This window comes from Pipistrellus kuhlii, unplaced genomic scaffold (assembly GCF_014108245.1).
Source record: "Pipistrellus kuhlii isolate mPipKuh1 unplaced genomic scaffold, mPipKuh1.p scaffold_m20_p_145, whole genome shotgun sequence".
Classification (NCBI taxonomy): Eukaryota; Metazoa; Chordata; class Mammalia; order Chiroptera; family Vespertilionidae; genus Pipistrellus; species Pipistrellus kuhlii.
The window spans coordinates 6,469-142,740 of record NW_023425455.1 but is presented as its reverse complement, the minus strand read 5'-3'; the positions used below and the strand labels follow the sequence as shown (position 1 = coordinate 142,740).

Sequence of the window (136,272 nt, the reverse complement as noted above, 5' to 3'; positions counted from 1 at the left end):
TTCAATTGATCTTCCTTCTCTTGGCTTCTAGCACCAGTTTTCCTCTGGTCCCTGGGACCCAGGCCTTCACTCTGGCCAGAGTCTGCCTTCTTTGTCTTCGCTGCAGACTCTGGAGTCTGCCTTCTTCGCTGCGGCCAGCGTGCTGCTCCTCTAGATCGCCCTTTCCCGTTAACCCCCCTTCCCCAGCTCATAGCAGGTGTTCTGCCGCACCCAGCCACTCCTTGTCTGGAGCAGCTGGGCAGCCGCCATCTTTGTCCTTCTCATTTGTATATCCCCTCCTGATTGGCTGGTGGGCGTAGCGGAGTGATGGTCAAATTGCATGTTTCTCTTTTATTAGTATAGATGTTTTAAAATGAATATTGGCCTAGATTTTTCTTTTCTATGCTCCTTGTCAGGTTTCAGCCTCACAGTTCAGCTCGCCTCGTACCCTGAGCTGAAGACATAGCTCTTTTAGTCCCTGGAAGAGTTTGCATCCTATTGGAATTATTTCTTCCCTCGTGTTTAGCAGAACTTGCCAGAGACGATGTCTGGACCCAGAATTTTCTTTGTGGTTAATTTTAACTCGCCGATTCAATTTGCTTGAATGGTTTTATGACTAAGCAAATGCTATATTTCTTCTCCAGTTATTTTTGGTAGCTTATAGTTTTCTAGGGATTTGTCCACTTCATCTATATTTTCAAATTTATTCTTATACATCCAATTTTTACCTTATTAAATTCTGCAGCACCTGTACCAGTGTCTTTTTTTTTTTTTTTTTTTGCATTGATTTTAGATAGGATGGGGAGGGAAGAGAGGGGGAGGTGGGGGGAGAGGGTGAGGGAAAGACAAACATCAATTTGTTGTTCCACTTATACATTCATTGGCTGTTCTTTGTATGCGCCCTGACGGGACATCGAACCCTCAACCTTGGGGTATCAGGATGATGCTCTAACCAACATGGCTACCATCCAGGGCATATTTACTTTTTATAATTCCCAGGCTCCTGCAGAAAAATGACAACCTTATATTTTATATAAACAAAGCATGTTTTTGTCTAATAATTCCAAAAGCACAGGTATTTCGTGCATCTGTTTCTAGTGTCTCTTATTTCGGCTGGTTCCTGTTCCTGGCACTTGGTCTATTTGGTTATATCTGCGTGCTGCTCGCTTTTCTTGAAAATATGTTTAAAGAAACAACTTGAGGCTGTCAGTGAAATGTCTTTACAAAGAACACTTTGTATGTTGTCAGAAGCGTAAGAACACCCCCAGCCAGAGACTGAGGTCTTCGGACCACCCATGTGAACGGCTGGAAATTCCAAATGAATGTCACTTTTATTCTGGTTTCCCTTACCAGGCAGGTCTGGACACTGCTTTCCCAGTTCAGCGTGGACTCAGGTGGGTCCTGAGCTCTCTTCCCTTTACCTGAGAAGCCATCAAAGTAAAAGCTCTTCAGGCTGAAGTACTTCGAGTACTCTCTGGCCTCTCACCTTCCCTTCAGTTACGGCCTCAGAAATCTTGTGAGACCTTTAATAGTTTAAAGTATATTGATTTTTTTTAGGATAATAAAGAGCATTATAAACTGATGAACCAAAAGATAGATATAGAGACAGTAAAGCAACAAGCAGATTGTCAAATTACAGCGGGGAGGGGAGGAGGATCTGGGGGAGATAATAGATCAACCGAAGGACTTGTATACATGCATATAAGTACAACCAATGGACATAAAACTATGGGGAGGGAGGGGATATGGGGGAGGGAGAGAGGGGGGCAAAAAAATCATTAAAATATGTAAAAATAAATAAATTAATTAATTTTAAAAAATAAAATATATTGATTTTTTTTAATTTTATTGGTTTTTTTTACAGAAAGGAAGAGAGAGCGATAGAGAGTCAGAAACATTGATGAGAATCATCAATCAGCTGTCTCTTGCGCAACCCCTACTGGGGATGTGCCTGCAATCAAGGTACATGCCCTTGACCGGAATCGAACCTGGGATCTTCCAGTCCGCAGGCTGACGCTCTATCCATTGAGCCAAACCGGTTTCGGCTATATTATTGATTTTTTTACAGAGAGGAAGGGAGAGGGGTAGAGAGCTAGATGAGAAACATCTACCAGCTGCCTCCTGCACACCCCCTACAGGGGATGTGCCTGCAACCAAGGTACATGCCCTTGACCGGAATGGAACCCGGGACCTTTCAGTCCGCAAGCTGACGCTCTATCCATTGAGCCAAACCGGTCAGGGCAGGCCTTTACTGCTTTTAAGACTTCAAAATCATTAAAGAGGGAGGGCTGGTCTAAATAACCCAGCCTGCCATTATCAACTTCAACTCCTCTGTTCCCGCAGCTTTGCTTCCTTTTTCTTTTTAGTGCTTGACTCTAGCTGACATTGTGTATTTGTCCGCCAGCTGGGCCGAAAGCTTCGCCTGCTCACTGCTGTTTCCCGGCTCCCGGAATAGTGGCTGTGGCACGCAGTGACTACTCAGCGCTTGCGGCGGGAATGAGTGAAAAAAAGAGCAATGAGGCCACCTCTTTGCGCTGTGGCTCCAGTGGCCAAAGCAAGACGACGCCTGGGGGATGCAGAAATGTGGTCCCACAGCTAGAGTCCACGTGGCCTTTGAAAGCACAATCCCAAACCAAGGTCCCAACTTAGCAAAGTGGCATCAAGAAGTGAGGGCATGCCGAAACCGGTTTGGCCCAGTGGATAGAGCGTCGTCTTGCAGACTGAAAGGTCCCAGGTTCGATTCCGGTCAGGGGCGTGTACCTTGGTTGTGGGCACATCCCCAGTAGGGGGTGTGCGGGAGGTGGCTGATTAATGATTCTCTCTCATCGGTGTTTCTAACTCTCTATCCCTCTCTATTCCTCTCTGTAAAAAAAAAATAAAAAAATATATATATATATATTATCAATAAAAAGAAAGAAGGGAAGGAAGGAAGGAAGAAAAGAAAAGAAATGAGTGCGAACCCCCCAGGCTCTCAGTGCCTCCAGGACCAGGGCTGGGGCTGGGCGGTGGTCACAGCTGGTGTGTCCCATGGGATGGCGTGTCCCGTTCACTCTCTGGGACTTGACTTCCTCACCCATCTTTGCTGTTGTCTGTCATCCTTATCTTTGAGTCTCAGGGGATTGTGACCCTACCGTTTCCTTTCTCTTTGCTCTTGTCTCTCTATTCATCGCGATGACTTGGTCTCTGTTTTGTGTCCCTGTCTTTCTCTGTTGTGTCTAAGTCACTTTCTCCGTCTGTCTTTCTCTTCGTCTATAATGAACAATTGCAGTGGTTCTGACTCTGTCCACATCCCTTCTCCCTCGCTTTATCTCAGGATGTCTGCCAAGCCAGTTTCTATCCTGGTCACCAATCTCTCCCTGCCCTCCCTCCCCTTTCTTGTCTCTGTGCCTTTTCTGTTTCTGCTCAATCACCGCGCCATTGTCCCTCTGTCGCCATCTCGTCCGCCGTTCCTATGTCACCTGTCACTGTGTCACTGAATGCGAGCAGCGCTACTCCCTCTCTGGTACCGTCTGCACTATGGCTGTCCCCTCTGAGCTTGTGTTTGCTGCCATCCCCACGGAATCTCTCTCTCGACTCTGAACCCTCCACTCGGTCCCCACCTCTGCTTCTGTTTCCTCTCTTTCTGTCATAGTCCCCTCTGCCCTTCTAGCTCTGTCTCCATCCCCTCTGTGGCTCTGCCTGCCACTCTCCATTGTCCCTCTGTCCCCTCCGTAAAGGACCCATCCTTCATCTTGTATTGTCCTATGTCTCTGACACTGTTACCTTCACCTCTGCCCCCTCTGCCTGGAGTCATTCTCTTAGCCTCTATCACTGTTGCTCCATCTTTGTCTCTGGAACTTTCTCCTTTATTTGTATCACTTCCCGCTATATCACCTCGATGTTTCCTTTCAGTTTAGTTGTAATTGTGATGTGTTCATGGGAGGAGGCAGGTACAACATCCACCTACTCTGCCCCCTTGCCGTCGGCACTTCCAATCTAACCACGGGACTCTGTCTGTTTTGGTCGGCAAACTGCAGCTCATGAGCCACATATGGCTCTTTGGCCCCTTGAGTGTGGCTCTTCCACAAAATACCACGGCCTGGGCGAGTCTATGTTGAAGAAGTGGCGTTAGAAGTTTAAGTTTAAAAAATGTGGCTTTCAGAAGAAATCTCAATCGTCGTCCTGATGGTATTTGGCTCTGTGACGAATGAGTTTGCCGACAGCTGGTTTAGGTGATAGGCTCCCAGCAGAATCTTTTTTAGGCACTTTCTTCTATTTCTCCTACATCTGTGTTCTCTCTGTCACCTGTCACTGTGCTCTGTCTTTGTCACCCGTGTCTCTGCCTTCTGTCTCTGAGACGGTCACCTTCTCTATACCCTTCCTGTCCCCCTTATCTTTCCCCTTATCACTGTCCCCTTGGCCTTTGTCCCTCTGTCACTGTCCTCTTCCTCGTCGTGACACTGTTGTGTCACTGTCCTCTTGGTCTCTCTGCCTCCTTTCTTAGACCCTTGGACTCTGTCCAAGACTCCTGGGGTCTCTGTCCCCCTCGGTCTCTTCTCCTTTCCCCTTTGCTTCTGACGATCCTGATCGTCGGGGTGGATTCCACTCAGACATGGTCCCCTCCGTTGTCTTGTCTTCTCTAACTCCGTCGGCTGCTGTCCTCGGTCCCCTCCGCCTTCTGTCCCCTCCATCGCTATAGCAACCTCTTCTACGAAGTAGATGAATAAATCCGAAAATGTAGGTGAAATGGACAAACCCCTAGAAAACGGTAACCTACCAAAAGTAACTGGAGAAGAAATACAGCATGTGCTTAGTCGTAAAACCATCCAAGCAAATTGAATCGGTCAGTTGAAATTAACCACCAAGGAAATTCTGGGCCCAGACATCGTCTCTGGCAAGTTCTGCTATAAACATGAGGGAAGGTATAATTCCAACAGGAGGCAAACCCTTCCGGGGACTAGAAGAGCGATGTCTTCAGCTCAGGGTACGAGGCGAGCCAAACTGGGAGACTGAAACCTGACAAGGAGCATAAGAAAGAAAAATCGAACCGAAACCGGTTTGGCTTAGTGGATAGAGCATCGGTCTGAGAACTGAAAGGTCCCGGGTTCGATTCCGGTAAAGGGCATGTACATTGGTCGCGGGCACATCCCTGGTGGGATGTGCAGGAGGCAGCTGGTTGATGTTTCTCTCTCATTGATGTTTCTAACTCTCCATTCCTCTCTGTAAAAAAAAAATCAATAAAAATATATTTTAAAAAAGAAAGAAAAATCAAGGACAATATTCATTTAAAAATACGAAATAATAAAATGGATGTAAGGGAATCCATGCTCTGTTTTCTCCCCTTCCCCCATAATGGCTTCTTGCAATATTAAATCCCCCTCAAAAAATAATATATATATATGGCGGCCCATCCTCAGTTGGTCCTGGCAAATGAACTTGGTCTGCCTCTTGGCTTTTCCAACATGGGTTCCGGTGGTGCTCTCCGTGGGTCCGGTCTGCTTTTCCTCCGCCGCGGGGGCCTCGGGACCGGCTTCCCTGCGGGTTTGGGTGTTGGCGGGGGGACCCCCTCGTCCTCTGGCGCTGTTTCTCCAAGCCGGGCTCTGGGGGTTTCTCTTCAGGGTCCGGTTCCTCCACAAGAATTGTCGGGGCCGCCTCCTCTCCAGGCCTCTTCTGGCAGCGAGGGGCGCTACCTCCATCCATCCCTCCATCCGTCCGCCCGCCCGCGGGCGCCTCTGCCTCACACCTCTCCGCATCGCTCGCTCAGGCGGGAAAAACCGAAACCTGGGCGCATGCGCACCAACCGCCGCCCGGAAACTGCGCGCGACCGGCCGGCGGGCCCGCGGGAGCTCAGGAGAACTCGCGCGCGAGCTCACGCGCTCCGCGGCTACCCGGCAACCGGTGACGTCACGGGCCTTGGCCCCGCCCCCTCGGCTGCTTCCCAACCCGCGACGGCCGGAGTGGGCAGCCCGGCGCTGCCAAGCACCAGGTGGCGCTCACTGCCGAGCTCCCAGGCCCCGCCACCCTTACGGAGGGAGACTCGCGTCGTCATGGCAACTCTGCCCTGTCTAATCGGATGCCTGCGCTATTGGGTTGGATGGATGCTTGGCGAGACAATGCCGATATCTGATTGGATGCCAGAGAATGTTGCTCTTCCCCCTCTCGGCATCGCTCTCCGCTGGCGGGGTGTCTCCCGTCGGGACCAGCAGTGGAAAGTGACCTGAGAGGCCAGGGGGCGTGAGGAGTGTTCAACGACCACGCCGGCTCATTTTCTTTTTTAAAAAATATATATATATTTTGCCGGGACTGGTTTGGCTCAGTGGCTAGAGCGTCGGCCTGCGGACTGAAAGGTCCCAGGTTCGATTCCGGTCAAGGGCATGTACCTTGGTTGCGGGCACATCCCCAGTGGGGGGTGTGCAAGAGGCAGCTGATAAATGATTCTCTCTCATCGATGTTTCTAACTCTCTGTCCCTCTCAATTCCTCTCTGTGTAAAATCAATAAAATATATTTTAAAAATATATATTTTATTGGTTTAAAAAATATATATTTTATTGATTTTTTACAGAGAGGAAGAGAGACAGAGGGTTAGAAACATCGATGAGAGAGAGTCATCGATCAGCTGCCTCTTGCACACTCCCCACTGGGGATGTGCCCGCAATCAAGGTACATGCCCTTGACCAGAATCGAACCCGGGACCCCTTCAGTCTGCAGACCGACGCTCTATCCACTGAGCCAAACCAGTTTCGGCATTTATTGATTTTTTTTTTTTTTTACAGAGAGAAAGGAAGAGGGATAGAGAGTTAGAAACATCGATCAGCTGCCTCCTGCACACCTCCTACTGGGGATGTGCCTGCAACCAGGATACATGCCCTTGACCAGAATCGAACCTGGGACCCCTTCAGTCCGCAGGCCGGCGCTCTATCCACTGAGCCAAACCGGTTAGGCCCACGCCGGCTCTTTCAAGTACAGCGTCCCTTTATCCCACGAGAGGGCGCTCCTGTGTGCGGGGGTGGGGGGTGGGGGGGCCTAGGAAGCCTTGGTGACCAGTGACGTCACTGGCGAGCCGCTGTCGATTGGCTGCATCTCTCTGCAACAGCAAAATCCTAGGGAAGGCCTTAGAGAACGGGATCACCGGAGGGAGGGACGGGAGAAGCACGTGCCCAGGAATACTGCATGACCTTGGACTCAGGTGCTCACATGTGCAAAGGGCACTCACCTGTATTGTCTCTTCTGGTCTCCACAATCACTCCCAGACGTGCAAACTATCATTAGGGAGGACACCGTCTGCAGCTATGGACCCGTGTAACGGACACCTGCTGTTTGCCAGACTGACATCTGTTACCCATGATTTAAAAAAACAAAAACACACCTCATAGACTTTTTGGGTTTACAGAAAAATCGAACGACCCAATGGGTATAATGGAACCCGGTGCCCTAATCTTTCCTAGTATTGACATCTTGCATTAGTGTGGTGCATGTGTTACAATGATATGATTCCGCTTAGAGACCCAGAGCAGTCAAGTTCGCAGAGACAGAAAGGAGAACGGTGGCTGCCAGGGGCTGGGAGGAGGGGAGGATGGGCAGTTGTTGTTCAGTGGGTGTGAACTTTCCGTTTTTGCAAGATGAAAGGAGTTGCAGAGATGGGTCGCACAACAATGTGCATGTATTTACCGCTACTGAACTGTACACTTAAGGGTTAAGCCCTAGCCGGTTTGGCTCAGCGGCTAGAGCATCAGCCTGTGGACTAAAGGGTCCCAGGTTGGATACTGAGCATATGCTCAGATTGTGGGCTTGATCCTCCCACCCCCAAGTAGGGGGCGTACAAGTGGCAGCCAAACAATGATACCCTCACCATTGATGTTTCTATCTATCTCCCTTCCTTTCTGAAATCAATAAAAAATATATATATATATTTTTAAAAATGGTTAAGCCCTGACCAATTTGGCTCAGTGGTACATGCTCTTGACCAGATCGAACTTAGGACCCTTCAGTCCACAAGCCAATGCTCTGACCACTGAGTCAAACCGGTTAGGGCGACATTACATTTTTTGTTGTTGATCCTCGCCTGAGGATATTTTTCCCACTGATTTTTAGAGAGAGGGGAGGGAGGGAGAGCGGGAGGGGGAAGAGATAGAGAGACATCGATGCTGGGGCAGGTGCCCCACAGGAGATGGGGATCAAATCTGCAGCCCAGGCAGGTGTGTGCCCTCAATCTGGACTTGAACCCAGGACCTGTGCGAAGGCCAGGTCTAACACTGAGCACCATTGACCGGGCAACTTAAGATTTTTGTAATCTTCACCTGAGGATACATTTAGAGAGAGGAAGTGTGTGTGTGTGTGTGTGAGAGAGAGAGAGAGAGAGAGAGAGAGAGAGAGAGAAATATTGAACCTAAAACCCGAGTATGTGCCCTGACCAGGAATTGAACCTAAAACCTTTGGGTGTAGGGGACAACACACCAACCAACTGAGCCTCCTGGCCAGGGGCGAGCATGACAGCAGTTCCAAGGATAAGCTGCTTTGGCATGATGGAATGTCCGTTTTCAAGATGTTTATTTAGCTGCTAAAATGAACTTGCAATTCTTGCGGATGCTCTTAAGCTGCCCTTGACAAATGATACGGTACCTTCCTAGCCTTGACATTTATTCGGGACTGAAGAGTGCAGCTTGCTCCTGGAGAAAAGACAGCACAGTACATAGCCTCCTCGTTCGAGTGCAGTGAGAATGTCAGTGTGGTGTGTGCAGAGAAAGAGACAGGCAGAGGGAGATGGGAGAGAGAGAGAAACCCGGAAGGCGAGGCAGACGTAAAGGTTGGGGAGAGGAGCCTGGGGGAGAGGCAGCCTGCAGGGGGGTGGGCCGCGGAGTCCCAGGGCCTCTCCGGCAGCCTCCCGCCTCCACAGCGCCGAGAAGATCCATTTCTGTGGTCCTCAGCCGGCTGGCGTGGTCATTTGTCCACAGCCACCCTAGCGAACGAAGGAAGGCAGTGGCTGGACCATTTTTCACAGCAGAATTTTCTGCAATGGTGTTTATCGGGCGTGTGCGCGCGGATGGATGCCCCGCGGCTGGGGCATTCACTACTTTGAAGGACTGTGCCCTGTCTGCGGCCATCTGATCCCGCTAGGGCTGTCAATCAAGGGGCCCTTCTGTTCTCTCCTAAAGAAGATATGGCTGCAGGAAATGAATTCCCAGCTGGGCAAGGAAGGATGAGATCCTGCAGGGAAGGGGCCTGGTGGGATGGCCAGGGGAGGGGAAGTCAGTCATGGCAGGGGGCGGGCCCAAGAGCGAGCTTGCTAACTGGACACAGGATTGGCCGGAGGTGGTCACCCAAGACCCAAGGGCAACCAATCAGAGACCCTGATTTTGTCTCCTCCGAAATGGCCGGGTCTGAGGGTGATTTGGGCAGGTGTTAATTTCCTACCTGTCCACCATTCCGCTCTGGGTACTTTATCACTGACAAGGCCCACACCCCCACAGACGCTGGGAAGGACAGATGCTCCCTTCCCCAGTCGGCTCTCCATCACACCCAGCTCTGGCAAACGAGAACTCTTCTGGGGAGAGAGAGAGAAAAAAAAGACCAGCACGTAGGGGAGGCCCTGTCCCTGTCCAAGGTTCCTGTTTTCGCTGCCGCCCTGTGAGAACAGCGTGTACTCAGGATGGCGTGTACCCAGGATGGGAAGGCAAACCGAAGCTCAGGGATGCCAACCCTGGGGGACTCTGTGTCTCTGGAAGATCTGTTCTTTGCGCAAAAGGCAGCCGCTATCGCTTCAGCTCTTTCCATTGGAAACGCAGCTGAAGGCACCATGCCCGATGTGGCAGAACACGCCCGGGGCTCCCAAGGGCCATCGTATCGCCGCTGCAAAGACTTGCTCGGGAACAGAGCCAAACAGATAAGCGGAGTCCCCCAGCATCTGGATCGAACCGTGCCTGAAATCCTTCTGTCCGCTCAGGCTTGCCATGGATTGAGGATTGAGGACTCCAGTTCTGCTGGTGGTGGTGGTAGTCTGGATTGCACCTTCTTGCCCCTTAGTGATCCTGGCCAAGGTGACATTTACAAACTAAGCCTCAGAGAGACCAATTCAGCTGCCAAAGCGGATGGGACATTTGCTTGAACCCGGAGCCAGGATATTCCGGGTCCCAGGGAGGACAGGAGCCCAGGTGGAGTGAGACCCACGGTGTTTATTCCGGTGTTGATAGCAGCAGCAGTGGGGGGATCGGCCAGACGCGGGGGGAGGTGCACAGAGGGGTACACTCAGGTGTGTGTGTGTGTGTCTGGGGATTGGTCCGTTGACATTCGAGGTGGGAACGGGGGTCAGGACACCAAGTCTTCAACAAACGGCAAAAGACAGAGAGAGAGACGGAGGTTTGGGGGGCTGGGGTCCCCCAGACATGCACGGCCCCTTGCCTGGAAGGGGAGCCCCAGGGAAGGACAGACGGACACAGAGGAGACTAAACGCCCCCGCCCTGACACAGGGAGCTGGGCCGCGGGCCGCCCGCCCTCCGGCCTCCGGGGCACAGGGACGGGCGGGCCCGGGGCCCCCGCACCACGCAGCTCGGACGTTATGGCTTTGAGATGAGTTCATGGTCCGGGCAGGAAGGAAGGGGGTCCGGAGGGGCCTGGTCCGATCCCGGGCTTAGGCCGGACCTGCGGGACGGGCAGGTGGTATCAGTGATGGCAGAGAGCGGGCCCTGACCTGCCGTGGCCCCATCACGTCACAGGGACCAGGAATGCTGACCCCCAGCCCTCCTCCCTCAGACCCAGGGTCCAGGCCCCCAGCCCCTCCTCCCTCAGACCCAGGGTCCAGGCCCCCAGCCCCTCCTCCCTCAGAGCCAGGAGTCCAGGCCCCCAGCCCCTCCTCCCTCAGACCCAGGGATCCAGGCCCCCAGTCCCTCCTCCCTCAGACCCTGGGGTCCATGCCCCCAGCCCCTCCTCCCTCAGACCCAGGAGTCCAGGCCCCCAGCCCCTCCTCCTTCAGACCCAGGGGTCCAGGCCCCCAGCCCCTCCTCCCTCAGACCCAGGGGTCCAGGCCCCCAGCCCCTCCTCCCTCAGACCCAAGGGTCCAGTCCCCCAGCCCTCCTCCCTCAGACCCAGGGGTCCATGCCCCCAGCCCCTCCTCCCTCAGACCCAGGAGTGTGGATCCTAAGCCCCGCCTCTCCTCTGGGTTCCTTACCCCTCATTCTGAATTCTCTTTCTCTGACAATCCTTTGCCGCCTTTCGTGAAGCTGGTCAAAGTCTTTTCCTGAAATGGAAAACTCAGGCGGCTCAGGAGGGCGGGCCAGAGGCAAAGCAGTCACTAACAATCCACAGGAGAAAGCCAGTCCTGCATGCCTCTTCACTCAGCTCTGGAGAGATGGGGCAAGTGGCATGGCAGCCCTGTTTCACAGACGGGGAAACTGAGGCACAAAGATCACGTCACCGGCCCGGCCTGCGTGGCTCTGTGGTTAGATGTCGGCTTCTGAACCAGGAGGTTACAGTTCCATGCCCGGTCAGGGCACAGGCCCAGGTTGTGGGCTCCATCCCCAATGTGAGGCCTGCAGGAGGCGGCCCATCGAAGATTCTCTCTCATCATGGATGTTTCCCTCCCTCCCTTTCTCCCTTCCTCTCTGAAATCAATAAAAATATATTTTAAAAAAGAAAAGGCGGCCGGGACCGGTTTGGCTCAGTGGATAGAGCGTCGGTCTGCGGACTGAAAGGTCCCCGGTTCGATTCCGGTCAAGGGCATGTACCTTGGTGGTGGGCACATCCCCAGTGGGGGGTGTGCAAGAGGCAGCTGGTCGATGTTTCTCTTTCATCGACGTTTCTAATTCTCTATCCCTCTCAATTCCTCTCTGTGTAAAATCAATAAAATATATTTTTAAAAAAGAAAAGAAAAAAGAAAAGACGGAGTCCCTGGAAATGTGAGGAGCGATGAGGGGTGAGTGGGGCAGGACCTCAGGGGGGCGGGGACTGTGTCCTGGGGGCGCTAGGAAGGGGGGCGGGGCTGTGAGGGGGGAGGGGGCAGGACCTCAGGGGGCCGGGGACTCTCTCCTGGGGGCGCTGGAGAGCCCAGGGGGCGCTGTGAGGGGAGAGGGGGCAGGGTCAGCTCCAGGGGGAGAACGATCGATTGGCTAGAAGTCAGGGTCAAGGTTCTCCCTGGCCCCCGGGAGCTTCCGGAGGAGCTGGTGGAATGAATGAGCGAGTGGGTGCCTGAGGAGCCCAGAGCACGCAGGAGGAGGGCGCAGCTGCCATCTGTCGGCCTGAGTAGAGCCCCAAGAGTATATTTTATTGATTTTTTACAGAGACGAAGGGAGAGGGACGGAGAGTCAGAAACATCGATGAGAGAGAAACATCGACCAGCTGCCTCCTGCACGCCCCCTACTGGGGATGTGCCCACCACCAAGGTACATGCCTTTGACCGGGGAATCGAACCAGGGACCTTTCAGTCAGCAGGCCGACACTCTATCCACTGAGCCACACCCGACAGGGGCACACCTGGCTTTTCAAAAAAAAAAACAACCTCCTCTGGCTGGTTTGGCTCAGTGACTGGAGCATCAGCCGATGGACTGGAGGGCCCTGTGTTCTCTCTCATTGATGTTTCTATCTCTCTCTCCCTCTCTGAACTCAATAAAAATATATTTATATATATATATATATAAAAAAACCGAGTCCTGCGACATGCTGTCCTGTGGTTTCCCCTTTATTGTGGATTTAGCCTCAGAAATAAGAGCCTTGGCCGAAACCCATTTGGCTCAGCGGATAGAGCGTCGGCCTGTGGACTGAAGGGTCCTGGGTTCAACTCCAGTCAAGGGCATGTTGCGGGCACATCCCCAGTAGGGGGTGTACAGGAGGCAGCTGTTCCATGTTTCCTAACTCTCTGTCCCTCTCCCTTCCTCTCTGTAAAAGAATCAATAAAATATATACTTTTTTTTTTTTTTTTTTTTTAAAGAAAAAGAATTGAGAGCCTTGCTAAGAGGCAGGCACTGGGTCCTGCATGGACCCGCCGACCCTCACTCCTGTGCTGAGGGCAGATGCTGGTGAGGAAACTGAGGCACAGAGGGGGTTAGAGGCTGATGGGGCAGGACTGAAACCGGGCCTCTGCCTCCGACGCCCCAAAGACGTGGAACGAAGGGGCGGGTGTGGGGGGGCCGCTCACCTCCACCAGCTGGTGCCAGTGCTCCACGGGCTTGCGCGGGTTGGCCAGCATCTCCGCCCAGTGCTCGCGGCCGTGCGGGTCCGCGGCGTCGGGGCCCACGCGGCACACGCCGATGACCTCGTTGTGGCCGATGCTGAGGGGCCAGGGAGTGGGGGGGCCGTGAGCCTCCAGAGGAAGGGGGCCCCGCCCAGCCCCGCGCCCCGCGCCCCGCGCCCGCGCCCCGCGCCCCGCGCCCCGCGCCCCGCGCCCCGCGCCCCGCGCCCTCCTCACCAGTCGTAGTCCACCACCGCGATGCTGAGCCCCACGTTCTCCACGCTCTCAGGGGCCACGTCGAACACCAGCGCCTCGTTGTAGGTGGGGTTCAGCGTGTTCTTCTTGATGGAGGTTTTCCGCTTCTTGAGGCGCCGCCCCTCGCTGATCAGAGAGGCCTTCACGTAGGGGTCTGGGGGGAGAGCGTGGAGAGCTGAGCCCCCACTTACTCTCTGAGACCCCTCCCTCCCAAGGTCTGGGTCCCCAGCCTTTCCTCCCCAGCCTCTCCCCCCTCAGACCCAGGGTTCCAGGCCCCCAGGCCCTCCTCCCTCAGACCCAGGGGTCCAGGCCCCCAGCCCCTCCTCCCTCACACCCAGGGGTCCAGGCCCCCAGCCCCTCCTCCCTCACACCCAGGGGTCCAGGCCCCCAGCCCCTCCTCCCTCAGACCCAGGGGTCCAGGCCCCCAGCCCTCCTCCCTCACACCCAGGCCCCTCAGAACCCACCCGAGAAGCCGGTGAGGTCCATGGCTTTGAGGTTAGAGGCTTTGATGATGGTCACGGTGAGGCGGCCGGCCGTGGGGAGGTAGCAGAGTGAGAAGTTGAGCTCCCCAAGATCCGCCTTTTCCTACGGGGGGAGGGGGGGGGAAAGGGGTTTAGCGGCCCCCCACCTCCATCTCCCCAACTCTTGGCCCGCCCCCCCTCCAGTGCTCTCCTCCCCGGTGTCCATCCACTTCATCTGACTCCGGGCCCAACCTGTGACCCAAGCCACTGCCCACCACGGTCAACGCAGGTGTGTTCACGGAAGAGGCAGGAGCGGGGGCAGAGCCGGGAGGCACACAGAGCGGAGGCCACAGTGAGAGAGAGAGACCAGAGCAGCTAGAAAGACAGACCACCGAGCTCTCAGGCAGAAAAACAGAGACCCAGGCCCATGGGGACCCAGAACGAAGGCCAGGGACCCGGACAGAGTGGGACCGAGAAGACACGGGCGGAGGGAGGCCGGTCTGAGGGAGGCTCCAGGGGATGGACCCTCCCACGCGGACACGAGGACACAGGGCAGGGGCCAGAGCTGGCTGGGCCCACACCCTGCCTCCCAACCACCTGACCCGGGCCTGGGCCCCTGGGCTCCCCACTCGCCCCCCTCCAGGCCCCGCCCCAGGCTGCTTCCTCCTCTCACTCTCCAAGCTCAGCTGTCACCCCCGCCCTGAGCCCCCAGAGCACAGGCAGCCCCGAGCAGGCCCCGGACTCTGGGCTGCCCGGCTCCTGGCAGGGAGTGTGGTACGCGCACCCCCAGGGGTACGGGAAGAGTTTGGTGGGGATATGCACTGCCCCGTGCTTAGCTGCGCCTAATTCTACGTTCTCACGAGGACGAGGGGTACTCAGCGTTACGGAAATGATAGAAGGGGTACGCATCTGTCAAAAGCTTGGGAAACACTGATAGAGGAATGGATGAACACAGGGTTGAGGGCAGACCTGAGTGACAGAGCGAGAGGGAAAACAAGAATGACAGACACAGAAGGCAGAGATGGATGTGGGGAGAGGGGGGGACGGTGAGGAGGGACAGATGGGGGCCTTGGGGAGAGACCGTGGAATCAGGCACTTGGTTCTCAGGGCTGGGCTTGGACGGAGCGAGTAGAACACGGAGAGCCCTGTGAGGGGCCTGCGGGCAGAGCCACAGGCACCCGGTCCAACCACGTCATGGTGCGTACGGGGAAACTGAGGCCCAGAGGGGGCCAGGACCCCGAGCATGGCCATCCTGTGTGAGGACAGGGCTTACCCCCCGCCCACTCCCGGTACACACAGCTTCCCCGGGTTGGCAGAGTGGAATGTGGGGAACCCCTGGATTGGGATGGAGGGGGAAGGGATCAGGAGACCCAAGAAGGACTAGGAGGGGCTGGGAAGGGGCGGGGTTACAGGAGAAGGAGGTTCCAGAAGCAGAGGATCATGGGACACAGGAAGGGGTCCAGTGGGGGGCGGAAGGTCCCACAATCTGAATGCCGAGGGCCTTGGGGGGGGGGCGGGTGTGTCAGGGCCTTGGGATCCCGGGCCGTCTAAGGCCTGGGGGATAGGCATCCGAGTGGTCGGCAAACTCATTCGTCCACAGAGCCAGATACCAACGGGACAATGACTGAAATTTCTTTGGAGAGCCACATGGTTTAAACTTCAACTTCTTCGAACGCCACTTCTTCAACATAGACTCGCTCGCCCGGGCCGTGGTATATTTTGTGGAAGAGCCACACTCAAGGGGCCAAAGAGCCGCCTGCGGCTCGCGAGCCGCAGTTTGCCGACCACGGGACTATTAGGACTCAGGTGGAGACTCGGGAGGAACCGCATTCGGCTAAATGAGAGCGTTTGGAGGTCAAGGGCTGGGGGTGTGAGGTGTTCACAGATCCGAAGGAAGTCAGGAGGCGGGAAGGGGAAGGAAGCTGGCAGGACAGGAGCCGGCCCAGGGGGCCTGGCTCCGTGATTGGCCCTCCACCCAGCCAGCAGGTCAGGGTTCGACGCTGGTCAGGCCACGTGCCTGGGCTGTGGCTGGATTCCCAGCAGGCCGCACGCAAGAAGCAGCCGCTCAGTGATTCTCTCTCACCATGGATGTTTCCCTCTCCCTCCTCTCTCGCTGAAATCCATAAAAAACATTTTGATTTTAAAGGAAAGAAAAAGAAGAGCCAGAACTCAGCTTCAGGAAGTGGGCGGGTCAGGAATCTGAGGTCAGAGGGCAGAAGTGCTGAGGTCAGGGGTTGAAGTGTAGATGGAGCTGCCTGGGGGGGGGGGGCCTCCTCGGCATCTGTGACCATTTTCTCGACTGTTAGCATCAGAGGTCCAGGGGGGTTCCTGTTTGGTAAGTGTGGCGGGCAGGGGGGCCGGGCCATTTCCTACTCTCTCGTGAGTGCTTGCAAGCTTTTGCAATAAAATAAAACGTAAGCCAAAACCAGTTTGACTCAGTAGATAGAGCGTCGGCCTGAGGACTGAAGGGTCCCGGGTTCGATTCCGGTCAAGGGCAGGTACCTTGGTTGTGGGCACATCCCCAGTGCGGGGTGTGCAGGAGGCAGCTGATCGATGATTCTCTCTCATCGATGTTTCTAACTCTCTGTCCCTCTCTCTTCCCCTCTGTAAAAAATCAATAAAATATATTAAAAAATAAAATAAAATGTAAGACTCCGGGGGGGGGGGGGGGGGCGGCCCGGGGCCGGGAGGGGCGGGGGGCGCGGGGCACTGACCGAGCCGCCCTCCACGATGTCCCGCCATAGCGGGCGGTCGGGCGGCTGCTCCGCCAGCTCCAGCAGGTTGTCCAGCACCACCTGGCCGATGAGGTCGTGCCGGGAGAAGCGGTCGAAGTCGTAGACGCTGAAGTGCAGCTTGCGCTGGGCCAGCTCGGCCAGGGGCACCGCGAACTGGAACGTCTCGTTGAAGACGGGGTTCAGGGTCTTCCTGTGCACCTGGGGGGGGGGGGGGAGGGCAGACACCATGTCTACCAGCCCTTCCTTCCGCCCCAACTTAGGAGTTCAGGCCCCAGACCCCAGCCCTCCTCCCTCAGCCCCAGGCTCCCAGCCCCTCCTCCCTCAGACCCAGGCCCCCAGCCCCTCCTCCCTCAGACCCAGGGGTCCAGGCCCCCAGCCCCTCCTCCCTCAGACCCAGGCCCCCAGCCCCTCCTCCCTCAGACCCAGGGGTCCAGGCCCCCAGCCCCTCCTCCCTCAGACCCAGGGCTCCAGGCCCTCAGCCCCTCCTCCCTTAGACCCAGTGGTCCAACCCCCAGCCCCTCCTCCCTCAGACCCAGGAGTCCAGGCCCCCAGCCCCTCCTCCCTCAGACCCAGGAGTCCAGGCCCCTCCTCCCTCAGACCCAGGGGTCCAACCCCCAGCCCCTCCTCCCTCAGACCCAGTGGTCCAACCCCCAGCCCCTACTCCCTCAGACCCAGGGGTCCAGGCCCCCAGCCCCTCCTCCCTCAGACCCAGGGGTCCAGGCCCCCAGCCCCTCCTCCCTCAGACCCAGGAGTCCAGGCCCCCAGCCCCTCCTCCCTCAGACCCAGGCCCCCAGCCCTCCTCCCTCAGACCCAGGGCTCCAGGTCCCCAGTCCCTCCTCCCTCAGACCCAGGGGTCCAGGCCCCCAGCCCCTCCTCCCTCAGACCCAGGGGTCCAGGCCCCCAGTCCCTCCTCCCTCAGACCCAGGGGTCCAGGTCCCCAGTCCCTCCTCCCTCAGACCCAGGGGTCCAGGCCCCCAGCCCCTCCTCCCTCAGACCCAGGGGTCCAGCCCCCAGCCCCTCCTCCCTCAGACCCAGGGGTCCAGGCCCCCAGCCCCTCCTCCCTCAGACCCAGGGGTCCAGGCCCCCAGCCCCTCTCCCTCAGACCCAGGGGTCCAGGCCCCCAGCCCCTCCTCCCTCAGACCCAGGGGTCCAGGTCCCCAGTCCCTCCTCAGTGGGACTCGGTGCCCAGCCCGCCGCCCAGACCTTGGTCTGGAACTTCTTCTTGCGGTCGGGCAGCAGGTAGATCTTGACGTAGGGGTCTGAGAAGCCATTGGAGTCCTTGGCCGGAAGGTCCAGGGCCTGCAGGATGCGCACCACCAGCTGGTCGGAGCCGTAGAGGTACCGCAGGGCGAAGCTGATGCGGCCGCAGGGCGCGCCGGCGCCCGCCTCCCCGGGGCCCGGGGCCCCGCCACCGCGCCAGCCACCGGGGCCCGCGCCCTGGTACAGCTCCGGCTTGATCTGCCCGATGAGCTTGGCCTTCTCCTCGCCGCCCGGCAGGGGCAAGGGCAGGGCGGGCGGCCGCTCCTCGCTGCCCGGGTCTGGCTGGGTGGTCAGGGTCTGCTGGGTGAGGGGCCGAGGCAGGGCTGAGTACCTGCAGGCGGTGGGGTGGGGGAGACCCAGGAGTGGTGGATGTCTCTGATTCTTGCCTCTGAAGATCCGGGAGACCCCTCCCTGCCTCCTCCCCGAACCCCACCGCTAGGGGCCAGCAAAGCCCCCACCTCTGCTCCCCAAGGCCTGGAGCCAGCCACGGGCATGCCCTGAGCCTCAGTTTCCCCATCTGTATTGGGGAGGGAATTTCCCCTTCCTTAAGCTTGGACTACAGCCTCCAGCAAAGAGTCCCCTCTGAACCTCAAGCTGGTGACTCCGAATCGCTTTCCCATGGGCCCCTGGGCCTGCACAGACCCCCCTCCACTCCTCTCTGCCCTTCTCCCTACCCTGCCTTTCCTTTTTGTCAAAAAGAAGAAAATGACAGCCGAAACCGGTTCGGCTCAGCGGATAGAGCATAGGCCTGTGGACTGAAAGGTCCCGGGTTCGATTCTGGTCAAGGGCAGGTACTTTGGTTGCGGGCACATCCCCAGTGGGGGGCGTGCAGAAGGCAGCTGGTGGATGATTCTCTCTCATTGATGTTTCTAGCTCTCTATCCCTCTCCCTTCTTCTCTGTTAAAAAAAATCAATAAAAACAATATATATAAAAAAGGAGAAGAAGAAGAAAATGACAGGTCCACATCCTCGATGTTCACAGACGCAAACATTGGCAAACCAGATCCAACATGCATGAGAGGGATCACCCACCAGGACCAGGTGGGAACCACCCCAGGACGGCAAGGATGGTTCGACATCCATAAGCCAATCAGCGGGATGGATCACAGCCACGGACGTGTTCCCCAGCTGCCTCTCTGCAGCCCTGGCCTGGCTGGCCAGCCGGACCCAGACAGCCCATGTGTGTGTGTGTGTGTGTGGGGGGGGGCATTCCCCTGGACTGTGGGTGAATGAGGGGAGGGCTTGTCTGTTTGCTCAGCTCTCTGTTTCCCACACTCAGGCCTGTGACTGCCTTTTGACCCAGGATCTTGTGTGTGTATGTGTGTGTGTGGGGGGCGGTCCTAACCCTCATTCTTTCCACCCTCCTAGTGTCCTGCCCCCAGCCTCCTCCTTCCTCTGGCTCAGACCTCCAGCCCCCTTCTCCCTGAGGTCCAAGGACTCTAGGCTCCTCCCGCTCCTCTCCCAGACCCAGGAGCCTGGGCCCCCAGCCTCCTCTATCCCCACACCCCAAACCCCTTCCTCCCCCAGGGCTCAGGAGAGCCGAAGTCGGGAAACAGACACACAGAGGAGGAGCAGACGTTCAGAGCGGACCCCAAGCCCACCCACCCCGGCTCACCTGGTGGTGGGTGCCAGGCTGGTGACCTGCTGATGGGACTGGGCACTGGGCAAACCGCCGCCGCTAGGGGGCAGCAGGAGCAGCCCCGAGCCGGCCCCGCCGCCCTCGGAGGGCAGCTCCGGCGACGTCTGGCTGGGTTTGACCCCGGCGGCCACGGCGGCGGCGGCGGCGGCGGCGGCCTCTGGGTAGGAGTCCATGTCCAGGTAGGAGGGGTCCGGGGCGTCGGAGCCCCCCAGGCCGCCCGGCTCCAGCAGCTCGGCGAAGGGCGGGTGGTGGGCGGCGTGGGCATGGTGGTGCGGGCCCCCCAGCAGGGGGTGGCCCCCCAGGCCGGCCCCCAGGTGGTGCCCGCTGCCGCCCACCAGGCCCGCCAGCCCCACCCCGGGGCCCAGCTCCTTGCGCAGGGGGCCGCCGCCCACCGCCGAGCCCTTGTCCCGCCAGGGCACCCAGCACAGCTTCCAGGACACGAAGAGGGACACGCCCAGCAGGACGATGCCGCAGAACGTCACGATGACGGACAGCAGGCTCACAGAGATGTCTGGAGAGAGCGGGCGCAGGGGTCAGGGGTCAGGGGTCAGGGCCGGGGGAGGTCACGACCTATCTTCCCACTGTTGTCCCGGAAGAGCTAAGCTTCAAAAAATAATTGAGCCGAAACCGGTTTGGCTCAGTGGATAGAGCGTCGACCTGTGGACTGAAAGGTCCCGGGTTTGATTCCGGTCAAGGACATGTACCTTGGTTGCGGGCCCATCCCCAGTAGGGGGTGTGCCGGAGGCAGCTGATGGATGTTCCTCTCTCATCGATGTTTCTAACTCTCTATCCCTCTCCTTTCCTCTCTGTAAAAAATCAATAATATATATATATATATATATATATATATATATATATATATATGTGTGTGTGTGTGTGTGTGTGTGTGTATATATATATATATATATATATATATATATATATATATATTTGAAAGATAATTGTTTAGTATTAGCCACACATCGTCCTGAGCAATTTACATATATTATTTATCTTAAACTCCATGACCCTGCCCTAGCTGGTCTGGCTCAATGGATAGAGCGTCGGTTTGCGGACTGAAGGGTCCGAGGTCTGATTCCAGCCAAGGGCACAAGCCTGGGTTGCGGGCTTGATCCCCAGTGGGGGGCGTGCAGGAGGCAGCTGATCCACGATTCTCTCTCATCATTGATATTTCTATCTCTCTCCCTCTTCCTTCTCTAAAATCAATCAAATAAATTTTTTTTAAAAATAAAAAGTAAACTCCATGACCCTACAAGATGGGTGTTTTATTTATTTATTTTTGGCAGAGTGGGTATTTCATATACCCGTTTTAAAGGTGAGGAAACTGAGGCACAGAGAGGCTGAGTGGCCTGTAGAAGGCGGCACAGGAAGTAAACGGCCGGTCTGGGATCTGCACTCAGCGGTCTGTCTCCGGCCTTTGTTCTCTTTCCCGCTCGCACACGCTGCCTCTTTGTCAGAGGGGGCACCCCCAGAAATAGGACCAAAGTCCCCCCAGATGCTCAGAGAAGATCAAAGAGAAAAAGAACGCATGGCGCCATCAGGCAGGTCAGGGGTCACCCCCCTCCACCCCAGCTTGCTGTGTGGCCTTGAGAAGCTGTCTTAACCACTCTGAGCCTTGCATTCCCCGTTTGCCGGAGAGGAGAGAATCGGTCCCGCTGTGGAGCCCCTTTTCTGAGCTCTGGGGGTCCTTCTGGGAAGTCACTGAACTGAGGCTGCTCTTGACTTCCCAGGGCCGGTTCTGGCTGTTCCGCCTGTGGCTTCCACAGGCCCCTCCTCCAGCCCCTGGCACACAGCAGGTCCTCGCTCTGAGGACCCCGCTGCCTGGGGCGTCAGTTCGCCCTTCTGGGCCTCAGTTTCCCTCACTGAGTGGCCAGATTATGATGATCTCTGATCGCATAATAATCTGGCCACCCGGTGTCTATCCTATATAATAAAAGGCTAATATGCAAATTGTTCCTTTGACCAGGAGTTCGACCAGCAGCCAGGCAGGCCAACCGTCCATGTCCCCTCCCTCTGGCCAGGCTGGCCGGACCCCACCCATGCACAAATTCATGCACCGGGCCTCTAATATACACTGTGTGGCCAGATTATTATGCGTCCAGAGATCATCATACTCTGGCCACTCCGTGTATGTACCGCCGAGGGTCACTGGGAGTCGTCGATGGGACAGGCCGAGGACCTCGCGGGCTGCCTGCTGCCCCACCGTTTACTAAAAGACCACCGTGTGCCCAGCGTGGCCAAACTCTTCACAGGCATCACTGCGTCTCTCATCTGCCCCACCAGGTGGTCGCTCTCACTGTCTCCGTTGTCCAGGGGAGGAAACCGAGGCACAGACAAGTCAGTCGCCTACAGCCATCGGGTTATTGCTGGGAGGGGTGGGATTTGAACCCAGGCAAGCACAAAGGTAGCTGTAGGGGACATATGGCAGCACTGGCCGGGGGGGGGGGGGTCGTGGGGGTGCCTACAGCAAAGCTGCACAAGGTCAGGGGTCAAATGGACCTCACAGCTCCTTCTCCTTAGAGCAGGGGACAGGATGCAGGCAGGACTGTGAGCGGAAGCAGCCCCCCCAGGGAGGAGAAAGCTGAGCGGGTCTGCGGGGCCGGGGGCAGGGGCTGGGGCGCTGACCTGCATCGGGGCCCCGGGGGTAGCCCCGGATTCGCAGGTCGTTGAACTCCTGGCACCTGTCGCTGGTGTCGGCGTCTCGGACCCGGGCACAGAGGTCTGAGACCAGGATGAGTGCCCGTCGGCAGAGGTCATCTTCGTAGTCTCCTGACATGGTGGCCGGTGGGTCCTGTGCTCCGGCCCGGCCGGCGAGGGTGCAGGAGGGGAACGAGATGGGGGAGAGAGTGGGTGAATGTGGAGAGAGAAAGAGAAAAGGCAGGTGGGCAAGGGGTCAGAGGTCGGGGGCTGATGTTCAAAGGTCAGAGATCGGGGGCTGATGGACAAGGGGTCAGAGGTCAGGGGCTTATGGACAAGGGGTCAGAGGTCAGGGGCTGATGGACAAGGGGTCGGAGGTCGGGGATGAAGGAAGAAGGAAAAGGAAATTAGGGGCCCATGGACGGAAGGACTGGAATTCGGGGTGGACAGGCAAGAAGACAGTAACAAGGGTCTGACAAACCAGGGACAGAGATGGATGTGCCGGACCAGAAGACAGAGAACAGGGACACCTGGACGGGAGGGAGATCCAGGGAAGGCCACACGGGGCAGAGACTGGGGATGCACAAGTGCAGGGGGTGAGCAAACAAGGAGACAGATCGGGGAGCAGCGGTGAGCAGACAGAATGTAGGGACGGCCATTCACCACTCGTGCTTTCAACTCCTATTCACTGAGCACCAACTACGTGCCCGGCACCGCGCCAGCGGCTGCAGAGCCCGCCGGAACGGGCAAAGCTCACGCATCCCCCAATTCCTGGTGTCACAGCCCCCCGAGAGGTGACAGTGAGTAAACACGTCCACAGCCACGTAAACAGCACAACACTCGCAGAAAGAAAAAAAAAATAGCGGCAGGAGGTGCCACGGAGGAGCCAGGAGGCAGGCGGTCACTGGGGAGGGCGGTCTCGGAGACCCGCAGGCTGGGATGGAGCCGGCCGGTGGGGCTGGAGCCGGGAAAAGCATTCCAAGCGGCAGGGGAACAGCATGAGCAGCCGCCCAGGGTGGGAACGGACTCGGCGGGTCCCGGGGACGGACAGGAGGCCAGGTCGGAGTGGACAGAGCCAGGAGGACTCAGAGAGAGGGATGCATGGAGGTAGGGAGAGCAGAGACGGTTCTGTGTGGTGGTGGTGGCCGGGGAGGGATGGGGCTGCAGGATGCAGAGATAAGACCACGCCGAGGGAGGGAGAAGTGAGGGGCAGGGAGACAGAGACCAGAAGAGAGGGACAGATGGACAGACAGACAGAAGCCTTGGGGTGGACAGAGCTAACAGCCGTGCAATGCACCCGAGGGTGAGAGCTGGGCAGGCAGAGGGCAGTGGCGAGGGCCAGGCGGGCGGTGGACAGCAGTAGCTCAGAGAGAAACAACAGAAGGAGGATGGATGGTGTGCAGGAATAAAGGAGAGACAGACAGATAATGGCCAGAGATCACAGAGGGACAAAAGGATCCGGAGGAGGGCTGGGTCCAGAAGGCAGGTTGGAGGTGGGGGGGGGAGCATGAATGAGAGGAGACCAGGAGAAAGAGGTGGATCTGGCACATAGCGACACATGGTTGGGAGCCAGACACCAGAGAGAAGGTTTGGAGGAGCGTGCAGGGGAGGCTGGGGACAGGGGATGGAGGCTCCCAGACGGACAGGTGCGGGGGTTCTGCACGGGCCAGGGCTCCGAGCCGGGCATGGCCACACTCACCTGCGCTTATCCCTGCCGGCTCCTGGGTGGCAGCCGAGGCGGCGGGCGGCAGCCCATGGGGGTTGGAGGGCGGGCCAGGGACTGTGGACCCGTCCCCACGCGAGCGCCAGGTGGTGAGAGGGGGGTGCCGGATCTGAGGGCCGTTGGCGGGAGAAGAAGCTTAACCCGAGCCTCACATCTTGTCCGATTCTGGCCAGCTGCTGACCCCAGGGCACCCGGGGAGATCCAGCCACCCGCTCCCACCTCCGGGGCCCCCACCTCCCGTGGAGCTTAGAGACTACAATTCCCGGCGGGCCGTGGGCTCGCACTGCAGCTACTTTACAGGCCCTGGCGCTGCAGGGGCTGCTGGAAGTTGAAGTCCCTGATGCCTCTCCCGGCTGCAGAGGATGGGAATTTTTTTACGGGGGGGGGGGAGGGGGGGTTCGGAGATGCTGGGGTCCCAAAGCACTGCAGGGGACAGGCATGAAGCCTGGGACCCAGAGTGGCCTCGGAGTCCTAAGTCCTCAGGGGCCGTGGAGTGGATAAACGATCCCCACGCCCAGGGGGGTCGGCCGGAGAGGCTGGGGTACACCCAGGTGTTTCGGGACCCACCCCCCACCCCCTCTTCCAGGGCCACCTGCCCCTCCCCCGGGGCAGCCAGCGAGCGCCGCAGCACTCCCACTCCCCGGCGGGAGATCGGCGCGCCTCTGCACCTACTCTCCCCCACCCCCGAACCATGAGCCCGGGCGGCCCCCAAAGACCCGGCTGCGGCTGGGGCTGGGCCCGGGGGAGGGAGGGAGGGAGGGAGGAGCGGACTCACCGGAGCCGCGGCCGCCGCCGCCGCAGCCCGCACGCCCGCCGCCCGCCGCGGCGCCCGCTCGGCTCCTCCCCCCGCTCCCGGCGCAGGTCCGCGCTCCTCCCTGCACCCCCTTCTTCCCTCCGAACCTGCGGCTGCCGGGAGGAAGGAGGGAGCGCCAGGGACCCGGGGCGCCTCCTTGGAGGACCTTCTGGTCCCCCAGGATTTAGGGGTCCCAGCCCACAGCCCCCCTTCTCTCAGACGGAGAAGTCGGGGAGCCCAGCCACCTCCCCTCCCGGGACCCAGGGGCACGGAGCTCCCACCCACCTCCATCCTCAGATCTAGGAATCCGCCCCTCCCGCCCCTCCCTCCCTCCCACCCCGGGACCTGCGTCCCCGCCGCCGCCGCCGCCTCCGGGGCCCGGGACCTCAGTCAGGGGGCACCCCCTCCCCCCTCCCGCGGGCCGCGGTGGGAGGGGAGGCGGGGCCGCAGCCCGCGGAGAGGTGCCAGCAGGCACCTGGGTTTGAATCCTGCCTGGGCCGGCTCCTGCCTTTGTCATCTCGCGCTTTGCTCTGAGCCCTAATCTCCTCACCAAAAAAATAAAAATAAAAAATACGGACGATAGCCAGTGTGGTTCAGTGGTTGAGCGTCGACCCATGAACCAGGAGGTCCTGGTTCGATTCCCGGTCAGGGCACGTGCCCAGGTTGCAGCTGGATCCCTGGTGAGGGGCGTGAAGGAGGTAGCGGATCAATGATTCTCATCATTCGTGTGTGTGTGTGTGTGTGTGTGTGTGTGTCTTCCTTCCCCTCTGAAATAAATAAAAATATGTTTAAAATAAAATAAAAATACGGACAATAAACCTGTTTCCAAAGAGATTAGAGGTTTTAAGGGGAAAGTCAGTATTGGTAAAGCATGGACACCCAGTAGGTGCTTAATGAATATTTACTTCTTTTTTATTTTTTAAAAATATATTTTATTGATTTTTTTACAGAAAGGAAAGGAGAGGGACAGAGAGTTAGAAACGTCGATGAGAGAGAAACATTGATCAGCTGCCTCCTGCACACCCCCCACCGGGGATGTGCCCGCAACCAAGGTACATGCCCTTGACCAGAATGAAACCTGGGACTCTTCAGTCCGAAGATCGACGCTCTATCCACTGAGCCAAACTGGTTTTGGCTTTTTATTTCTTTTTTAATCCTTACTCGAGGATTTTTTTTTCCTATTGATTTTTAGAGAGAGTGGAAAGGAAGGAAGGGAGGAGGGAAGAGAGGGGAGGGGGAACATTGATGTGAGAGAGTCACATTGATTGGGTGTCTCCCAAACATGCCCCGACTGGGTGGGGAATCGAACCTGCAACCTAGGTAGAAGCCCTTGACTGGAATTGAACCTCTAACCTTTCCGTGTGCAGGGCGATGTTCTAACCATTGAACACACCGGCCAGGGCAAGGGCTATTTCTTAAAATAATCAAGAAACAGTCACTGATGTATTAATAGCAGTTAACGGTAATCCCCACGGACCTTGGACTAAGTGCTATGAAATTGTTTTTTTAAAATATATTTTATTGATTTTTTTTTTCAGAGAGGAAGGGAGACGGATAGAGAGTTAGAAACACCAATGAGAGAGGAACATCAATCAGCTGCCTCCTGCACACCCCCCATGGGGATGTGCCCGCAACGAAGGTACATGCCCTTGACGAGAATCGAACCCGGGACCTTTCAGCCCCCAGGCTGACGCTCTACCCACTGAGCCAAACCGGTTTCGGCTAATGTACAGATTTGTTTTTTGTTTTAAATGTTCTTACTGATTTTAGGGAGAGAGGAAAAGAGAGAAACATGGATCTGCTGCCTCCTGCACAGCCCCCACCCGGCATGCGTCCTGACGGGGAATTGAACCATCAACCTCTGGGTGCACGGGAAGACGCTCAATCAGCTGAACCAGGGTGGCCAGGACACCTGTGCAGTTCTGTTATTCCCATTTCACAGCGGAGACCACTGAGGCTCCTGGAGGTGACCCCCCGTGGAGAAGGTCCAGAGCTACATCGTCAGGTCCAGGCTCCCCAAAGCCCGCTCTCCAGCCTGACCCTCGCACCCAGCATATAGGGCGCCCAGGGAGAGACGCGGAAGGAAGTGTGCCAGGACGCATGCGCTCAGAGACGTGTGCGCAGGTGGCCTTGCCAGCTTCCCGGGGCGCGTTGCAGACACTCAGATTCCGAGGCTGCCCAAGCGTTGAGAGGCGGCTGTAGCGCTCTGATCAGTGTGTGTGACTTTGGGTGCAAAGCACCAGAGTTCAAATCCCAGCTCTGCTCTGTGTGGCCCTGAATGGATTATATTCTCAGAGCCTCCGCTTCCCTGTTTGTATGTGAGAAGCTATTTTTTTCTTTTTTTAAAATATATTTTATTGATTTTTTTACAGAGAGGAAGAGAGAGGGATAGACAGTTAGAAACATGGATGAGAGAGAATCATCTACCAGCTGCCTCTTGCACACCTCCTACTGGGAATGCGCCCGCAACCAAGGTACATGCCCTTGACGGGAATCGAACTTGGGACCTTTCAGTCCACAGGCTGAAGCTCTATCCACTGAGCCAAACCGGTTTCGGCTCTTTTTCTTTTCTTTCTTCTTTCTTTCTTTCTTTCTTTCTTTCTTTTTTTTAATTGAGTTTTTAGAGAGAGGAAGGGAGATGGAGATAGAGAAACATCAATGTGAGAGAGAAACATTGGTCAGTTGCTTCCCATACCCACCCCAACTGGGGATCGAACCCACAACCCGGGCATGTGCCCGGACCAGGAACTCAATCCGCCACCTTTTGGTGCACACGATGATACTCAACCGACTGAGCAACTGGCCAGGGCAGATGAGGAAAAATTAAAAAACCCAGATTCTACGTCATTAAGTTATTGTGAGGGTTAAGTTAAAAGCATGCAAGGTGGAAAATGGTTAGTGTTATTGTAATAATTAGTAATTACACACATTTGCTTATGCATTCTCTTTAAAATAGATATTTACAGATTTTTAGAGAGAGGAAGAGAGACACTTCAATTGGGTGCCTGCTGCACACCCCCTGCCGGGGACCCAGCCCACAACCCTGGCATGTGCCTCGACGGGGAATCGAACCACCAACCTTTGGTTGATGGGACTGATGCCAAACTAACGGAGCCGCCCGGCCGGGGCTGTGTGTGTGCTCTGCATTTTGCAGGGGAGGAAAGTGAGGCTCAGAGAGTGGAAGTGCGCTGTCCACCGCCACACAGCTGGGAAGCATCAGAGGTGAGATCCAAAGCCACGCAGCTCGGAAGCTAGAGCCTGCCTTTCAGTTGCTACCTCGTTTGCAGGACGTTTGCCAGGCACTGTTCTAGTCCAGATTCTCAGCCTTTGGACAGGGAACAGGATGGAAAGCCCAGGTGCTGTGAGTGTGTGGCTATTTGCACTGAGCTCAGAGGGGGAGTTCCATGAGTCAGGTGAAGATGGCGGGTAGGGGCAGCTACAGGGAGAAGGAGCAGCCTGAGCAAGGCCTGGGGCAGGAGGGAGTTTGGCTCAGAGAGGGGGACTCCTGAGCACATAAGCTTCATGGGGGCAGCACTTTGATCTGTTTACTGCTGTGTCCCCACTGCCTGACACAGTGCCTGGCACACAGGAGGCACTCAAAAAATATTGGTTAGTTGAAGGAATAAATGAATGTACAAGTAGATAGGTAAATAGAGGGATCAGTGGGTAGATGAGTGGATGATGAATGGATGGATAAGTGGATGGATGAGTTTATTATGGATGGATGGGTGGATGGATGGATGGATAGAAGGGTGTATGGATGGGTGGGTGGATGGATAGAAGGATGATGTAAAAATAAATGGATAGATAGATGAGTAGATGATGAATGGATGGATGAGTGGATGATGGATGGATGGGCAGATGGGTGGAAGGATGAACAGATGGATAGGTGAGTGGATGGATGGTTGGATAAAAGGATGGATGGATGAGTGGATGATGAACGGATGGATGGATGGATGGATGGATAGAAGGGTGTATGGATGGGTGGGTGGATGGATAGAAGGATGATATAAAAATAAATGGATAGATAGATGAGTAGATGATGAATGGATGGATGAGTGGGTGATGGTTGGATAGAAGGGTGGATGGATGGGTGGGTGAATGGATAGAAGGATGATGTAGGATAAATGGATGGATGAGTGGATGGTTGGATAGATGGAGGCAATGCATGAATGCATGAGTGAATGAATGAGCTTGCACAAATACCTACAGGTTCACACACACACGTGACTAGAAATAAATGCAGTCTCACACGTACGTACTCCTCCGGGCGCCCCGTGGAGAGAGGCAGGCCAGCTGTGGAGGAGGACACAGGAGGCAGACCCTCTGACCGGCTACAACCAGCTTCCCTGTGCGCCTCCCCCCGCCTCCCGCCTCCGCCCCACAATGCTGAGATAATTTCTGGAAGAGGAGGAAAATGCTGATTCAGGGTTTTGTGCCCCAGGCTGCGTGCCAGGCCAGGGAGTGGGACAGATCCGGCCTGAGAGAGGGGGGGAGGGCGAGGGGGGGGAATAACAGAGGGAGGCAGGTGGGGCTAAGACAGAGCAATAGACATGGAGAAACAGACGGAGAAACAGAGCAACGGAGACAAACATACACAGACAGACAGACAGGCAGGCATGCAGAAAGGCATAGAGACAGACACAGAAAGATATAAGCTAGAGATACACGAAACAGAAATCCAAATTCAGACACAGAGTGAGATAAGGCAGGGCTCCAAGGACAAACAGGTAGAGAGAGAGGAAGAAAAATAAAGGCACGGAGAGAAATGGCGACACGCAGAGGGAAACAGAGAGATAGATCTAGAGATAGATAGATAGATAGATAGATAGATCAATAGATAGATAGATAGAGCCAGAAGAGCCAGCTAATACTAGGCGCAGCGAGCAGAGGACATTTGCCCGGGTTGCACAGCCTGGACATGGCTCCCAGTGCCGGCCTGTTTGACTCCAGAGTCCAGGTTCTCGCCTTCACCCTGTGCTGCCTCAGGAGGACCCAAAGGGACGGGAAGGTGGGGCTGGGGCTGCTGAGTGTGGGTCCCAGCGACAGAGAGACATAGCCACGCGTGTATTCACTCAACATACACATTCTGCACCTCCCTGAGTGGGGGCAGCTGAGAGCCGGAGGAGTTCGGAGCTGCTGGCCTGGCGCGGGAGGCTGACCCAGGGCGATCCCTGGACCAGGCAGAGGCGTGGACGTGTTCAGAAGTCTGGGCCAGGAGCTGATGAAGCACACACGGCGGGAGAGCACAGCAAACACGCCTCGGAGGCGGCTGCCGGCAGGAGGGAGCGTTTGAGGTTCTTGCGGAAGGAGGAGAGCCTTCCCTCGGGGAAAAGGAGGGTCCAGAGGGGCATTCCAGAAGGCACAGCGTGGGGGGCGTGGAGGCAGGAATGGCCTGGAAGGCCCTGGCTAAGTAAAAATCTTTTTTTTTTTTTAATATATTTTATTGATTTTTTTACAGAGAGGAAGGGAGAGAGATAGAGAGCTAGAAACGTCAACGAGAGGGAAACATCAACAGGCTGCCTCTTGCACAACCCCCACTGGGGATGTGCCCGCAACCAACATACATGCCCTTGACCGGAATCGAACCCGGGACCTTTCAGTCCGCAGATCGACGCTCTACCACTGAGCCAAACCGGTTTCGGCTAAGTAAAAATCTTAATCAAAGGTGACTGGAAGCTGTTCGAAAGGGTGAGATGGGAGAGGAGCGTGGGGCCAGATGAGGCAAATCTCAGATGCCCGGATGAGGGGCGGAAATGTGGTCCAGGGACTCAGGGGTGGGGCAGGGTCAGCTCTGGGCACAGAGAGAACCCGCCGGAACCCTGTGGGGAAAGGAATGAGGATGGGAGCCCAGGAAGAGGCAGGGGAGAGAGAGGGTCCCGGCAGGAGAGGTGGAGCCCAGGGTGTGTCCTGGCTCCAGGAACGAGGAGGAGAGGAAGCAAGGTCAGGAGGCAGGAAGGATTGTGCCTGGAGGCTGGTGTGCCTGTGTTCATGGGATGAAAGGTGCTCCCTTGCCAAAACCGGTTTGGCTCAGTGGATAGAGCCTCGGCCTGGGGACTGAAGGGTCCCAGGTTCGATTCCAGTCAAGGGCATGTATCTTGGTTGCAGGCACATCCCCAGTGGGGCGTGTGCAGGAGGCAGCTGATCCATGTTTCTCTCTCATCGATGTTTCTAGCTCTCTATCCCTCTCTCTTCCTCTATGTAGAAAACCAATAAAATATATATATATATTTTTTTTAAAAAAAAGAAAAGTGTTCCCTTTCCATAGGGATGGGCTCGGGGACAGAAATGAAGGACAGCCTGAGGGGACACCCAGACGTGAAGAGGGGGCAGGGAGTCAGGGCCACAGGGGAACTGAGTCTGGAAATGAGTCTAACGATGTCCAGACTGTTTTGTTTTCATTGCCAGTGACACAAACCCAAATGACCGGAGCATAAGGGGGAGTTGACTGTGTGGGAGAGGGTTTCAGGCACGGCTGGATCCAGGTACCCCAGTCATCATCAGGAATCTGACTGTGGGCATTGTTGGTGTCTGCTTTCCTCTGGCCTTTGCTTTTAGGCAAGTTGTCTCAGCATATGGCAACCTGATACCCCTCCCCCCTCTTCCCCTTCCCCCCGCAGCTCCAACCTGGACCCCCACTGGCTTGGCAACCTCAGGGGGGGGGAAAGATCCTCTTTAATAACGAGTTCAGCAAAAGTCCAAGGGTTGACGCTGTTTCCTTGATTGATTTTCTTTATCTTTAAATATGTTTTTATTGATTTCAGAGAGAGGAAGAGAGAGAAACATCAGTGATGAGAGAAACATGCCTCCTGCATGCCCTCTACTGGGGATCAAGCCTTCAACGCAGGCATGTGCCCTGACTGGGAATCAAACCGTGACCTCCTGGTTCATGGGTTGACCGGCTCCTTATTGGTTGCTGAGCTCAGTCCTGAACAGGTCATGCGGAAGGTGAAGGCGCTACCACCTAGGAAGCAGGGAGCTGATGCTTATCTCCAGGAATAATAGTCAGGACAGAGACCTCTGGGAGCAGAAAGAGAGACAAGTACAGACACAGACTGGGAGGGCAGACAGAGTGAGTGAGCAAGTCCAGCCTTCTCTGGCACAGTTTCTGCCGAGCGTTTGGCAAAGACAGGGATGCCTAATGGGCACCGATGTGGTTATACCCCTTCCCTCCTTCACTTGGGGCCCAGGAGCCCCTAGATCCTTCTCCTCCAGACCCAGGGGTCCAGGCCCCCAGCCCTCCTCCCTCAGACCCAGGGGTCCAGGCCCCGCCCCTCCTCCTTCAGACCCAGGGGTCCAGGCCCCCAACCCCTCCTCCCTCAGACCCAGGCCCCAGCCCCTCCTCCCTCAGACCCAGGGGTCCAGGCCCCCAGCCCCTCTTCCCTCAGACCCAGGGGTCCAGGCCCCCAACCCCTCCTCCCTCAGACCCAGGGCTCCAGGCCCCGCCCCTCCCTCCCTCAGACCCAGGAGGCCAGACCCCGCCCCTTTCTCCCCACAGACCCAGGGGTCCGAGTCCCCAGCCTCGCCCCAGGATTCTGTCGGTACCATGGCAACCAAGCCCCCGGCTCACCTTTCCCTCCCCCATCTAGAACCCAGTTTCCGTTTAAATCTTGACCGTGTCTAACCAGTTCCTGCTTGAGACAGGGATGAACGGAGGGCAAGTGGGACCAGAAGGGGGATGACAGAGGGGAGAGAAGCCAAGAGGTGGGGCAGAGGCAGCCCCGGGAGGCGGAGAGGCGGGGAGAAATGGAGAAGGGAGCCGGGGGGAGAGGTGGGGAGAGGGGCCTGGAGACAGGGAGAGGGAGAGGGGGTCGGAGAAGAGCAGGCAACTACGAATGAATAGAGGGGAGGACGGGGGCCGGGGGCGATGTTGGGGAAATTGATAAAGGAAGCGACAGGGAAGATGGAACCAGGAAGGGGGAGAGAAATGGCGAGGAAGGTATCCAAGAAATCAAGGGCAAGTGTGGATGATAGATGGAGAGAGAGATTAGGAGATAGGGAAACCAAATTGGGAGAGAAGGAGAGGGGGAGGGGGTCAGAGAGATGGGGGGAGAATGAAGGAGAGAGAGGGAGAGAGAGGGGTGAGAGGAGAGACTCCAGGAGACAGCGAGAGCCAGGGGAAGCAGCAGGGAAGTGGGAGAGAAGGGCCTGGGCCCCCGAGTTGCCCCCCAAGGTCAGGGGCAGCAGGATCTTCATGCGGTCTCAGCCGGCCCGTTCTCCTGCCCTGAGTGTGCCCCGGAGGGTCACAAAAGAAGAGGAGAAAGGAAGGACAAGAAGGAGCTGGGATGGGTGGCTCAGTCACAGCAGTTCTTCCCACCCTCCTGAGACACCCCCCACCCGCCTTCCCAGGATACAGCAAGAGGGGGAGCCCCTGAGCTCCTCCGCCCTGGGCACCCCCAGCACGCACAGGGAATCAGGTATACTAAGCTGGGTCTGTCTGTAAGCGTGCACGTGCGTGCGTGCGTGCGTGCGTGCGTGTGTGTGTGTGTGTGTGTGTGTAGGTGGGGGGTAGCGTGGGAATTTTCTTCATGTATTGAGTGGTAGACTCGGCCTGTGGTATGGCCTCCATTAGTCACTGGTCTTCCCAAGAGAGAGCCACCCAGATTCTTAGGTCGACTAGTACTCTTTGGACCTCACACTACATTTCCCATGAGCCTCTGCAGTTCCCTGGCCAATATTCTGGACACAGAACTACATTTCCCATGAGCCTCTGGGGCCCCACCTACTCTTCCGAGGCCATTATCTCCCTCTGAAGCCCTGCCCTGATCCCTCACACTCTCCATTATTTTAAAATATATTTTTATTGATTTTGTACAGAGAGGAAGGGAGAGAGATAGAGAGAAACATCAATGAGAGAGTCATCGATTAGCTGCCTCCTGCACACCCCCTATGGGGATATGCCCACAACCAAGGTACATGCTCTTGATCGGAATCGAACCCGGGACCTTTCAGTCCCCAAGCCGACACTCTATCCATTGAGCCAAACCGGTTTCGGCTCTTCTTTTTTAATTAATTAATTTTTAATTGATTTCAGAGAGGAATGGAAAGGGAGAGAGGGAGAAACATTAAGGATGGGAGTCATTGATCGGCTGCCTCTTGCATGCCCTCTACTGGGGATTGAGCCCCTATCCCAGGCATGTGCCCTGACTGGGAATCCAACCCTGACCTCCTGGCTCCATAGGTTAATGCTCAACCACTGAGCCACACCGGCTGGACCCTCACACTTTTCTTGTCTTCCACACTGAGCTCAGCATCTTCCCCAAAAGTCACCCCTTCTCCCTGTTTCCCATCTTCTACTGGCCCCATTGCCAACCTGATCACTGGGCTAGATCCCAGGTGCTGCCCCCAGCCCCTGCCATGGCCATCAGTCCCCAGCCCCATCTTCCCATCCACTCTCCCTGCCCACCCCTGCCGCTGCATCCCACAGCCCCAGATCAGCTCTTGTCCTCTTTCCTTGGACCTTTTCTCAGCCTGACTGCCTTGATCTCCAGTTTCTCCCCTCCAGCCACTGCCCACGTGGCTCCAGATGGGTCTTCCTGGCACCAGCGCGGATTCTGTCTCTCCCCTGCTCACAGCTCCCCTTCTTTCTTCATCACTCCAGGGACAGAGTCCCAGACCTTCAGCCTGGTGGTCCAGGCCCCTTGTGGCTTGACACCAGCCGACAACCTCAGGCTCAGCTTCCAGGGCTCCCAACTTGCACACTCATTCATTGCCTCATTCAACATTTACTGAATAATGTATCTGGGTAAAGGTGCATTTGCCTAGCACAGTGGTCAGCAAACTGCGGGTTGAGAGCCACATGCAGCTCTTTGGCCCCTTGAGTGTGGCTCTTCCACAAAATACCACGGACTGGCTGAGTCTATTTAGAAGAAGTGGCATTAGAATAAGTTTAAGTTTTAAAAATTGGGCTCTCCAGCCGAAGGCGGTTTGGCTCAGTGGTAGAGCGTCGGTCTGCAGACTGAAAGGTCTCAGGTTCGATTCCGGTCAAGGGCATGTACATTGGTTGTGGGCACATCCCCAGTAGTGGGTGTGCAAGAGGCAGTTGGTCGATGTTTCTCTCTCGTCGACGTTTCCAACTATCTTTCTCCCTTCCTCTCTGTAAAAAATCAATAAAATATATATTTTTAAAATTGGGCTCTCCAAAGGAATTTCAATGGTTGTACTGTTGATATTTGGCTCTGTTGACTAATGAGTCTGCCACCACTGGCCTAGCAGGCAATAGAAAATGAGACTTAGTGTAAAGGATAAGAAAGTCATGCCGAAACAGGTTTGGCTCAGTGGATAGAGCGTCAGCCTGCAGACTGAAAGGTCCCAGGTTCAATTCTGGTCAAGGGCATGTACCTTGGTTGTGGGCACATCCACAATAGGGGGTGTGCAAGAGGCAGCTGATCGATGTTTCTAACTCTCTATCCCTCTCTCTTCCTCTCTGTAAAAAAAATCAATTATATATATATATATATATATATATATATATATATATATATATATATATATATTTTTTTTTTTTTTTTTAAAGAATAAGAGAGTCATTATCTCACCCAAAATGAAGCCCCCAGGTGGGGCGGGTTTGGTTGAGTCAGCAGCTCAATGATGCCATGGAGAGCTGTGTCCATTTCCATGCATTTTGGTCAGGAATAGAGTCCCTGTGCACGCCAGCTAACCTCATGGTCACAGGATGGCTGCGCAGTCCCAGGCATCACTTCCAGGGCCTTCATCTTCAGAACTCCCAAACGGTCCATATTTCACTGATCACGCTGATCTCAACTGCTGGCAGCAGGAATGAAATGATCACAATTATTTAGTCAGCTCAACCACCAGGTGGAAGAGTTTTTTAAAAACCAATACCTAATTGCACTTCAGATCCAATTTAACCTGAATCTCTAGGACTGGGGTGTTAGCATCTATCTAGTTTTTATTTTTAAATATATTTTTATTGGTTTTAAAGAGGAAGGGAGAGGAGGAGAGAGATAGAAACATCAATGATGAGAAAGAATCATTGATCAGCTGTCTCCTGCTCTTGCCCTCCCTCCCCCTCCCCCACTGGGGATCAAACCAGCAACCTAGGCAGGTGCCCTTGACTGGAATCGAACCCGGGACCCTTTAGTTTGCAGGGCGAGGCTCTATCCACTGAGCCAAACCGGTTTTGGCGCCGACACCTAGATTTTTATCCTGATCCTAGCGCTTTGGGCTCTGTGACCTTGGGCAGGCCACTTGGCCTCTCATGTGCTTCCGTTCCATCATTTGCTAAACTCCACTGTCCCAGAAAGCTGTCATGCAGACGCCATGGGAAGCACTTGTGAGCGTGCTTGGCTCTTGAAAAGGGACAGTAACCATGGAGTTACTAAGTGGACGGAGAAGGAGACTCTTGTGTTGGAGGGATGGAGGGAGATGGTCAGCGAGGTCAGCAGGAGCGACCACACACAGGGCAGGTGCTTCTCAAAGGGGATCTTGTCAGAATGCTCGTTCTGACCCAGGAGGTCTGGGGTGGACCCTGAAGGCAAGAGGAAGCCGCTGATGGTTGTGAGCATGGGATGCTGGGATGTACAATCCCCTCCACTGCTCTGTGGGAACATGCAGGGGGTGGGAGGACGGGGAGCAGAGCCCCGAAGTCAGAGAGCACCAGGAGCACCGTGGTGACAGCTCAGTGCTGGAGGCAGCCCGTGCTGGCTCACAGGAGCCCATGGCTGAGTTTTGCGAACTGGTTGTTAAAATTGTGGGTAGCGGAAACCGGTTTGGCTCAGTGGCTAGAGCATCGGTCTGTTCGATTCCGGTCAAGGGCATGTACATTGGTTGCGGGCACATCCCCGGTAGGGGGGTGTGCAGGAGGCAGCTGGTCGATGTTTCTCATCGATGTTTCTAGCTCTCTAGCTCTCTCTCTTCCTCTCTGTGAAAAATCACGTGCAGGTAGAACTTGAGGATTGTAGAGGAAGAGGAAAATGCGAGGCGGCTAGCCACTGGCCATGAAGGTCCAGTGAGCCACCTTGAGGTTGTGTAGAAGGGCCAGTCAAGTTCCAATCAGGAGGCTTCATCGCACGGGAGGAGCGCTCAGGGAAGCTGGCTTCTCTGTCTCCAGGGGCCCTCCGTGCGGACCTCGAGGCCTCGGAAGAGAACCAGGCTTGGAGCCTGTGCCGGTCCAACAAATACTCGTGAGTCGCCCCTGGCCCCCTGATTTCCGACATCAGCACCCTGGACAGCGACCCCCGGCCTTGGCGCTCGCGGCTGCCCATGGGCTCTCTTCCCAGGAAGCAGTACCTGCGCCAGGTCATAGCAGAATATGAAAGTCTGGACCGAGAGCTCCCGTGCATCCGGAAGTTCCTCATGGCCCCCACCGCCGAGCCCCTCTGCCTGTGCATGGAGGTCTCGGTGAGTGGCCCCTCGCCCTGCGGCCCTGGCTGGGGTGGTGGAAAGGGCACAGGCTCTGGGTTTACCAGCTGCGGGCTTGGCACCAGCACAGGTTGCTGAAAATTGATTGTGAATTTTGGGTCAATTGGCAAATGTATCACTGCTAATCCCAGAGGGGCAGGGGGAGGGGGAGGACCAGGGGCAGAGAGGGGGGAGACTGAGGACAAAGGGAATCTGCCCGCCCAGTGGTCGGCAAACTCATTAGTCCACAGAGCCAAGTACCAATAGGGCAGCGATTGACATTTCTTCGGAGAGCCACATTTTTTAAACTTCAACTTCTTCTAACGCCACTTCTTCCAAATAGACTCGCCCAGGCCGTGGTATTTTGTGGAAGAGCCACACTCAAGGGGCCAAGGAGCCGCATGTGGCTCGAGAGCCACAGTTTGCCGGCCACTGTTTGTGCATCTACTCTGAAATTCCGTAAAGTTTACAGCTATAGCAAGCACCTACGAAAAGGCTCGTGTTTTTAGTAGATCCCGTGAACTGGTGATTCAGTGTACAGATCCTTTGGCAGCCCTGACCTCGGTCAGAGATAACTATCAGGGTCTCACTCGGGCAGGAGCTGAGCGAGAAGACTGGGCGTTAGTGGACATTCCCATTGTCAGGTGCCACTCAGAGGCCCTCCCTCGGCGGTCTGGGTGACTTCACCCCAGCCAAGGTCTGCTGTCCTCACTTTAGCAACAAATCTCCATCCCATTGTTCCTCTTCTTTATGGGTTTGAACGTGGGACCTCCTTCCTTCCCCCAACCCCCAAAGCTTGCCTTCCTGGAGACCAATTTTATGACTTCCTTTTAGTTCCTCTAAAATGCTATGACGATGACATTTCTTGGTACTGTCATGCTGAAAATGTGATAATGACTAATGTGTGCTTCTGATCATTAAATAGACTCACAGGAAGTTAAAACTCAGGAAGTTAAAACTCCCGATGACCCTTAGTTCTTTGACAACAGAACATCTAATCCTGTGGTTACTAACCTTTGGGACCTCACGTACCACCAGTGGCTCGGGGACCACCGTTGGTGACTGCTGATCTAATCTATATATATAAAAGCATAAGCGACCAAATGACTGGTTGACTGGTCGCTATGACATGCACTGACCACCAGGGGGCAGACACTCAACGCAAGAGCTGCCCTCTGGTGGTCAGTGCACTCCCACAGCGGGAGCGCCACTAAGCTAATGGATGGACGCCAGATACTACCCAGCTCATAGCTGCCCAGCACAGCTGTGGTGGCAGGAGCCTCTTCTGCCTCTGGCAGCGCTACTGAGCGGAGCAGTGGGCGGGGATGAGCGGGAGCAGGCAGAGCCCCACTGTGCTAGAGTTCTTTCCCAGCCGCCTGCTGCTTTGTGCACTTCTATGGGGATCGGGCCAGAACCGGCAGTGCGGCATCTCCCCAGGGGTCACTGATTGCAGGAGGGCGCAGGCCAGGCTGAGGGACCCCACTGGTGCACACATCTGTGCACTGGGTCTCTAGTATGAATATGAGAGGGAAAGTGTGTGACTTAAATCTTTGCGAAAATCTTCAAGAGCTGCTGAAAGCTTGCCATCCCGTGCAGGCTGCTGGGGAGGTTTTCGGTAGATTGGTCAAGTGGGCCCCATTGGTGGCTTCTGACCAATCAGTTGGTGAGAATTGATATTTTGGAGAATGACCTTGAACCCCACTCTGTCGAGAGAAGGATGGGACCCTTTGATCAGGTGTGATCCTTGCCCCTGGAATGCCACCTGGGACTCTGGCAAGTTCTGCAAGTAGAGTTTGGGGGGTGGGGGGGTGGAACTTCTGAACCCGGAATGTACCCGGTGTCACCGGCTGAAGCTTGCTCTCTGACTCCCCCAGCCTGAGCAGGACCTTACCCACCTAGAGGTGCTGGAGGCGCTGGAGGCCGAACTACCGGGGGCCATGGAGAGCGGCTGCGTGAGCAGCATCCGCTTTGAGAACATGAACGTCATCTGTGGGACCGCGGGGCGCAGGAACCGGTGAGCCCATGGTGGGCCTGGGGCCTGGAGAGGCGGTAAAGGTGGAGCGTGGAGAGGCAGGGCAGGGCCTAACGGGAGCTGGAGGAGCAGACCCTGGGGGACTTGAGATGGGGGCGGGGCTTGGAGGGTGGGGCCTGTTTGGAGGGGCGGGGCCTACTTGGAGGGGGTGGGGCGGGGTCCAAGGGGCTGAGGGCGGGTCCGGGAAGTTAAGGTGGGGGGAAGGGCGGGGCCTGGAGCATCTGGAGAACAGAGTTTATGTAAGGCGAGATGATGAAGAGTTTGATGGGAACAGGGAAGGGAGCCAAGCGTGATGTGCGCGGTCAAGGGGCAGGGCCAGGTGAGATCAGAGAGAAGGCGGGAGCTGAAGTGAAGGGATTTTTAATCGCTCAGGTGATGGATGAACAGGACAGGCCAGACCGAGGCGTGGGGACCGGGCCTGGACTGAGCACATTGCAGGGGCGGGGCCCAGAGTGATTGGCGTGTGGCTGGGGGCGGGTCCAGGAGGGACAGACGGAAGCCCTCGCCTAAGAGCCACACTGACAGGCGGGGCTTGGACGGAAGAGGGGGCGGGGCCTAGAACTGCTGGGTGAAGGTCTGGCCAGGGAGCGGCGGTTTGAAAGCGAACAGGACGAAAGCTTAGAGGACGAAAGCCAGGCTGAGAGGGAGGACGGGGCCTAGAGTGACCCAGTGAGGGCCGAAGGGCAGGGCTGGGGAGGGGTTTCGGGACGGGGCGGGGGGCGGGGCTGGTTGAGGAACCGGAGTGGGTAAACGCACAGGGACCCGGCAGGGACACCGCGACCATCCAAGGCGGGGCCGGGAGCACCAGCGATCACTGGCCGTCTCCACCCCGGCCCCTCTGCCCCCGGCCCGGCCCCTCTCAGGTGGCTCATCACCGTCTCGGACTTCCAGACCCGCTCGCGCCTGCTGCGCTCGGGGCTCCGCCTCCGCGGGTCGGCGCACCCGCTGCTGCGCCACGACGAGCTGCTGCTGAGCGACTACCGCCTGCACCTCCGCCGCTCGCTGGTCCGACGGCGCATGCTCGAGGCTCTGGGGGCGGATCCCACCGAGGAAGACTGACAGCTGGGGGGCGGGCTCTGGCCGCGCATGCGCACCGCCTGGCCGGTTCAGGCTATTCACCCGGAGCCCCCCCTCCCCCCACCCCCACCCCCCGGCCCGCGAGGAAAGGGGGCGCGTCCTCCCCACGAAGGAGGCGGGGCCGGCTCGAGGGGGTGGATACTGTGAGTTTAATTATAAAGAATGACCTGGTACAAAAGCCATTTCTCTCTGCAAAATCTTGTTGGGTAGCCAGGGGAGATGATGAGGGGGGAAGGGTCGAACCCCCATAATAGGATCCCACCTTCCTAGTCTCCCCCCTACCCCCCGCCCCGTCCCTGCAAACGGACGCCTGGGTCCCAGGGCCCTCAGGGATGGACTGAGGCCCGCGTCCCGACCCCACGCTCGGCGGGAAGCGGACGTCCAGCCCCGCCCCCCTCTTCCTCCTCCTCCCACCCCCCTTGGAAGACAATTCTCCGGGCTTTTATTTCAGGTTTTTGTTTGTGTGTTTTTTTTCTGGATTTTTTTGTGTGTTCTAGGGTTTTGTTTTTCCTTGTATTTTCTTTTGATATTGTAACTTTTTGCTTTGTCTCTCCTCTCCTCCCGCGCTGCAACCCCATCCAGGCCCTTCCCCCTCCCACCCCTACCTCTCCTCCCCCCTCCCCACTCCCTACTCCCTCCCCAACCCCGCGGCACCCATCCAGAATGAACAAGCCCTTGATAGACGGGCGCCGCGCAGGCCCCCTGCGGACGGGGGGCATCCGACAAGGGGGAGGGGGCGGGGAGGGGCCCAGCGCCGCCTCCACCCCCTCCTCGCCGCCCCTCCCCCCTCCCAGGACCCTCCCGCAAGGTTCCCCGCAGATCCCTGACGTGGTGAGGGGAGAGGGCTGCAAGCACCCTCCCCCCGTGGACGGAGCCCCCCCTCGGGGGTGGGGGCGGCAGAGGGGGAATGGGCTTGGGGGAAGGAGGGGGCGCTCCCTTCTTTGGCAGCTGAACATGGGGGACCTGAGGGCGATGCCCTCCCCCCTTTACCCACAGAGGGGACGGGGCTTCCCAGGGGAAGGGGTTTAACATTCCCAAGCCCCAGGAACAGAGGGGGGAGGGGGCGTGCAGGGAGGAACAGCCATGCTGGAGGGGGCAGTTTCTCGGAGAGACTGGAGGGTTAGAGGGCGGAGAGGGGGGACACGACGGCCTTCGTGCAAAATGGAAAGACAGACGGCCGGGAACGACAGACTGGGAGGAGCGCGGGGAGGGAGCCTGCGCCAGAGGGCACAGCCTTCAGCCGGGAGGGGACGCGGGGGGAGCAGGACGTGATCCTCTCTGGCCGGAGAGGGAGAAGCGCGTGGAGACGGGAGAGAACGGGCAGAGAGGAGGCTGCGGAGCGGTTCCTTCCCGGGACAGAACACACGGGCGCCGGCCGGGACAGGAAGCGGTCAGACAGGCCCGGGTGTGGAGGGGGCCCCCGGGAGTGTGGAGGGGGCCCGTGTGCAAAAGGCAAGTGTTCCCCAAAGGGAGATGGAGGACGTGGCCCAGGAGCTGACAAGAACGAGTCGAAACTCAGGAATGAGAGCGCAGCAAAGCCGGGGTGCGAGGGCATCCTGAAGGAACAGAGAGGGGCTTCCGGGACGGAAGTGCGGGAGGATGCGTGTGCAAGAATGCGTGTGCGAGACGGTCCACAAAAGAGGCGATGGGGGTGGACAAAGATGACGAAGAGGAAGGAAGGGGCGAGAGCGCGGGAGCCCGGCAGGGAGGAGAGGAATGAGCATGGAGAGAGAAACAGTCCCCGGGAAGCCACGCGATGGAAGTGACAGGGCGAGGGGGCGGGGCAATGAGGGGCGGGGCAACGAGGGGGCGTGGTCGGGTGTCACGTGGCAGGCGGCGGCGGGCAGGGGAAGGATGTCGGGTTCCAGAATAAGAGGGCAAAGTGCTTAAAGAAATCGGAGGCGAGCATGTCCGGAGAGACGCGCCGGACGGACGGACGGCGGGTGTGCAAGGGCTGAAGGGAGAGAAGGGGATTCCAGAGAATCGGCGTGTGCATGGAGCCTGGGAGCGTGGGGGGAAGAGGGGGAGGAGGCGGGTGTCCCAAGTGTGTCTGCAGCAAGGGCCCGGAGGTTCCCAGGAGGAGGTGCATGGGGCATAAGCAAGCGTGCAAGCCGGAGCCGGGAGCGCGGGGCGATGAGCGCGAGGGGAGCAGAGCTGAGGCCTCGCAGGCCAGAAGCAAAGGCGGCGGCGTGTGCAAGACGGCGAGGGGGCAAATTTGTGCAAAATTGTAGCCGAGGGAGCGGGGAGAGGCAAGCAGGCGTGCAAAGGGGCGTGCAAGAGGCTGGGTGGGGGGGGCCGCTGTGTGTGCTGAGGGAGGGGAAGGCGGGGAGAACGGAGGGGCCTGGAGAAGGGGGGAAGGATTGGTTGTTGGAGGGGTGGCAGGTGGTGGAATCTGAGGGCACCCCCTTCCCCTGCGGCCTGGGGGACGACCCTCCCCCCCACCCAGTCAGGCTCGGGGCTGGCCCTCTATGGCTGTCGGTCCCCCCTCCCCGGAATCGACCCTTCCCTCCTCCTCCTTCCCCCTCCGGTCTCTTCCGTGCCCGCCCCCTCGGCTCCCAGCTGCACACACAGTCCCGTTAGCTGCCCCCTCCGGCGAGGTGCAAATGTCTGGCTGGAATCAGGCCACCCGGTGACCTCCAGCCTCGGGAGATGGGGGCAGGGCACAGTTGTAGCAAGGCCCCTGGCCCGGGGAGAGAATAACGGTCAGGGGTCAGAGGTCCGGAGGCCGGCGAGCCCCAGCGTTCCGCGGACGGGCTGGTCCGTCCGGGCCAGCCATCACCTCTCCAGGAAGAATTTGAGAGCCCGGTCGATGTTCATGCGGTGGCCCACGCGGGTCACGCCCAGGTCCACGTAGTCCTCCTTGGTCAGGGCGGGCAGGTGGGAGCCGTCGATCTCGTGGTCCAGGAAGCGGGCCCGGTGCTCGGCCAGGCCCAGCCACTCGAGCCAGTCGGCCACGTCGAACTTGGTCCAAAAGCCCAGGGGCTTGGCGCCGAAAGGCTTGTCCGGGGGCAGCGAAAGCAGGCGGGTCGGCGAGAGGGAGCGGGAGGCCCCGGACAGGGCTCCCCCGAGGCCCCCGGACATCCCGGGGTGCGGTGGCACGAAGACCGGGGCGAAGGGGTCGGCCGAGCCTCCGGCCCCTCCCGTGGGAGAGCTTCGGATGTCAAAGAGGCCCGGGTAGAGGGGTCCGGAAGGCAGGATGGGCAGGGACGAGGGCCGGGGCGCAGGGCTGACCTTGTGCTCCGACGCGGGCAGGAGCGAGGGGCTGGGCGCCCGGCGGAGCAGGGGCGGCCGCATCTCGAACTCCACGCCCTGGAGGTGGCGGGTGGACGCGGAGGAGGCGGCCGAGGGCGAGGTGGCCCCCGGGGCCGCGGCGGCGGCGGAGGGGACTCCGGTCCCCGTGGGCAGCGGCGGCAGGGGCGTTTTGGGCCAGTTCTGAAACAGGCTGCTCACGGGTTTGGTGAGGAGGGAGGACTGGGAGTCTTCGGACAGTCTGGAATGTGACAAGGGGGGCGGGGTGGAGGGCAGGGGGTGGGGGTGGGGTGAGGGCAGGTGAGAAAGAGGAACAGGTCCAGATGGAGGGAGAGAGGAAGGAAGGAAGACATAGGGGCGGGGTCAAGAGATAGAGAAGAGAGAGAAGGAGCGAGTTGGGGGCGGGGGAGGGGGAAGATGGATGTCAGGACAGAGATGGAGGGAAGAGAGAAATGAGAGGACAGGGAGAGGGTGACAGTCGAGAGAGATGAAAGAAAAAGAGACATTAAGTGATAATAATCATCATCTCCACCACTTACTGATGCTCACGTGTGCCAGGCATTGTTCTACGTGCTTTGCGCATCGCATCTCAATTGAGCACCCCCCACGGCCGCCCCGGTGCGGGTTGCTGTTTATTGTCGTCGGCACAGAGAGGTTAAGGAACTTGCCTAAGGACACACAGCCAGGAAGTGGCAGAGCCCGGTTAGATGGCACCGAAGTCTGAGCTCTTAACCACTATTCTATACTGCCTTTTGGGTTATGGCCAGTCACAGCGGAGTGGAAGACAGGGAGACGGTGGGAGAGGAACAAAAAGAAGGTGAGCATTGGGGGGAGAGAGAGATGGAGGGGGGCGGGGAACAGAGAAAGAGAGAGAGATGAGGAGAGGGAGATGAAAGAGAGAAGAAACGAGGGGAGGAAAAGGTTCCCCTCATCCCTTTAGCTCCCTCCGGAACAGTCCAGCCTCAGGGGGTTTGAACTGGCTGTTCCCTCTGCCTAGCTCGCTGTTCCCCCAAGCAGCTCTGGGTTTGCTTCCCTCCCCCCTCCTCCAGTCTCTACTCCTCTTGCTCTTGAGGGACCTTCTCTATCCATCCCCTTACTGCATGCCCTCCCCCGGCCCCCCAAACTGCAGTTATTTTGCCGTCTGGCCTCTCCCTCTGTCTCATTAGGCTGTGAGCTCTGAGGGCAACACTTTGCCTGTCCTGTCCACTGGGGGGCGCCCTCTCACCCATAAGGGCACCCGGCACCTAGTAGGTGGTAAATAATCGGTTCAGCTGTTGCCTACATTAAGCATCCTTTTCTCTATCCAAAATACTTAAGCATCCTCAATGGGCCCTAACCAGTTTGGCTCAGTGGATAGAGCTTTGGCCTGCGGACTGAAATGTCCTGGGTTCGATCCCGGTCAAGGGCATGTACCCTTCGTTGTGGGCACATCCCCAGGAGGAGGTGTGCAGGAGGCAGCTGATGGATGTTTCTTTGTCATTGATGTTTCTAACTCTATCTCCCTTCCTCTCTGTAAAAAATCAATAATCTATGTATCTATCTATCTATCTATCTATATAGATAGATATAGATATAGATATAGATATTTTTAAAGAATCCTCAATGGCCGAAACCGGTTTGGCTCAATGGATAGAGCGTTGGCTTGGGGACTGAAGGGTCCCAGGTTCGATTCCGGTCAAGGGCATGTACCTTGGTTGCGGGCATATCCCCAGTGGGGGGTGTGCAAGAGGCAGCTGATCGATGACTCTCTCTCATCGATGTTTCTAACTCTCTATCTCTCTCCCTTCCTCTCTGTACAAAATCAATAAAAATATATTAAAAAAAAAAGAATCCTCAATGGCCTGATAAAGCCACGTTCAAAGGACATCAGACCTTCAAACAATTAGAGTGAACTCCACAGATGGGCAGGGAATTTAAAAAACACACAAAACCTCGCTTCATTCTCTGGGGTGTCTAAATCAGGAATGTGACTCTACTTTCCCTAAGACTAGAGTGAACTTGAACTTGGCGATCCCAGCTGGCCAGCTGCTTTGGAACACATAGGCACCATCGGGGGGGTGGGGTCATTCCCCATCTATGCTTGCTGGGTGTTTGTAAGAGGCCCCGCCCCTCCTCCAGCTCAGGTTATCACAATGGCCTCTGCAGGCCTTTTAGGTGGGTGCTATGGTAAGGTGACCAGACGTCCCACTTTTTGGCGGGACAGTCCCGCGGGACGTCTGGTCACCTTATGCTATGGTGATTCCTTTGCCTACGGCCACCCAGTTAGAAAACGCAGGGCTGGCTCCAGGACCACACACCTAACCACCGTGCCCTAACGCATCTGGTCTTGAGGCCCCCCACTCCCCTCCAGAGGGCTCAAGGGACTGGCAGATTTCAGCGGTCTTCAGAACTGACAACCCGAGAAGGACACAGACATCTGCAAGTTTGTGCTCCAATCTCCTTGGCTGCCCTGACCGTTTTGGCTCACTGGATAGAGCGTCGGCCTGCGGACTGAAGGGTCCCAGGTTCGATTCCGGTCAAGGGCATGTACTTTGGTTATGGCACACCCCCGGTAGGGGGCGTGCAGGAGGCAGCTGATGTTTCTCTCTCATCGATGTTTCTAACTCTATCCTTCTCCCTTCCTCTCTGTTAAAAAAAAAAAAAATCAATATATATATATATATATATATTTTTTTTTTTAGCCGAAACCGGTTTAGCTCAATGGATAGAGCGTCAGCTTGGGGACTGAAAGGTCCCGGGTTCGGTTCCGGTCAAGGGCATGTACCTTGGTTGCGGGCATATCCCCAGTAGGGGGTGTGCAAGAGGCAGCTGATGGATGACTCTCATCGATGTTTCTAACTCTCTATCTCTCTTCCTCTCTGTACAAAATCAATAAATATATATATATATATATATATATATATATATATATATATATATATATATATATATATATTTAATCTCCTTTGTTGGTAACTCTTTTGGTTCATGGGCTGTGGGTTGTCATGGTGATGGGAGGAGACCACAGACGCTACTGAGATAAAGGGGAAGCATGCTTCTTTAAGGGCAAATGTCGGGGAGCCAGCCCGGCTCCTGATTTCTTCCTACCCCCTGGGATCTTACAGGGCTCCGGGGAAGGTGGACTCTGGCTTCCTCGGCCCCCGACCCGCAGTCCCCGCTCACCTCTGCCGCTGCAGGGAGGAGGTCCTCTCGGGGACGTAGCTAGCTCCCCCGTGGTGGCTGTCCGTGCTCCCGCCGCTGCCGGCCCGGGCCCAGGGCAGGGCGCCCCCCGCCGCCGAGGAGGACGAGCCCCCGAACTGCTGGAGCTTGGAGCTGAGTTCGCTGATGATGCTGGCTTTCACGGTGGCCAGGGCGGAGGCCTGCGCGGGGGCCAGGGGCCCGGGCAGCGGCGGCGGCGGCGGGCCGGGGCCCTCCTCCCAGGGCAGCAGCTTCCGCGGCAGGGACGACGCGGACGACGACAGGGGCACCACCGGCGGCCCGTCCGGCTCCACAGCCACCGGACCCCCCGTCACACCCGCCGCCGAGGGTCCCGAACAGCCGCTCAGGGCCAACAGCCCGTCCGTCCCGGCCCCGGTCACGGAGACGGTGGGGCTCGTGGGGGTGACGGGGTCGCGGAGGCCCCCGCCGGGGCTGGAGCGCAGGCCCCCGCCGCCGGCCCCCAGGGCCCGGCTGCCGCGGAGCTTAGACGGAGTCATGGGGTACGGGGGGCCGGAGGGGCCGCTGCCCCCGAAGGCCTGGCCGTCCAGGTAGGCCACGTAGGTGTCCAGCAGCTCCGGCCCGGCGGCCACCCCGGTCCCAGGGCCCCCGCCGCCGCCCGCGCTGCCGCCGCCCTCGGCCGACAGGCTGCTGAGCGTGGACGCGCTGCTGATGGTCTCCAGCGGGTGGTCGCTGCTGCTCCGGCTGTCCACCTCCTCGATGCCGGAGTCCGTGCCGGGCGGGGGGTCCGGGCCGGGCTGGGGCGCGGGGGCGGCCGGGGCGGCGGCTGGGGCCGGCGGGCCGGGCGCGGGGGTGTCCCCCGGGGCCGCGGGCGCGCCCTGGGTCAGCGTGGCCACCTCGCTGTCGTAGGAGGTGAGGCTGGAGGCGGTGGAGTCCAGGGTGGGCGGGGCGGCGGCGCCGGGGGCCGCGGCGGCGGCGGCGGGGGGCAGCGGGGTGGTCGGGGTCGGGGGGTCCGGCAGGGGGTGCGGGGGCCCCGGCGTGAGCGGCGACTCGGGCTTCTCGAAGCTGTTGGAGAACTCCAGCGGCGGCGGCAGCGGCTCGGCGAACAGGAACTCGCCGTCCTCCACGTCCACGGAGGGGGCGGGCGGCGGCAGGACCAGCAGGGGGAGCCCGTTCTCCTCGCCGCCGCCGCCGCCGCCGCCGCGCGGGGAGGTGGGCGAGGCCGGGGCCACGGAGCGGCGCGGGCTGGGCGGCGCGGCGATCACCCCCGGGCCGTCCTCCGCGGGGGGACCCCGGCCCCCCGCGCCCCCGGCCCGCGGCTGGCAGTTCTCCAGGAACCGCACGTGCAAGGGCAGCCGCTCGGGCTCGTCGGCGGCCCCGGCCCGCCAGGCCTTGCTCACGCCGCCGGGGAGCGGCGCGGGGGGCTCCGGGCCCAGCTGCAGGAGGAGCGGCCCGACCCCCGACGCCGTGGGCGGCAGGCGGTGCAGCAGCGAGCGCCGCGCGGCGGGCGGGCTGGCCGTGAGCGGCTTCTCGGGGCCGCCCAGCCCCGCCCGGTACCCCAGCTCCCGGCGCGCGGGGTCCGGGGGGGCGGCGCCCCAGAGGCGCAGCACCGGCTCGTGGTGGTGGTGGGCGAGGGGCGAGTGGTGGTGGTGCGGGGTGGCGGGCGGCGGGACCTCGTAGCGGGGCGACGGCGGCCGGGCGGGCGGCTGCGGGGCGCCCCCGCCCTCCGACGACTCCTTGAGCGCCCTCTCGCGGGCCGCCAGCGCCAGGCCGAGCGGGGAGGAGGGGTCCAGGGCCTTGCCGGTGAGCGGGTGCACCAGGGGCCGCGGCGGCGGCAGGAAGCTGGTGAAGGCGCTGCTGCCCCCGCTGCTCCCGTAGGCGCGGCCGGCGGCGCCGTAGCCCCCGTAGCCGCCGCCGCCGCCGCCGGCCTCCAGGCGGAGGTAGGGCTCGGCGGAGAACATGCCCTCGTCGATGGACTTGGAGTGGCGCAGCCGCGGGCCCGGGGGCGCGCCCGAGCCCAGCGCGCCGTCGCCGCCGCCCTCCTCGTCGCCCGCGTCGGTGGAGAGGAAGAGCGTGGAGCGCCGGCGGGCCTCGCTCTGCCAGCCGCCCTCGCGCCGCGCCGCCCCCACCAGGGCCGCCCCGAACTGGCTGGTGAAGTCCAGGGTGGCCGGGCCGCTGGGCGAGGCGGGCGCGGGCGCGGGCGTCGGGGACGGCGGCGCGGGCGGCGCGGGGGAGCCGCCGGGCGCGGAGGAGGAGGAGCCGCCCGCGCCCTCGGGGCCCGGCTGCTGCGCCTGCGGCTGCTGCTGCTGCTGCTGCTGCGGCGGCGGCGGCGGCGGCTCGGCCTCGGTGCTGCTGCCCTGGCTGCTGCGGCCGCTGCTGCTGGTGGACGGCGCCTTGATGATGATGGTGGGGATGGGGATGGAGTTCTTCTCCGACGACGCGGCGGCCGCGGCGGGCGGCGGCGGCGGCTGCGGGGACGCGGGCGAGGCGGGCGCGGGCGAGGGCGCGGGCGGGAGGCCGCCCTTGTGCGGCTCGCCCTCCACCTTGGTCTGCTTGACCAGCGGGCCCTTGCGGCCGCGGCCCGAGCGCGCGGGCACGTACATGGCGGCGCTGGCGGCGCGCGGCGGCAGCTGGAAGTAGCGCAGCGCCGGGGCCTGCGAGGGGCCGCCCGCGCCGCCCGCGCCGCCGCCGTGGTGCGACGGGGACGCGGCGCCCGGCGTGGGGCTGGGCCCGCCGCCCCGCCAGCCGCGCAGGCTCGGCTGCGGCCCCAGGGCCAGGCGGGGCGGGGGGTCGTCGGGGGAGCCGCCCGTCTCCATCTCGGGCGGGTGCGGGGGGTGCGCGTGGTGGTGGTGCGGCTGCGGCGGCGGCGCGTGGTGGTGGTGGTGGTGCGGCGGGTGGTGCAGGGCGGGGGGCAGGGCCGCGCCGTGGTACAGGCCCTTCTCCCCCCGGCCGCCCAGGCGGGTGTCCGGAGGCGAGGGCCCGTCGAAGGAGGCCGGGGAGGAGGCGGGGAGGGCGCCGCCGGAGCTGGGGTTGAAGCGGGGGGAGGGCGTGAGGCGGCCCGAGATGGAGGGGGCGGGCGGCGTGCTGTAGGGGGGCTCGGGCGGGGACGTGGTGGGGGGCGGGGGGATGTCCTCCGAGCCGGGCACGGACAGGCTGCGGCTGAACTTCATGCTCGGGGGCGCTAGGTAAGGCCTGTCGTCCTCCGCAGCCCCTGGGGAGACACGGAGGAGGCAGGGATGGGACGGGGTGGGGGTCTCCCTGTTCTCCCCTCCCCCATTCCGCGGAGCCACATCCTCGGGAAAGGGATCATAATAACGATGTTGTTGTTGATGATGATGATGATGGCGCCCATACATGGGAGACCTTCCCAAGGATTCGTCCAGAGCTCCCCCAGCTACGGTGCATCCAAACCAGCTCGATGCAGGATGCAGTAACATAGCGCGTGCACCGCCCGACAGCAAAGGGGGCAAAGGGGGCTGGGGTGAAACTCAGCTGCACTTCCACCCCAGGCCAGGTGGGGGCGCCGTTTCTAATTCACACAGCCACACGGTACAGGCTGGTGGTGGCAGCCGCGGCTTGGGGTGAGGTGAGCGAAAGTGGCTTGATGTGCACTAATGATAGATTTCTTTATGCAATGAGCACATCAAACCTGGGGTTTCACAGGCAGAACTGCTCACGATGAAGCTACTAAGAGGGAGCTGCTGGCGGAATCTCAGAGGGCAGGCGGGGGTGGGTGGGTGGGTGGGTGGACAGAGATCAACCAAAGACCTTGTATGCATATATGCATAACCCAAGGACACAGGGCAACAGGGTGGTGAAGGCCTGGGGTGGAGGGAGGGTGTGGGAAGGGGGCTAGAAGGGGTTAGTGGGGGAAAGGAAGGGACATATGTAAGACTTTCAACAATAAAGATTTAATTAAAAAAATACAAAGATGAAAAAAATAAAGGTGTCTCTGCCATCGAGGACCTCAAACGGCACACACATAACAGCATGTGGACAAAAATAATAACTAGGAATTGACAGGTGATGTGACACACATAAAATAAATAAACAAGAGAGGGAGGCGTTTGGCAGGGGTGCGATGCTGTGTGGAGTTTGGGTGGATGGCATTAGGTAAATGATGAGAGGTAGGTAGATCTCACAGATGAGAGACCAAGCTGGTAGGCTGTGGACCCTGGAAGCTCAGGAAGCGCTAGACCCAATTACCGGACGACTCGGCGAAGAGTGGAGGAGTGAAGTCTTTGGCCAGCTTCTCGCCTGTCAGGGCTGTCTTTGATGCTCTCCTCCAAGCCTCTGGCTACTCTCTCTCTCTCCCTTGACCAGAGTCCCAGAGGCTCCATTCATTACTTCTCAGCTTAAGACTCCCACCTTTGTCTCGGGACCAATGGCTCTCTCCTGAGCTCCCGGCTCCCAGATCTGAATGCCACACCCACTTTGTGTCTCACCGGCATCTCAGACTTAGCGGGCCCCTCACCGAGCTCCTGACCTCCTCCTGCCCCTGGTCTCTGCCGCCTTAGCCAATGGCAGCTTGGTCCTACCCCAGGGCCTTTGCACGAGCTGTGCCTGCTGCCTGGAAGCCCTCCCCGCTGGGTACCTCCATGGCTCCTGGCTTTATTTCCACATTTCAGCCCAAACCTGCCCTCACCGGCACTTGTGACCTCTCTTATCATACTCTACGTTTTCTGTTTTTTCCATAGCACTTATCACCTTTAACAGACAGTATCACTTTCTTGTTTCTTATCCTTTTAGTATGTTGTCTGTCTTTCTATCATGTAAATGCCACAAGGGCTGGGCTCCTCAGTCCGTTTTCTTCTCTGACATATCCCCCCCCCCCCAAGTCTAACCTGGCATATGGTAGTGCTCAATAAACTCATGTAAAATGAATGAATGAATGAGTGAATGAATGAAGCCAAGTAAAAGAGAGAAGGAACCAGGGTCTGTGGTGGGGACGACATTCTGCGTCTGGGCCGGGGCAGCCATCTCCCCATTTTCTAGATGCAGAGCCCTCAGCCCAGAGAAAGAGAGCCACCTGCCCCAGGTCACACAGCTGGGAGGGACAAGGGCCAGGATCCACACCCAGGTCTGCCCGGCGCCACGGAACTGTGCTCGCGTCCCGGCCCCCCCGTTTCTGCTGAGAACGCCACCCTTGCAGGCTGCCCCTGCCTGCATCCCTGACACCCACGCTCCCGGTGGCAGTGACGGTGACATACCAATAGATTTTTGCCGGAGCATAAGCCCAGGTCCTGCAGGCAGGTAGGAAGGCCGTTCATAGCTCGGCTGCGAGCGGTGGTGGGGATCGAAGCTCGACTTTGGGGTGGCAGCCGGGGAGGAGAGAGAAGAGATAGCAAAGAAGGGTCAGTGCAAGGAAGATGCAGGCTCCTAGCCGGCCAAACCCCATCCCTGCTCCCGGTCCTTGGCCGGAAGGGGGCGAGGCCTGCATAGAGGGGCGGGGCCTGCAGGAGGTGGAACGGAATTCTTGTGGACAGAAAGGTTTCTGAGTCCAGGCAATGGAGAGAAAGAAAGGAAAAGGGAGATTTTTTTTTTTTTTTTTTTTTTTTGGTCAACCCTGTGTGCTCTGTTTCCCCGGCATCCCACACTAATCCGGGTCCTTTTCTCCATTCCTGCAGCCACCACCCAGGTCCAAGTCCCCAGCAGCCTGAGGGCGGCAGTACCCTCTTCCCTTGTCCCACTCTACCCCCCAAACCCTCTGGCCTGCTTCCCACAAAGGGCCTGAGGGCTCTTTCTGTTGTCGTTAATCCTCACTGAGGATATTTTTCTATTGATTTTTAGGGAAAGTGGAAGAGAGAGGGAAAGACAGAGAGAAACATGGATGTGAGAGAAACACATCGATTGGTTGCCTCTGTCTGGGCCTGGAAGGAGCCTGCAACCAAGGTACAAGCCCTTGCCCCAGTGGAACCTGGGACCCTTCTGTCTGCAGGCCGATGCTCTACCCACTGAGCCACACCAACTAGGGCAGAGGGATCTTTTCAAAAAGTAATTCAGGCCCAGCTGATTCAGTGGTTGAGCATCGACCTATGAACCAGGAGGTGATGATGGTTGTGGACTCGGTCCCCAGCATGGGGCGTGCAGGAGGCAGCCGACCAATGATCCCCTTTCATCGATGTTTCTCTCTCCCTCTCTGAAATTAATTTTTTTTAAAAAAAGTATTTAAAAAAGTAACTCAGGTCATGCTATTGCCCTGTTTAAAACCCTATAGTCACACCTCCCCACCTCGGGGAGAAGGGGGTCTGAATTCCCAGCCGAACCAGATCCCCTTGGCCGGATGCCCTGCCCATCCCCAGCGGCTGCGTTACGTGCTTTCGGCTCTGAAGAATCGCCCTCCCCCACAGGGGGGACCTGCCCAAGTGGTTATGTGCCCCCACGTGTGGGAGCCACCTGCAGCCAGCGACTGACTGACACGGAGGTCCAAGGCAGGATCAACGCCCCAGGCAGGTCACACTCCAGAGCTGTGTGTGCGCGTGTATGTGTGTGTGTGTGTGGGGGGGGTGTCAGGTCTGCCATCCCCTGAAGCCCATTCCCCCCCTCCCCCACTTAGTTGGCATAAGAATCCCCACATCAGGCTTGGACTATAGGGGACCCAGACTCAGATGCCCCGTTTGAATATTCATCATGGTATTAACACAGTCATAAAATACAGATTTTTTTTAACTTTTTTTTTTTTTTTTTTTTTTTTTTAGAAGGTAGGGACTCAGAAGGCAAAATTGCTAAAGGCCCATGAAAGTCACGGAGAAGCCCAGCGGTGTGGCTCAGTGGTTGAGGGTTGACCTATCAACCACAGTGCAATTCCCATCAGGAAACATGCCCGAGTTTCAGGCTCAAACCCCACTGGGGGTGGGGGGTGTGTGCAGGAGGCAGCCAATTGGTGATTCTCTGCAATCATTGATGTTTCTATCTCTCTCTCTCCCCCTCTCTTTTCCTCTCTAAAATCAATTAAAAATATATATATATATTTTAAATGTCATGGATAACTGCCCGGCCAGCGTGACTCAGTGGTTGAGTGCTGACCTTTGAACCAGGAGCTCAGGGTTCAATTCCCAGTCAGGGCATGTGCCCAGATTGTGGGCTTGATCCCCAGTGAGGGGCATGTAGGAGGCAGCCAATCAATGATTATCTCTCATCATTGATGTTTCTATTTCCTCTCCCTCTCCCTTCCTCTCTGAAATTAAAAAATAAAAATAAAAAGGGTAATGGGTAATTTCTGGAGGATAGTGACTTTGTTATTCTGGTTCCATGGTGGGTCCCCAGGCCCTACACAGGGCTGATACTCTACAGCTCAGGTCAAATGGACAAGTGACTAAGAAAGACCCAACATCCGGCACTGTTGTTTGTAAGTTCCACAACTCCCTTCTCCCCCACAAGAGGTAAATTTCCTAAGGGATGCTTGGCTGGTTCACTCCTACACCCCCAGGGTCCAGCAGCAGATTTAGCACATAGTAGGTGCTCAAGAAATGTTTGTAGCCCTAGCCAGTGTGGCTCAGTGAATAGAGTATCCGCCTGTGGACTGAAGGGTCCCAGATTTGATTCTATCCAGGGGCACATGCCTGGCTTGTGGGCTTGATCCCCAGTAGGGGGTGTGCAGGAGGCAGCTGATTGATGTTTCTAACTCTCCCTCTGCCTTCCTCTCTGGAAAAAAAATCAATAAAATATATTTAAAAATATATATATTTGTAGAATGAAGGACTGAATGGAAGTGACACACGCTCACAAGGTAGGGGGTAGCCTGAAGGCCAGACGCCAGTTCTGTGCCCCTAAAGGGGTGCCTTTTGACTGGTCTCCCCAATTCTCATCTCCTCTGAGCAGGGTTCTCAGCTGCCAACTCTTCTGGCCTTGGCTGCATATTTTCCTCAGACATCCTCCTGAAGCCTTTCTCCTAAGCTTCCGCCGAACATCCTGTCCTGCAGCTCAGAATGCTCTGTGTGGCACCAGGGAGCCGAACCCCGCAAAGGAGGAGAGTGTGGGGTGGTGATGGGTGTGTGTGTGTGAGAGAGAGATGGAGGGGGGGGAGATGGAGAGAGAGAGATAGGTGAAGAGAGAGAGAGAGAGATGGAGAGAGAGAGAGAGAGAGAGAGAGAGAGAGAGAGAGAGAGAGAGAGAGAGAGGGAGAGATGGAGAGAGAGAGAGGGAGAGAGAGAGAGAGAGGAAGTGAAGGGGGCCATTTCTGGGCAAGCCACTTTGCCGGCTGTTTTACGTGTTAAGTCCTCACTGAATCCTCAACGCTGTGTCTTAGGGTTGGTTACACCCATTCTGATGGCCATGAAAGAGGCTATGGGTCAAGGAGATGGTCATGTCCTAGGCCAGTGGCCAACAAACTCATTAGTCACCAGAGCCAAATATCGACAGGACAACGACTGAAATGTCTTTTGAGAGCCACGTTTTTGAAACGTAAACTATATAGGCAGGTACATTGTTATTAACATAATTAGGGTTCTCCTTAGCTGGCCTTTGCTAAAAACTCAAGGGGCCAAAGAGCCGCATGTGACTCACGAGCCGCAGTTTGCTGACCACTGACCTAGGCCAGCCAGTATGTAAGGAGGAGGTGACAGGGCCGTTGTGGAGAACAGAGGGGAGTGACTAGAAAATGCTGAGGTTAAAAAGTAAGAGGGAAGGCGGATACAAGGAGCAAAGGAAGGGATGTGGCTGTCAGAAGGGACGCAGGGACAGGAGCAGGCTGGAGAGGACGTGCGTGGGGGACGGGCAAGGGGATGGCTGTGAGGCGGGGAGGAAGGTGCGAGAAGCATCCTGCATGAGGTGGGCCTGGGAAGGATGGGAGCCGGCGGGACGGCGACAGGGGGTTGGGGGGGGGGTGCAGAGAGATAGAAGAGGAGCCACAGTGACAGAGGAACAGAGCCCCTAACTGAAGAGGGTGCAGAATAAAGAGAGAGGCATCCGATCTGCAAACTGACCGAGGACATGTCGAATTGGAAGGGAGGGATCAAATAATGGTCATGAGGAGGCAGAGGAGCCATAACAGCCTCTGAGGAGGCGCACTGCCTGCTGGACAGGCGGACTGACTCCAGGTGGGACAGGCTGACCTCCATCAGCAAACCAACAACCAGGCAGCACCCTCTCCCGCGCGTGTGGAGGGGACAGCCAATCGGGATGCGCCTGGTGAACGTGACGTCACCGGCTGCCGGGCAGACTCCTCCCCAGCCAGTGGTCCAGAGGCCCAGCCTCCTCCTGTGCCCCCTCGCGGGTGGCCTGTGGGTCTGGTGCCTCGGGGACAGAGTCTGTGCCCCAGTGCTGAACACACAGGGGCTGGAGGCTGAGGATGGGCTAGGAAACTCGCGCTGTGGAGACCGCCCCTGGGAGGGGTCCGGGGAGCGAGATTGGAGGGGGAGGCAGATGGAGAGACAGATAAGACAGAGAGATGGGAGAGAAGAGAGAGATGGGGGAGACAGGGACAGAGACTCAGTTCCAGAGAAGGGAGACACAGAGATTGAGAGGCAGGAGAGGAATTGTGACAGCGATGGGAAGGAAAAGCCACCCGTGAGAGCAGGAGAGAAAGTCAGTGCTGAGAGGCCCTAGAATGGAGAGGGCTGGAGCGGTCCCAGGGGAGACTGAGGCAGAGAATGCAACCGAGAGGGTGTGATACAAATGATTATTGGGCCCTGACTGGTTTGGCTCAGTAGATAGAGCGTCCGCCTGCGGACTGAAGGGTCTCAGGTTTGATTCCGGTCAAGGGTATGTATCTTGTTGCGGGCCCATCCCCAGTAAGGGGTGTGCAGGAGGCAGCTGATCAACGTTTCTCTCTCTCTCATCAATGTTTCTAACTCTCTATCTCTCTCCCTTTCTCTCTGTAAAAAAAAAAAAAAATCAATAAAATATATTTAAAAACAAAACAAAACAAAAAACAAAAACAAAAAACGATTAGAGGACCCAGCTGGCAGGGCTCAGTGGTTGAGTGTTGACCTATGAACCAGGAGGTCACAGTTCGATTCCCATGCCCAGGGTTGGGCTCAATCCCCGGGGGGGTCATGCAGGAGGCAGCCGGTTGATGATTGTCTCTCATCGTTGACGTTTCTCTCTCTCCCTCCCTCTCTAAGATCAATAAAAATGTATTTTAAAAAATGATCAGAGGGGCCTAGCTGGTTTGGCTCAGTGGATAGAGCATCAGCCTGCAGACTGAAAGGTCCCTGGTTTAATTCCAGTCAAGGACATGTACAAAGACAATCATTGATCCGCTGCCTCCTGCACACCCCCCATTGGGATTGGAGCCCGCAACCCAGGCACGTGTCCTTGACCGGAATCGAACCTGGGACCCTTCAGCCCGCAGGCCGATGCTCTATCCACCAAGCCAAACCGGCTAGGGCTCTCTGAAATCAATTTAAAGAAAAAAATATATATATAAAGAGGCCACACTAGCCACCTGTCCCCTCTGGTCCCGAGCAGAGGGCTCCACGTGGGAGAGTGAGGAGGAGACAGAAGCCGGAACAAACGGGAGACGGACACACAGAGGACAAGACCACAGGCCAGGAGAGGGGCCGGAGAGGAGACCTGAAACATCGGGGCTCACGGTGAGGACGGTCGGGAGGCCGGTGAGAAGGGAGGGAGAGCCGCCATGTGAGAGGGAGGGCCCAGGGACAGGCTGGAGGGAGAGAGGAAAAGGGGAGGTCTGGTGGGAAAAACGACCACTGGCCTCTGGGACCAGGAGGGGAGGGAGGCCCCAAGGAAGACCTCGTGGCGGGGGAGGGGGGGCAGGGGGGGTGGGCAGCGGGTGTTACTACTGGCAGGTGTTTGGCCCTACCTGGGGGTGTCTTTGGTGCTCAGACGGTGAACTCCTGGGGCCCAGGGTTTCGTCTCTCCTGCAACCACGGTTCATGGCGCAGGGTGGGGGTGGCCCCCTGGCTGCCTGGCGCTCCATGAGTCGCCCAGTGAACACCCTGGCCTGGTATTGGAGGCTTGGCACTGAGCCTGATGGGCTACCGTGGGGCCTCTGGGGTGCACAAGTCACGGTGGGGTCCCCAGATTGTTGGTTTTTTAAGCAATATATATTTTTATTGATTTTTTACAGAGAGGAAGGGAGAGAGATAGAGAGCCAGAAACGTCGATGAGGGAGAAACATCGACCAGCCGCCTCCTGCACATCCCCCACTGGGGATGTGCCCGCAGCCAACGTACATGCCCTTGACCGGAATCGAACCCGGGACCTTTCAGTCCGCAGACCGACGCTCTATCCACTGAGCCGAACCGGCTTGGGCTGTTTTTTGTTTTTTGAATATATTTTTATTGATTTTTTACAGAGAGGAAGAGAGAGGGATTGAGAGCTAGAGAGATCGATGAGAGAGAAAACATCGACCAGCTGCCTCCTGCACACCCCCTACCGGGGATGTGCCTGCAACCAACGTACATGGCCTTGACCGGAATTGAACCTGGGACCCTTCAGTCTGCAGACCGATGCTCTATCCACTGAGCCAAACTGGCTTCAGCGTGCACTGGGTTCTTGTATAAGTACCAGAGCCTCTAGAATGGGCCATCAAACCCTTAGCAGGGGACTATGGACAGACTTCAGGGGGTCTAGGCACTTGGACGGGAGAAAACACTACATCTTTATTTTTAACTTTTATTTTTTCATTATCCTCCAATTAAAATGCTCAGCGGTTGAGCATTGAACCAGGAACCAAGAGGTCACTGGTTCAATTCCCAGTCAGGGCACAGGCCCTGGTTGTGGGCTTGATCCCCAGAAGGGGGTGTGCAGCAGGAAGCCAAGCAATCATGTTCCTCTCTCACCCCGCTCCCTCCCTCTCTCTCTCTCTGAAAAATCAATAAAAACGTATTTTTTTAAAAACGCAACATTTCCTCAGTTAGAAATGCAGGCCAGGAACCATGCAAGACCTGTGACTATACCCCCAACAGAAATCAGGGCTATCACCAAACCCCATTGCCATGACTACGACGTCTCAAAACGGTGCTTTATGCTCCTCTGTCTTTGAGGTTGGAGTGTAAGGTTCGCTACCAGATCTTGCTGGCTAACGTTGCAAAAAAAAAAAAAAAAAAAAAAAAAAAAAAAAGGCACTGATAGGACTAGATCATAAATTTGCTATTTCAAAGTATTTTGGTAAGTGCATTTCGGTGTCACTGGCTTCTTTTGGTACCTTATGTATGTGACCGTATGCTTTTGCTAATCCTTTCCAGCGGATATTTTTTTTCCATTGACTTTTAGAGGGAGTGGAAGGGAGGGGGGAAGACAGAGAGACACTGATGTGAGAGACATGCATCGATGGGTTGCCTCCCACACATGACCTGACCAGGGCCAGTGATCGAGCCCTTGACCGGAATCAAACCTGCGACCCTTCAGTTCAAGGACGAGCCCTCTAACCACTGAGCAAACCGGCCAGGGCTCACCATGCCTTGACAAGCATCATTCACAGCATTACCTTAAAGGGGTCCATGCCCCCCGCTACCTCCCCAGAAGCCGAAGGACCTAGTTTCAAAGTAAATGGCCTCTGGGCCACCAGGTGGTGGGTATGGCCTGTGAGAAGAGGGGTTCCTGGGACCCTACAGTCTGCAGGCCGACACTCTATCCACTGAGCCAAACCGGTTTTGGCAATAAAATATATATATATATTTAAAAATCGGGCTCCCTCTCTGAGCCCCCCATGTCCCTCCCCTCTGTAAACGGGCTACCGCGCCCTCACAGGATGCTCCTAAGGATTGCATGACGTAACCCGTGTAAAATATAGTGTCCCCCCTACAACCCACACGGCTCCAGCCAGCCTCCCTCGCAGGGAAAAGCGGGCAGGGCCAAGACAGAGATCCTAATGAATGTTTCAGCAGCCACCACTTGTGGAGCACCCTAGTGCATGCTGGGCCTGGGCCAAGGATCTCCATCATTCCTGCTTCTCTTCCTGGGACCTTCTGGGTGGGGCGGAGATGGGCAGGAGGGAGCAAGCAGGAGGAGCAGGAGTGGAGAGTGGCGGAGAGAGGGGACCAGGGGCGGATCTGGGGGAGACGAGGAGGAAGAGGATGGGCAGAGGGGAAAGGAGGCCCCAGAGGGCGGGTGGGAGGAGTGGAGGACCCCGGGAAGCGTTTGCAAGGACAGGGATGGTGGCTCCAGGCTGGCGTGTGCGCCTGTCAGATGCCTTCCCCCGAGACCCCGGTCCCCCCGCCCCGCGCCTACCTCGGTGGCGAAGAAGCCTTTGGGCCGGTGCTTGCCCAGGGAGGCCAGGCCCCCGGGCCCCGGGCTCTCGCTGGCGCTGATGGTCTGCTGAGCCGCCGCCAGGATTTCGTCCAGTTTGTCTGGGGGAGGGAGAGAGGGGTGGGACACGGCGAAACGGGGGTGCTTGGGCCCCGAGCAGCCTGGAGTCCACCTAGTGTCTGGTGAGAACCAGGAAAGGGCCCCTATCTCCACGGGGGGTGGGGGGATTGGGGGGGGGGGAGAAGAGGGGGGCAGCCCCATTGGAGACACAATCTCCGGTCATGGGAAGAAGCGAGAGCGCAGCCGAAACCGGTTTGGCTCAGTCGGTCTGCGGACTGAAAGGTCCCGGGTTCGATTGCGGACAAGGGCATGTCCATTGGTTGCGGGCACATCCCCAGTGGGGGGTGTGCAGGAGGCAGCTGGTCGATGTTTCTCTCTCATTGATGTTTCTAGCTCTCTATCCCTCTTCCTTCCTCTCTGTAAAAAAACAACAACAAAACAATAAAATGTATTTTAAAAAAAAAAAGAAGAAGAAGAAGAAGCAGCGAGGGTGCCATCGTGGGAGATGGCAGCTTAGACTTGAAACGGGGGCAAAGCTGGGTGTGAGGACAGTCAGTGGGCGGTGAGGGTCAAAGTGGACCCAGGGCTGCAGGGGGCACGGGATGGGCACGGGATGGGGGAGCAGGATGGGAGTCAGGGGGGCCCCTGGGCAGCCGGGGGGCGCAGGGTGGGCCGCTTACTGAGCGCCATCTGGTACACGGTCCGCTTCTTCTCCATGCTGGGCAGGGGCGCCGCCGGCTGCTGCTGGTACTCTGTGGGCAAAGGAGGCGGCTGTGGCCCAGGGCGCCCGGGGCGGGGCGGGGCGGAGCGCTCGGCCGGTGGGCGTGGCCCGGGTGGTGGGCGTGGCCACCGGTGGGGCGTGGCCCCGCGGCTGCGCACGCGCGGTTGGGGGGCAGTGAGGGGCCGGGGGCGGGGCGGGGAGGGTCGGGATGGGGGCCCGCCCGCCAGTCCTGTGCCCACTCACCACTCTTCTTCTTCCAGGGGGAGACTAGCCCGGGGGAGAGGCAGCAGAGGAGCCAAGAGTTAGGACGTCAGGGGGAGGCGAGGGGCCCCCTGTCTGGATGGCCCGCCTCCCCCCTGGCCCCCGGGGGGCGGGGCTGTCAGCTGCCTGGCCCGCCCCCTGTCGGTGGAAATGGGACTCGCAGGTCCACGCCGCCTGCCTGGAGGGTGGGGGCGGGGCAGCTGGTGGCAGGTGGTGGGGCAGATGGAGAGGGGCCAGGGGGCAGGAGACGGGGCTCGCAGCTGCAGCGTGGGACACACAGACCCGGAATGGGGTGGGAGGGAGAGAGAGAGACCCCGACAAAGAGACAAATGCAAGAGGACAGAGAAAGTCGACTCTCAGACGCCCCTTTCCCAGCGACACACACACGCACAGGCCGCAGCGAGCCCGGCCTGTGGACGTGCACGTGGACGTGGACGGGGAGGACAGGAGGAGGACGAGGAGCCCTGGCCCGTGGACGTGGACGTGGACGTGGACGTGGACGGGGGGGACAGGAGGAGGACGAGGAGCCCTGGTCACTAACGACACTAACAGACTCGAGGACGCCCGCCCCCTCGGCCCCTCGCCCTCACACTGGGCCCTGGCAGCCCCGCAGGCTCACCCATCTCCTCCAGCTCTGAGGTCATGGACTTGGAACGCAGGGAGATGGCTGGGGGCGGGAGCCGCTTAGCCTGCTGGGGTGCTGGAAAGGGGACGGTCGGTCGGTCGGTCGGTCGGGGTCAGGCCTCAGCAGCGTGGTGGGGGGGAAGCCCCGGGACACACCCCTCCCCCCACAGCCACCACCGCAGCGCGCCCCCGGAGCTCAGAGAGCCGCCACCGGCAGCGACGAAAGCTCCTGCCTCAGTTTCTCCCCAGGAGGGCCGTGGCCCGGAAGGGCGGCTGAGAGGCGGCCGGCGGCCGGTGGGGCGGGCTCACCTTTCTTGTGGGCGGCCTCCTCCATGTCCGGGTGCCGGGTCACCATCACCACCTTCACCATCAGCGTGTTGCCGCCCTGGCGGATCATGTTCACCACCTGGCGGTGGCCCACCTTCACCACGTTCTGCCCGTTCACCTGCGGCACCGGGAGGTGAGGGAGGGGTGCTTCCCGTCCCCGGGTCCTCTCCTCCCTCCCTCGGACCCTTCCCACCGCCCTCTGTCCTGGCGAGCCCCCCCCCCCCCCCCCCGTTCCTGTAACTCTCCTGGCCTTGGGGCTGTGGGAGGGACTGACCCCACTCCATTCACTCCCCTCTCTTCCTCTTTGTCCGCTCACATTGAGAGAGAGAGAGAGAGAGAGAGAGAGAGAGAGAGAGAGAGAGAAAGAGAGAGAGAGAGAGATGAGAGAAGAGGATGTGCCCATGTGGGGGACAGCCCAGAGAGAGAGAGAGAGAATGAGAGAGAGGATGTGCCCATATGGGGTACAGAGAGAGAGAGAGAGAGAGAGAGAGAGAGAGAGAGAGAGAGAGAGAGAGAGAATGAGAGAGAGGATGTGCCCATATGGGGTACAGAGAGAGAGAGAGAGAGAGAGAGAGAGAGAGAGGATGAGAGAGAGAGAGAGAGAGAGAGAGAGAGAGAGAGAGAGAGAGAGAATGAGAGAGAGGATGTGCCCATATGGGGGACAGAGAGAGAAAGAGAGAGGATGAGAGAGAGGACGTGCCCACATGGGGGACAGCCCTGCCACCATTTGAGACACTTCGGAAAGGCCATTCGGAGTAAATCCGTGCGGAAAGCGGGGGCTGGGGAGCCTGGTGCCAAAGCAGAACCTGCACCCGGGCAGCCAGGTCACGGCGAGGAGCCCGAGGGGCCCTGAGGGTTGTCCCGGGCCCTGGGCCGGGCGGGGTGTCTGTGGCGGGCGCGCCGGGGGCGGGGGGCCGGGGGCGGGACCCACCTCGATGAGGAAGTCGCCCATGCGCAGTCCCGCGCGCCATGCCACGCCGCCCTCGTCCACCGACTCCAGGTACTGCAGGGCCGGGAAGGCCGGGGTGGGGGTGAACTCCTCGATGGGGGTCTGCGCTGCAGAGGGGAGGAGCCGGCGGGGTCGGAGGGGAGGGGTGGGGGTGGAGAGGCCGAGCAGGGGATGGGCTCAGACCCAAGTCACTGGAGGAGGCTTTGCCGTGGCGGCACCCTGGGGTTGGGGTGGTGGGCGGGCCGGGGTCCCTCCCCCTGGCCATCCCCCAGCCCCTCCCTCCCGCCCCCTCCCGGCACTCACCCTTGGCCCCCCGGAGCACGAACCCAAACCCCTCGCTGTCCTTCTTCTGCAGCAGGACCGTCTTCTCCTTGATGATGTAATCGCTGGCCGGGAGGGCGGCAGGGGCGGGGGCGGGGGCGGGGTGGGTGGAAAAGGGATCATGAGACCGGGAGCCGGGCCCCACCGGCGACCCGGTGGCCCAGGCCCCTGCTCCGGGACCATTCATCCCAGCGAGGCCCTCCCTCACCCACTGGGAGCGGCCGCGTCTGCTCCTGCTCCCGGCTGCGCTGCCGTGCCTCCCCCGTGAGCCCGGGCGCCTGCTCTCCCACTCACTCTTTCCTCATTCATCGGTCCGCGCCCATCCACCCATCCATTCAGCACGCGGCTCCCGAGCTCAGCAGCAGGCCCCCCCAGACAGCCTGGCTCCAGGCCCTGCTCGCCACTTCCTGTCTGTGACCTTGAGCCCAGACATGCACCGTGTGGGTCTCAGTTTCCTCATCTTTTTAAAAAACTATATATATTTTATTGATTTTTTTACAGAGAGGAAGGGAGAGGGATAGAGAGTTAGAAACATCGATGAAAGAGAGACATCAACCAGCTGCCTCCTGCACACCCCCTACTAGGGACGTGCCTGCAACGAATGTCCATGCCCTTGACCGGAATCGAACCTGGGACCCTTGAAGTCCACAGGCCGACGCTCTATCCACTGAGCCAAACCGGTTTTGGCTTCTCATCTTTTTAAAAATATATATATATCTTATTGACTTCAGAGAGGAAGGAAGAGAGAGACAAAAACATCCATGATGAGAGAGAATCATGGACCGGCTGCCTCCTGCACGCCCCACATTGGGGATGGAGCCCGCAACCCCGGCATATGCCCTTGACCAGGAATCGAACCGTGACCTCCTGGTTATGGGTTGATGCTCAACCACTGAGTCACACTGGCCGGGCATCTGTGACAGCGGGCTCTACCTGCCATGATGCTGCAGCAACCAAGTACCTATAGTGTTCAGTACGGTGCCCAGCGCACCAACACGCTCAGTAGAATGCTTTCCTCGTCTCCGGTCAAGTTTTTAAGTCAAGAGGACATGTCTACTTTGATGATGCCTCTCTCAACTCCTTGACTACATATACAGTGGCCAGATTATTATGATCTCTGTATGCATAATAATCTGGCCACTCCGTGTCTATCCTATATAATAAAAGGCTAATATGCAAATTGTCCCCTCGACCAGGATTTCGACCAGCAGACAGGCCGGCCACCCGCCATCTCCCCTTCCCCTAGCCAGGCTGGCTGGACACTATCCATGCATGAATTCATGCATTGGGCCTCAAATAAATAAATAAATAAATAAATATTTAAATAAATAAACAAACACACACACACACATACACACACACACACACACACACTGAATGGCCAGATGACTATGCGCTCAGAGATCATCATAACCTGGCCACTTGGTGTGTATGTGTGTGTGTATATATATATATATATATATATATATATATATATATATATGCTATAGCAACACCTCCCCAGGTCCCCAGTGCTTATTCGGCACTGTCCAATATGGTGGCTGCTAGATAGCGGCACGTGGCTATTTATATGCAAATTAATTAAAAGTCCAATGGAACCATTCAGTCCCCCAGTCTCACTCGCTGCATTTCAGCGTGAGGCCGGTGGCCACCACGCTGGCCGTCGCAGAGGCAGGCCATGCCGTGGCCACGGAAAGTTCCGGTGGACAGCGGGACTCCTCTGTTCCCCGGTGTGCCTCAAGTGTACCTCCTGCGCCCAGCCGGTGGGTCCTGGCAAAACGCAAATGCCATCCCCCGTGGAGGTGGGGGTGGGCCTCAGCACAGCCCCGAAGGCCTGCTCGCACGTGTAGGTAATGCTCACGTACCCAGGACACTCAAAAAACATTCCCTGTATCTTAGCGCCCGCCCGCCCGCCCGGGCCAGCTCAAACCCGGCCTCAAACCTCGCCGTCCCGCGTGCACCTCCACATCGCACACCCGTTCGGTTCCAGGCACCCCGGGGTGCAGCAGGCACAGCCAGACACCCCGGCTCCCACCCCATCCGGGAACCCCAAGGCAAGCAGAACGCACCCCGGCATCCGGCACTGCTGTGTGGGGACCTCCCCTCAACCCCGCCCCGGCGCACACACAGACCCCCCAACATCTCCCTGTGATCTCCACCGGCCCCAGCACGTGCTAATAATAGTGAGCGCTCACCAATTACCTGCCCACACAGAGCGGCGGAGCAGCCCTCCCTGAATACAACGGCGTATTTCAGTCACAGCCCGCACCTCCCAGGACGCTCCGCTCATGACGCCCCCTCACTTCGATCTCAGTGCACGCCCCCCCCCCCCAACACCTCCCAGCATGCACCAGGAATACCTCACGTGCTCCTCCTGTGTTTTGATACCCCCCCCCCCCCCCCAGCCGCACGAGCACCCCTGTACATTCTCAGGATCCCCAAAGGCTTCCACCGTCAAATCCCGACGTGTGTACCCTGGCGACAGTGTGCTTTGCGCCTGCAGGGGCATGCCAGCCCTGCCTCCACCCACCCTGCCCCGCATGGTAACCCGTGAGCTCACACCGGGGGTGTTACAGGTAGACTCACCCCAGTCACCGCCCTCGCTCAAGTTCACAGGGTCCAGCACCCGTGCCCACATCACACCCATCGCGCCTTCCTGATCCCAGATTCGGCCCTTTATCAGCCATCTTTGCTGCTGGAGGTGGGGAGGAGGAGTGGCTTGGAGGGACAGATAGGAGGGGAGAGAGGCCAAACAGCGAGTGGACAGGGCCGACAGGAACTGGTGGAGGCCAGAGCTGCCTGCTCCTCACCACGCATGCACCCTGACGCCCTTGTCCCCACCGCACCCCCTGGCACCCCCTCTTCTGAGCCCTGCTGCCCTGGCGACCCCCACATCCCTTCCAGGTCTCCAGCCCCCCACCCCCACCCCCAGGGGCCAGTGGTGCCCTCCGGCTCTCCTTTATTTCTCACTTACAGCCACAAACCCCTACCTTCTTCCCCAAGTCCTCTCCCTGCCCTGGGAACCTCTGATCCACCCCCTGGTTATCCTGACCCTCCCTCCACACCCCAGCCTCCCCCACACACCCCAGCCTCCCATTTACTGCAGGAAACCAAGCCCCATGGCCAGCGCCCGCCAAGGAGCAGTCCTTGCTGTGTGCCAGGCGGTGCCCGTAGCTGTCTCCACAGCCAGGCCCCAAGGTGGTGCGAGGGCTGGCGGTCGGGAAACAGGGGCTCCGAGAGGGTAAGCAATGGGCTCGAGGTCAGAGTGGATGACCTTCTCCAACCACCCTCCAGGGAGACGCCCGGGGGACAGACAGCGGTACCGCAGCCTCCGCTCTCTCCGCAGCACCCGGACACCCCAAGCCACACGCACCTGCCCCCCACCTGCTCCACGTGCCCCTCCGGGGGCTGCATGTCCCCCCAGGCTAGGCCAACAGCACAACAACGGGCGACAGTTACACCCAGCGGCTCCCGAAGGCCAGACCGTGTTCCAAGCACTTCCTGCTGATTTATTCATTCAGTCCTCACAGCACCCCCGGGGGGAGAGGGGTGGGCCGTGACTGTTCCCATTTTACAGATGAGGCACGTTGAGGCACAGAGAAATCGCTTGCTCCAAAACCACAGCAGCTAGAAGAGCATCAAAGCCAGGACTTAACCCCCCCAGCAGGCAATCCATATACCCCAGTCACGTCCAAACACCCCCAGGTCATCGCCACACCCCTTCTGTCCCCCCCCATGCATCCCCGTCACACACATGCTCCTCTCTCCTCCCCACCCCTGTGACTCTCGCACCCCGTCCCCGCTCTTCGTGGGGCCTCCCTCACCCCACCGCGATCTCCTTGAGCTCCCCACTGCCCTCCTGCCCCGTGGGGCTTCCTGAGACTGTGTACCCCCTCCTCACGCCTGTGCATCCCCCGTCTCTGCAGCTTGGTCCCTGCTCCTCCTTGTCATCTGACAGCTCCCCTCCACCTGAACCCCCCACCATCAGCCCTCCTCACACCGGGGGCCGCCCCTTCGCCTCTCCCCATGACCTCCCAAAGACGGTACGCCCCACGCCCCCTTTCCCAAGTGTCCTCAGATTCCTATGACCTCTCCCTCCCCCCCTTCTCCCCCTTCTCCCCCTCCCTTGCCCTCAGCCTGCCCACGTCCTCCTGCACCGCTGCATGAACCCCACTGTGTCCCCTACAGCACCCTCAGTCCCTCTCATACTCCCTGGTCCCTCCTCCCCCCGCCCCCCCCCACCATTATCTGAGAGCGCCTCTTGCTCCTCCACTCACTCCATCACACACCTCTCCCCGCCGCTGCCTGCGCCTCCTGCTCCTCGCAGCTGCATTTCATTTGCATCTCCTGCTCCCTCTGTCTACGCAGCCTCCACCCCACCCCCACCCCCCTCCCCGTCCCGCGTTCCCTCCTCACCCCATTGCTCCGCACCCTCCGCGCGGCGCCCCCCACGCTCCGGCTCCGGCGTCCCGTTCCCCCACTTCCCTGTGCCCCGTCGTTCCGCCCTGACACCCTCCCGCCCGGCCCCGCGGGCCCCACCCCCTGCTCCAGGCTCGCTACCCACGCAGCACCCCATTCATGATCCGTGCTGCTGACTACCTGCCGGCAGGCACACACACAATTCTCCTTTCCCCCGCCCCCCCCCCCCCCGCCGGCCATCCCGCGGCCACCCCGGGGGCTCGGAGCTCCGCAGCGGCCGGCTCTTGTTCCCCGGATCCCACACGCGGAGACTGCAGCAGCGTCCACTCCCCCCGCCCCCACCCGGAGGTCCCTCTCGCACTCAGGAGCCCACAGCCTTCTGGCCCTCGGCCCCTCCCCGTGTACCCATCTCCGCGGGCACCTCCGGGGCGGGCGCGGAGGTCCCCGTGCTGGGAGGCGGCCCCCCTCCTGGCCGGGAAGGGGTACACACAGCAGATGCAGCTCCCCGTGCAGAAGCTCAGCCATGGCCGCACACACGTGCCCCTCACAGCACAGCCCCCTGGGGGCAGGGAGGAGGGGTGCAGAGACACAGAGACACAGGGGGGGCAGGCCTGGCACAGGAGGGTGGGTGTGGGGAAAGAGCCGCAGTGCCTGGGACACACACACACACACACACACACACACACACACACACGCAGTCCCCAGGCAGCCTCTCTCGGCCGCTCCAAGTCACACCGAGACAGACAGACACCGTCAAACAGGGACTCACAGATGGACACAGCTGGGGGGTGGGCTGGGAGCCCACCGTCTCCCGTCCTACTCTCTCTCTCCCTCCCTCCCTCTCCCTCACACACAGCTGCAGGCCGTCACACACACGCATGCACACTGACACACGCACAGTCGCACAGTGACACGCAGCGGAAAAAGCGGAGGGGAGAGCAGGCCGCCGGGCGAGATGCGTGTGTGATTGGGGGGCGAGGGGGGTGGTGGCTGTGAATGGAAGAGAGACGGGGTATGAATGGGGGGGACTTGCCCACTCCGGGAAGGGGTGTAGGGGGAAAGGGGATCAGAGGCGCAGGGGCCTGGGGTACAGGCGCCTCGGGGAGAGCCACTGTGGCTCCCCAAGAGGAGGACTCCAAGGAGTGGGGGCGCTGACGGAGAGGGGGGGAGACAGAAAGGGCAAATGAGCCCCAAACCCCAAAGTGGGGCCCGTTTGGAGGGCCGATCTGGGGGGGGAGATCTTGGGGAGAGAGATTGAGGGGGACCAGGAAGGGCCTGTGAGGGGGTAGTGGGGGGAGGGGGGCCGTGCGCGGCCCAGGAAAAGGATGAGAGGATGGAGAAGGGTTTACGTTCGGAGAAGGTTGGGGGGGCGGCGGGGGAGGAGGGGGCGGCCTGGGGGAGGCAGAGGGAGGAGGCAGAGGCGGGGAAGGGTCCCAGGGCGCCGGGCCCCGCCGCCCAGCCCGGCCCGGAGCGCTCGTACCTGTAGATGTACCAGACGCTGCGCCGCCGGGGCCCCAGGGCCGGCCAGCTGGAGGAGAGCGCGGGGGGCGGCTGCGGGAGGGAGCCCCCGCCGGGGCCGGCCCCGAGCCCCCCGCCGCCGCCGCCGCCGAGCGCAGACAAAGCCATCGCGGCCGCCGCGGCCCTGGCCCGGCTCCGGGTCCGGGTCCCGGCCGCCCCCGCCGCCGCCGCCGCCGCCGAGTCCCCGTCCCCGCTCGGCCGAACCCCCGTGTCCGGGCCCCCAGGCCCCGCCTCATGCTGACCCGCGCCGGGAGGGGGAGGGGGAGGGGGCGCGCACCCCCCCGCGGCGGGGAGGGCAGGGCCGGGGGCTCACATGCCGGGCGCGGGGCGCGGGGCGCGGGGCGGGCGGCCGCGGAGCGCAGGGGCCGCGGGCGCCGGCGGAGCTTCAGCACCGCGGACAGCTCCCGCTCCGCGGCGGCGGCCGAGGCTTAACCCCTTGGCGTCCTGCGCCCGCGGCGGCGGCGGAGGGGGCCGGGCCGGGCCGGGCCGGGGGGCGGGGGCCGGGAGGGGAGCGCGGGGCCCCCTTGGCGGGAGGAGGGGGAGGGGCGAGGCGCGGGGGGGAGGGGAGGGAGGCACTTCCGGTCTGGGGGGGCCCCCCCCTTCACCCCCTCTCCCTCCGGAGCCCTCCCGCGCGCAGGTGCAGAGCGAGGGAGAGCGGGAGAGGGACACACAACACAGCGCGCGCACAAGATGCCTGGAGACCGCGCGCCCCTGCACCCGAGCCCGCTCCGCAGGGCAGGGACCCCACGGGGAGAGAGACAACCCCTCACCCCACCACAGGCGGACAGACAGAGGCACCCCAATGCAATCTGGAAGGGGCCGGGAAGGGAAGGTGAGGACGTTCAGACCGGGCCCCAAAGCAGAGAGAGAGAGAGACAAGCCTCCCCCAAAGAGCCCCAGGCGGAGGGGCGTACCCACACTTCACCTCCCGGTGGACACAAGGGAGAGGAGAGAGGGCGCACAGGCCCCAGGCCGGGGGAGGGGGGCGGACCCCCAGCTCCTGCGGGGTGCAAGGCGCACACACAGAACAGGACAGGGTCGGGCAGGGCAGGGCAGGAGAAGGCAGGCAGGAGGCTCGGACACACCACACACACACAACACATTCCAGGGGCACAGGGCGTGGAGGAGGAGGGGAGGGGAAGCACCCACAGGACAGCCGAGGGCCAGGGGGACCCACCCCCATCTGGCCACGCAGAGCAAGTGGCCCCCGACACCAAGGCCAAGGAGAGGCCCAGGGCGACACTGACGGGAGACAAGAAGCAGAGGCTGATGGGAGGAGGCTGGGGTGGGGAGGACCTCCATACTCACCCGGTGCCCAGAGCGGAGAGACGGGCCAGGCGAAGACGCACAACCATGGTCCAGCGCCTCTGACACTTGGGGCGCAGGGTGGCAACCCAGCCCCCCCCCCTCTCCCCACCTCGTCCTTCCTCCTCCTCCTCCTCCTCCCCACCCCACCCCATCCCCACTGGCAGGACACAGACACGGAGGTTTGGACACATTTAATGGAAGGATGCTACAAACAAGGAGACCCTTCCCTGATTGGGGTTGGGGGTTGGGGGTTGGGGGCGGGGGGAGGGACAAGAGCGGGTGTCATCTTGGATGCCCAATGAGGACCACCCCTCCCGTACAGCCTGGCCCTTCGGGAAGCCCAAGTCCCAGAGTCCCGTCCCCCACCCCCGGGCCCTCCCCCCCAGCACCCAAGGCCCTGAACTGCAGTCAGTCAGGCGGATGCAAAGACATGCGCACGGTCACAGGGGCTGCGAATCGGCCTGCACAGTGACATGCACGGAGGGGGACGGACGTGTGCCGAGACCCGCCTGCCCACACGCCGCGGGCAGACACGCTGCCATCCCGAGAAACACTCGCCCTCGTCCTCAGACGTGTAGGCTCGGGGGAAGCAGACGTGCAGAGCCAGCTGCACCGCTAGCCGTAAGGGGCGGCCCCGGAACGCGCCCCTGTCCGCGGGCCAGGCCCTCCGCCCGGGCTATACATCCGCCCCCCCCCCAAGTCACACATGCGTGTGGACACGTGCCATGCACACCCACAGAGACACACGGGCAAGGACGCACGCGGGGAGACCGTTCAGGGGCGCTCGGAACCAGTGCTGGTCGTGCATACGCGCGCACACACGTCCACACGCCCCCAGGCACCCCTTCCTTCCCATGCCTGACCCCCCCCATCCCGCCCCTCCTCCCCACCTCCCCTCTCACCTCCCTGGGCCAATCCCATCCATCAAGCTTCAGAAGCAAGCCAGCCAGCAGCCAGGGAGGGGAAAGGTGTCAGAGCGCCCCCTGCCCGGCCCCACCCGCCTGGCCCGGCCCCGCCCACACCCCAGGCCAGGCAGGGGAGCATGCGGTTCCATAGCACGTGACCACACAGAGACAGGGCACGTGAAGGAGCCTGGGGCCCGCAGTCAGCCATACACACGGGATCCGGGACCCCCAGGCAGCGCCCCCCACCCCACCCCACCCCACCCCGCCAGGCCCACCCCGTTGGTGGTTGGCTACCCCAGGGCTGAGCATGTTCAGCAGCTGCTGAGCCAGGCAGGCTGGGGACCGGGCTGTGTGGTCAGAAGCCAGCTCTGCCTTGCCCACCCGCAGAGGGCGCTGTGAGGGTGCAGGAACATTTACCTTGGGGCGTCGAAGCTGTCGTAGGAGCCCACCGTGTAATGCCGGAACAGCCTCTTCGCCTTGTCGCTGCGGCTTTCTGCGGGGGGGACAAGGGGTGACCTTGGCCCTCACTCGCTATGATACCACGAGCCCACCCCTGAGGCTCCTGGCCCCAGCCTCCTCCCTCCCCCAACACCCTCCCCGCCGGGAAAGGAGGGGAGGGAAGGACTGGGCGAGCAGCCGGGGTAAATCGGCGGCAGCCCCAGCTCCCCTCGTACCTTGCTTTCCCTCCTGGGAGCGGTTTGCCACCTCCTCCAGGCAGTCGGAGGGGAACCAGCCGACGCGACCTTTGACCTGGCCTTCCCAGAAGCCTCCTTCCCCGATGCTCAGCACTGGGTGGGGAGCAGGAACAGAGAAGCTTTCCTCGGCGTCCACGGAGCCCCGGCCCCAGCTCACAGATGCACAACCCTCCCACCATTCAGGCCCACAATTCCCTCCCCTGGGAGCTCGGCTGGTTAGAGCTCGGCGGTGTCCTGATACATCAAGGCTATGGGTTCGATCCCTGGTCAGGGCACATGCGATAATCAACCAATGATATATCCGTAAGTGGAACAACAAATCTCTCTCTCTCTCTCTCTCTCTCTCTCTCTCTCTCTCTCTCTCTCTCTCTCCCTTCCTCTCTCCAAAACCAATAAACAAAAATTGAAGTGTCCGAGGAAGGGCTGAGGGAAGCATGCCTAGCCTTCGGGACCGGATGGGGATGCCCAAAGGCCCCGGGCGAAGAGGGCGTGTCTCATGCCACCCCCCCCCCCCCCCAGGTAGGGAGACGTCCACGAGTGGCCCTCATCTCCCCTGGGAACCGGTCGCAGCTCAGCTGTTCTGTCATTTCCCCAAGACCCGTGGTCTTCAAACTGTGGTTCGCGAGCCACATGCAGCTCTTTGGCCCCTTGAGTGTGGCTCTTCCACAAAACACCACGGCCTGGGCGAGTCTATGTGGAAGAAGTCGCGTTAGAAGAAGTTTATGTTTAAAACATGTGGCTCTCCAAAGAAATTTCAGTCGCGCCTTAGCCGGTTTGGCTCAGTGGATAGAGTGTTGGCCTGCAGACTGAAAGGTCCCAGGTTCGATTCAGGCCAAGGACACATGCCCAGGTTGCTGGCTCAACCCCCAGTAGGGGGCAGCAGATCAGTGATTCTCTCATTGATGTTTTTATCTTTCTCTCCCTCTCCCTTCCTCTCTGAAATATATATATATTTATTTATATTTATATTTATATTTATATTTATATTTATATTTATTTATATTTATATAAATTTTTCAATCGTTGTCCTGTTGCTATTTGGCTCTGTGCACTCATGAGTTTGCCGACCACTGGCCTAAACCACATGTGTCAAACACAAGGTCCGCGGGCCAAATCTGTCCCGCCAGGCCTTGCAATGTGGCCCGCACCTCGCTGTCATCACTGCACTCCGCTGCGTTTCCAATCACAATGACAGTTTATGACTGTTCAGTAAACCATTCGGCCCGCGATTTAGGCTGGATTTTAGATTTTGGCCCCTTCTCTGATTGAGTTCGACACCCCTAGACTAAACCCTCCCAGGCAGCCCCATCCCTGCCCCTCCTGCCCCGCCACCTCCCACAGTCTCCTTGCCACTTCATCTTGTGTCATCTGCTCCCAGACACTCCCCTCTGCCTCTCTTTGCTTCCCCCACTCCAGAGGGAGCAGGGATGAGAGTCCCCTTTACTTCTCTCTACGGCACAGGCCTGGAGGGCCCTTCCTGCCGGCCCTCCCTCCGAAGCCCCCGGCACACGGTTAGCAACAGCCTGGGACACGCCCGGGGGGCCGTGCGGGGCACTGGCGTTCAGCGCCGGACAGCGTGGACAGCGTGTGTGTATCCAGCTCTCCCTCAATAAAAATGTATTTTTTAAAAAAGAAGAAAAAGCCGAAACCGGTTTGGCTCAGTGGATAGAGCATCAGCCTGGGGACTGAAGGGTCCCGGGTTTGATTCCGGTCAAGGGCATGTACCTTAGTTGTGGACACTCCCCAGTAGGGGGTGTGCAAGAGGCAGCTGATCGATGATTCTCTCTCATCGATGTTTCTAACTCTCTATTTCTCTTTCTTCCTGTCTGTAAAAAATCAATAAAAATATATATTAAAAAAAAAAAAAAAAAAGCAGCAGCAGCAGCAGCTGTCGCTGTAGCAGAGAAGCCCCTCGCCCAGAGAAGGCGCCGGCCGTGGTAGGGTTTGATCCGGGCCGCCGCGCGATGGGGCTTTCCCCTGAGCGGGCCCCCTGCCCCGGGAGCAGCTGGGAAATGACACCGAGAGACGCTCAAGGTCGCGGCAGCACCGGGGACAGGGCGACCGGCGTCTGGGCTCTTGGCAGGCTCTGCCAGGCCTGTGGGCAGCCTTGGCGCCGGTCGTTGGCTCCCTGAGCTGAGGTTTATTTAGGGCCGGTTGTGAGTCAGGCCTCCGCGCGGACGCCAGGCGGAGCCGTGGGACACACGGGTGTGATTCCTGCCCTCACCCAGCTTCCACACGGGCGCCCGCTGGAGGCGGAAGTCTACGGGGGGGAGGGGGGAGCCGAGATTGGCACACACTGGGGGGAAAAGACAGGGTCTCCGGAGACAGGCAGAGGGCAGCATGTGCACTGGCAGGTCAAGGGGACCAGGAAGGATGAAGGACCCCGAGTGGCGGAGGCGGGGAGAGGGAGGGAAGGCTGTCCAGGCAGCTTGGTCTGGAGAAGGGTTCAGGGCCGTGGTCGGCAAACCACGTCTCGTGAGCCACATGCGGCTCTTTGGCCCCTTGAGTGTGGCTCTTCCACAAAATACCACGGCCTGGGCGAGTCTATGTTGAAGAAATGGCGTTAGAAGAAGTTTAAGTTTAGCTGAAACCGCTTTGGCTCAGTGGATAGAGCGTGGGCCTGCGGACTGAAAGGTCCCGGGTTCGATTCCGGTCAGGGGCATGTACCTTGGTTGCGGGCACATCCCCAGTAAGGGTGGTGCAAGAGGCAGCTGATTGATGATTCTCTCTCATTGATGTTTCTAACTCTCTATCCCTCTCTCTTCCTCTCTGTAAAAAAATCAATAAAATATATTAAATATATATATATATAGAAGAAGTTTAAGTTTAAAAAATGTGGCTCTCCAAAGAAATTTCAATCGTCGTCCTGTTGATGTTTGGCTCTGGTGACTAATGAGTTTGCCGACCATGGGGTTAGGGCATTCGAGGAATAATGGCAAGAAGGACGGGGTGGGTCCCTGGATCTTGGCGAAGAAGTGGCGTGAGATTGCGGGGGGAGGGGGGCAGGGTGGGCCTTGTAGGCCGGGCTCAGGACCCTGAGCACCGAGGGAGCCTGGCTACCTCATTGGGAGGAGGCAAGACACAGGGGCGTGGTGGCTGAGGGAATGCTCGGAGGCAGGGACGTGCCTTTTATTGAAAGGGAAGGATGTGAGCCACCGGGCCGGGCGTGCTCTGCCTGCTTGGTGGGCTGGAGCTTGGAGCTCAGAAAGACGCACGGAGGATACCGCCTGGGCCCTCTGCCTGGCCGCAAGGCCCCTCACCCCCGCCCCCAGCTTCCCCTTCTTCTTCCTCACCCCAAATCACAGTCCACACCCCTCCCACCCTCGAGAACACACATACTTCCTGTCTCTCTCTCTCCCTCCTCCCCACTCCCTGCACGCTGCCTGGCCCCCACCATTAGCTCTTGCATTCATTCATTCATTCATTCATTCATTCGTTCGTTCATTCATAAGGTGTGCATTGTGGCCTCTGGTGTGCTCCACACCTCACAAAGCCGGGCCCTTGCGACCCAGAGACCAACGCCCTGTGACCTCAGGCCGCGGGCAAACGGAGCACAAAACAGGTGCCATCGCACCCCCAGCCCGAGGCCCCGGTCCCAGGCCCACACACCCTCTCCCCCATGGAGGACCCGCCCGGCTTCCCCCGGTGGCCGGGGTCCCTCTCCTCTGAGTGCTGGGCGTGGAGGGGCCCCCGGTGACGCCGACGGCTGCACGTGGCACCTGGGAAGGCGATTCCCTTTGGCTTCCCCAGGGGGCCCATTTTACAGATGAGCAAACTGAGGCCCAGAGAAATCCTGTGCCTGAGGCCGCCCGGCTTGGAAGGGGTGGGGCCGGGATTTGAACCCCAGCAGCTGGGCCCTCAACCTCTATCCTCCTCAGCTCCTCGGCAGCCGGGAGCTGGACAGAGTCGCACCCCAAGCCCGAGTGAACCACACGCCTGCTGAGTCCCGTCTCCCAGCCCCGTGCTGCCCAAGGACAGTCACCAGCCCGTCCAGGCGGCCGTGGAGACGCCTGGCAACCTTTTCCAGAGGTCGGCAAACTCATTCATCCACAGAGCCAACTATCCACAGGACAATGATGGAAATTTCTTGTGAGAGCCACATTTTTTAAACTTGAACTTCTTCTAACATCCCTTCTTCAACCTAGACTCGTCCAGGCCGTGGTGTTTTGTGAAAGAGCCACACGCAAGGGGCCAAAGAGCCGCCTGTGGCTCGCCAGCCGCAGTGTGCCGGCCAGAGCCCTATATTCACAGTCCCTGTTTCGCCCTGGCTGGGTGGCTCAGGGGGTTGAACCTCCAGCCAGGGGTCATGTAGGAGGCAGCCGATCAATGCTTCTCCCTCTCACACAAAAATCAACAAAAAGAATGCCGAAGCCGCTTTGGCTCAGCGGATAGAGCGTCAGCCTGCAGACTGAAGGGTCCCAGGTTCGATTCCGATCAAGGGCATGTACCTTGGTTGTGGGCACATCCCTGGTGGGGAGGGGGTGTGTGTGCGGGAGGCATTTGGTTGATGTTTCTCATCCATGTTTCAACTCTCTATCCCTCTCCCTTCTTCTCTGTAAAAAATCAATAAAAAATTTTATATGTATTGGTTTTAAATATATTTTATTGATTTTTTACAGAGAGTTAGAAACATGGATGGGAGAGAAACATTGATCAGCTGCCTCCTGCACACCCCCTACTGGGGATGTGCTGCAACCAAGGTACATGCCCTTGACCAGAATTGAACCCGGGACCCTTCAGTCTGCAGGCCGACGCTCTAGCCACTGAGCCAAACCAGTTAGGGCAATAAAATATAGATATTTTTAAATTACCTTAAAAAAATGAAATCTAAACAAAACGAAACGAAACAGTCCCCGTTCAGGGAGCCCTGGGCCCGGACCCGGCTTCACACACCCCTCCCCCCATTTCAGCAGAGCCCCCGCCAGCGGGCACCGCCCGTTTCTCAGAGGGAAGACCTGGCAGAGGCCCGAGAGACTGGGGGGGGGGGCGGGCACAGCTGGGGACCCCTGACCGGGGGCTCCCCTGCCTGCGCCTCTGGTCCCCCAACTGCGGGACTCATCCTCCACCCCCTGCAGGGTCCGGAGCGCCTGAGGCTGCTCCTGTGCCCGGCGGGGTGCCAGGGCCGCAGCCTCCCGCCGGCATCGCCCGGGCCACACGCTGCGCTCCTCCAGGCACTGGGGGCGCCCCAGGGCCTTCCTCCGGGCGCACGGAACAGCCTAGGGCTGCGGGCCCGCGCCCGCGCCCGCTCACCTTTGATCTTCTCGCCCTTGCTCAGGGAGATCTCGCCCTCGGCCTGGGCCTGGTAGGACTTCACCGCCATGAAGGAGCGCCCGGGCACCGCCGAGTAGAGCTTCCGGCGCCGCCCGCGGCTGCCCAGCGAGCCCCCGGGGCCCGCGGAGCCCCCGGTGCCGCCGGCCGGCTCCCGGGGCGTCCCGCTGGAGCTGCGCGCAGAGGGCGGGAGAGGCAGGAGGACGTGGGGCGTCGGGTGGGGGCGGGGGTGTGAGTGGGTGTCCCGGCGCTGGGGTCTGGGAAAGGGGGGGAACTGGGGCTCCCTGCCGCCCCCCCCCCCCCAGGCCCTTCCCTCCTTCCTGGCTCCTGGCGCTGCCCCCTCCTCCAGGCCTGCAGGCCCCCCTGACCCCCGACACCCCCTCCCCCAATCGCTGCTCAGGAGTGAGGCCTCCTCAGGCTGGGGTCCAGGCCCCCCGCCCCGCATTCCCAGGCCCATGGTCTCCTCCATCCCATGCCCTCGGACCATGCAGGCCGGGACCCCTCTCCCTCCTCTGCCAGCCCCCCACCCCACCCCTGCCCTGAGTGGTCTCTCTGCTCCCCTCCGCCCCACTCCTCCTCCTCCCCACTCCTCTCCTCCTCCTCTCCGCTCCTCCTCCTCCTCTCCTCCTCCTCTCCACTCCTCCTCCTCCTCTCCTCCTCCTCCTCCTCCTCTCCCGCTCCTCCTCCCTCTCCCTCCTCCTCATCCCCTCCTCTCCGCTCCTCCTCCTCCTCTCCTCCTCCTCTCCACTCCTCCTCCTCCTCTCCACTCCTCTCCTCCTCCTCTCCACTCCTCCTCCTCCTCTCCTCCTCTTCACTCCTCCTCCTCCTCTCCATCTCCTCCTCTCCCTCCTCCTCTCCCTCCTCCTCCTCCTCTCCACTCCTCCTCCTCCTCCTCTCCACTCCTCCTCCTCCTCCTCCTCTCCTCCTCCTCCTCCTCCTCCTCTCCTCTCCCTCCTTCTCTCCTCCTCTCACTCCTCTCCTCCTCCTCTCCGCTCCTCCTCCTCCTCTCCACTCCTCCTCCTCCTCTCCTCTCCTCCTCCTCTCCACTCCTCCTCCTCCTCCTCTCCACTCCTCCTTCTCCTCCTCTCCACTCCTCCTTCTCCTCCTCCTCCCCACTCCTCTTCCTCCTTCTCCGCCCCACTCCTCCTCCTCCTTCCCCTCCTTCTCTTCCTTCTCCTTCCCCTCCTCCTCCTCCTCCTCCTCCACTAGCTTCCAGACTCAGACAGCTCCGCTGTCTGCCTTCTGTCCCCCTCTCCCTGCTCTCACCTCACCCCGCCTCTCTATCTGTTCTCAGGGGTTAGAAGCATTATTTCTTTTGGGGTCCCCCCCCCAGGCCCCTGGCGTGGAGCAGGCGCACTGGGGACCGGCTCATGCACCCTCCCCTCCGCCAGGGTGGGGAGGGAGGGGATTGAGGCCTGGGGGGACAGGAGGTTGATGGTGGGGGGTGGGGGTGGGGGGCTGGGGGGACAGAAGGCAAACAGCGGAGCTGGCCTGGGGCGGGGCGGCGGCTCTGGGGGGGGGGGATCCCTCCGGGGGGGGCTCTGTCCTGGGACGGGGCTGAGCCCTCCTACCTGGGCCGGCCACGGGGCTGCCGCTTGGCCTCCTCGGGGTGCCGCCCGCGGGACGGGGAGCGCGCCCGGGCGCCCCGGGGGCTGCTGGCGCTGCGGAGGGTCCCGGTGCTGAGCTTGGCGCCGGGGGCGGCGGGCTGGGCCTGGGCCTGGGCCGCGGGCGCGGGCGCGGGGGCCGCGGAGGACGAGGCGCCCGGGGCGGCGAACACCATCCAGTCGGGCAGGGCCATGCTGGTGTCGCTGTTGGCGCGCAGCAGCGCGGGCGGCACCGTCAGCCCCGCGCTCGGGGGCCCCCGCCGCCGGGCCGCGTACTTGGGGGACTCCTGGAAGGGCACTGAGAGGGCACAGGGTTGGGGGGCAGAGGGGAGGGGGACAGAGGCGGGAGGTGGTGAGAGAGGCACCAGGGGAGAAAGAGCGAGATGAGAGAGTGGGGGGTCCCGCCTCGCGCCCCCCAGCACCCCGCAGTGCCCCAGGCTCCCCGGGGCCCAGCCCCACCCACTCACCCACGTCCTGCTCCCGATGGTTTCGAATCAGCTCCCCCAGTTCAAAGTTCCCGGCGATCACCGCCACCTGGAGGGGGGCACAGAGAGGCGGGCAGGGGGGCCCGGGCACAGGGAGGGGACAGGAAGCAGTCAGGTCCCGGGCTGGCTGCTCCCTCTGCCCATCCCTCCCCCAAAACTGCCCTCCCTCCTCTCTCCCAGCTTGCCTAAGAGCCCCACCTCCCTACCCCTCTGCGTTCTTCACCCCCCCAAACCCCCCCACCCCGACCCCACAGCCCCGATCCCACAGCCCGACCCCACAGCCCGACCCCACAGCCCCGACCCCACAGCCCCGATCTCACAGCCCAGACCCCACAGCCCAGACCCCACAGCCCCGACCCCACAGCCCAGACCCCACAGCCCCGACCCCACAGCCCGACCCCACAGCCCCGACCCCACAGCCCGACCCCACAGCCCCGACCCCACAGCCCGACCCCACAGCCCCGACCCCACAGCCCCGACCCCACAGCCCGACCCCACAGCCCCGACCCCACATCCCCGATCCCACAGCCCCGACCCCACAGCCCGATCCCACAGCCCCGACCCCACAGCCCCGACCCCACAGCCGGACCTGGAAGGCCGTCTGTCCGTTGTTGTTCTTCACGTCCTTGCTGGCCCCTCGGTAGAGGAGGATCCTGGCACAGGACTCCTGAGGAGGGGGCGGGGGCACAGGGTGGGGGGGGGAGAGAAAGACAACGCAGGTCATGCGAGTGGGCACAGCCCTGCCCTAAAGAGCTTCAGGCCCAGGCCGGGCGGCTCAGTGGTTAGAGCGCCATTTCCTCTTCCTCCCTCACCCCCCTCCCTGCCCCCAATATGCCAAGGTTGTGTGGGTTCAATCCCCCCAGTCAGGGCACCTACAAGAAGCGAGCCATGAAGGCGTCAGCACCTGGATCGACAAACAGATGTGTGTCTCTCTCAAAACCGACACATGAAAAATCAATCCTATGTAATAAGGATGTCATCAGCAAACGGTCGTTACGCTGCGAAGCATGAAGGCGGACTGCTTAACCACCGGATCGCGGATCAGCGGGAGGGTGGAGAGCCGGAGGTGGAGGGCTACCTGAGGGGGCAGGGCAGCAAGCTATGGGGGGCGTGCGGAGGGAGCTACAGGAGGGCGGGCAGTGGGCGGAGAGCTTCGGGCGAGCGGATGTGAGCAGGGCTACCAGTCCACACACAAGAGGACCTGGGAACGGTGTGATGTCAGCCTGCCCTGCCCAGGCTCCCCAGCCCTTCCAGGTGTGGGGTGTGGCCGAGCTGACAGGGGCCGTGTGTAAAACACAGGCTGGCTCAGCATGAAGAAAATGAAGTAAGTAACCCTGGCCGGTGTGGCTCAGTGGATAGTGCGCCGGCCTGCGGGCTCAAGGGTCCCAGGTTCAATCCCAATTAAGGGCACATATCTTGGTTGCGGGCACATCCCCCATAAGGAGTGTGCAGGAGGCAGCTTGTCAATGTTTCTCTCTCATCGATGTTTCTGACTCTCCCTCTCCCTTCTTTTCTGTTAAAAAAAAAATTAATTAAATATTTAAATAAATAAAGAAATGAAGTAAGTACCTAGAATAATGTTTATACTGACAACATGCTACAATGATACTATTTTGGCTTCAATGGTAAAAAAAAAAAAAAAATACAACTAATGACACCTGTTTCTTTCTTTCTTTTTCTTTTCTTTTCTTTTCTTTTCTTTCAAATGTGGTTTCTGGGACATTTAAAATTACACCTGCGGAAGCAGCCTAAGTGCCCATCAGTAGATGGGTGGATTAGAAAACTGTGGTGTAGCTACACAATGCAATACTATGCTGCTGTTAAAAAAAAAAAAAAAGGAATTTTACTATTTGCAATAGCAGGGATGGAACTGGAGAGCATTATGCTAAGTGAAATAAGCCAGTCAGAGAAAGATAAATACCGCATGATCTCACTCACTTGTGGAATATAATGAACAACATAAACTAATTAACAAAGATAGAACCTGAGACATACAAGCATTGAACAGACTGTCCAACCTATGAAAGAAGGCAGAGGGTGAGGGGGTAAGAGATCAACCAAAGGACTTGTATGCATGTATTTGAACATAACCAATGGACACAGATGGAGGGGGGTGAGGGCAGGTGCCAGCGAGCAGAAGTGGCTGGGGAGAGGTCAATGGGGAGAAAATGAGACTCATGTAATACTTTAAACAATAATTTAAATTAAAAAAAATTTTTTTTAAGTAAAAAATAAATAAATAAATAAATAAATAAAATAAAATTACACCTGCGCCCTAGCTGGTTTGGCTCAGTGGATAGAGCGTCGCCCTGTGGACAGAAGGGTCCCAGGTTCGATTCCATTCAAAGGGCATGTACCTTGGTTGAGGGCACATCCCCGGTGGGGGATGTGCAAGAGGCAGCTGATGGATGTTTCTAACTCTCTCTCTCTCCCCCTCTCTGTTAAAAAATAAACAAACAAATAAATAAAATTACACCTGTGGCTTGGATGATGCTAACCTAAACCAGGGCTTCTCTCTAAAAACAAGTAAATAAACAAGAAGGTGGAGCAGCATCCCCGGCCGCTACCACTAGATGGCAGTAGCATCCCCCAGTCCTGACAACCAAGGGAGTCAGCAGACAGTGTGACAAATGTAACCTGGGGGACAGGGGGGGAGGGGGGGGCAGAAGCCGCCCCCCTAACCCTCACGGAGGGCTTACTCCGCCTCATGCCAGGTGCCCAGCACCTCAGGGGCGGGAGGTCAGGGAATCGCCCGACAATTGCATGAGACAGGAAGTATTGTTCCCATTTCTCAGACGAGGAAATGGATGCTTCACACCGAGGTCAAGGTCACGGGGCTGGTGCCTCAGGGTTCAAGCCCAGGTGTGTCTGCCCCCTGAGCCCCTGCTGGGAATCACACACTCTGCGAGAGCCAAAAGCAAGGGGGCGGGGCGGTCGCCCTGCAGCCCAGACCCAGGTCAATGCCTTGCCCGTGTCACTCACGTCGGCCCCTCTTACTCTGGATCGAACTCAAGGTCCTTCCCTTGGCCCAGGAGGTGTCCCCTGACCTGGCTGCCCCACCCCCCCCAGCCTCACCAAGTTCATCTCGTACCCCCTCCCTTCGCTCCCCATGCCCTGGCCCCATGGGCTCCTCCTTCCTCCCACAGGCACAGCACACGCCTGCCCCAGGGCCTTTGCACCTACTGCTCCTCTGCTCAGAACTCTCTGCCCTGCCATCTTCGCAAAACTCAGATTCTCACGTCACTCAGCGAAAGCGTGGCTGACCACCCTGTCAAAACGAACTCTGTCCTGTCCCCTGCTGTATTTTCCTTTTTTTATATATATCTATTTCCTTTTTACATTTATTTTTACTGATTTCAGAGAGGAAGGGGGAGAGAGAGAGAGGGAGAGGAGAGAGATGGAAACATCAATGATGAGAGAGAATCATTGCTTGGCTGCCTCCTGCAGTATCCACTCGGGCCTGAGCCGGCAACCCAGGCATGCACCCTTGGCCAGAATCGAACCTGGGACCTTTCAGTCCGCAGGCTGATGCTCTATCCACTGAGCCAAACCAGCCAGCGCTATTTTCTTTTTCTTTAAGTTTTATTTATTTATTTATTTATTTATTTCAGAGAGGAAGTGGGGGAGGGAGAGAAAGAAAGAGAAACATCAATGAGGAGAGATAATCATGGACCAGATGCCTCCTGCACGCCCCACACTGGGAATTGAGCCCGAAACCCAGGCCTGTGCCCTGACCAGGAATCGAACTTTGACCTCTTGGTTCATAGGTCGATGCTCAGCCACTGAGCCACGCCGGCCGGACCCCTGCTTTATTTTCGTTTAGGAGACACCCGCTACGCCCCAGGCATGCTTTTCCTAAGCCAGCTCTAGCTCGTCGTCGTCTCCCTAACACTGTCTCCCTGAAGCCACATTTCCGTTTTACTTGTCTCTTTAGCATCTCTTGAGCCCCCACTGCAGTGTCCGTTTCCGAGGATTTGGTTCTGTCTGTGGCACTGACCACCTGGAACAGCGCCGGCCCGGGGAGCTGTCCGATAAGCAGGTGCTGAAGGAGGGCCGGTCCTCGGCCTCTGCCTGCGCCTGGCCGAACCCACCCTGTCCCCGAACCCCAGCTCGGCCCTTCTCTAGCTCCCCAGACACTGACGGAGCCGGCATATTCGCCAAGAACCTCCGCGATCTGACCTCTCCGCTCCACACACCCGCCAACGGCGGACCTAGGAGCCCGTCCCGCGGGACAAGTTCAAGTTCAGAGACGGCTGATCCGTGGCCAAAGTCACACCGCCTGTGAGTGGCGCAGCCAGGACTCCGACCCGGCCTTCTAACCCTCCACTCCGGGTGCTCACAACACCGCCGATGGCCCAGGTCAGCCACCGGACAGCAACAGGTGTGTGTGTGTGTGTGTGTGTGTGTGTGTGTCTGTGTGTGCATAGCTGTCCCCCCAGCCAGCGTGTCAGCCGCGGCCAGGGGTGATTCTGCGTGTCTGCACGCCTGTAGCCGACACCCTGCCTGCCTAGCACGTGGCCAGTGTGTCAGCACCGGCTCCACCAGCTCCGCCGTCGCCTCCCCGAGAACCCCGTGTGGACTGGTGTCCTGGCACGTAGCTCTCAGCTCTGCAATTATTTGTTTACACGTCTGCCTCTCTGCCAGACTGCGACTCCCCTCCCCCTCCCCAGGGCGGGCGCCATGCTGGGTCTGATTCATCTCCCCATCCCGCACACAGCCGATGCTCAAGACACAGGCGTGGCCCTGGCCGGCCGGTGTGGCTCAGTGGGTAGAGCGTCGGCCTGTGCATCGAAGGGTCCTGGGTTCGATTCTAGTCAAGGGTGCATGCCCCCAGGTGGAGGGCTCGATCCCCAGTGTGAGGCATGCAGGAGGCAGCCGATCCGTGATTCTCTCTCATCATTGATGTTTCGCTCGCTCTCTCTCTCTCTCTCTCTCTCTCTCTCGCTTTCTCTCTGAAATCAATAATAAAACATATATGGATATGAAACAGGCAGAGGAAGGACGGGGTTGGAGGGTGTGACACTGAGTCATTCATTCATTCCTTGAGTCATTCGATCCATCTCGAGGCGAGCACCTGGGCTGGATGCTGCAGGCTTGGGGGAAATGGAAGGTGGCTGATCCATCATTCACTCACTCACTCACTCACTCACTCAACCACGATGCATCTAGCATCCGTGGTCAGCAAACTCATTCGTCCACGGAGCCAAATACCGACAGGACCACCACGGAAATTTCTTCGGAGAGCCACATTTTTTAAACTTAAACTCCTTCTAACTCCACTCCTTCAACCTAGACTCGCCCAGGCCGTGGCATTTTGTGGAAGGGCCACACTCGAGGGGCCAAAGAGCCGCATGTGGCTCGCGAGCCGCAGTTTGCCGACCACGGGGCTGGGGCTCTGGGGCAGTGGACGGGTCAGACTGAGCTCACAGCCTCGACATGGACCTGACCATCACCCCGCCCCCCCAGCCTAGCCAGGCATGCCAGAGGGCCAGGGGAGCAGAGAGTGAGGAATGCCCGCCCAGCGCTGGGCCTTAAGGTCTGGGAGGGCACCCAGGGGCGGGAAGCAGGAAAAGACCTCACATGTGCAGAGACACGTGAAAGCACCTGGCCCAGAGCAAAGCAAAAACAAAAAAAAAACCCAAAAAAAACACAGCCCCTTGCCAGAACCAGTGTGGCTCAGTGGGTAGAGCGTCGGCCTCCAGACTGGAAGGTCCCAGGTTCGATTCCGGTCAAGGGCATGTGCCTTGGTTGCGGGCACATCGCCAGTGGGGGGTGTGCAAGAGGCAGCTGGTCGATGTTTCCCTCTCATCGATGTTTCTAGCTCTCTATCCCTCTCTCTTCCTCTCTGTAAAAAATCAATAAAATGTATTTAACACAAAAACTCAGCCCCTGGGTCCTTTGTGGCTGACCCGTTTCGCAGACAGTGCCGAGAGGAACCGTTCTCCCTTTTAATTCTCCGTTATGACGTCTCCCCTGCTCAAATGAGTGGTGTGGCTTCCACCTCCTGACGGGACCCTGACGGATAATGGTTATGGTAATGACGATAATTATTATTATGATCGCAGCTGCCTTCCCGCGATGAGCACTTAATATATAGGGTCTCTCATCCCCTTCCATCAGCGGGTGCCATTCCCACTGCAGGGAGAGGGCGGAGCCTCTGAGAGGGGACGCGGGGGCAGGGCTTGTATGGGGGCCCCAGGCTGCCCCAGGCCATGCATGGGGGCGGGAGGGGGGGGCGGGCAGGGGAAGCCAGGGGCTGGGGCAGAGGCCGGGTCAGGGAGCGGGAGAGACAGAAGCACCGTGCGGTCGGGTTTGACAAACACCCAGTCCACCCTCTGCAGGCGCCGAGCAGACTGCGTGCTGCCACCCGGGTGGCAGGTGGCCACCTGCCAATCCCAGCGCTGCGAGGGCTGGTGAGGCGGAGGGGGCGGGCTGCTCTGGAGACGGAGCAGGGGGGAGGGGGGAAGGGGCTGTGAACAGGCAGTGGTGACCAGGCCCTGTCCTCTCAGGTCCCCATGGTCAGCATCCTGGGGGTTGGGGGGGGGCAGGGAGCCTTTGGAGGTGAGGGGGAGACTGAGGCTCCGGAGGGCTCCTGCCCAGCGACCCTGCCACACAAGACGCAAAGGGGCCGGTCATCAGCTCCTGCCAACCCCACTGGCCCAGCGGAACCGGGACCGGAACCAGAACCGGAACCGAGACCCTCGGCCAGCTCCTTGCAGGCCGCCTCCACCTGCTGGTCCTGCATTGCTGCCACTTACAACACACTGTCCCTGGGCGCGGGGGGAGGGGGCAGGGCGGCCAGGGGCTGGGCTGGGCCTCTCCTCCGCCCCCTGCAGGGCAGGCCCCCTCCCCCCCATGCACCGGTGCTCAGCAGGCGGCTGAACGGAGACGCACATGAGACAGAACCGCAGGCTACTGACCCGTCCGGTGACGGCCTGGACTCTCTCCGCCCTGGCCATGCCCGGCCCGGAGCGCCCTCCCCTGTCTCCCCCCCCCCCCACACACACCTTTCTGCTCCGCTGACACCTGCCCCCCTGAGCCAGGCCCACACGGGGGCTCCCACAGGGACCCGGGTCCCGGGAGCTCCCTCTGAGCTCGGCCCTGACCTGGGGCTGTCCCGCTCGCTCACTCCCTGGCCCCCGGCACCCAGTTCCCGGCCGGACACAGGGACGATGCTCAGTGAGTACTTGTTGGACGGACAGATGAGTGGATGGATGGACGGAGGGACGGACAGACGGACGCATGGACGGAGGGACGGACGAATGGATGGATGGACGGATGGATGGAGGATGGACGGATGGATGAATGGATGGATGGAGGATGGATGGACGGATGGATGGATGGACAGACGGACGAATGGATGGATGGACGGACAGATGGACGGATGAATGGATGGATGGATGGACGAATAGATGGACTGAGGGATGGATGGATGGATGGACGGACAGATGGACGGATGGATGGACGGACGGAAGGATGGATGGATGGACGGATGGATGGATGGATGGACGACGGACAGACGGAGGGATGGATGGATGGACGGACAGATGGACGGATGGATGGATGGACGAATGGATGGATGGAGGGATGGATGGATGGATGGATGGATGGATGGATGACGGACGGACGGAGGGATGGATTGATGGACGGACAGATGGATGGATGAATGGATGGATGGATGGACGAATGGATGAATGGATGGATGGAGGATGGATGGATGGATGGATGGACGGACGGGCGGACGGACGGATGGATGGACGGACAGACGGACGGATGGATGGACGGATGGATAGAGGAAGGATGGACGGGCGGACGGACGGACGGAGAAGGGGCAGACCTTGTTGTAGAGGGCGCAGATGTGCAGGGCGGTGTTCCCTGAGGCGTTCTGGGCTCCGGGCTCCGCCCCGTAGAAGAGCAGGTGCTCCAGGTGCTGCGAGTGGCCCCGCTGGCAGGCCTGGGGCCGGGCCGGGGCCGGGGCCGGTCAGAGCCTCCGCTGGGCTGGGCGCCCTGCTCCGCAGACGCCGTCCCCGCCCATGTTCCCTCCGGGTTCCGGTGTGGACACCCCCATGCACCCTCACCTCCACCCCCTGGGAGGCCCCCAGCGCCCGGATCCCCAGCCCCTGGGACCCGCCCCGTGCCCAGCTCCGCCCCCGCCCCGCCCCCGCCCCGCCCCCCAGGCCCAGCACCTGGTGGATCTCCTGCCAGCCGTTCTCGTCGGCCACGCCCAGCTGCGCCCGGTTGTACAGCAGCAGCTCGCAGCAGCGGGGGTCGCCCCCCACCATGGCCGTGTGGAACAGCGGGGTGAGCCCCCGGCGGTCCTTGTAGTTGGGGGAGCCCCCGAGGTCCAGGAGCGCCTGGGACGCGGGGCGACAAGACAGACAACGGTCGCGGGAGGACTGGCTCCTTCTGAAAAGCCACAGTTCTGTCCGATGCCCTGGTGCGACCTTGAGCGACCTTGAGCCTGGCCCTTGCTCTCGCTGAGCCTGCCCCGCCCCCTGGGGACGGGGCGGGGGGGCCCGGGAGGAGGCCTGCAGGCCAGCTGCCCCCTCGGCCGACGCGGGATGAGCTACTGAGGGGACCCGGAGCCGCGTGCCTGCCTACTTGGTGGGATGGACGCGGGGACAAAGGGCGAGCGGAGTGTGGCCGCAGGAGACCCTGGGCCAGGGGGAGGTCTTATTGGGACCAAGATCCCAAGGATGGGGCCCAGGAGGAGCCGGGGAGGGAGCATGTGAGGGGCGGGGTGAGCGGGCGGGGCTCGCTGGGGCCAGGGGCTCGGGGCCACGGAGGGTCCCACTCAAGGAACCCCTCCCGGCCCGGGAGGGTTCGAATGGTATTAGGACGGCTTGGCAGCGCCCTGTGGGAGGACGGCCGGCTCTGTGGCCACGGCCACGGCCACGGCTGCACCCCCCAACTCCGCAGCCAGAGGCTAGTGAGCCCAGGAAGCCCAAGGTTTTTGTTTTTAAATATATTTCAGGGATTATGTGATACCACAATCAATAAATTTATAAAAAAGAAAATAAAAAAGAAAATAATAATTATATATATTTCAGAGAGGAAGGGAGAGGGGTGGGGAGAGAGAGAGAAACACCCATGATGAGAGAGAATCATTGATCAGCTGCCTCCTGCATGCCCCACACTGGGGATCCAGCAAACAATCCGGGCAGGTGCCCTGACCGGGAATCGAACCCTGACCTCCCGGTTCGGAGGTCGATGCTGAACCACTGAGCCACACTAGCCGGGCACCCGAAGCCTACGTTTTGATTTCCGTTCACTTCCGTCAATTGAGATCTAAACGGCCCAGGTGGCTAGTGGCTACTGGACCGGACGGGGAGGTCTGGATCTGGGGGCGGAGGGACAGTGCATTTTGGGGGACGTTAAGAGGGTCTGAGGGTTCCAGGGTATGTAAGAGGTGTGTTGGCTGGGTTTGACTACGTTTGGGGTTCCTTTTATTGATTTCAGAGAGGAAGGGAGAGGGACAGAGAGATAGCAACATCAATGATGAGAGAGAAGCCGAAACCGGTTTGGCTCAGTGGATAGAGTATCAGCCTGCAGACTGAGGGGTCCCGGGTTCGATTCCGCTCAAGGGCATGTACCTTGGTTGGGGGCACATCCCCAGTGGGGGGTGTGCAGGAGGCAGCTGATCGATGTTTCTAACTCTCTATCCCTCTTCCTTCCTCTCTGTATAAAATCAATAATATATATATAATATATAATATATATTATATATATATAATTATATATATATATATATATATATATATTTATTTATTTATTTTTTTAAGGAAATAGTATTTTAAAATAAGACTGTGTAAGCTGACTCCGTGAATGTACTCTGTGGGTAGATGCGGCTCCTCTGTTTGGGAGGAGGGGCCGTGCCGGCTTGCGAGAGAAGGTGTGTGTGCTCGGGGAGGGACCACTGGGTGAAGCGTGGAGGGGGCTGTGTGTGCAGGTATGTGTGTGTATGTGTGTGTGTGTGTGTGTGTGTGTGTGTGTGTGGAGGAGGGTCTCTATCTGGGGGCAAAACAGGGAGCTCCCGTTGCATTGCAAAGGGCAGGAGGGGGGGGGACCCCTCAGGGTGACAATGGCACGGTGCTTGCTGCTGGGTCAGAAGGAATGGGGGACACCAAGAATCCGGGTGTCGGGAGGGTCATGTCATCGACCTGGGCACAGGGCATTACCAGCTGTAATGGGAGCATGTGTGGGAGGCAACCCATCGATGTCTCTCTCTCTCCCCCCCCCCTCTCTCTCTCTCCTGTCTCTCTCTCCCTCCCTCCTTTCCAATCTCTCTAGAAGTCAATGGGGGGGTGGATATCCTTGAGTGAAGATAGAAAAGAAAAGAAAAGAAAAGAAGCCGAAACCTGTTTGGCTCAGTGGATAGAGCATCGGCCTGTGGACTGAAGGGTCCCGGGTTCGATTCCGGTCAAGGGCATGTACCTTGGTTGTGGGCACATCCCCAGTGGGGGGTGTGCAGGAGGCAGCTGATCGAATTTTCTAGCTCTCTATCCCTCTCTCTTCCTCTCTGTAAATATATCAATAAATTGTTTTGTTTTGTTTTTAAAAGAAAAGAAAGGGCAGGACAGCTCAGTAGTTCAGAACATCGTCCTAAGACACCAAGGTTGTGGGTTTGATCCCCGTGTGACTAGCAGCTGTCGCTGGTCCTGAGCTGGGTGGCAGCTGCACCTGGGGCCGGTGCGGGGGATCTCAGACCAGTAGGAGGAGGGACGAGGGAGGGGGAGGACGAGGGAGGGCGTGGGGCCATTGGCCGGGGACAGTCTGTGGGGGGGACACGGTGTGCGGGGGTGCCTCGGGCCTGCGGGCGGGCCCCGGGGGGCTGGCGCCTCACCGTGAGCGCCAGGCAGTGCCGGGCACACGCGGCCTTGTGCAGAGCCGTCATGCCGTCGCGGGCCCGGAAGTCGATGTGGGCCCCGCCCAGGCACAGGGTTCGAATCACGTCTACGGAGCCTTCCGTCTGGGCAGCCAGCGTCAGGGGGGTCTCTGAGGGTGAGACACCCACAGTCAGCGGCAGCCCCCGGGCCTGGTGGGGGCGCCCCCTCCCTCTCCCCCCAGGCCCCTGGCCCCGTGCCCACCTCCCGAATCCGAGTCATGGTAGTTGGGGTCCAGCCCCTTGTCCAGCAGCCGCGCCACCTTGTCCGACGTCCCGAGCTGCACGTACTCCAGGAACTTCTTCAGGCCGGTCTGAGGGTGGACAGGGGAGAGGACAGGCCTGTGAGGGGGTCGGGGGGAAGCCGGGGTCCCCAGTGACATACACAGCGGCCACACCAGGCACGGGGAGTCCCTAATAGCCACTTGTTTAAGAAAGAAGCGGGGCCCCCTGCCGGCGTAGCTCAGTGACCGAGCGCAGACCTACGAACCAGGAGGTCACAGTTCGATTCCCGGTCAGGGCACACGCCCGGGCTGTGGGCTCGATCCCCCGTAGGGAGCGTGCAAGAGGCAGCCAGTCAGTGATTCTCTCTCATCGTTGATGCTTCTTTCCCCCTCTCTTCCTTCCTCTCTGAAGTCAATAAAAATATATTTTAAAAAGTAAAGGGGGCCCTAGCTGGTTTGGCTCAGGGGTTGGAGCATGGGCCCTTGGACTGAAGGGTCTCAGGTTCGATTCCCAGTAAAGGGCACGTGCTTCGGCTGCAGGTTCCCAGCCCCGGTGCGAGCATGTGTGGGAGGCAACCAATCAAAGTGTCTCTCTCACATCAATGTTTCTCTCTCCCTCTCCCTCTCCTCCCTTCTTTCCACTCTCTCTAGAAGTCAATTGGGGGGAGGGATAATCCTTGGGTGAGGATTTTAAAAAAATAATAAAAGCCAAGACAGGGAACAGCATGGCTGGATAGCTCAGCGGGTTAGAACATCGTCCTAAAACACCAAGGTTGTGGGTTTGATCCCCGGTCAGGGCACATACAAGAATCAACCAATGATGCGCCAATAAGTGGAACAACAAATTGATATATTTCTCTCCCTCCCTCCTCTCTCTCTTTTTCTCATCAACCAACCAATAAATAAAACTTTTAGTTATAAAAAATGCGCTGGCTGGTGTGTCTCAGCAGGTTGAGGGCCATCCCTACACCAAGAGGTCACAGGTTCAGGTCAGGGTTCGATCGCCAGCAGGGGGCGTGCAGGAGGCAGCGGATCAATGTTTCTCATTGATGTTTCTTTGAAGTCTGGCATGCATTTCACACACACAGCCTGGCCGAGCTTGGGGACCCACCACAAGTGCTGGTGCTGACGAGCTGAGTATGGCCAGTGGCTCCCACTGTGGGCAGCACAGGTGTGGAGGGATGGGACATTTGGGGAAGAACTAGGCTGCATGGTGGGGGGTGGGGGGGGGGGAGATGAGGAGGAATCCCCAAATGACAAGGATCCTTCACTGTTTTTTTAAATATATTTTACTGATTTTTTTACAAAAAGGAAGGGAGAGGGATAGAGAGTTAGAAACATCGATGAGAGAGAAACATCCATCAGCTGTCTCCTGCACATCCCCCACTGGGGATGTGCCTGCAACCAAGGTACATGCCCTTGACCAGAATCGAACCTGGGACCCTTCAGTCCGCAGGCCTGATGCTCTATCCACTGAGCCACACTGGTTAGGGCCCTTCACTGTTAAAAAAAAAAAAATTACTGTTTTCGGAGAAGAAGGGAGAGGGAGAGAGAGAGAAAAACATCAACAAAGAGAGTCATTGATGGACTGCCTCCTGCACGCCCCCTACTGGGGATCCAGCATGTTAACCCGGGCGTGCGCCCTGACCGGGAATCAAACCATGACCTCCTGGCTCATAGGTGGGTACTCAACCCCTGAGCCACGCTGCTGGGCTTCACTTCACTGTGACCAAAGCAGCCCCTTGGCTGCCTCCCGGCTTTTCCGGGATCAGGAGAGACACACAGTCCGAGCCCAGGAAGGCCAGGCGCCTGGAGGACGGATGTGGCTGGGGCCGGGGCATCTCTGGGTCTGGCAGAGATTCAGGCTGAGGGATGGGGGGACTCGGGGTACCTATGAATCAGTCCCAGGCAGAGGGACACTGGGCGTCACTGTCCAGACTCAGGGGGAGAGGGGCCCTGCACGGATATGAGGGGCCCAGGAGACAGGACCGGAGAGTCCAGGGATGAAGCCCGTGGGAGCGGGTGGCAGTGGGGTGAGGGGCCCAAGGGGAGGTTAAGGAGTGACGATACGGAGAGGGGGGCGTGGGGGGCTCTCCTGGCAGAGGAACAAAAGGGTCGAGGCCTGTGGGGGGCTGTCAGGGGGAGGTGGGGGAGGCAGTGGCTGGGCCGTGGGCTCGGCAGGGCACAGGGTGATGGGGGAGGAGGGGCAGGGGCAGACAGGTGCCGGCAGGGCCCTCTCACCTTGGTGTGCAGCTTGGCCAGCTGCTTCTCGTCCAGGTTGGTCTGTTTGTACACTCGGGTCTTGTACCGGAACTGCGGGGGGGAGGGGGAAGTGGGGAAAGGGGGGGGGGGAGACAAAGGCCAGAGTCAGGGCCTGGGGAGGAGGCGGGACTGCCCCTGAGCTCAGGGCTGGGGTGCAAGCAGCTGCAGCCTGGGCTAGGGGGGCAGAGGAGTGCAGGCTCGCTGTGAGGGTGCAGGCCCACTGTGTGGGCACAGGTCTACTGTGGGGGTGCAGGCCTACTGTGTGGCACAGGCCTACTGTGTGGGCACAGGCCTACTGTGAGGGCACAGGCTGTGGGGGTGCAGGCCTGGTGTGGGGGTGCAGGCCTACTGTGTGGGCACAGGTCTATGTGGGGGTGCAGGCCTACTGTGGAGGTGCAGGCCTACAGTGTGGGTGCAGGCCTACTGTGAGGGCACAGGCTGTGGGGGTGCAGGCCCACTGTGTGGGCACAGGCCTACTGTGGGGGTGCAGGCCTACTATGTGGGCACAGGTCTATGTGGGGGTGCAGGCCTACTGTGTGGGCACAGGTCTATGTGGGGGTGCAGGCCTACTGTGTGGGCACAGGTCTACTGTGGGGGTGCAGGCCTACAGTGTGGGTGCAGGCCTACTGTGAGGGCACAGGCTGTGGGGGTGCAGGCCTGGTGTGGGGGTGCAGGCCCACTGTGTGGGCACAGGCCCGCTGAGTGGGTGCAGACTATAAGGGAACGTCCTGAAACGCCTGCCAAAACTAGGACTCCGTCCCCAGCGTGACGGGGAGGGGAAGCCGGGAGCGGGGACGGGCGGGGCGTTCCCAGGGCCGTCCCTGGGCCTGGGCCCTGCTGACGCCCAGGCGGCTCTCCGGGGCTCCTGCTCGGCCCCCGTGGGGGCGGGGGGGACTGGAGGGGCCGCTGTGTGTGTGGCAGGCCGGCTCACCTCCAGGTAGGGCACCCCCTTCTCGAAGGACTGGGGGTACTCCCGCAGCAGCCGCTCCTCCTCCAGGAAGTTGGCGTCCCGGCCGGAGGCGGCAGGCTGGAAGAGGCCGTAGTTGAGCACGTCCTGCAGGCTCTCGCTCAGGGCGCACAGCACCTGCTGCTTGGCCGTCCAGATGGTGGCGTCAGGGTTGAAGCGCAGGCATTTCTGGCGGGAAGAGGCGGCCGGGCCGCGGGGAGGGCCTGAGCGGGTCTGGGAGCGGGTGCGGGGGACGCTGGGCCAGGCGGGGGGCCTCGGGGGGACCGGCCACTCACTGTCTGGTGCAGGTCGGGGATGCCGATCCTGAAGACCATCATGCTGAAGTGGGCGTCGTCCAGGGAGGACATGGAGCGGCCCTGGAGGCCTCCGGCCGAGGCCAGGCTGCCAGGCGCCCCGCCGCTGCCCCGGCCCCGGGTCCCCTGGGGGCCTGTCCCGGGCCCGTCGGGGGAGCTGTCGGACTCCGAGCCGCCCTCGGGGCACTCGCTGGCGCTGCGGCGTTCCTCGTCCTCGCTCGAGGCGGGGCTGTGGGTCATCGTGGGGCCACGGGGCGATGGGGGACGGCAGCATCACAGGTCGCTGTGGGGGTGGCGGGGGTGGGGTGGGGAGGCAAGGGTGGCGTTCAGCCTCGGAGCCCCGACCCTTCAGAGGCCCAGGAGTCCAGGCCAGTGGCCCCACACTGCCGGAGGCCCAGGCCCGAGGCCGGACACGCCCCCAGACGCTCCCGCCCTCACCCCGCCTGCGCACACCCCCCCACGCCTGCCACGCTGCCAGCACGCGTCTCCTTCCCTGCCCTTGGCCCTGCGCGCAGCCCCCGCCCCTCCTGCGCCCCACTTTGCCGCTGGGTCAGCGTGCTGGTGTCCCAGAAACCGCAGAATCACCGCGGGAGCTGCTGGCCCACTTTGCCGGGCCACGGCGAGGGCGGCTAAAATTAGCCGGGGACAGACAGGTGGACGGCCGGCCCACCGGCACCCTGCCCTCCTGCCCCAGCCTGGCCCTCACCCGGCCTCCCGCCCTCTCCCCGGCTGGGAGGGGGGGAATAGGCATGTGTGTGTGTGTGGGGGGGAGAATGGGGCTGAGAGGTAGTAAGGAAGGCAGGGAGGTGTCCTGAGCCCGGGCAGCGGGAGCCGAGCCACGTGGGCCTGGAGTGGGTGGAGCTGGTGACTCCGCTGAAGGGTGGCTGGAAACGTGTGCGGGGGAACCAGTGTCCCGGGGGGCACCGGATGGAGTGCCATGGGGCAGAGCACCATGCATGGGGTGTCCCTGAGGGAGCCGCAGGAGGGGCCTGTGCAGGTTGTGGGGGGCATGTGAGAGGGTGTGGGGGGGGCTGGGGAGGCGGCCCTGGGAGGGCTGTCCAGGGGGCAGCGGCGTGGTGGCCTGTGTCGGTGGGGGTTTGGCGGTGACTGTGGGCATGTTTGAGAACTGGTGATGCAGGGTGAGGGTGGGCCAGCACCACCTGGCACTGGTGGCCCCACTCTGAGGGGAGGATGAGTGGGGGGAGGGATGAGTGGGGGTGAGGCGGGTCCGGGGACCGGGGTGGGGTCACCTCCCCATCCCTCCTCTTCCCCAGTGAGGCAGCCTCAGGGAAGCGGGTCCCCAGTAGGGTCCGCTTGGCTCCCCGTCGCCCCCACTCATACCCGGGCACCACCACCGCCGGAAACCAGAATGCCTGGCCTGGTCCCTCCCCCCACCCCCCCACACCGGCCCGGCTCCGCACCGTTGCCATGGAGATGGGAAGCAGTGGAGGGGACTGCTGACTTTGGGGGAGTGGGGATGGGCTGGCGGGGGGGGGGGGGGAGGAAGGCAAAATGTTGTGTGCGCGGGGAGACTTCCAAGAGCTGTGGGCGAGCCGGCAGCACCGCCGGCCAACCGCACCCCCACGCGGGCTCCGGCCCGTGGGCCCCCCTTCCCCCCGCCCCACCCCCCAGCCCGCCAGGTACCGGGCGGCGCGGCCCCTCCTAGCCCTGGCGGAACCCCGCGGAACCCCGAGGAACCCCCGCGTCACCTCTCACCGCGCGGCCCCACCCCTGCGCCTCCCAACAGGGGGGCCCGCGGCCACTCCCCCTCGGCTGCCCCTGGCTGACCTCCAGCGCACCCCCAAACCCCCCCGGCGCGGGAGGGGGTGCCCCTGGGCCGCAGGCAGAGCTGGGCGGGCGCCGCCCCCCGAACCCCGGCCCAGCCGGCCCCTCCCCCGCGGGCACCCCGCGCCGGGGCGGCATGAATCAAACGCGCGGCGGCGGCTAAGAATAGCGGGCACGCAGCTGGCACCGGGACGGCTGGGAGCCGGCAGGCGCGGGGGGATGGAGAGAGGGGGCGCCCGGGGGCCGGGGCCGGGCCGGGGGCGGCGGGGCAGCAGGCGGGGCTTTCGGGGGGCGGGGAGGAGGCGGGGGAGGCAGGCGGGGTGCGGGGCCGGGTCTAGGGAGCCCGCGGGGAAGAGAGCCCGGGGGAGCGGGGCCCCGGGGGCGGGGGCCGAGGGGGCGCGCGGGCCGGTGGGTGCGGAGGGGGAGCCGGCGCTGGGGGTGGGGAGGGGTTTGGAGGCGCCGGAAGGAGAAGCAGAAACTAGAAGGGGGTCGAAGGGGGCGGAGGAGGCCGAAGCCAGACCCTCGCCGAGGGGGTGGGCGTCTGGTGATCGGGGGAGGGGCCCGGGGCGCGGGGGGCGGGGAGTGGCCGGGCCGGGCCGGGGGCGGGAGGGGGCTCGGGGCCGGGGTCCTGCCGGCGGGGGATGGGGGCGCATCCTCCCATCCAGCCGGCCATCTGGGACGGGGCACCCGGCACCCGGGCGTCACCCAATTTGGCGTCTCCCGGGGCAACGGTCCCCTCCCCTCCCCGCACCCCCAACCCCCACCCCCTCCGCTCGCCGGGGCCCGGAGCCCGCCGCGCGCGGCCAAGGACGTCCGGGCGCCCCCGCCCCCTCCCGCCTCCCCAGCCCCGAACCCCCCGAACCCCGGGCTCCCCGGCCCCCTTACCTGCCTGGCGGGGCTGCTGAGTCCCGGTCGGCGGCGCCCGCAGCCCCTCCCCCCTCCCCCCACCCCCCTCCCCCGGAGCCGGGGGACCCTCAGGCCATGCCCCACCGCCCCGCGGGGCGAGCGGGCCGGGAAGGGGGCGGTGGGGCCGGGGGAGGGCGGGGGCCGCGGACCTCAGCCCCGCCCGGGACCCGGCGGCCAGCCGCAGGGCGAGCCCTCGCAGCCGCGGCCGCCGCGCCCCTCCCGGCTCGCCCGCCCCGGCTCGGTCAGGTCCGGCCCGGCCGCTCCGGGCGCCGCGGCTCCGCCGGCTCTTCCTCCTCCTCCTCCTCCTCCTTCCGGGCCGCCGCGCCCGCTCCTGCCTCCGCGGGCTCCCTGCTCCTCGCTCTCTCGCTCTCGCCGTCTCTCCCTCACCCGGTCTCTCTCTCTCTCGGCCTCCCTCCCCCTTTCCCTCCCTCCGCCCTCTCCCCTCCCTCCGGGAACCAGTGGCGGAGACATCGCCCCTCCCCGCGCCCCCAAACCTCGCCCATCCCCCCCCCCACGCCGGCTCCGCCCCAACCCCCTCCCCTCCCCCCTCCCCCCCCATTCCTCTTCGCCACCGGATCCCGGACCCGGACTCCACCCCTGCTGGCCCCCCAGACCCCCCACACCAGAGGGCCCCGCCCCCCTAACGGTTCCCCCCTTCGTACCCACACCCCGGGACCACCCCTTCTCGGAGCCCCGCCCACCCTCTCCGCACACAGTAGGGCACAATCAATCTCGGTTGCTGAACTGACACCCTCTAACTGGATCCTGAGAACTGCCGACTCCCGCGCTGCCCCCCCCAAGGCGCACACACCCCTTCTCCCCAGACACAGGTGCAGGGGCGCAGGCTGGCCCGCAGGTGCAGACACCGCACATGCGCAGCCTCCGCAGCGGCCTGGCCTGCGTGTGCGATGCCGCAAACGCCCTCCGCACGTGGCACATGCACATCGCACACCTGTGCACCCATGCACCCCCACACCCCACAGGCACCCCGCGGGCACGCTCAGGCCTCCAGATCACACGCACCCCCAAAGCAGACACACACTTGTAGGGGAGATGTGTGCATGCATGCGCCCCCATCACAGCCACCCAGACACCTCCCGCACCCTGCACCACCCAGGTATGCACACGCCCATTCAGATTCGGGCAACGGAGGGGGAGGGCGTCCCCCTCCCCCACAGCTGCCCTGCGTGACGAATGCTGACGGATCTTGAGCACTTCCTGTGTGAGGGGCTCCCGCCTGGATTTACTCACAGACTTCTCCCATTCTCCCACCCACTCATGGGCCTGGGGGGACCCCGCCACCCCGTTTTCCAGAGGGGAAAATGGAGGTTCAGAGAGGCCAAGCCGCTTACTTACTTACCCAAGGTCACCCAGGAGGAGCCAGGGGTCAGGGACCGGTAGGGGGGCTCAGAGGCTCCCGGTCTTCACCCCGCGATGGTGCACCCACCATGGGGAGCACCATGGCTGCATAGTCCCTCTCCCCGTCAGCTGCCTGGTGCCCCGGAGAATGGCCCCCCCTAGCCCAGCCTCGGACCCTCCTCCCGGCTCCCTCCGACAGCACCCCGGGTGCCTCCGGAGGCGCCTCCAGCTGCGGGTGCCTCTGCGGGAGCCCGAGCAGGTGCCAGCCCAGCTCCGGGCAGCCCCCCTCTGGTTCACACCCACCCAGCAGCCCAGGTGCTGAGCAGCTGGGCCCGGGAGAGAGAGGACAGCTGCCTGCGTGGTGACATCGGCGAGAGAGGCTGTGCACCCGGCTGCGGGACACAAGGCCTCTCCCGGTCTGAGCCTCAGGGCTGGAGGCCTGTGGCTGCTGCGGAGGGGTCCCCGGCACCCTCTGAGGTGGCAGCAGCCTGCCCAAGGTCACACTGCCCTCTGCTTTCTTTCTTTTCTTTTTAAATATATTTTATTGATATATATTTTTTTTTTTACAGAGAGGAAGAGAGAGGGATAGAGAGTTAGAAACATCGATCAGCTGCCTCCTGCACACCCCCTACTGGGGATGTGCCCGCAACCAAGGTACATGCCCTTGCCCGGAATCGAACCTGGGACCCTTCAGTCCACAGGCCGACGCTCTATCCACTGAGCCAAACCGGTTTCGGTATGCCTTCTGCTTTCTTGGAAGAGAAAGCCTGGGCACATTATGTCCAGGGCCCCTCCTGGGGCTCCCAGCAGCCGGGGGCGGGTGCCATGCTCTTGCTTAGGAGCCGGAAGCCTTGTCCAGCTGCCTCCATGCTGGTGATCTCCAGCAGGCTGTTGTCCCCTCTCTGAGCCTCGGTTTCCTTCCTTGAAGCCTGGGCCCTGGCGTCCCTGGCTGGTGAGCTCCATGCTCGCTGGCACCACCGGCCGGGCCAGCTCTGGGGAAGCCCTGCATGAGTCACGAGCCTGGCATTGAGTGGGCATGGCGTGGCCTCTCGCTTCTCCTGCCTGCGCATCCTCTCTCCCTCTGCCCTCGCCGCCTCATCCACCCTGGATGCCCCGGCCCCTCCTGGTGCCCCTCTGCCTCTGCCTCAGGAACACGATGGTCAAGCTTCCCATTGCCTGGCCAAGTGACCACCGTGCCATGAAGGGTTACTTCCTTTCTCACTCAGCAACTGGTGGCGCACCTACTAGGTGCTGGGTTGGCCCTGTGCTAGCTCTGGGGATCCAGCCATAAACCAGAACCCCTGCCTTCACTGGCAGGAGACAGACGGCAAACAAACAAACAAGCAAGCAAGACAATGCCATCCTGAGTATACTGAAAAGATAAAAGTTTTTTTTAAAAAAATATGCTTTTATTGATTTCATTGATTTCAGAGAGGAAGGAAGGGGGAGGGAGAGAGAGAGAGAAACATCAGTGATGAGAGAGAATCATTGATCGGCTGCCTCCTGCACACCTCCCATTGAGGATGGAGCCTGCAACACGGGCATGTGCCCTTGACCAGAATCGAACCCGGGACCCTTCAGTCCCCAGGCCCATGCTCCATCTACCCAGCCAAACCAGCAAGGGCAAAAGGGGTGGTCTTGTTTTTTAATACATTTTTATTGATTTCAGAGAAGAAGGGAGGGAGAGATAGAAACATCAGTGATGAAAGAGAATCATTGGCCGGCTGCCTCCTGCACACCTCCCATTGGGGAATGAGCCTGCAACACGGGCATGTGCCCTTGACCAGAATCGAACCCTTCAGTCAGCAGGCCGACGCTCTATCCACTGAGCCAAACCGGCTGGGGCAAAAGGGACTGTTTTAATAAAGTAATTTGCAGAAGCCAGGCTTCTTTAGATAAAAAGGGAGGTCTTGCTGAAACCGGTTTGGCTCAGTGGATTCAAGGGTCCCGGGTTCGATTCCGGACAAGGGCATGTACCTTGGTTGCGGGCACATCCCCAGTAGGGGATGTGCAAGAGGCAGCTGATCCTGATCGATGATTCTCTCTCATCAATGTTTCTAACTCTCTATCCCTCTCTCTTCCTCTCTGTAAAAAAAAAAAAAAAAATCAATAAAATATATTTAAAAAAAAAAAAAAAAAAGGAAGGCTGGGGCTGAGGTTTCGGGAATGAGCAGGGGCTGGGCCTCAGAGCCTTGTTCTAGAAGGATGGCAAGCCGGGTGCTAACGCTGTGAGGTGGGAAGGAGCTCAGCATTCAGGAAGTAGCCAGGAGGGTACCCACACTCCCGCGTGGCTGGATCCTAGGGGGCAGGGGCGTGGGGGTGACGAGCTTGCAGAGCGGCAAAGGACCCGCCCTTCCCAGCCCCCTGCTCCCCGCAGGGCAGGCCAGACCTTCGCCAGGGGCGGGCTTTGGCTCCTCCTCCGCTGTGATGGGAAGCTGGGGGAGCAGGGGAGTGGGGAGTGACACGGTCTGATTTACAGCTTGGAAGCACTGCTCCGGCTGCGGCAAGCGGCGTGGATTGGATGGAGGGGCTGGGGAGGAAGGAGGGGGCGAGCGGGAGGAGGCGACTGCAGTGGTCCCGGCGGGAGATGAGCCTCGCTGACGGCTCAGAGCTCTGTGTGCACCCGGCCCAGCACCTGTCTGCCCCGCCTCCCGGAGAACGCATCATCCTGGACCCCCACTCACCCCTCCTCCTCCCTGCCCTCCGCCCTGGCCCCTCCTCCTCCCTGGCCCCTCCTCCTCCCTCCCCTCACCCAGTGGGACCGTCTGTCTGGAGTCCCCAGTCCTGAAGGGCCTGGTCTGCAGGCCTCCAGGGAAATATATGGCAAAATGCATCCCAGAGGCCGGCCTCCTGGGGCTGCACACGCAACCACACGCATGCTTTTTGTATGTATGTGTCCCACACACTCCCTTGTGTCTTGGGGGGGGGGGGAGGGAACAAGAGCGTGGAGGGTGGGATGGGAGACCTGGGGCAGAAGGCGCCCTAGAGCCTGCGGAGGGTGGGAAAGCCTCTCCCAGCGGAGTAATGACAACCCTGGAGGGATCCTGCAGTCTCTTCCCCCGCTCCCCGCCCCTGTGAGGAGTGGCCAGCGACAGAGGGGGACAGGGTCCCGGGCCAACAACCCCCTGAGGGAGCTCCTGGGTGGAGGCCGTGTCTGCGGGATCCCTCGGAGAGCCAGCCCCGAGCTCTGCCTGCCCGTCAGAGCGGTTTTTGGCCGGGGCAGAAGGAAAGAACGGGGCGGGGTAGTGAGCTCTGGAAAAGTGGGAAGAGGGCGGCGGCAGGCGTGAGGGGAGACCCGGGGGCGGGATCCAGGCCTTGGAACGCTGGAGGTTTCCGGCCACAGAGGCAGGGCCTCGGGGGAGGGAGCCAGGGGAGGCGGGGAGAGACCCACATCGAGGAACTGAGACTGGGAACGGAGAAGGGAGTTGAGAGGAGAGGGACCAGGGCGGAGCTGGGAGAGGCGGGGACCGGGGGCCAGGGATCTGCAAGCACTCCAGCCCCAGAGACCCCTCACCCTTCCTCAGAGACATCTGCCCGCGGCCTTGGGTGCTGCGAGCCCACCCCCATGCAGGCAGCCTGGCTCCTCGGGGCCCTCGTGGTCCCCCAGCTCCTGGGTTTCGGCCACGGGGCGCGGGGGGCCGAGAGGGAGTGGGAGGGGGGCTGGGGGGGCGCCCAGGAGGAGGAGCGGGAGAGAGAGGCCCTGATGCTGAAGGTGAGTTGGGGAGTGGCTGTGGGGGCGGGATGGTGACTACGACCACCATGGCCTTGGCAGGGGCTGTTGGGATCAGGGAGCTGGGCCGGTGGGAGGGATGGGATGGGGGGGGGAGGGTCCAGAGGATGGGGGTGCTGGGCTCACAGAAGGGACTGAGGGCAGGGAGCCAGATTACAGCTGGTGGAGGGAGAGGGGGTGGTTGGAGCATCTGGGAGGTCAGCATGGGGCGACCATCCCTTCCCGGCCTCAGCATTTACAGGAGGCCCTGGGGCTGCCCACTGCGCGGGGGGACGACAGTCTTGAGGGGACCCCGGAAGACAAAAGGGCCTGGGAAACGGAGGAGGGCCCGCAGGGGGAGGAGGAGGAAGAAGAGGAAGCCACGCCAACCCCCTCCCCCAGCCCCAGCCCCTCTCCCACCCCGGAGGACGCCATCACTTACATCCGTGAGTTATCATTAGCCTCCGCCATCCTTTCCACCAAAAAGAACCTTTCAATTGCTCTCGGCCCAGCCCGTCCCGCCCAAACCCTGTGAGCTCTGGGTCCCGGCTTTGCCTCCCCCAAAAGCCCGGGGCCACCGACCTTCCAGGATTCCCATGTCCGCCGGCCAACTCCCATCCCACAAACTCGGCCCCCAGAGGCCACAGGTTCCTGTCCCCCGCCCCCCGCCCCAGGTCCTCCGCTCCCCTCATTCCGCCCCCACCAGGGTCCCCATCCGACGCGCGCTCTGTCCGTATGCAGTGGGCCGCCTGGCCGGCCTGGACACGGGCCTGCACCAGCTGCACGTCCGCCTGCACGTGCTGGACACCCGCGTGGTGGAGCTGACCAAGGGGCTGCGGCAGCTGCGGGAGGCGGTGGGCGACGCCCGCGACGCCGTGCAGGTCCTGCAGGAGGCGCAGGGCCGCGCGGAGCGCGAGCGCGGCCGCTTGGAGGGTGAGTCCGCACGGGGGTGCGGGGCGGGGCAAGGGGGGCGGTCCAGGCCTGGCGGGGGGACTGGTGGGAGGAGGAGGGGGCACGGAGAGGTCTGGGGCGAGGGGGTTCCTTGAAACTTGGGGGTGTTGGATGATGGAGAGGTTAGAGTAGCGGGGAGGAGGATGCCGGGAGCAGGCGGGAGGTGGGGGAGAAACACTCCACACCACGCGGGAGAGCAGACCCCACTCTGCACGCACCACGCCCCCTACTGTCCGGCCCCTACAGTATCGCCCCGCCCCCGGCGGCCTTGACTCCGCCCCCTTGCTGGATCTTGTCCCCGCCTCCTCCTCCCTGACGGGCCGCGGAGTCTCTGGTCCCGCCCCCTGGGGAACCAGGCTCCGCCCCGACCACGCCCACATAGGCCCTGACCCCGCCCCTCTCCCGCAGGCTGCCTGAAGGGGCTGCGCCTGGGCCACAAGTGCTTCCTGCTCTCGCGCGACTTCGAGGCGCAGGCGGCGGCGCAGGCGCGGTGCGTGGCTCGGGGCGGGAGCCTCGCGCAGCCGGCGGACCGCCAGCAGATGGAGGCGCTGGCTCGCTACCTGCGCGGGGCGCTGGCTCCCTACAACTGGCCCGTGTGGCTGGGCGTGCACGACCGGCGCGCCGAGGGCCTCTACCTCTTCGAGAACGGCCAGCGCGTGACCTTCTTCGCCTGGCACCGCGCGCCGGGCCCCGAGCCCGGCAGCCAGCCCAGCGCCGCGCCGCACCCGCTCAGCCCCAACCAGCCCAACGGCGGCGCGCTGGAGAACTGCGTGGCGCAGGCCTCGGACGACGGCTCCTGGTGGGACCACGACTGCGAGCGGCGCCTCTACTACGTCTGCGAGTTCCCCTTCTAGCGGGGCTGGGCCCCCCTCCATCCCATCCCACCATTCGCCCTTTGCCAGGGCCGCGCACCCAGCGAGAACGCCCTTCCCTCCCTCCCACCCTGCCTGGCGGGGCGATCCCGGAGGCGGGGGCTCCTGCGGGGCCGGGACCCCTTCCTTGCCTGGGTTTTTCCTGGGAGCGCCGAGCACCAGGCAGGTCCGGCGACAATAAAGCCTTGAGGGCAGCGGAAGCACTTTTGGCCTTTCCCTCGGCCGCCCGCGTGGCAGGCCGGGAGAGGCAAGAACCCGGCCTTGGGGTGCCTGCCCCGTTCCTCCTTTACCAGGTGTTAGTTGGACCCCAGAATCATCAGAGGAGACCACGGATGCATATTGTACAGACGGCCCTCCAGTCCTGCACACAGATGTCAGGAACACATAACTGCACACTCTTAACACCTTCACTCCCAGAGTGCCCCTCTCAGGGCCTTTGGGACCTAGGGCCTGTCAATCATTGTCCTGCCAGGTCTTGGCCCTGATCAGAGAAAACCTGGGAATCGTAAAGGAGCTAAAGGCTCTGACAAAGTCCTGCGAGAAAGACCTCGATTAATTTTGTTTAGGGTGACTCAAGCTTGTTTGAGCAGATGGCTCCTGGGGCACTGCCCCATCCGTCACCTTCTCCCACCCCCGGGATCTGGGTTGAGACACAGACTTGAAGACCTACCCAGCCTGGGAGTCTAGGCTCCCTCCCAATGTTCCTTCCTCTACTCCCTGCCTGTGAGGCCACGGGCCAGTCTCCTCCCTGCTCCCAGCCTCAGTTTCCTCATCTGGACAGGCACAGTCACCCCTGCCTGGTATGTTCTTGGTGAGCCCAGGGAGTGAGTGAGCATGTGGGAAATGGTGGAGCATGAGCCACTCGATCTCTCTCCTTCCCCATTTTTCTTTCTTTAAAAAAATATATGTATATTTTATTGATTTTTTTTTTTTTTTTTTTTTTTTTTACAGAGAAGAAGGGAGAGGGATAGAGAGTTAGAAACATTGATCAGAGAGAAACATCGACCACCTGCCTCCTGCACACCTCCTACTGGGGATGTGCCTGCAATCAAGGTACATGCCCTTGACTGGAATCAAACCTGGGATCCTTCAGTCCGCAGGTCAATGCTCTATCCACTGAGCCAAACCAGCTAGGGTTTCCCCACGATTTTTCATACCGTTATTCCCTGGGGCGGTGGGGACCCCCAGAAATCACCCCAGTGTCTTCCCCCCAATGCTGGCATCACGGTCCTGACTGACAATATCATAGAAACCAAGAGATCCTTACATTTCTTCTTCCTTTCCCTCAGCTGTGGCACCAACCCGCCTAAAGGATCACCGTTGGGTCAACCAGTGACAGTCACCCCTGTCATTTCCTAAAAGGGGGGAGCATTATGCCCCCTCCAGAGGAGGAATGAGAGCTGGGAGTGTGAGGGGGTGGCCTCTGGTCGGGAAGATGTCAATCATGGGACTGAAGACCACAATTCTTGCCCCTAAGCTTGTTTTCCAAGCTGGAGGGAGTTGGGGGTGGGGGAGGGGGGGACAGCAGGATGGCACAGGCAACCAGAGGGTAGACGAGGCAGATGTTGGGTTTGTGCCTTTGCCCAGGAGGGCTTCCCCCTCATGGACTTGACATTCTGGGCAGTAAGTGGATCGGGCAGTTCGTGGCTATACGTGCCTGGACTCTGGAGCCAGAAGGCCCAAGTTCTAGTCCTGCCTAGGACACTTCCTATGGGGCAAATGTGAGTGAGACTTCTCTCCCGCCCCTGCACTGGTCAGCCAGACCGGGGGACCGCCGTGGGGCAGGGCTGGGTATAAACAACTCCGTGCACCCAGCAATACCCTGGCACATGGGAGCTCCTTGAGCGAAGCCTCGAGGACGGCTGGGTGGGGCCAGGTTGGGGACCCTGAGATGAGTCGGATCTCCAACTGCTTCTCTTCCTTCCTGGCAGATCCCCCAGGCTTCCACAGGTCCGAGGCCTTCCCCACCACAAATCCCCATCGCTCTAGATGCCACTGTCAATGTCTGTCATACCAGCCTAGGAACAAAGAGCTGGGGCATGCAAAGAGGTGCGGGGTGGTGAGTGGAAGGCATCTGCAAGGAGTTTCTACATCAGATCAGCTCGCCTACATACAGCGTTCTGGGTTTATTCCCGACTCAGCTCTGCCTATGGGTACCCTTACTCCCCTCCCAGGCCTGCCAAGGGCCAGCTTTTGCCAGTGCCGCCTCCCTGGCTCTCCGTGAGAAGCATCTGCTCTGAGAGCCCGGAGTCGCGAACCAGTGGAAGCCTCAGCAACTAGGGTAGAAACATGAATGGGTCCAGGGAAGTGGTGGAAGAAGGGCGCAAGGCCTGAGATGATCCAGCCTGCAGCAGAACTGGCGTTGGTAGCCGCAGGGACTTGTCCGGACTACAAATCCCAGGCGGCTGAGCGACAGGCCTACCGCCACGTTTCCCGGCAGCCATTGGGTGCCTCACGCAGGTCCTTCCGCAAGCCCCGCCCTCTCCTCACACGTGGGGGATCGCCTACATTTCCCAGCAAGCTTAGGATCTCGCCCTTTGCAATGAAGACAGAGCTCAGCAGTCTCCAATCAGAGTTCAGATTCTTTCTCAGTTACTATGGGAAATGTAGTCCGGTCACGCTTCATACCGGTAGAAAAACCCAAGCACTTTTGGCCTTTCTCTCGGCCGCCCGCGTGGCAGGCCGGGAGAGGCAAGAACCCGGCCTTGGGGTGCCTGCAAGCGTCAAGATTCTTAACTTTTTTTTTTTTTAATATATTTTATTGATTTTGTACAGAGAGGAAGGGAGAGAGATAGAGAGCCAGAAACATCGATGAGAGAGAGTCATCGATCAGCTGCCTCTTGCACACCCCCTACTAGGGATATGCCCGCAACCAAGGTACATGCCCTTGACCGGAATCGAACCCGGAACCCTCCAGTCCCCAAGCCGACGCTCTATCCATTGAGCCAAACCAGTCCCGGCAAGATTCTTAACTTTTGTTTAGACTGTAATTAGCGCTCAGATCTTTCCAACAAGTTTTTTTTTTCTCCCCAAAATACGGATGAATTTCCATGGGTAAGTAATGAGTGAAATAGGTTCATGGAAAATAGTTAGAAATAGTTATTGAGCCTTGCCAGCATGGCTCAGTGGTTGAGCATCACCTATGAACCAAGAGGTCATTGAGGTTCCATCCTGTCAGGGCACATGGCTGGGTCGTGGGCTCTATCCCCAGCAGGGGGCATGCAGAAGGCAGTCATCAATGATTCTCATCAGTGATGTTCCTATCTCTCTCTCACCTCCCTTCCTTTCTGAAATCAATAAAAAATATTTTTATTATTATTATTTTTTAAATCTTAGGGCATGCTATAATTTTTTTTATTATATATACATATAATATATTTTATTGATTTTTCTTACAGAGAGGAAGGGAGAGGGATAGAGAGCCAGAAACATTGATGAGAGAGAAACATCGACCAGCTGCCTCTTGCACACCCCCCACTGGGGATGTGCCTGCAACCAATGTACATGCCCTTGACCGGAATCGAACCTGGGACTTTTCAGTCCGCAGACCGATGCTCTACCGTTGAGCCAAACCAGTTTCGGCTATTATTGATTTTTTAATAGAGAGGAAGGGAGAGGGATAAAGAGTTAGAAACACTGATGAGAGAGAAACATCAATGAGAGAGAAACATTGATCAGCTGCCTCCTACACATCCCCCATTGGGTATGTGCCCACAGCCAAGGCACATTCCCCTGACTGGAATCGAACCTGGGACCCTTGAGTCCACAGGCCTATGTTCTATCCACTGAGCCAAACCGGTTAGGGTAAAAATATATATATATTTTAAAAAAAGAAATAGTTGTCAAAATTTGAGTGTCTAAATACTAGATGACAGCATAAAATACAACAACAAAAAATTTTCCTTTGCCTGCAAAAAGTTTGCTGCACACTGGTGGGAAACAACCTAGCTTTTAGATTAAAAGAAGCAAACCACTCCCAGCCTGGTGTGGCTCAATTGGTTGAGTGTCATCTTTTGCACAATTCCCATCGGCTTCTCTTTTTCCCTCTCCCTTCCTCTCTCTCTCAAATCAATAAGAAAACATATATATATTTTTAAAAAGCATGCCAGCCCTAACCGGTTTGGCTCGGTGGATAGAGCTTTGGCTTTCGGACTCAAGGGTCCCAGGTTCGCTTCTGGTCAGGGTCACATGCCCGGGTTGGGGGCTCGATGCCCAGTAGGGAGCGTGCAGGAGGCAGCCAATCAATGCTTCTCATCATTGATGTTTCTATCTCTCTCCCTCTCCCTTCATTTCAGAAATCAATAAAAATATTTTAAAAAAATAATAAAGGCAAACGTATTACAAATAGTCTATCGTGCCACTCTGTTCTTGCGTTGTTGCCATGGTGTGTTCTCGGGGGCAGGCACTACAGCGAATTTGCTTGGTTCTGGCTGACATTTGTGCATTTCACAAATGAGCATCTGTGTTTCCAGGGTCTGCTATTTTTTCCCCCCAAATATATTTTTATTGATTTCAGAGAGAGAGAAAGAGAGAGGGAGAAACATCAACAAGGAGAGAGAACCATGGATCAGCTGCCTCCTGCACGCCCCATACTGGGGACCAAGTTCGTAACCTGGGCCTGTGCCCTGATCTGGAATTGAACCGTGACCTCCTGGGTCATAGGTCATCGCTCAGCCATGCCGGCCGGGCATCTGAGGATATTTTTCCATTGATTTTTAGAGAGAGAGTGGAAGAGATTATTCTCTAACCACCTGAGCTACTGGGCCAGGACAGAAGTGTCTTAATTTCAATGTAGTCAAATTTCCAAATATTTATGCTGGGTACTTTTGGGGACGCTTAAAAACAAACAAACAATATATATATATATATATATATATATATATATATATATATATATATATATATATATATATATATAATTGATTTTTCTTACAGAGAGGAAGGGAGAGGGATAGCCAGAAACATTGATGAGAGAGAAACATCGACCAGCTGCCTCTTGCACACCCCCCACCGGGGATGTGCCTGCAACCAATGTACATGCCCTTGACCGGATTTATATAAATTATATGAGCCAAACCGGTTAGGGCTGGCATATATATAAATTATATATATAAATTTTTTTAATTGATTTTTTTTTTTTTTTTTTTTTTTTTTTTTTTTTTTTTTTACAGAGAGAATCATTGATCAGCTGCCTCTTGCCAACAGCAGCTGCCCTATGTCTAAATCCAGCCTAGCACCAGGAATGCTCAGGGCCTATTCAAGAATGCAAATAATCCTTCCCACTAATATTTATAGGGTAAACAATTAAGATTGTTGTTAGAGTATTAAATCTGACAGTAAAATAGTAGACAAGTTTTCAGGTTAATTTAAATTGGTTAATAGGAATAAGTGAACATCTAAGAAAATTTAAATGTACTGGATAAAAAGCTGTTCCTAAAGTATTAACTAAAATTTCTATTGGTAACGCATTTCACGGTAAAATTGCTTAACATGAAGTGAACCTAAAGCGGTCTTATTTTTGTGCAAAAACTTACTTTAAAGTTCTCAAGACTGCATTCCAAAATTTACAAAAGCATCCGTTAAAGTAAAAAGGGCACAAGGAAATATTTTTTTTGGGTGGGGAGAGGGTGGTGGTGGCACAGTGCATGCATGTGCCAAAACCCTAGCAAGGCCAGCGCCATGTGTGAATTCTTCTGTCTCCGGGAAATGCCTTCCTTTTGTTAACGAAAACAAAAACACAAAAACCATGGAAACCTGTAAAGAATTTTTGTGAGTTTATTTGAGCCAAACTGTCGACATAGGCCGGGAAGCAGAACCTCAACGGATTGAGATAATGCTCCGGAGAATGCAGAGTTACATCTATATTTATACATTGCCGTCAAAAGAGAGGGACGGGGGTGAGTTACATGAAATTCATTGTGGATGGATTAGGGAGGTGGGACAGAGCGAAGGGGGGGGGGACACCTCTGGGATAGGGTAAAAGTGAAATGATGGACCTGAGCGTCTTTTACAGAGAGGGATACAGGGTCCTTTAACATAATTACCGGTTGACAATTGACTTGATAACAATAACAATGAGAATGTCTCCAGGCCATTTGTTGCGCCCTGAAGGGTCTGGGATAAAAAGGAAGTTACAAGCTACCCAGACATCTCACAGACAGGTAGGTTATCTTAGAGGCCGGAAGGCAAATGGGCTCAGTAAAGAAGATCTAAGTTGATGTTTGTCAGGTGAAATAGGACATGACTACCCACTGTAACCTGTTTGTAGTTAGATATTTAATTTCCAAACCATCTTTTGTGGTTATTTTAGGTCTCTGAGTTTGCAAGACTGCCATGCAGGCCTTCTCTGAGCTTGTCAGGTTAGCGTGTGGCTCTTTTCTTTCACACTTTTAATTAATTAATTAATTAATTTTTAATATATTTTATTGATTTTTTTTTCACAGAGAGGAAGGGAGAGAGATAGAGAGCTAGAAACGTCGATGAGAGAGAAACATCGACCAGCTGCCTCTTGCACACCCTCCACTGGGGATGTGCCCAGAACCCAGGTACATGCCCTTTTCCGGAATCGAACCTGGGACCTTTCAGTCTGAAGACCGACCCTCTAGCACTGAGCCAAACCGTTTTCGGCTTCTTTCACACTTTTAAAAAACACGTGAAGCCATTCTTTCCCCTTCCTTCTCGCATTCAGGATACAGATCTGTCAGCCTTCCATGTGAAAGCTCTGTGTATAAAGGCAACAACTCAAGCTAAAATGAAAAGGGAAGATCTAGACTCAGGCGGGAAAAACTCTACCCCGTGTGACAAGCAACCTCGTCAGGTAAAGTGACAGAAAAGGGAACAGCACTCGCGGCTTCCAGGAGGCGGGTTGGGAGGGGGGAGGGAGGGAAGAGACGGTTGGTGAGATGGGGAGGGAATGAGTAGCTGAGGGTTTAGGAAGACAGCGCGTCACACCGGACATCGCAGCCATTCCAGTAAATCCATCGCCAGGGGCCACTTCTTCACAAGAAGAGCCAGAGCCGCGTGGCCGGCCACGCGGCTCAGTGGTTGAGCATCAGCTTATGAACCAGGAGATCTCAGTTCGATTCCCGGTCAGGGCACATGCCAAGGGTTGATCCCTGGAGGAGGAGTGCAGGTTGCTGATTGATATTTCTCTTTCATCGATGTTTCTCTCTCTCTCTTCTTCTCCCTTCCTCTCTCTAAAATCAATAAAAATACTCTCTCTCACGCCTAGCGCAATGGCGGCGGCCGTGGCGGAGCAGCAACAGTTCTACCTGCTCCTGGGAAACCTGCTCAGCCCCGACAATACCGGACTTCAAACTATATTACAAAGCCACTGTTCTCAAAACAGCCTGGTACTGGCACAAGAACAGACATATAGATCAATGGAATCGAATCAAGAACCCAGATATCAACCCAAATCACTATGCTCAATTAATATTTGACAAAGGAGGCACGAATATACAATGGAGTCAAGACAGTTTCTTCAATAAATGGTGTTGGGAAAATTGGACAGACACTTGCAAAAGAATGAAACTATTATAGATCACCAACTTACACCATTCACAAAAATAAACTCAAAATGGATACAGGACTTAAACATCAGACGGGAAACCATAAAAATACTAGAAGCATCCACAGGCAGCAAAATCTCAGACGTATGCCAAAAGAACTTCTTCACTGATACTGCCCCTAGGGCAATGGAAGCTAAAGAGAAAATAAACAAATGGGACTACATCAAAATAAAAAGCTTTTTTACAGCAAAAGAAACCATCAACAAAACAACAAGAAAGCCCACAGTGTGGGAGAACATATTTGCAAATGATACCACTGATAAAGGTTTAATCTCCAACATCTACAAACAGCTTATACAACTAAATAAAAGGAAGATAAATAATCCAATTAAAAAATGGGCAATGGACCTAAATAGAACATTTTCAAAAGAAGACAGAAGGAAGGCCAAAAGGCACATGAAAACATGCTCAAAGTCACTAATTGTCCAAGAGATGCAAATCAAAACAACAATTCGGTACCATCTCACACCTGTCAGAATGGCCAACATCAACAAATCAACAAACGACAAGTGTTGGCGAGGTTGCAGAGAAAAAGGAACCCTCGTGCACTGCTGGTGGGAATGCAGACTGGTGCAACCATTGTGGAGAACAGTGTGGAGTTTCCTCAAAAAACTGAAAATGGAACTCCCATTTGACCCAGTAATCCCACTTCTAGGAATATATCCCAAGAAACCAGAAACACCAATCAGAAAGGATATATGCACCCCTATGTTCATAGCAGCACAATCTACAATAGCCAGAATTTGGAAACAGCCTAAGTGTCCATCAGCAGATGATTGGATCCAAAAACTATGGTACATCTACACAATGGAATACTATGCTGCCATAAAAAAGAAGGAATTCTCATCATTTGCAGCAACCTGGATGGAATTGGAGAACATCATGCTGAGTGAAATAAGCCAATCAATGAAAGAGAAACACCACATGACCTCACTCATTTGTGGATAATAAAGAGCATTATAAACTGATGAACCAAAAGATAGATATAGAGACAGTATATCAACAAGTAGACTGTCAAATTACAGCGGGGAGGGGAGGAAGAACTGGGGGAGATAATAGATCAACCAAAGGACTTTTATACATGCATATAAGTACAACCAATGGACACAAAACTCTGGGGAGGGAGGGGATGTGTGGGAGGGAGGGAGGGGGGCAAAAAAAATCAATAAAATATATTTAAAAAAAATAAAATAAATAAAAATATATTTTTTAAAAATAAAGAAAGGCCATGACCTGTTTGACTCAATGGATAGAGCCTCGGCCTGCGGACTGAAGGGTCGCAGGCTTGATTACCGTCAAGGACATATACCTTGGTTGCGGGCACATCCCCAGTAGGGGGTGTGCAGGAAGCAGCTGATCGATGTTTCTCTCTCGTCGGTGTTTCTAACTCTCTATCCCTCTCACTTCCTCTCTGTAAAAAAAATCAATACAATATATATTTTTTTAAAAGTAAAAGTAAAAGAAAGACCGAGGGGAGAGGGGTCTACATTTGACGGGAAAAGGGAACCTACATTTCAAAAGTAGGGGTGACAGCCGGAACTGGTGTGGCTCAGTGGATAGAGCTTCGGCCTGTGGACTGAAGGGTCCCAGGTCCGATTCCGGTCAAGGGCATGTGCCTTGGTTGTGGGCACATCCCCAGTGCAAGAGGCAGCTGATTGATGTTTCTCACTCTTTATCCCTCTCCCTTCCTCTCTGTAAAAAAATCAATAAAATATATTTTTTAAAAAAAGTAGGGGTGACTTTCCAGGGAGGGGCTGCTTGCCAGAGGGGGAGGGGCAGGCAGGCCTCAATCTTCAGCCCCCACCTCCACGCGTGCTCTGCGCCCCGCAGTGTCCCCGGAGGGAGCACACGGTCCCGGGACCGGGGTCCTGCCAGGAACGCAGCCCTGGCCCTGGGGAAGGGGGGGAGAGGGGGTGACACAGCCCCGCCCCGCCCCGCCAATCCCATGGAGACACCCCTCCAGGCAGGACGGCGGCCTCGCACTCTTCATCGGGACCCGCGTCTGTCTGTCAACACGGAGCGAGGGGGCGGGCGGGTGCTCCCGGTGACAGACAGGCTGTCACCTCGTGGGGAAACACTGTCAGGAGGCAGCCCGCCCGCACCTGTCACCTGTCACCTCCGCCGGGATCCGCCCGCCCGCCCGCCCGCCGGCTGCAGGCTCTCTGCTCGGGGCCTGAGCACCCGCCGCCCGACCCTCTGCCGCCTTCTCTGCTCACCCATCGACAGGCTCAGGAACCACCCCTCTCTCTCTCTCTTAAATTATTTTTTAAAATATATTTTATTGGCCGAGACCGGTTTGGCTCAGTGGATAGAGCGTCGGCCTGCAGACTCAAGGGTCCCAGGTTCGATGCCGGCCAAGGGCATGTACCTTGGTTGCGGGCACATCCCCAGTAGGGGGTGTGCTGGAGGCAGCTGGTCGATGATTCTCTCTCGTCGACGTTTCTAACTCTCTATCCCTCTCTCTTCCTCTGTATATAATAAAAAAATCAATAAAATATATATAGAGAAGAAAAAAGAAAAGAAAGAAAGAAAAGTGGGCGGCATATGAGAGCGCAAAAGGGCTCCAGACCTCGCAGCCCCGAACAGCTCGCCGCGTCTGGCTTATACGGGCAGAACAGAATGTCACAAAGGTGTCGATCACATGTCTGGGACTGGAATGAAGAACCTGGTTCGCGAAAAGCATCTTACAGACTCAAAACTGAGTAAGTTAATTTTTTGTTTTTTTAAAACACTTTGCTTCTTTTATTTATTTATTCATTTAAAATATATTTTATTGATTTTTCACAGAGAGGGCACGGCGAGGGAGAACGGGGTGGGGGTGGGGGTGGAGGTGGAGGGGGGAGGGTGGGGGCAGGCCAGGCCAGAAGGGGCCGGAGGGGGTGATGGGAGGGGGGAGAAGAGGAGGAAGCGTCTCCAAGCCGGGACCCCCTCTCCTCCTCCCTCGTTCCCCGTGCTCCCTCCCTGCGGGACACGCTGAGGCCCCAGGAGCCTCAGGGCAAGGCTGGCAGAGCCCGCCCCGCACCCACTTCCCCTCGGGGCTCCCCCTCCTTCCTCTTCCCGGAGGCCCCCACCCCCACCCCTCCACCGCAGCCCGGCCCTCCGGGGTCCAGGCCCTCTCCTTCCCGCGGCCTGTCCCCGACTGGCCCTCCAGCCCCCAAGCCAGCGACGGAGTGCCTGGGTGGCCTGCAGAGAGCCTCAGTCTGCGGGCCTGTGGAATGGGCGCATCCGTTTGCTAAGGCTGCGTACGGTAACGGGATCCCGCAAACTCAGCAACACAAACCTGCCGGAGCCGGCTTGGCTCAGTGGATAGAGCGTCGGCCTGCGGACTGAAGGGTCCCGGGTTCGATTCCGGTCAAGGGCATGCACCCGGGTTGCGAGCTTGATCCCCTGTGGGGGGCATGCAGAAGGCAGCTGACCCATGATTCTCTCTCATCATGGATGTCTCTACCTCTCTCTTCCTCTCAATAGAAATGTATTATTAGAAATAAATAAATAAATAGCCTTAACGGATGTGGCTTATTGGATAGAGTGTCAGCCTGGGGACTCAAGGGTCCTGGGTTCGATTCCAGTCAAGAGCATGTACCTTGGTTGCGGGCACATCCCCAGAAGGGGGCGTGCAGGAGGCAGCTGATCGATGTTTCTCTCTCATCAATGTTTCTAACTCTCCCTCGCCCTCTTTTCTGTAAAGCAATAAAGTATATTAAAAATAATTTGAGAGAGAGAGAGAGAGAGAGAGAGAGAGAGAGAGAGAGAGAGAGAGAGAGAGAGAGGAGGTTCCTGGTCCTGTCTGGGTGGGTGAGCCGTAGTCAGAGAAGGTGGCAGCCCGTAGGGTTTTGGAGGATGCGTAGGAGTCTGCCGGCCGAACCAACGGGGTCAAGCCAAGTGGTCCAGGACGAGGAGACAGCGCGGACGGACAGGCTGGGTGTGTGCATGCGAGCGTGCGACCACGGAGCGTGTGTTGGGAACTCCGGAGCGGAAGGCAGGGAAGTGGTAAAGCCGTGTGGCTGGCATTGTGGGCGGGGCGGCCGCAGGTCAGCTGGCCCACGCAGGGCTGAGGGCTCAGACCTGGGCCAGGGCCACGGGGAGAGAGCGCGATCCTGAGAGAGAGAGAGAGAGAGAGAGAGAGAGAGAGAGAGAGAGAGAGAGAGAGAGAGAGAGAGAGATCCTGCTGCCCACATCCTGCCTGGGGGCCCCGCCTCCCACCCCCCTCTGCCCGCTGTGAGCTGCCCGCGCCTCCCTCCTCCCACCCCAGCCGGGTCCTCCAGGGGAGACTGGCGGCCAGCTACCTCCTGCTCCGACCCCTGCCCCCCACCTGCTGGCGAGCCCAGGACAACCCGCAGAGGTAAATGAAGGCCCCCAAACAGCGGGACCTGGGGGCGGGGGGGCGGGGCCTCCGAGGCCGCACAGACGTGAGCTCACATCCCGGCTGGCCCTCTGCTCTGCCTGCTTTGATTCTTAAAAAAAAAATTATATATATATATATATATATGCAATTTTATTTTATTTTATTTATTTATTTTTTGGGGGCAGAAACCAGTTTGGCTCAGTGGATAGAGCGTCGGCCTGCGGACTGAAAGGTCCCGGGTTCGATTCTGGTGGAGGGCATGCACCTTGGTTGCGGGCACATCCCCGGTGGGGGGGGTGCAGGAGGCAGCTGGTCGATGTTTCTTTCTCATCGATGTTTCTAGCTCTCTATCCCTCTCCCTTCCTCTCTGTAAAAAAGCAATAAAATATATATATTTTAAAACACAGAAAGAAAGAAAGAAAGAAAAAGAAAAAGAAAAAGGGGGTTGGAGGGAGGGTCCAAGGTAGGGCAGCCAGGGAAGTGTGGGGATGGAAGCTTCAAGGATTCCCCCTCTCCCTCGGCCCCCTTTCCCCCCCCCCAACACACACACACTTTGCGGAACCCGCGGCCCTCCTGGAACTGGGCTGCAGTCTGACTGGGAAGGTGGTCCAACACTGCCCCTATGTGGCGACTCCGGGTATTGCAGCCAAGGCTCCCATCAGTAAGACTGTCCGAACCAGGAGGCAAGTACCGAGCCTGCAGAACCTCAGGCCCAAAGGGCGGGCGGTCCCCGGCCCACAGGGTAGCGGAACTGTGATTCTAACCCCCAGGCGGAACGCGCTGGTCCTTTCCCCGGAAGCCCAGCGTGTCCGGTCATCCCCTGGAGAGGCCGCCTGCTCCCACCTCCAGCTGAAAAGCAATGGCTTCTTTTCTCTCCTCCGTGCTCTTCCACCCAAAGGTGGAGTGACGTCTCCCTCTCTGAACAGACTCCCTCTCACCCCTCAAAACCCAGCTCAAATTCTGGGTCCCTATCCTCAAATCTGAGAATGTGGACCCCCAGCCCCTCCTCCCTCAGACCCAGGAGTCCAGGCCCCCAGTCCCTCCTCCCTCAGACCCAGGGGTCCAGCCCCTCCTCCCTCAGACCCAGGGGTCCAGGCCCCCAGCCCCTCCTCCCTCAGACCTAGGAGCCCCGCCCCTCCTCCCTCAGATCCAGGAGTCCAGGCTCCCAGCCCCTCCTTTCTCAGATCCAAGAGTCCAGGCCCCCAGCCCCTCCTCCCTCAGACCCAGGGATCCAGGCCCCCAGCCCCTCCTCCCTCAGACCCAGGAGTCCAGGCCCCCAGCCCCTCCTCCCTCAGACCCAAGAGTCCAGGCCCCCATCCCTCCTCCCTCAGACCCAGGAGTCCAGGCCCCCAGCCCTCCTCCCTCAGACCCAGGAGTCCAGGCCCCCAGCCCCTCCTCCCTCAGACCCAGGGGTCCAGGCCCCCAGCCCCTCCTCCCTCAGACCCAGGAGTCCAGGCCCCCAGCCCCTCCTCCCTCAGACCCAAGAGTCCAGGCCCCCATCCCTCCTCCCTCAGACCCAGGAGTCCAGGCCCCCAGCCCTCCTCCCTCAGACCCAGGAGTCCAGGCCCCCAGCCCCTCCTCCCTCAGACCCAGGGGTCCAGGCCCCCAGCCCCTCCTCCCTCAGACCCAGGGGTCCGGGCCCCCAGCCCCTCCTTTCTCAGATCCAAGAGTCCAGGCCCCCAGCCCCTCCTCCCTCAGACCCAGGGGTCCAGGCCCCCAGCCCCTCCTCCCTCAGACCCAAGAGTCCAGGCCCCCAGCCCTCCTCCCTCAGACCCAGGAGTCCAGGCCCCAGCCCCTCCTCCCTCAGACCCAGGGGTCCAGGCCCCAGCCCCTCCTCCCTCAGACCCAGGAGTCCAGGCCCCAGCCCCTCCTCCCTCAGACCCAGGGGTCCAGGCCCCCATCCCTCCTCCTTCAGACCCAGGGGTCCAACCCCCAACCCTTCCTCCTTCAGACCCAGGAGTCCAGGCCCCCAGCCCTCCTCCCTCAGACCCAGGAGTCCAGGCCCCCATCCCTCCTCCCTCAGACCCAGGAGTCCAGGCCCCCAGCCCCTCCTCCCTCAGACCCAGGGGTCCGGGCCCTCATCCCTCCTCTCTCACACCCAGGGACCAGGCCCATGGACAGAGCCGCCGAGGTGTTGGCACGGAGCCGGCTGTGCTGACTCAGTCACATTTATTAGGTCTCAGAGGCCAGAGCCATGGTCGGGCGGAGCCAGGGCTCAGGGATTAAGCCGTCCGGTGTCTTCTCTTTCTCAGCGCTGAGACTAGGAGAGGAGGAGACACAGGCAGGCAGGCAGGGACGTGGAGAGGGGAGGCGGGCACCCGCGGACAGAGCCGCCCGCCGCCCCTCCCCGGAGCTCACCTTGTTGAAGAAGTAGATGGAGGTCAGGATGGTGAACATGGCGATGGCCAGCGTCACGTTCTGTGGGGAGCGGGAGGTCAGGGCCTGTCCCTCCCGCCCCCCAGCCCCGCCCCGCCCTCCCTGTCCCACCGGACCCGCCCTTACTTCTTGGAAGTTCATGGCCATGAATCCTCAGGGCAAAGATGCTTGACCTCCCTGAGCTGCTCTTGGGCCTCTGAGGGAGGGGAGGACAGCCAGCCACCAGAACCTCAGAGGGTTGTCTAGGAGACCAGAATGGTGGCCATGGTGATGGGCAAGGACATTCTGGGTAGAGGGGCCATGATGGGGGGCAGAGGCTTGGGGGGGCCAGGAATGTCCTATGGGGGCCCGGCTGGGGTGGCTCAGGGGTTGAGTGTCAACCTATGAACCAGGAGGTGGCGGTTTGATTCCCGGTCAAGGGCCCATGGCCGGGATTGCGGGCTCCATCCTCGGTGTGGGGCGAGCAGGAGGCAGTGGGTCAATGATTCTCTTTCATTATGGATGTTTCTCTCTCTCTATCCCTCTCCCTTCCTCTCTGATATCAAGAAAGTATATTAGAGAGAGAGAGAGAGAGAGAGAGAGAGAGAGAGAGAGAGAGAGAGAGAGAGCCGAAACCGGATTGGCTCAGCGGATAGAGCATCGGTCTGCGGACTGAAGGGTCCCAGGTTCGATTCCGGTCAAGGGCACGTATCTCGGTTGCAGGCACATCCCCAGTAGGGGGCGTGCAGGAGGCAGCGGATCGATGTCTCTCTCTCATCGATGTTTCTAGCTCTCTGTCCCTCTCCCTTCCTCTCTGTGAAAAATCAATAAAATATATATTAAAAAAAAAAACACCTGCCTTCCTTTGTTCGGGCTGCTGTCCCAGAATACCAATAAAATGTACAAACCAAACCAAACCACAGAAAGCAATAAAGGACACCGGTTAGTTGTTACTGCCCAAAGCCCTGTCCGGCAGCGTGGCAGGCGTGCGGAATGCATCGGAACGCACTTACCCCTCAAGGCAGCGCCCAGAGGCACAGGCCCGGCTCCCTCTCATTCTGAGGCACCCAGAGGGGCAGCACCTCGCCCACAGCCACACAGCTCGCAGGTGGTGCGGCTGGGGTTCGAACCCGTCGGTCCAACGCCAGGTGGCTCTGGCCGGCTGTGAGTGAACACCCCGCCGGCCCTTTCCCGGAAGAAGGTGGAGACGCCCTGCCTACGGGGAGAGCAGACGGGGGTGCGGCACCTGAGGGCAGAGCAGAGACTGGGAGTCTGGGGGGTGGGGTGCGGGTGGAGGTCTCCTTGCTTCTGAAGGGCCCAGGCTACGGGGCACCTGGGTTCAAGTCCCAGCGCTGCCTGCCACTCAGCTGTACTCCTTCAGTCAGGTTCGTAACCCTCCCGTGCCTCGGTTTCCCCATCTGCACAGCGGGGACGGGGATCATCGTAACGGCACCTCCCGGGCTGGCTGTGATAACAGTGAAATGGATTAGCCCAAGCTGGTTTGGCTCAGTGGCTAGAGCATTGGCCTGGGGACTGGAGGGTCCCAGGTTCGATTCCGGTCAAGGGCACATGTCTGGGTTGCAGGCTCAATCCCCAGTAGAGGGCATGCAGGAGGCAGATGATCAATGATTCACTCTTATCATTGATGTTTCTATCTTCCTCTCCCTCTCTGAAATCAATAATAATATTTATCCATCTATCTATATTAAAAAACAATGCCGAAACCGGTTGCGGACTGAAAGGTCCCAGGTTCGATTCCAGTCAAGGGTATGTACCTGGGTTGCGGACACATCCCCAGTAGGGGGTGTGCAAGAGGCAGCTGACCGATGACTCTCTCTCATCGATGTTTCTAACTCTGTATCTCTCCCCATTCCTCTCTGTGAAAAATCAATAAAATATATTAAACACATACACACACAAAAAAACAAACTAACTAACAAACAAATGAAAACAACAATGAAATGGATCCGTCCACAGGGTAGCCCGAGGCTGGCCAAGGCCGGGGAGCCGGCTGCGGGGGGCGTGCCGGGACCTGCTCCGGGCGGGCGGGCGGGCGGGCGGGCGCTGGGCCGTAATGGGCAGGTGGGGCTGAGGCGCAGACGGCGGCTGAGCTCAGCGTCTGGCTGTGCGGACATGGCCGGGCCGGGCTTTGGGGGCCACCCCGTCGGACCGCTCCTGCTCCTGCTGCTGCTGCTGCCCCAGGCCCTGGTGGAGGGACCCTTGGTGTTCGTGGCTGTGGTGAGGTGCCCCCGGACCCAGCCCAGGCCCCCCCGCCCCCCGCCCTCCCCCAGGCCGCCCTGACCGGTCCCCTCCCCAGGTGTTCCGCCATGGTGACCGGGCCCCGCTGGCCTCCTACCCCACCGACCCGCACAAGGAGGCCGTGTCCGCGCTGTGGCCGCGCGGCCTGGGCCAGCTGACCGCGGTGAGGGGCTGGGGCGCGGGTGGGGGGCGGGGAGGCCGGCGGGGGGGGGGGGGCAGCTGAGCCTGCTCTGTCCCCAGGAGGGGGTCCGCCAGCAGCTGGAGCTGGGCCGCTTCCTGAGGAGTCGCTATGACGCCTTCCTGAGCCCCGAGTACCGGCGGGAGGAGGTACTGCCATGCGACCTTCACCTGGCCCCCTGACCTCCCACCTCTGACCCCTGCTGGCTCCCATGCTCCCCTGGGGCCTCCGCCTCTGGCCTTTGATCCCCGTCCACGTGACCTGGATCCCCGTCCACGTTCTGACCTCTGATCTTGAATCATCGATTTCTGACCTCGTCCCAACCTGAGTCACACCTTGACCTCTGACCCCTGACCCCCATCCACTCTAGCTTTGTGTTCTGGCCTTTACCTCTGGTCTTCTCATTCTCACCAACACCAACCAGACCTGCTGACCTCCACCCTCTCACTTCAAAACTTGACCGATGCTGTCTTTAACCTTCATTGAGTCAACTTGCCCTCCTGACCTCAGACCTTTGACCTCGACCTCGACCCTTCGCCAAATCTTTCTTTTCCTCTCTCCTCTTCTGTCTTGTGACATCCCCTCCTTAGGATCGTTCCTCCTGACCTCTGACCCCTGACCCCCGACAGACATGTACTGACCTCTGACCCCGTGTCCTCCATCCCGCTCTCCTATTCTTGGCCTCCAGCTTCCAGCCAGCATCCATTCTGATCTTCCTTTTGGACTTTCCGTGACTCAGCTGACCCCCTCAATCCTACACACCCACCCAATCCCCGACCTCCAACCCGGCTGCTCCTGCCACTGACCTCTGACCCTTGATCCCAACTCCCAACACTGAGGTTCAGACATTCACATCTGACCTGATTTAAAAAAAAAATATTTTTAATTGATTTTTTACAGAGAGGAAGGGAGAGGGATAGAGAGCTAGAAATATCGATGAGAGAGAAACATCGATCAGCTGCCTCCTGCACACCCCCCACTGGGGATGTGCCCGCAACCAAGGTACTGTACATGCCCCTGACCGGAATCGAACCCGGGACCTTCCAGTCCGCAGGCCGACGCTCTATCCACTGAGCCAAACCGGTTTCGTCCTGACCTGATGTTTTGACTCCTGCCCCCTGTCAACCCCAAAGCGAATCCAAAGCTTTGCGGCTAACCTCCGACCCGGACTGTGGCCCCCTTGTGACTGCCGCCCCCTCGCCTGCACCCCCCCCCCCCCCCCCCCGCCCCAGGTGTACATCCGCAGCACGGACTTCGACCGGACGCTGGAGAGCGCTCAGGCCAACCTGGCGGGGCTGTTCCCCGAGGCCGGCCCGGGGCGCCCCGAGGCCGCCTGGAGGCCCGTCCCCGTGCACACGGTGCCGCTCGCCCAGGACAAGGTGGGGGTGGGGCAGGCCTGGGTGGGGCCGGACCCGGGTGGGAGGCGTGGGGAGAGGGAGGCCCCCAGGAGGGGCGGTGCTGGGCTTGGCGGGCGGCTCCCGGGAGCCCGAGGGGGAGCCGCAGGAGCTCCGGGGGCCAGTTGTCCGGTGGGTGAGCCTGTCCCCCATGCTGGGCAGCCACAGCCCCGACGCCCCCACCGTCCCCTGCTGCCCTCTCTGAGCCTCAGTTTCCCCCAGCTGCTGAGGTTCCCCACGCGCTCCTGCCCCCGGTACCGCGAGCTGCTGCGGGAGGCCACGGAGGCCCCGGCGTACCAGAGGGCGCTGGAGGGCTGGGCGGTGAGCGGGCCGTGGGCGGGGGCGGGGCGGCGGGAGGAGAGGGGGCGGGCGGGCGTGGGGGTCCCCCAGCCTCACCGGCCCGTCCAGCAGGACTTCCTGCCTCACCTGGAGAACTGCACCGGGCTGTCCCTGGTTGGGGAGCCGCTCCGCAGGGCGTGGAAGGTTCTGGACACGCTGATGTGCCAGGTGAGCCCCCACCCCGCCCACGCCTCCAGCCTCGCAGCTCCGTGCCCATGCCCACGCCCCCGCAGGCTGGTCACTCAGGCCCTGGCGCCTCCGTTTCTCCGTGGGCACCGTGGGGCTGGGGTTGCTGTGAGAATCAAAACGGGTCAATCCATGCAGGCAACGTGCCACACTCGGGTTCAAGGCTACCTGGTGGCAATTCCTCTTTGTGGCTCTATTGTCCCCTGGCATGGCCTGGAGCTCTCTCTCTTTAAAAAAAAATAAAAATGTATTTTATTGACTTTTTATAGAGAGGGAGGAAGGGGAGAGGGATAGAGAGTTAGAAACATCCACGAGAGAGAAACATCCATCAGCTGCCTCTTGCACACCCGCCCCCTCCCCCCCACCGGGGATGTGCCCACAACCAAGGTACGTGCCCTTGACCGGAATCGAACCCGGGACCTTTCAGTCTGCAGCCCGACGCTCTATCCACTGAGCCACACCGGTTTCGGCGGCCTGATGCTCTTCTTAGGCTTGGCTTCCCCCACTTGCTGGGAATGTTCCCAACCGCCCGTTGGGACTAGCAATGTGGGTGATTAGGGGGCTGCCTCAGACCCCCCCGTGATGCTAGGAATTTCTGTGGGACTGGCACCATGAGACGGCGCCCAAGTCCCAAATGGCTGAATTCTGAAACACCTCTGGCCCCGGGTCTCATAAAGGCTGCCGGACTGCGGGGTGATGGTGAATACTAGAAATAATCGCTATTGGCCAAGCCACCACTTCCTGACCTGGCCAGCCAGCCCCAGCGGGGTTCAGATGGGAGGGGGGGGGCGGCGCACGGGGAGAGGATGGCAGGATCACGCACAGGCCTTGGGAGGGCGAGGGGACACCCGGTCGCATTGTCCTCTCTCCCTGTCTCTCCCCAGCGAGCCCACGGTCTCCCCCTCCCGTCCTGGGCCTCCCCGGATGTCCTGCAGACACTAGCCCAGATCTCCGCCCTGGACATCGGGGCCCACGTGGGCCCACCCCGGGCAGCAGAGAAGGCCCAGCTGACAGGGGGTGAGGTGTGGGGCGGGGGGCGGGGGGCTGCCGGCCGGGCACCTCTCTCTGGGGGTTCTCAGCACCCCGGTCTTGCTCCCTCAGGGATCTTGCTGGACGCCATCCTTGCTAACTTCTCTCGGGTCCAGCGCCTGGGGCTGCCCCTCAAGATGGTGATGTACTCGGCTGTGAGTTTTTGGCAAGGGCCTGGGGGGCGGGTGGTTGTTGGGGTGAGGAGGAAGAGCCAGTGGTCTCCATGGGACCTCGGCACTGCCTTGGGTAGCTCACAGCTGCAGACATATCACTAGAGGTATAGCGCCTGGAAGGAGGGAGGGGATGGAGTTCTGAGAAAGAATTCAGCTCCTCTGGGAGGGCAGGCGGTTGAATTGAGCTGTCCGATCATATTGTGCATCCATTTGACCAATGTTTGTGTTTTTTTTTTAATAATATATTTTAATATATTTAAAAAATATATATTTTATTGATTTTTTTTACAGAGAGGAAAGGAGAAGGATAGAGAGTTAGAAACATCGATGAGAGAGAAACACCGATCAGCTGCCTCTTGCACACCTCCTACTGGGGATGTGTCCACAACCCAGGTACATGCCCTTGACCGGAATCGAACCCGGGACCTTTCAGTCCGCAGGCCGATGCTCTATTCACTGAGCCAAACCGGTTTCAGCTATTTTTATTGATTTTTTTTTACAGAGAGGAAGAGAGAGGGATAGAGTGTTAGAAACATCGATCAGCTGCCTCTTGCACACCTCCTACTGGGGATGTGCCCGCAACCACAGTACATGCCCTTGACCAGAATTGAACCTGGGACCCCTCAGTCTGCAGGTCGATGCTCCATCCACTGAACCAAACCGGTTTCAACAATTAAAAAAAAAAAAAAAATTATATATATATATATATATATATATATATATATATATATATATATATAAATTTCAGAGAGGAAGAGGGATAGAAACATCAATGATGAGAGAGAATCAATGATTGGCTGCCTCCTGCACGCCCCACACTGGGGATCAAGCCCACAACCTGGGCATGTGCCCTTGAACCAGAATCCAACCTGGACCGCGTGGTTCACAGGTTGACGCTCAACCACTGGGCCACCGGCAGGGCCACTTGGCCAATCCGTATTAAATGACCCCCTGTACCAGGTGGGACTGCCTCCAGGGTGAGCAGATTTGGGGGCTGGGGTTCCCAGGGGCCTGGGGGCGTCTGGGAGGCAGGATACTAGGGTGCAGGGGAAGGGGTCGCCAGGGGAGGGGGGAGGAGCCAGCTCAGCCTTCATCTGTTGGCAGCACGACAGCACCCTGCTGGCCCTCCAGGGGGCCCTGGGCCTCTACGACGGGCACACCCCGCCCTACGCTGCCTGCCTGGGCTTCGAGTTCCGGAGGCGCCTGGGGGACCCCGAGGAGGACGATGAAGATGCAGGGTGAGGAGCGGGGCACCTGGGAATGGGCGGGCAGAGCTTTTGAGAGGAGGGGTGATGGCGGGCAGAGGACAGCCCAGGCACGGCCTGGAGCCCAGCCCCTCCATTTGCACGCTCTGGTCTAGATTTGGGGTCAGCGGTGGGGGCGGGGAGGCTGGCTGCCATGACCCCTCTCTCTGCAGGAATGTCACCGTCTCCCTCTTCTACCGCAACTCCACCGGCCTGCCCCTCAGCCTCAGCCTCCCTGGGTGCCCAGGGCCCTGCCCGCTGGGCCGCTTCCACCAGCTGACCGCCCCGGCCCGGCCCCCAGCCCACGGGGTCCCCTGCCACGGCGCCCACGAGCCTGCCTCTCCCACAGGTGAGGCCCTGGGTGCTGGGGTGGGGTCAGGAGGGTTCCAGTCCCGAGACTCACCCCTCATGTTCTCCCTGCAGCCACCATGGTGCCCCTGCTGGCTGGGGCTGTGGCTATGCTGGCGGCGCTCTGCACGGGGCTGGGGCTGCTGGCCTGGAGACCCGGCTGCCTGCGGGCCTGGGGGGACCCCGTGTGAGCCGCGAAACTGGGCACCCCTCCCCACTGCCGACTCTGGACCCCAACACGTGTGCTCACCAGCTGTACCAGCTTCTGTGACTTCCTGTGTGCGCCTGTATGTGTGTGTGGACGGACGCACAGGGCCCCTAGCCTGTTAGTCACAAGTGGTTGTGTGCGCGCATGCACGTGCATGCAGTTCATGCTCAGATGTCTGGATGGTTCTGCACTTTAACGTGTGCACTTCCTGCATGTGATAGCACATGCCTGTATGTCGACAGGCCCCTACGCACACGTGCAGTCTACATTGGTATGTGAAGGTGCCTCTCGGGGCGTCCTGATGTCTTTCTCTACATACACGATGGCATGTAGCGAGAAACAAGGCTGAGTCCTCTTGGACGCCATGTCCAGGAGACAAGCAGCACCTCCAGCCCTCTAGGCCCCTGGGGAGGGGTCAGGCCTGTCTTGTATCTGGAGCTGAGCCCGGCCCCAAGGCTGCCCAGTGCCCAGCCTGAGGCTGCACAACTCGGGAAGCCACTCGCCCCTGTGCTCCCATCTCAGGGCGAGTCGGACTGCAGCACCTCTGAAATTCACCTCCCAGGACCGCCATGCGGCATTTAAATAAAATGTCAGTCAGGTCCCAGCCACATCCCAGCGGCTCAGGTGCCATACGTGGCTGGTGTGGTGGGCCCAGGACTCATAGCACTCATGCTCCTGCGGCCACTGCCCTCCCCACCAGCCAGGCATCAGGCTCAAGTGTGTGAACAGCCCGGATTAGAACACTGGGGGGTGGGGTGTTGGTGTGTGGCAGGCAGCCAGTCACCCAGTGCCCACTACATAGGGTAGTCGGAGAATTGGAGGTTGTGGCTAGAAGTCAATCCCAGCTACCAGGACCCTCTAACCCTCCCGAGGGAAAACGGGCTGCAGAATCCCCTGGGCTATGAGAGGAGAAAGCTGGGGCTACCAACAGAGCCTGGCCAAGGCCTACCCAATGCCTAGCATTGTGGGCAGGGCTCAGGCGCAGTCACCTGCCATCACACCCATCGCTGATGCTGGACAGGCCTTAGAAGGGAGACAGCCACACCCAGAATCCCCTGCACTGGGTCCTGGGAGGGACCAGCTCCTTCTCACTCAGGGAAGGCTCACCTGAATTCCAGGGTTTCCCTGCCCTGCTGCAGGGGCGGCTCCCAGGAACTGGCGGAGCCTGGCCCTCTCGGCAGGGCCCACGGAGACAGGCCCGTGCCCAGAACCCTGCGCCATGAGGGTGCTGGCAATGCCTTGGCACGGGGGCCACACCCAGCACCACAGTTCATGGCAGCGATGCGCACCACGTAAGCCCTCACCCCCACCCCCACCCCCAGCGGGATTCCTGGTGCCAACACTGAACCCAGACACTGGCCAGAAACCACACATGCAGCTGGACACGGCGGCTGGCCTGGCAGTCCCTTCTCCCGGTGAGCAAACAGCAAGCCGGCTTCAGAAGGGAAAGGAGTTACAAACAAAAGACCTAAGAGAAAAACCAAGACAAATGAGTGTGCTTAGAACTGAAGTGTCGTATATGCTTACGTACTTAAAAAAAAAATTAAAAATATTGATTTTTTTTTTACAGAGAGGAAGGGAGAGAGCTTGAAACATCGATGAGAGAGAAACACTGACCAGCTGCCTCCTGCACAGCCCCCCTGGGGATGTGCCCGCAACCAAGGTACATGCCCTTGACTGGAATCGAACCTGGGACCTTTCAGTCCGTAGACCGACTGTCTATCCACTGAGCTGAAATGGTTTCAGCTATGCTTAAGTATTGAGTGAAAACAATGCATTAACAAGTAAAAACAGCACAAGCTTCGTGTGGTAGGCCATGGGGTCTCCCCGCTGGGCTTATAGTGCTTTGGGGCCTGAGGGGGGCCCACCCACATGCCATTTTGGCTGGAATGTAAGAGACCTGCTGGCTTCTCCATGGAACCCAGGTAGCTAGCTCCCCTCCACCAGCTCTGGCCAGGGACACCCATGAGGTAGTGAGGATGGTCTGCCCATAAAAAACTCAAGGACAGCCTTAGCCAGCATGGTTCAGTGGATAGAGCATTGGCCTGCAGACTCCATCTCCAATAGAGGGTGTGCAGGAGGCAGCCGATCAGTGATTCTCATCATTGATGTTTCTCTCCCTCTCTTAAATCTATATACATACATACATATACACATCTTAAACACAGAACAGATGGGCGGTCCCTCAGGGGACTTTACATGCTCCCAAACCAGCCCCCTGAGCTCTGGAAATTAGGGCTCAGTCCCACAGGCCTGGATGTAGTAAGGCGGACGCCATGTCCCAGGAAGATCTTGGTGGACTCCTGGGACACACCTGGCTCAGAGGCAGGCGGTCTTTGACCTGATCTCTTCTGGATCTCCACCAGCGCCTCCAGCACCGTCATGTCATTGCCTGGCAGGTCGGCCAGCTGCAGCTGAAACTGGGGGTTGCTGGCCAGTGCCATTAGGCGCTGATACATGTCCCTTGTGAAGGGCATATCCTCGGGTGCAGGACATGGAGCCTGCTCAAACGCAGGCTCATGGTAGATCCACTGCAGCATGCCCAGCTGGCGCACCAGCGGCATAGCCTGCTCCATGGTGAACCAGGTCCTGAAGGGGTCCTCGAAGTGCAGGAAGGACGGCCAGCGCTGGCGCCAGGCCTTCAGCAGCCAGACGAGCAGTGCCGTGGGCCCGATCCACTGCCGATCCCTGCAGAGGCAGTTGAAGATGGCGTCGCTGGTCAGGTTGCCCAGCAGTGCCAGCTCCCGGAAACTCAGGACCAGGGCCAGGCCGCCTTGGTCATACACCCGCAGAATCCAGGCCACCATGTGCTCTTCGGGCTCCTGCCTGAAGTGCTGTGCAATGGCCAGGAGCTCGGTGTACGTGTAGTGGTGGTGCGCCTGCCCCTTCGTGCTCTCGGCCATGGTCACAGCTGCCCTGGAGGGAAACAGCAGGAAGCCTGAGGGGTGCTTCTACAGGAAGCACAGGGGCACAGGGACACAGGGGCACCAGGCGTGGGAAACTAGTTACAGCCCACCACACTTCCCCGGAGCTGGGGCCCCTCAGACCCCTGGGTGTCAAAGGTCCCAGGGGGCACAGAGTCCTCAGGAGAGGTCAGAGCCCAGTGCTGGACATCACGGGGGCCCCAAGCACAGCCCCTCCTATTTAAACCTCCCGGAACCCAATGGTATCACTGTGAAGGATTCAACCAAGTGAGAAGCATGCCCGGCTCAGCTAACAGCTCCGCCTTTGCCTTGACCTCAGCATAATTCACACATTCTATGAATGGGGGAGCCTCTTCTGTTCTTACCTAGAGGAATGGCGCTTCAATCATCCACAGACGAAACACCTGCAGGAAGGAGTGGGGGAGGGGAGGTCAGCCGGGCACAGGGCAACCGTGGTCCCCCATCCACACCTCCCAAGAGCCAGGGCCCCTCAGACCCCCAGGTGTCAAAGGTCCTGGGGGGCACCGTGTCTTCAAGGGGAGTCAGAGCCCAGTGCTGGACATCACAGGGGCCCCAAGCCTCAAGCCCCCCCCCCTCCCCGTGTTTCTATCTAATCCCAACTGCTCCTGCACCTACCTCCTTACTCATCTCTGCACAGCGGTGGTCACGTGATTCAGGGTGGCTTGGCAGTTTGGGGGCTGCCCTCCCTGGGAACCCTCAGCTGTAAGGCCAGGCCATAGCACCCACACAGGAACCTCCACCTCAGCCAGGCAGACAAGTCACAAACGGCCCCTCAGGTCAAAGTGGCATCAGTGGGGATCAAAACCAATCTGTTTAGCCCTAGCAGGCTTAGCTCAGTGGTTAGCGTTGGCCCATGGACTGAAGAGTCCAAGATTTTGATTCTGGTCAAGGGCAAGTACCTCGGTTCCAGACTCAATCTCCAGTCCTGGTCAGGGAGGCACCCAACTGATGGGTCTCTCCCTCTCCCAGAAAAAAAAGGAAAAATACCCTTGAGTGAGTATTAATAACAACAAAAGCCAACCTCCTTGGTTCTGCCGCCTTCGCTGCAGGGAAGAGAGAACAGAGAGCACCCCATCACCATTCAGCACCCCAGTGTGCATGGAGGTTGCAGAAATGAGACCGGGAAAGCAAAGTCTCTGTACATGCAGGTCCTCAGCTGTGGGACCCGAACAAACCACCCAGCTCCTGAGCACCCACATTGGAACACCACCACAATCTAGGTCTTACTAACTAGAAATCTGTAACATTAGAAATGGAACGTGGTTATTATGGAGTTAAGAAGGTACTTCTGTCCTTACCAAGAAGGATGGGGGCCGGGGGGCTGTTGACTCCTGGAGGAACCACCTGCAGGAAGGAGCAGGGAGGGGAAGCAGTCAGTGGGGGGCAGAGCAATCACGGTCTCCCATGCACCCCTCCTCAGAGCCAGGGTCCCTCAGACCCCAGTGCTGGACATCACAGGGACCCTAGTCCCCCCCCTTCACCCAGGCCCCAGAGACACTTAGCAGCAGTCCTAAGGGGACAACACAGACCCGAACTCAAAGATCCAGGCAGGCCGAAGCCTGCTTGGCTCAGTGGATATATTTTATTTTGTATTTATATAAAATATAAAATTAAAAAAATCAGTAAAAAAAAATCAAAAGAAATAAATATATATATTTAAATATATTTTAATAATTTTCCACAGAGAGGAAGGGAGAGGGATAGAGAGTTAGAAACGTCGATGAGAGAGAAACAAGGATCAGCTGCCTCCTGCACACCCCCTACTGGGGATGTGCCCGCAACCAAGGCACGTGCCCTTGACCGGAATCGAACCCGGGACCTTTCAGTCCGCAGGCCGATGCTCTATCCACTGAGCCAAGCCGGTTTCGGCTCTCCCATCTTCCTAGTAAGTAGTGGACACCATCCCAGAACTTTTCTTGTTTTGAGGCCGACCGTTCAGAGAAAGATGGACAACATGGCGGAGGCCCGGGCAGCGCGCCGCCGAGAAGGCGGAACAGAAAAGGCGGGACAGGCCCCGCCGCTCCGGCGACACGAGTCCTCCCCGTGCGAGCGTCCCCCGCACTCGCTCCAGACGCCCCAGCCCACCCCGCGGGGCGAAGGCCGTGACCCCAAACCACGCGACAACGCCGCCATCCCGCCACAGCCCCGGCACCTGGCACGTCCCGCGGCGCAGCCGGAACGAAACCAAAGAAAAAGGAAGAACTCACCCAACTCGAACTTCCTCCTCTGGGATGGCGGCTGGCCTCGCGCCCCACTTTATAGAGCGCGCCGCCCGCTCGCAAGGACCCCTCCCCTCCCCCGCGGCCAGTCTGGGCTCCGCCCCGAGGCGTCCAGTATTGGCGCCGGTGCCAGAAACCCCGCTTCGGTGCTTGGGGAAGGAACACAATGTTTGTTCCCTGTAGAATCTTCCTGAACGGGACATACTACGTTGCCCCTGTAAGGCGGAGAATAAAAACCAAGGAAATACCGCCGCCTGTTGTCCAGTCATGAGCGTCAGGCAATTCTGTGGACGGCCCCAAAGAAGGAGCGGGCAGGGGGAAGGACCCCGAATTGGGGGCGGGGCCGGGAAGGGGAAACTGGCAATGCCTGAGCCACAGCGCTTGGCGGAAGGGGCGGGGCCGACTCACGCTGTCTTCCCAGCGGCAGAGTGGGGGGCGGGGCCAGAGCTGAGATGGACAGTGGGGAGTTGTGGGAGAGCGAGCGCTCACGTGGCGCGGAGTTAGAGGCTTAGCGTGGACTCCGGGACTGGAAGACTGGACTCTGGTTCGGGGCCGGGAGAGGGGTGGGGTTTGGGGGTGGGGGTGGTGGTGGTGGTGGCTGGGGTCCTGGACTTCCGGGTCCGAGAGAGGAGGGGCTTGGAGGCCTGGACTTCCGGGTTCGAAGGAGGAAGTGCATAGAGGCCTGGACTTTCGGGTCCGAAGGAGGGAGGGGCTGGGGACTGGACTGGGGCTGAGGTAGGACCGGATTTGGGGCTCATTTTCTGGTTTTTATTTTTTATTCTTTTCATTTTTTTTCATTAAGGTATTATATGTGTACATATCTTACCATTTCCCGGTTTTTAAGTCGCCAAAGACCTGGGGGCTGGGTTTCATGGTAGGGTTGGCGATCTAAGGCGTGTCTGCCAACAGACATAATTGTAAAACTTTTTATTTTTTTTTTTTTTTCCAAAGATGAAAAAGGTGCTAAAACTGGTTTGGCGTCCGCCTGTGGACTGAAGGGTCCCAGGTTCTATTCCGGTCAAGGGCATGTGCCTTGGTTGCAGGCACATCCCCAGTGTGCAGCATTGAAGTTTCTAGCTCTCCCTCTCCCTTCCTCTCTGTAAAAAAAAAAAAAAAAAAAAAAAAAAAAAATATATATATATATATATATATATATATATATATATATATATATATATATAATTAAAATAAATAAAAAGATGAAAAAGGAAACTTTTTTATAAAATCAACCCATACACAGAAGGTCGCCGTTGTCCACAATTTGGTGTGGACTCTATGGCCACACACACACACACACACGTACTCCCTGTGTGAACAGAACACATGTTGTTTAGCTGGTTCCCCTTGTCATTTTTTTTTCCTTCCTTCTCGTGGGGAGATTCCTCTCTGTGAGGTCTGTAGTCGGAAGTGCAAGGGAGAGACGCGAACTTCTCTCTCAGGAAAACGAGGCATTTCCTAGGCGGACCGCACGTAGCATGAAGCCAAGCCTTGGCTGTGGCCACCTTCCTCCTCTCCCTTGCCCCTGGTCCTCTTAGGATCTGCCAAGCACAGTTGTACCCCAGGACCTTTGCATTTGCTGTGCCCTCTGCTTGGAACTCTTTCCCCCAATCTAACCCCATTGTGCTCTCTCTCTCTCTCTCTCTCTCAAGATATATTTTATTGATTATTTTTTTTACAGAGAGGAATGGAGAGTTAGAAACATTGATGAGAGAGAAACATCGATCAGCTGCCTCCTGCACACCTACTGGGGATGTCCCCACAACCAAGGTACATGCCCCTGACCGGAATCAAACCTGGAACCCTTTGGTCCACAGGCTGATGCTCTATCCACTGAGCCACACCGGCTAGGGCTCTCTTCCTCTCTTGAGCCATGATTCCGCTCAGGTGTCACCTTAGCATAGAACCCCCTTCCCCCCCAAACCTCCTTCCCTCTGTCTAACAGACAGGTCTCCCTTACACTCCTTTATTTCTCTTCATAGCACGGATCCCTAACAGACCTAACACTTTGCTTGTGGTCATATTACTTTGCCTCTCAGCTGAAATGTCAGTTCCATAAAGACAAGGATTTGTGACCAATTTGATCACTGCTATAGACCCAGTGTCTGGCACATAGTTAAAAATCAGCCTGTGTTAAAAAAAAAAAAAAAAGGTAGCTCAGTTATTCGGAGCATTGTCCTGTACACCAAAAGGTTGCAGGTTCAATCCCTGGTCAGGGCACATACAAGAAACAACCAATGAATGCATAAATAAGTGGAATAACAAATCTTTCTCTCTCCCTTCGTTCTTCCCTCCCTCCTTCCTTCCTCTCTCTCAAATCAATAAATAAAAGTATCATTGAAAAAAATTTGAAAGCTTGGAGAGAATCAGCTATTCAATAAACAGTGATTGCCGAAACCGGTCTGGCTCAGTGGATAGAGTGTCGGCCTGCGGACTGAAAGGTCCCAGGTTCGATTCCGGTCAAGGGCATGTACATTGGTTGCAGGCACATCTCCGGTAGGGGGATGTGCAGGAGGCGGCTGGTGGATGTTTCTCTCTCATCGATATTTCTAGCTTTCTATCCCTCTCCCTTCCTCTCTGTAAAAAATCAATAAAATCTATTTAAAAAAATAAAAATAAACAGGGATTGAGCCCTGTCCAGTGTTTCTCAGTGGTTAGAGCGTGGGCCAGCGCACCAAAGGGTCTTGGATTCAATACCAGGTCAAGGACACATACCTAGGTTTCAGGCTCACTCCCCACCCACGGTTGGGGCGTGTACAGGAGACAACGTCTCTTTCACATCGATGTTTCTCTCTCTCCTCCTCCTCCCTTCCACTCCCCCACCCCCCTCTCTGAAAAGCAATGGAAAAAATATCCTGGTTGGCCTAATTCTCGGCTGACCTTGTGCCTCAAGTCTCTGTCTTGCGATTCCCTTTCCCTTCTAAACCCGTACGTCCCACAGGGCCCAAGGAGGTATGACGATTCCAAGGGACACTTACAAGGTACTAAGCCAAAGGCATGTTCTAGGCAAAAAGTACAGATTTAAAAATACTGGTTAGTAATTGGAGTCGGGGAGACTCAGAGGGCACTGAAAAGGGATAAGGGTCGTGGTGGGTGTGAGGGCCGGAGAGCAGGCTTGTTTGGCTCCTTGGCAGGGAGCGGTGGGAGCAAGAAGGAAGCGTGTAGGGCAGTGGTCGGCCAACTCATGAGTCACCAGACTCATTGTTGTCCGTTGATATTTGGCTCATGGGGTCCTTCCCATGTCCTAAGTCCAGATGCCCCGTGGTGCCAGGATGGACCAGAAATTCATGTAGTTCATGTAGGAAATTAAACCTGAGGGAGGAAGGAAGCAGAGGGGGTGAGATATAGCATTCACCAGCCCCACCTTGATCCCAGTCCTCTCCCCAGGCCCAATGATACCCCCCCCCCACTGTCCCCACATCCATCCCCCTACACCCAACCTCAACCCCATTCCCTACACCAGTGGTCGGCAAACTGCGGCTCACGAGCCACATGCAGCTCTTTGGCCCCTTGAGTTTTTAGCAAAGGCCAGCTTAGGAGGACCCTAATTAAGTTAATAACAATGTTCCTACCTATGTAGTTTAAGTTTAAAAAATTTGGCTCTCAAAAGAAATTCCAGCCGAAACCGGTTGGCTCAGTGGATAGTCAGCCTGTGGACTGAAAGGTCCCAGGTTCGATTCTGGTCAAGGGCATGTACCTTGGTTGAGGGCACATCCCTGGTGGGGTGTGTGCAAGAGGCAGCTGATCGGTGATTCTCTTCCATCGGTGTTTCTAACTCTATCCCTCTCTCTTCCTCTCTGTAAAAAAATAAAAATAAAAAAAAAAAAAATAAATAAAATATATTTTAAAAAAGAAAAAGAAATTCCAATTGTTGTCCTGTTGATATTTGGCTCTGGTGACTCAAGAGTTGGCCGACCACTGCCCTACACGGTCTGAACCCATTTCCAAATTCAACCCCACCCCCAGTGCCATTTCATCCCCTGCTCTGTCCCCAACCCTTTCACCTACATTTTCCTCCACCCTCCACCTTCAAACCCAAACATAACCCGTCCCCTACCCTCTACCCCTTATCCGTTTCCAAACCCAAACCCAGCCGCATCCTCATCCCTAACTCCTTCCCAGGCAATCCCCATCGATATCCCTGAACCCTGTCCAAACCCAAGCCCCGTCCCGGCTCAGACCGATCGTCATGAAGGAGAAGATGCCGATCCACGCCAGGTAGAAGCTGTGCCCCAGGCTGTAAGTCATGCCCTCCTGCAGGAACTCATGGGCCTGCAGCAGGTAGAACAGGACGCCCAGCACCATGCTGGTCCCTGCGGGAGGAGTACAGGCGTTAGGGGGCTGGGCAAGCAGGTGTGTGAAGACCCTAGCCCACGGTTGTGTCACTGCCTGGCTCTTGCCCATCATCTCCCAACTTCCTTTCCCTCCCTGTATCTCTGCGCCCCACGCAGGGTCAGAGGCTCCCGACAATGTCATGGTAGATGACACTGGGAGTGCAAGTCTTGGTCTTTCTTTTTTTAAAATATATATTTTATTGACTTACAGAGAGGAAGGGAGAGAGATAGAGAGCTAGTAACATCGATGAGAGAGAAACATCCATCAGCTGCCTCTTGCACACTCCCTACTGGGGATGTGCCTGCAACCAAGGTACATGCCCTTGACCGGAATCGAACCTGGGACCCTTCAGCCGGCAGGCAGACGCTCTAGCCACTGAGCCAAACCGGTCAGGGCCATTGGATGATTCTTTTTTTTTTTTTTTTTTTTTAAACTTGATCTTTCTTTCACTTGATCTTAGCCAAAAGGCCGAGATGCGATAATCTGATCTATCTTTCTTTCTTTCTTTCTTTCTTTCTTTCTTTCTTTCTTTCTTTCTTCCTTCCTTCCTTCCTTCCTTCCTTCCTTCCTTCCTTCCTTCCTTCCTTCCTTCCTTTCTTTTTAAAAATATATTTTATTGATTTTTCACAGAGAGGAAGAGAGAGGGATAGAGAGTTAGAAACATTGATGAGAGAGAAACATCCATCAGCTGCCTCCTGCACACACCCTATTGGGGATGTGCCTGCAACCAAGGTACATGCCCTTGACCGGAATTGAACCTGGGACCCTTCAGTCGGCAGGCTGACGCTCTAGCCACTGAGCCACACCGGTCAGGGCCATGGATGATTCTTGGATGTGCCCTGACTGAGGCTAAAACTCACAACCTTGGTGTGTCAGGACGATGCTCTAACCAACTGAGCTTCCTAGCTCGGGCCTGGGTAGCTTTTTTTCTCTCTTTATTTTCACAGCATAGGATGTGCTTCCCACTTAATTAAAAGGTAGACTGGGCGGAGGCTATTTCCTTCTAAGAAAATGTCCTAGATTGGATGAGTTAAAACCGAGGTGTTGTCAAAACCGGTTTGGCTCAATGGATAGAGCGTCGGCCTACAGACTGAGGGGTCTTGGGTTCAATTCCGGTCAAGGACATGTACTTTGGTTAAGGGCACATCCCCAGTAGTGGGTGTGCAAGAGGCAGCTAATTGATGTTTCTCTCTCATCAATGTTTCTGACTCTCTATCCCTCTCTCCCTCCCTGTAAAAAAATCAATAAAATATATATTAAAATAAAACCGAGGTGTTTTTCCACCCCAGGTCCCCTGTATTTGAACAACCGGGAAGAGTTAACCCACAAACTGGACACATGACATTTGCTAACGAGGACATGGGATGCCGAGTGGCCACCCATCGTGGCTTTACTGTCACTCTCCAAAAATGCTCTCTTGCCGCAACTGAAGGTTGTGGTCAGTTACTGCAAGAGAAGACAATGTCCTTCATTTCCAAACCAGAGTGCTCCCCAAAGCCGAAACCAGTTTGGCTCAGTGGATAGAGCGTGGGCCTGCGGACTGAAAGGTCCCAGGTTCGATTCAGGTCAGGGGTATGTACCTTGGTTGCGGGCACATCCCCAGTGTGGGGTGTGCGGGAGGCAGCTGATCGATGATTCTCTCTCATCAATGTTTCTGACTCTCTGTCCCTCTCTCTTCCTTTCTGTAAAAAAATCAATAAAATATATTTAAAAAACAACAAACAAACAAACAAACAAAACACACACACAGAGAGACACAAAGCTGCTCTGCGGCAGCTCCCTTTTCTAGAATGTGTGATTTGACATGCAAATGGAACCAAAC

The 136,272-nt window shown here is 58.7% G+C and overlaps 7 protein-coding genes and 2 non-coding genes across 19 annotated transcripts in view; 3 read left to right on the top strand and 6 right to left on the bottom strand.

Annotated features, from left to right (window-relative positions):
* Window positions 1–10,108: 10,108 nt before the first annotated feature.
* On the bottom strand, window positions 10,109–24,648 carry SYT3 (synaptotagmin 3). 2 transcript variants are annotated; one of them, XM_036437624.2, is made up of 11 exons: window positions 24,601–24,648; window positions 23,802–23,934; window positions 22,091–22,256; window positions 19,442–19,976; window positions 17,770–18,157; window positions 16,546–16,764; window positions 13,835–13,955; window positions 13,353–13,524; window positions 13,083–13,215; window positions 11,121–11,189; window positions 10,109–10,594 (listed from the first exon to the last, which is right to left on the bottom strand). In XM_036437624.2, exons 3-10 carry the CDS (start codon window positions 22,239–22,241, stop codon window positions 11,124–11,126), a joined length of 1,785 nt encoding a protein of 594 aa, XP_036293517.1. In that variant the 5' UTR covers window positions 22,242–22,256; window positions 23,802–23,934; window positions 24,601–24,648; the 3' UTR covers window positions 10,109–10,594; window positions 11,121–11,123. The 2 variants fall into 2 exon arrangements, with proteins under 2 accessions (XP_036293517.1, XP_045437580.1); XM_045581624.1 differs by lacking the exon at window positions 24,601–24,648 and having other exon boundaries at window positions 23,802–24,419.
* Window positions 24,649–32,812: 8,164 nt separating this feature from the next.
* CUNH19orf81 (chromosome unknown C19orf81 homolog) lies at window positions 32,813–41,356 on the top strand. Of its 2 annotated transcripts, XM_036437626.2 has the most exons (5): window positions 32,813–33,035; window positions 36,692–36,764; window positions 36,861–36,981; window positions 38,856–38,995; window positions 39,877–41,356. In XM_036437626.2, exons 1-5 carry the CDS (start codon window positions 32,813–32,815, stop codon window positions 40,070–40,072), a joined length of 753 nt encoding a protein of 250 aa, XP_036293519.1. In that variant the 3' UTR covers window positions 40,073–41,356. The 2 variants fall into 2 exon arrangements, 1 of the variants encoding a protein (XP_036293519.1); XR_006741619.1 differs by lacking the exons at window positions 32,813–33,035; window positions 36,692–36,764; window positions 36,861–36,981; window positions 38,856–38,995 and adding an exon at window positions 39,427–39,682 and having other exon boundaries at window positions 39,877–39,997.
* Window positions 41,357–42,221: 865 nt separating this feature from the next.
* Window positions 42,222–96,561, bottom strand: SHANK1 (SH3 and multiple ankyrin repeat domains 1). Of its 5 annotated transcripts, none has more exons than XM_045581622.1 (26): window positions 96,414–96,560; window positions 93,726–94,026; window positions 93,415–93,618; window positions 92,463–92,534; window positions 90,203–90,311; window positions 89,959–90,110; window positions 87,302–87,469; window positions 86,953–87,069; window positions 79,705–79,782; window positions 79,098–79,164; window positions 78,598–78,928; window positions 77,009–77,199; window positions 71,738–71,851; window positions 71,481–71,556; window positions 71,061–71,087; window positions 62,896–62,978; window positions 62,575–62,699; window positions 61,626–61,761; window positions 61,312–61,392; window positions 60,675–60,698; window positions 60,391–60,462; window positions 59,633–59,751; window positions 51,706–51,802; window positions 46,502–49,706; window positions 43,322–43,580; window positions 42,222–43,241 (listed from the first exon to the last, which is right to left on the bottom strand). In XM_045581622.1, the coding sequence occupies exons 2-26, from the start codon at window positions 93,981–93,983 to the stop codon at window positions 42,801–42,803; spliced, it is 6,606 nt and encodes a 2,201-aa protein (XP_045437578.1). In that variant the 5' UTR covers window positions 93,984–94,026; window positions 96,414–96,560; the 3' UTR covers window positions 42,222–42,800. The 5 variants fall into 5 exon arrangements, with proteins under 5 accessions (XP_045437578.1, XP_036293513.1, XP_036293514.1 ...); XM_045581623.1 differs by lacking the exon at window positions 42,222–43,241 and adding an exon at window positions 44,008–44,088 and having other exon boundaries at window positions 43,448–43,580; window positions 96,414–96,561; XM_036437620.2 differs by having other exon boundaries at window positions 42,223–43,580.
* A 4,583-nt stretch (window positions 96,562–101,144) lies between these two features.
* Window positions 101,145–103,544, top strand: CLEC11A (C-type lectin domain containing 11A). Its single transcript, XM_036437619.2, has 4 exons — window positions 101,145–101,505; window positions 101,756–101,948; window positions 102,244–102,435; window positions 102,862–103,544. The coding sequence occupies exons 1-4, from the start codon at window positions 101,359–101,361 to the stop codon at window positions 103,305–103,307; spliced, it is 978 nt and encodes a 325-aa protein (XP_036293512.1). The 5' UTR covers window positions 101,145–101,358; the 3' UTR covers window positions 103,308–103,544.
* A 16,129-nt stretch (window positions 103,545–119,673) lies between these two features.
* ACP4 (acid phosphatase 4) lies at window positions 119,674–125,747 on the top strand. Its single transcript, XM_036437618.2, has 11 exons — window positions 119,674–119,834; window positions 119,914–120,018; window positions 120,096–120,182; window positions 121,266–121,412; window positions 121,650–121,748; window positions 121,839–121,934; window positions 122,837–122,969; window positions 123,054–123,136; window positions 124,259–124,392; window positions 124,572–124,747; window positions 124,822–125,747. The coding sequence occupies exons 1-11, from the start codon at window positions 119,730–119,732 to the stop codon at window positions 124,935–124,937; spliced, it is 1,281 nt and encodes a 426-aa protein (XP_036293511.1). The 5' UTR covers window positions 119,674–119,729; the 3' UTR covers window positions 124,938–125,747.
* Window positions 125,748–126,731: 984 nt separating this feature from the next.
* On the bottom strand, window positions 126,732–130,406 carry LOC118718768 (Friend virus susceptibility protein 1-like). Of its 5 annotated transcripts, none has more exons than XM_045581618.1 (4): window positions 130,107–130,406; window positions 129,198–129,243; window positions 128,244–128,282; window positions 126,732–127,870 (listed from the first exon to the last, which is right to left on the bottom strand). In XM_045581618.1, exon 4 carries the CDS (start codon window positions 127,855–127,857, stop codon window positions 127,150–127,152), a length of 708 nt encoding a protein of 235 aa, XP_045437574.1. In that variant the 5' UTR covers window positions 127,858–127,870; window positions 128,244–128,282; window positions 129,198–129,243; window positions 130,107–130,406; the 3' UTR covers window positions 126,732–127,149. The 5 variants fall into 5 exon arrangements, with proteins under 5 accessions (XP_045437574.1, XP_045437576.1, XP_045437577.1 ...); XM_045581620.1 differs by lacking the exon at window positions 130,107–130,406 and adding an exon at window positions 128,515–128,942 and having other exon boundaries at window positions 129,198–129,347; XM_045581621.1 differs by lacking the exon at window positions 128,244–128,282 and having other exon boundaries at window positions 126,732–127,866; window positions 129,202–129,243; window positions 130,107–130,316.
* LOC118718779 lies at window positions 127,989–128,079 on the bottom strand. Its single transcript, XR_004987919.1, has one exon. It is a non-coding gene; the product is annotated as a small nucleolar RNA SNORD88 (small nucleolar RNA).
* Window positions 128,362–128,452, bottom strand: LOC118718778. Its single transcript, XR_004987918.1, has one exon. It is a non-coding gene; the product is annotated as a small nucleolar RNA SNORD88 (small nucleolar RNA).
* A 2,417-nt stretch (window positions 130,407–132,823) lies between the features above and the next one.
* Window positions 132,824–136,272, bottom strand: part of LOC118718767 (outer dense fiber protein 4) — a 6,387-nt gene continuing 2,938 nt past the window's right edge. The window contains exons 4-6 of the mRNA XM_045581616.1: window positions 134,297–134,428; window positions 133,343–133,427; window positions 132,824–133,274 (exon numbers count right to left, since the gene is read on the bottom strand). Of these exons, the coding sequence (XP_045437572.1) occupies window positions 133,360–133,427; window positions 134,297–134,428 (200 nt within the window). The 3' untranslated portion in view covers window positions 132,824–133,274; window positions 133,343–133,359. The remainder of the gene's footprint in view (window positions 133,275–133,342; window positions 133,428–134,296; window positions 134,429–136,272) is intronic.

Coding starts and splice junctions, on each gene's coding strand:
- LOC118718768 (XM_045581618.1), bottom strand. CDS start 127,857: ATGGCCGAGAGCACGAAGGGGCAGGCGCACCACCACTACACGTACACC.
- ACP4 (XM_036437618.2), top strand. CDS start 119,730: ATGGCCGGGCCGGGCTTTGGGGGCCACCCCGTCGGACCGCTCCTGCTC. Junction 121,749..121,838: donor GGGCGCTGGAGGGCTGGGCG/GTGAGCGGGCCG, acceptor CCCGTCCAGCAG/GACTTCCTGCCTCACCTGGA. Junction 124,393..124,571: donor GAGGACGATGAAGATGCAGG/GTGAGGAGCGGG, acceptor CTCTCTCTGCAG/GAATGTCACCGTCTCCCTCT.
- SYT3 (XM_036437624.2), bottom strand. CDS start 22,241: ATGTCAGGAGACTACGAAGATGACCTCTGCCGACGGGCACTCATCCTG. Junction 19,977..22,090: donor CCCCCGGGGCCCCGATGCAG/GTCAGCGCCCCA, acceptor CGCTCTCTCCAG/ACATCTCTGTGAGCCTGCTG. Junction 18,158..19,441: donor AGCCTGGCACCCACCACCAG/GTGAGCCGGGGT, acceptor CACCGCCTGCAG/GTACTCAGCCCTGCCTCGGC.
- CLEC11A (XM_036437619.2), top strand. CDS start 101,359: ATGCAGGCAGCCTGGCTCCTCGGGGCCCTCGTGGTCCCCCAGCTCCTG. Junction 101,506..101,755: donor GAGAGGCCCTGATGCTGAAG/GTGAGTTGGGGA, acceptor TCCCGGCCTCAG/CATTTACAGGAGGCCCTGGG. Junction 101,949..102,243: donor GGACGCCATCACTTACATCC/GTGAGTTATCAT, acceptor GTCCGTATGCAG/TGGGCCGCCTGGCCGGCCTG.
- SHANK1 (XM_036437620.2), bottom strand. CDS start 93,983: ATGACCCACAGCCCCGCCTCGAGCGAGGACGAGGAACGCCGCAGCGCC. Junction 92,535..93,414: donor AGGGGGTGCCCTACCTGGAG/GTGAGCCGGCCT, acceptor TCCCCCCCGCAG/TTCCGGTACAAGACCCGAGT. Junction 59,752..60,390: donor CGTGTACCAGATGGCGCTCA/GTAAGCGGCCCA, acceptor TCCCTCCCCCAG/ACAAACTGGACGAAATCCTG.
- CUNH19orf81 (XM_036437626.2), top strand. CDS start 32,813: ATGCGGTCTCAGCCGGCCCGTTCTCCTGCCCTGAGTGTGCCCCGGAGG. Junction 36,982..38,855: donor GCCTGTGCATGGAGGTCTCG/GTGAGTGGCCCC, acceptor TGACTCCCCCAG/CCTGAGCAGGACCTTACCCA. Junction 38,996..39,876: donor ACCGCGGGGCGCAGGAACCG/GTGAGCCCATGG, acceptor GGCCCCTCTCAG/GTGGCTCATCACCGTCTCGG.